The sequence below is a fragment of the Diuraphis noxia genome, unplaced genomic scaffold (genome assembly GCF_037042655.1).
Source record: "Diuraphis noxia isolate RWA-SAM2 unplaced genomic scaffold, SU_Dnox_SAM2 contig0002, whole genome shotgun sequence".
Lineage (NCBI taxonomy): Eukaryota > Metazoa > Arthropoda > Insecta > Hemiptera > Aphididae > Diuraphis > Diuraphis noxia.
Genome location: NW_028301712.1, coordinates 50,765,031 through 50,896,182, shown reverse-complemented (window position 1 = coordinate 50,896,182; position 131,152 = coordinate 50,765,031). Strand labels below are relative to the sequence as shown.

At 27.6% G+C, this 131,152-nt stretch overlaps 7 protein-coding genes across 14 annotated transcripts; 2 read left to right on the top strand and 5 right to left on the bottom strand.

Moving 5' to 3' along the window:
* Positions 1-11,602: 11,602 nt before the first annotated feature.
* On the bottom strand, positions 11,603-26,997 carry LOC107167578 (endothelin-converting enzyme homolog). 6 transcript variants are annotated; one of them, XM_015516698.2, is made up of 18 exons: positions 26,846-26,997; positions 21,427-21,502; positions 20,783-20,889; positions 20,124-20,183; positions 19,838-19,999; positions 19,283-19,366; positions 18,960-19,197; positions 18,633-18,891; positions 18,443-18,559; positions 16,325-16,469; positions 15,408-15,622; positions 15,174-15,350; positions 14,991-15,100; positions 14,871-14,929; positions 14,742-14,790; positions 14,478-14,676; positions 12,284-12,448; positions 11,603-12,190 (listed from the first exon to the last, which is right to left on the bottom strand). In XM_015516698.2, the coding sequence occupies exons 1-18, from the start codon at positions 26,847-26,849 to the stop codon at positions 12,014-12,016; spliced, it is 2,403 nt and encodes an 800-aa protein (XP_015372184.2). In that variant the 5' UTR covers positions 26,850-26,997; the 3' UTR covers positions 11,603-12,013. The 6 variants fall into 6 exon arrangements, with proteins under 6 accessions (XP_015372184.2, XP_015372185.2, XP_015372188.2 ...); XM_015516699.2 differs by having other exon boundaries at positions 20,783-20,818; XM_015516702.2 differs by lacking the exon at positions 26,846-26,997 and adding an exon at positions 26,543-26,670 and having other exon boundaries at positions 20,783-20,818.
* Positions 26,998-36,262: 9,265 nt separating this feature from the next.
* On the bottom strand, positions 36,263-48,417 carry LOC107167571 (endothelin-converting enzyme 1-like). Of its 2 annotated transcripts, XM_089220579.1 has the most exons (19): positions 48,278-48,417; positions 45,100-45,160; positions 43,834-43,931; positions 43,563-43,613; positions 42,572-42,733; positions 42,411-42,500; positions 42,090-42,327; positions 41,849-42,029; positions 41,488-41,586; positions 41,242-41,407; positions 41,092-41,164; positions 40,916-41,003; positions 40,669-40,839; positions 40,468-40,574; positions 40,297-40,355; positions 39,663-39,711; positions 38,545-38,743; positions 38,271-38,441; positions 36,263-36,761 (listed from the first exon to the last, which is right to left on the bottom strand). In XM_089220579.1, the coding sequence occupies exons 1-19, from the start codon at positions 48,279-48,281 to the stop codon at positions 36,588-36,590; spliced, it is 2,241 nt and encodes a 746-aa protein (XP_089076705.1). In that variant the 5' UTR covers positions 48,282-48,417; the 3' UTR covers positions 36,263-36,587. The 2 variants fall into 2 exon arrangements, with proteins under 2 accessions (XP_089076705.1, XP_089076706.1); XM_089220580.1 differs by lacking the exon at positions 43,834-43,931 and having other exon boundaries at positions 48,278-48,390.
* Positions 48,418-55,378: 6,961 nt separating this feature from the next.
* On the bottom strand, positions 55,379-63,640 carry LOC107167573 (uncharacterized). The gene is made up of 3 exons (XM_015516692.2): positions 63,390-63,640; positions 61,994-62,182; positions 55,379-56,576 (listed from the first exon to the last, which is right to left on the bottom strand). Exons 1-3 carry the CDS (start codon positions 63,408-63,410, stop codon positions 56,127-56,129), a joined length of 660 nt encoding a protein of 219 aa, XP_015372178.1. The 5' UTR covers positions 63,411-63,640; the 3' UTR covers positions 55,379-56,126.
* Positions 63,641-83,581: 19,941 nt separating this feature from the next.
* On the bottom strand, positions 83,582-94,499 carry LOC107170939 (uncharacterized). The gene is made up of 3 exons (XM_089220910.1): positions 94,352-94,499; positions 87,069-87,732; positions 83,582-84,528 (listed from the first exon to the last, which is right to left on the bottom strand). The coding sequence occupies exons 1-2, from the start codon at positions 94,361-94,363 to the stop codon at positions 87,109-87,111; spliced, it is 636 nt and encodes a 211-aa protein (XP_089077036.1). The 5' UTR covers positions 94,364-94,499; the 3' UTR covers positions 83,582-84,528; positions 87,069-87,108.
* A 10,178-nt stretch (positions 94,500-104,677) lies between these two features.
* LOC149058637 (uncharacterized) lies at positions 104,678-107,648 on the top strand. The gene is made up of 2 exons (XM_089220473.1): positions 104,678-104,764; positions 106,099-107,648. Exons 1-2 carry the CDS (start codon positions 104,750-104,752, stop codon positions 107,212-107,214), a joined length of 1,131 nt encoding a protein of 376 aa, XP_089076599.1. The 5' UTR covers positions 104,678-104,749; the 3' UTR covers positions 107,215-107,648.
* Positions 107,649-107,785: 137 nt separating this feature from the next.
* LOC107170940 (uncharacterized) lies at positions 107,786-112,262 on the top strand. Of its 2 annotated transcripts, XM_089220474.1 has the most exons (4): positions 107,786-110,682; positions 111,341-111,590; positions 111,656-111,808; positions 112,017-112,262. In XM_089220474.1, the coding sequence occupies exons 1-4, from the start codon at positions 110,496-110,498 to the stop codon at positions 112,105-112,107; spliced, it is 681 nt and encodes a 226-aa protein (XP_089076600.1). In that variant the 5' UTR covers positions 107,786-110,495; the 3' UTR covers positions 112,108-112,262. The 2 variants fall into 2 exon arrangements, with proteins under 2 accessions (XP_089076600.1, XP_089076601.1); XM_089220475.1 differs by lacking the exon at positions 111,656-111,808.
* Positions 112,263-115,039: 2,777 nt separating this feature from the next.
* On the bottom strand, positions 115,040-117,988 carry LOC149058636 (uncharacterized). The gene has a single exon (XM_089218428.1). The coding sequence runs from the start codon at positions 117,986-117,988 to the stop codon at positions 115,040-115,042; it is 2,949 nt and encodes a 982-aa protein (XP_089074554.1).
* Between the last annotated feature and the right edge of the window lie 13,164 nt (positions 117,989-131,152).

The window sequence follows — 131,152 nt, the reverse complement described above, 5'->3', positions numbered from 1 at the left end:
AATATAATTTATTTTTCGACATTATAATGATGTAGGCTAAGCACACCAAGTATGTCAATCAGCCATTTTAAGAATATGTATTTGTAGATTATAATAAGTTAAATTTCATAAATATATACCTTATAAATAATTCAATACTTACAGGTAAATGATAAACCAAAAACAGCTATCATGAGCACCGCTAGTATGAATATCAGTAATGTTAAGACTATGTAGAAGGTCCTTTGTCTTTCTATTTTGTTTTTGGACCTGTTTTGCAATCAGATAAATTTGGTATAAGATATCCTAATCAATATTTAATTAATATTTCAAACATCCCTTTTATTTTGTGAATTCATGGAAGACTTTTTACGTTACCTTAACTCAAATATAAAAATTAAGGTCATAGTTAAGCCTTAGTATGTATTAAATATTTTGTTTCATATTGTAAGTTAATATTTATCGATTTTGAAACTATAAATAACGATTTTGTCTTTTTAGAGTGAGTATAAAAACATTTTATGTTGGAAAGCATTGATTTTTTTCCGATTGATTGACTGAAATCTTTTTATTATAATTTAAGTTACAATTGTTTAAAGGTTGATAAACATATTCGATAGTTGAGTTTATTTGTTTTGTTTACTAATATCTAATAATTAATTAAATATACAATTTTAAAAATAATACTTGAAGTCTTATAAATCTTATACATATATGTATATATACTTGAACTGAACTTTAAATATTTTTTTTTGAACCCGAACCGAACCGAACCTTTATATTTTCTACCGAACCAAACCGAACCGAACCTAGAATCATTTTGAGTTTAACTCGAACTCGAACTCAACATTTTTTATCATGTACATTGTACCCACATATTAAATCAACCATCATTACTATTTTATTTTAAGTCTATATTATATGACTGTATTTACTATAAATTTAGATTAATTTCTTATTTTTTTTTTTTTAACCTAACCTGGTTCGACAAATATTTTCAAGTTCGATTTTCGGACAATAAAGGATACTTAATAGTTCGGTTCGAATTTTTTTCATACCTAGTTCAAATTTCGAACCGAACCGAACATCAAGGGTTCGGTTCGGTTCGGTTCGAGATTCGAACAGTTCGACCCATCACTAATATATACATATAAAATATATTGTTCACTTACATTTTTAAATATTCCAATTGGGGATCAATAAATCCATCATCTTTTAGTGTACCCATCGTTAAATCTCTGCCATCACCTGTCAAATTAAAAAAAAAAACAATAAAATTTACCCGGTTAAAACACAACCAAAACTTTTTTTAAAATTATTTTTATGTTTCACTATGAAATATTACAGTATGGTTATTTATTTAAAGCCCATAAATGTGTCTATATTTAACACAATTTGTTTAAGCAGTTTTGTAGTTACTAAATATATGGATAGTAATATATTAATATGATCAATTACAGTATAATTGATTTAATTTACTTATAAACTGTTTGTATTTTTGAGTTGATGACTTCTACCTAATGTTTATTGGTAAAATGATTTTGTTGGTGTTAAGTTGTTTCTACTCATAAAACACTAAACATTCTACAATATAATATCTATGTCAAATATACTAATACAAAATTACTGACAGGATTCAGATACAGATAGTTGGGAACTCCATCACTTTGCCACCTAACTCAGGTCAAATATGTGTATTATAATCGGTTCGAGTTCAGCCACACTTGTTGGGTGAGTTATAATCACTACTCTCTCCATTTCCACCACTGAAAATCACTGTACAGTATAATTTGCCAACAACACAACAGCTTAAACTTTTACATAATTGTATAGAAATCTTTTTTCAAACCTATCTAATAATGATTTTTAACCAAAGAAAAAAGATGTGGGTAAGTAGATACCGCTCTGTTGTACATAAGACTATTAGAGTAATCTTAAGTACTTCCTAACTTAACAAAAAAAATTAGCAAACAGTTATATTTTTATAGATATTTTAAATTCAAATTCAGTAGATATGTTGTTATATTTTATATACAGAAAGTTTTTAAATTTTAGATTCTAAGCGGATCGATGAATGTATGATTTTATAATGATGTATAACTGAGCAAAAATTCACAATACAAAAGACTTTTTTCAAAAACTACAGTTAGTACGCTTTGTCAAAGAAATAGAGTTCAACAAACAAAAATTGCCCAGACCACATAATGTCAAAAACGGGAAAAATAATTTTTTAATAGTTACATAATATTCGTTGATCATATTTCAGTTGTGCTAATTTAATAATAGCTAATATATACTTGCCAGCTAGTATACTTAGGGGATTCACAATCAACGAAAATCAGCCACAAGGTATTATGACCGAAGGGGTATATTATATATTAGTACACTGGCGGAAATGTGCTGACAAATGGTACGGTCTTGGTTGGAAAATAACATTTTTCATGAGTTGTAAAATTAAAGTTTTATCATTAAAAAGTCCACGGTAGAACATCGAAACTTGAAATTTAATTGTAGTGCCTAACTAAAATTGATTTAATAAAATTTGCCATTTATCTCGAGTTCTATACGTTATTAATTTTATCTTCATAATTTTTCAGCCTCTTATCACGGTAATAGATGTTTATTGGTAACATATTTTTGATAAAAATATAATCTTTTAGGAATTCACATTCATTTTTTTTATTACCATGCCTGGCAGCATAATAATTGACCGTACAATTCACTTCGTTTCTATTCTTCAAACCAACAACAATATTATATGTTCTAATATTATACTATATGTTCTGAGGATACTGAATACTCGAAAACCATACCTACCAGCCAGCCCAAGCTTATTACGTCTGACTCACTAACACATCGAGATTACCAGTAACCACCCGTTGAAGAGATTGTGACACGAAAAGCCACTGACCTATGACACTGAAAAGAGCCACTCGCCTATCGAACTACACTGCCCAGATATCTTGTTGCAATAAAGTGTGTCAAAGACGCCACCTGACGAAACGTAGTGTTTTTCCTATCCAGAATTTCTGCAATATCGTTGGATTCTCTCTCGGAGTGGTGTTTACTAGTTGCGCACAAAATCAAAAATTATGTACCATTGAGGTCTTCCCTAAAAAGGTTACATACAAATTGCGGTCACTCAACAAAAAGGTTAGGTTACATTTTACTAATCAAACTTTTCCTCCTATTTATAACAGACTTAAGACTGTCTACATTCTTCTTATTGTGTAGGTATGGTGAAAAATGTTGATACTTACTTGGTTTATGTTTAAATTAATTGGTGTCAAATAAAATTAGTGCCTAGTTATAAACAAGCTAAACTTGTGTCAGATAATATTTTATAATATAATGTTAATATAATATTTTTAAAAATGTTAAAAAATTGTTATACAGTTTAAAATTTTTAAAGTTTTTTGGTAAAAATTTGAAAGCAATCCACTTTAGATATTTAAATCCATTATTCACCTTCTACATAATAGCGTATTTGTTGCGCTAGAAAATCTTCTTTCGTCCTCGAAGTTTATTTGCAAGAGTTTTTGAATAGTTTATTTTCAAATAGTTATTAATTTGAATTTAATTTAAGGCTTCTAGAAATATATAAATATTAGAGTGAGAGTGGTAAACATGCTATTGTTCTTCGAATAAAAACTTTTGGATGCATTGGTGGTTCGTACAACGGAAGAAGAACATTAAGCCCATAACAACTGTGGTTATTAGAACACATTTTTACCGCATAAAAAAACGTAGACAGCCACTGGCAAACTGAAAGCAGTATTTGAAAAATCGAAATTACGATTGGAGTATACTATTTCAATTTTTTTCAATTTTTTTCAATTTTATTTATAATTTTATAACTTTTATAACTACAGATAAGCAGAGGTGTTCCCGTGCTTTGTATATTATAATATATCGACAAATATGTTTGTCACATAATATGAATTCTGCCTGGAAAACGGAAATTTTAATGCTGTGACCGCAACTAAAATATTATGTACAATAAGCGTGTCTGCAACTAGTATGCAGCCCTTCTTCGGTCACCTTTTGTACATAACGTGTCTCGTGTTGTTAATCTGACTTCTTATTTTTTTTAACTGACCATGATCGATGGATCATTGGTAGACCAAATAGTATGGGTTGTATAAACTATTTATAAATATAGGTAAACGCTTTTAACTGAGCATAAAATCTGAAAATTTTAATTAAACTAATAAAAAGTTCCTCATAAGCTGTTATAATAACAGTTTGAAAATATTATGGATATATATATATAAGTACAGACTTTTTTTTATAACAATTCAAAGTTCAAATCAAGCTTTATCAGAAGTATTTAATACTGTAACTAAACACCTAAAAAAAATAAACAAGCACCATTTTTTTAGACTTTTTAAGTTACGAGTGCAGTATTGTGATGAACAGTTATCATCTGTTTCTGCATTTTGAACAGGAAAAAAAGATTTTTTAAGTTAAAATTTGAACAAAATTAGATATTTTAACAAGGAATAGCAATTTAAGTTACCTATTTAAAAAAAAAAAACATGTATGGTTCGACCTATTAACGATAATATTTTTACTATGCACATTAATATGTTGTACATTATTATGCTTTACTTTTTTGCTGAAAAATTAATAAAATTAAAAAAAAATATATTCTATTAATTATTATTTGAAGTGTTTATTTGCCTGTTGTATTTTTGGGGATTATTATCTAGCTTAAATACTTATTACAACGCTTATTTTAATAGTTTTTGTTAATAACAGTGATAATTACATCTGTTAGGTTAGATTATATATTTTTGATCTATTAAATTAACTACCGTACACGAAGTCGTTCAGAGAGAATACTGCTGGGTAATATAAAAATATAGATATGATTGAACATATTTTATTTGTCAAAAACCCATCACTTACTGAATTATTTATTTATTTTTAGAAATATTTATTTTTTTTATTTCAATGAATAGATCGTGAACTAATTTACTAGTACACTTACTCATTTTGGTTGTTTAGTTATATTTATCTTCTTTCTGCGTGACCTTCCCTTTTCTGAAAATGAATATGATTGTTGTGTGGACTCGTCGAGTGTATACTACTGCAACTGGCGCGGTACAATTAGGCACTGGTCGTTGCTATCTTTGCTAATTTTTTGTTGGCTTTCGTCTAATTGAAACGTGACTTAACCATAAACTAAATTCTATCTAAAACATGTTAAGATAGAAATACTGTTTTCCGGGATGTTTTAATACATACATATTTAAAAATATTCTTTGCGCCCTTATTAGATTTTATAGTTTCCATATCTTACAAATTTACAATATTACAAACAGTTTAAACATTTTACAAGACGTAAGATTTAGTAAACACATTATACAGTTAACAGTTATACTACATCCAGCACTATATTCAGTAGTGTATTAGATACTCAATGCTTATTGATTTTATAATAATGGGCGTTTTTATATCTTTTTGTCTGTTATCAGTTTTTTTCGTTTTTGGGGTAATAAACATGTTTCAATCTATTTGATAGTTACAAAATTGTCCAAGAGAAAAATGTTTACCCTAAAAATACTTCTACGAGTATTTACTACTTCAGTATCTCTTCAGGTAGGAAAGTGAATCTAGTTGATTTAAACAACGTTATTATGGTTTAAACATAGATTATATAAAATAAAATAGGTACTTACATTAAACTATGCAGTATATTTCAAAATTTTCAGTAGGTTCATAGTAGATAGACATTTTTCGATTTTCGTAGGTTATTATATTGCAGAATAGTATATTTGTATTAAATAATAATTGTCTTGCTGTATATTGCCTATTGTTCTCAGGCCCTATTTTCATGTGCACCGCGACACACAATGTACAATAACGTGTGTGCACTACGGTCTATAAAACGAAAATTATATAATATGCTAGCTACTAGAAAATATGAATATTTCCTGAATTTTGTTTTTTTATTTGACTGCATTGGTATTTGTTAAATTATTATACTAATATTTATTTACATATTTATATTATATATTATGTGTTATATTGATTTTTCGAACATAGTGCATACAATTTCGAATTTTCGTTAAAAACAGTAAAATTAAGTATGCAGGCCAACATTTTACAAATAATAGGGCCTGATTGCTCTATTAGTTATATTAATATGTAGGTATATCGAGGAATATAAAATAAGGAAAACGAGAATTTGTATGCAAAATCAGCTTTCAACAAATTAAAATGTGGTTTTTTGCATAATTCTAAAAAAAATAACCATAGAAACTTTTACTTTCAATGTTTATATTAGTATTCTCTATGCACTATATAATTTCCAAAATGTTTTGACTGGGTTTGAATTATTTATAGCGATAAGCCATAAGATATTGATATAAATATAAATATTTCATAAACTGTAACCAGCTAAGCCTTAAAGCTCCTCCAATATCACCAATTTGTAAATTACTCATCAAAAAGTTAATTTAGCTTAACAATTATTGCTTATAAGTATATTAATATATATGTATTAAGGTATACATTTTGGTTTGGATATTTTGACCCTTTTTTTTCCTGTTTAACGTACGGTAGAGGAGACTGTTTAATAATACTTTTCTGCTGCCATGGTTTATTTATGTATACAATTAATAAGTACATGCAATATACAACACACAAATAAACATAATTCATTCGAATAAATAGATAAATAACATCTGTCGATTGCAGATTGTCCTGCGTCACTTTACAACATAACACAGGGTGTAACAGAAATACCTGAAAAAAAAAATTATGCTTATTAAATGTATGACAAATTTTTTTAATATTAGGCCAGTTTACGTGTAATAAAGTAGCAGTTATATTTAATTCCAATGAGTTATATCGTTTTCTCTATCGTATATTATATATTGCTGCAAGATTCATTATATTTTGATTAAGTAGTTTAGTAGATGCCTAACATATATAGGGGCCCGCAGAAATTTTTCTAGGGGGGGAGGCAATGTTAGGATTTGAAGATAAATATTATAATTTTACTAGGTGTTTTAAAATAATAACTTTTTTTATTATACTTGTATAGAATATATTATATTTTATTATATTACAACCATTATTTTATACTTTAAATTTGTTGTTTAGTATATAGTAATTTATCTTAAAATATTCAATTAAAAAAAATATTTTGAAAAAGCCAGGGGGCGCAAATGCCCCAGCTTGCCCTTCCTTGCGGGCGCCTATGCTAACGTATAATAAATTAGAACTTAGGACTTCTAGTACCCATAAACCTCAAAATATGTATGCACATATACAATTAAAACACAAATATTAAGCGCACCTCAATATTCTGTATAAAAAAATAGAATATATTGTATAAACTATGTTTCCGCTAAATTATAATATACATATGAAAAAAAAATATTAAAAATATGATTTTAATTAATTGATAAAAACTTGAAGAATTGCATTCTAATCAACTAACAGTAGGTATGCGATAAATTATGAAGGACAACTGAAGCTTACTTCCTGCAGTCCTACACGCGTCACGATATTATCGGCCAGATAATGAATCGATAATATTAATATTTTATGTTGGTTGGCCGTTGACATTAAGAAAATAATATTTTTTTTACAGATTTTTATATGTAAAATTATGTTTAATACCAAAATTTTCCAAATTTGTATCTATCTTTTGTACGGAATACATTTGAAGTCTAAACTATTGATATTACATAAAATCAATATCAAAATTCAAAACGAAATTCTAGATACAAAGTTGTCAATTACCTAACTGAATTCTTAAATTCGCTTGATTTACCAGACATTTACATCAGACTTCCAACATTGAAAATCTGTTCACAACGACTCTACAATGCACCAGGTTTTTGGTGAAAATATTTATGAACTACATCATCAAAAATACAATTTTATAAAATAAATTTAAAGGCGAAGATGTATTGTTATCACGCGTCCAAATGATTCCAATATAAATGCCATTCGAATTCAAACTTTTTAGTTAACGGTTCGACTTACTTTTGCAATGACCATCAATAAAGCACAAGGATATTCGATACAAGTGTTAGGACTGAATTTTGAAAATCCATACTTCTCATATGAACAGATATATCTGGTCTGCTCACGCATTGGAAAACTTTTGATTTATTTGTGTATACAACAGAAGAATTTTATAAAACTGTTATCACTTATACTTGTAATTCACAAATATACTGTGTCATTGTGAAATGTAGCATTGTCCGTTCCTATGTAGTATGTTTATATTCACACAGGTTAAAATGTTAAATGTCATTCAGAAAATTATGTAATACTTATACAGTTAAATCGATTGTAAAAGTTTTTGTATTGAACCATGTTAAAAAAAAAAAAATTATTTATTTATTTATTTTAATTTTAACTTATATACAAGCAAGAGTCTTTATAAAAGTGTAATGTACAGATATAGATATAATGTATTTAAGATCAGAAAGTTTTAAGATAATATATATATATATATATAATAAGAGAAGGTAACTATTAAGTTTTATAAAAAAAACATTAAAAATTATCCTCATTGACGCGGCCATTAATCGCCTATCATAACTTGTAACAATTCATTGTGTATTTAAAAATATTTATGTTGTTAGGTTTTTATAATTTTCTAAGCATAAAACTCATGTGAGATACATTTATACGCATCTATTATAATCGCACGGGATAAATAAATAATAAAAAAAAAAATTAAGATCATTGTGGTTCAATAGGAAAGATTTCCAGTTCACTATTGAACTCCCTCCTCCCTCCCCTATAGATATACAATGACCAAGTAATAATTAATAAAATTAATTTTTTTAGATACCTACTAGCAGTATAAATATAACAAGATCTGTTTTTGGTTATAACGAGGTCTTCAAATATTAGTATAGTAAGTACAATACATTATTTCAAAAATTAGTTTTAATTAAAATTTAATGTGAATGCATAAGCATATTATAATTTATTAATTATAATTTATCATGCCCTATGTTCTTCTACGGCTTGGTTGGCGAATTTCGACGTAAGATGAAGACAATTTTCATAATCTTCTCACATTGTAGAAATGCTCATTGTAGGTACAAGATTTTGTATAATATGAAAAATTCCAAACCATACTGTGATTATCACAATAACATATCAAACATTTTAAGATAAACCTGATATATCACGGATCATTAAAATGTATTAAATCTATATTACTGATTTTTTTTTATACTCTCCGCTAGGATTTCATTAGAATATTTCGATTTTTTTTATCCGATAAAATGATATACGCACGGCGTTCTGATTAGGCAATTTGGGTACATCAGCGCAGTGAGTTTATTTTTCTGTTATCGTTTTAGTACAGAATACAATTATGGTATTTTGATTGTTTAGAAGGCATATGGTTATTAAGGATTAAAAATTGTGTACACAAAAATCAACTAGGATTAAATTATTTTAAAAAATATGAGAAAGGAGGAAAATATATGTATAGTGAAACGTGAGTTTCAGATAATTAGTAATTTAGGCTGTTAAGTTAAAACATATAATATAATATACAAGAAGTTTTTAAGAAATTAAAAACGTCTACTTATATAATTGATATAAAGTTGTCTATTGAATAAACTTAACAATTTATTAAATAATTATTTTTCCGTATTGGTTTCTAGGAAAGTGGTGACTGGACATCAATTAAGTTGTACACCTAATTCAACACATTATATACCTTTATATATGTACGACACGGCCCGTAATAATGTGCACCAAAAACATAAATAATAATAATTACTAAACGCACTCGTTGGAAACGCAATAAAGTCTAGATGATAGTATGCTAAATTACGCGTGTGTATACTATAATTACACGTCGTAGACAAAGTATTATTATTATTTTTTTTACATAGGTACTAAAGGTACGTATTTATATACATAAAACAGACGAGCTTACACACTCAAACTCAGTCACTCAGACACACACTAATCACAGTCAAAGTCTAGACGCATTCCTATATAGATCACTAAGTCATCAAACGCGTATTACATCATGTAATGTGCATGCTTTATTATGCATTTGACTATTTGAGTTATACGGATCCATCACTTGTGAGGCAACGAATATATCACTAAACATAATTTCATCTTCCATTCTTCATTGCCGATCAGCATTATATAAAATTTGCTCTTTAGGCTATATGACTGACGACAGCGATTGTAGTAGCAGTGTGTTATACAAAAACTTACAACTCCTATACGTCAAACACAAGGCTTGAAATTCGGGTGTGGACAAGTTTGCAACAATTGAGTTCAGCCTTTTCTAAAATTTGTATTTTAATTAAATATTTTGTACATTTTTAAGGTATTTGAATAAAGAAAATGGGGAAGAAATCATTATTTAAATATAAGCCTCTTCAAGTTAAAAATTGAGACTGCACGTATGTATATTATATATGGGTACATTTTAACGGGAGTGTACTACCAAATGATCTTGATGGGGAAATACGATTTTTCATGGGTCAATAACGATCAGGAAAAAACTTAATGCTACATAAATATTTATTGTATTAAAAATGCGTAGCTTAACAAAATATAACACTCAGCAGTTTAGTTTAACATTTAGCTCGGTTTTTACAATAAATCAAATTTGCGAAGTTTTTGTAGATTTCTCTCGTTGCGATAATGTGTGTGTAAGATACCAAAGCATAATGGGTTGCCTAAGCAGCACTATCGTCGGATTCTTTCTACATGATTACATTCTGATAAAGAATTGATAAAGATTATAACTGATTAAAAAAAACACAACTATCCGCTATATAATCAATAAATAGATAAAAAAAATTTCACTGGGTCAAAAAGTTTGAGTTTTAATAAAAAATGAAATAATATTGTTATAATAGTAGTTTAAAAATATTTGAGATACATATGTTCAAATTTTTTTTATTAGTATATGTATAAAGTTAAAATTTGGATAATATTTAACGAAGTCACGAACATTTACAAATAATTTTGTTGTTAAAACTATAAAATAATTAATTTTTATAGCTCTAAATTTAAAGCAAGGTTTCTTTCAAATATTTCCAGTACTCAAAGAATCTAAAAAAATATTCAAGCACTGTTTTTTTTATCATAGATTTTTCAAGTTCAAATTTTAACAAAATTAGATATTTTAATGAAGAAAAGCAATTTTAATTACCTATTTTGTCAAAAAAAAAAAAAAAAAAAAAACATAGATAGGTAGGTTGACCTATTAACTTATTTTTATTGGATTTTAATTCAGTTTAACTACTTACAATAATGTTTCATTGTATTTGTTAAAAATAGAGAAATAATTAAAAAATATAATAGGCATAATATTGTTTTTAATACTAAAAGTACAATCTAGAGGGGTCAAAATAAATATTATGAAAATTGCTTTTAATAAAGCAATTGGTTAAAAAAGAAACATTGATGAAGAGATAGGATGTGTTTGCAATCAATTGAACCATGAAATATTTTAAAAACAAAATGTTGGTACATTATAATATGTACGAAATCTGTAGTGTAAATAATATATACACAAATATTTTCAATATGATTATATAAACTTATTTAGAATGGTTCTATAACAAAGAGCATATATAGGTACTAAACTTGTACTACAAAATTGTCCGTAGATAATAGGTTAACTTTATTACGTCATTTTTTGAACACTGTTATAAATATATTCTTACAAGATTATTAGATTATTTAATATAATAATAAATCATGGAAAAATATATTTTTTTTAAACCTCTATTAATTATCACTTATCAAAATATACATTCATATAGATTAGTAAGTAGATAACCATAAGTATCTTTTAAAGCTAAGCAATTAATAAAATAATGACTTAACATAATATTTAAATATTTTCATACGAATCACATTATTTGGTAACAAAAGTATCCTAATGGCATTAAAGCTTATAATTATATAAAAATAAAAATGATATATAGCAAGTAATTCATTCGTATTAAGAAACGTATAATGTTTATGGTGATATAATAAATAAAAACAATTATTATGCTTTTAACTATCACCATATCTTACATTTATCATTCTGTGGATTCATTCCTGAACCTTTTTCACATTTCCATACTTCGCTAAATTCATCTGAATTAGTTAATCCTGCAATAACTCGAATGCTATTTGGACTGTGCTCGTCTAATATGCTATTTGATAACGATTCCCGTGTTGTTGCTTCACACCAATTCTAATAAATAATGTTATGTAATTAAATTATCGTTAACAAGAACAATAAAACAAAATATTTTTTATGTTTCATAAATAGGAACTATCTACTCACATTTGCAAAAGCTAAATAATACATTTGCTCATTACTATACTGTTCGAATCCAGGTAGTTTAGGTTCTTCATCGTGATCATCAACAAATTTTCTATATGCCAACAGTGCTTCTCTCAATCCACCATTATCAGCAATATTTTCATCCAATGTCATTTTACCACTTATCTAAAATTGCATATAGGTAGTTGAATTTTGATTGAATTGAAAAAGACTCAAAATTTTAATATTACCTTTATTTATTGTTCTAATTCTAATTTATAATTCAGTATTGTTTATAATTTATTATTCTACAATCCTATTTCCACTAAAACTATTTATTATTTTATCGTATTTCTATTATAATTGTTCATAAATTAATCAAAAATATCACATAAAGTTCGGGTATTTAAATGTCACTATGATATAATACATAGAGTATAGACCATGATATAAAATAATATGTTATAAAAAAACATTTATTATTTAACCTTAAACTGAGAAACTAAAAATTATTAAATATTATTGGTACTAATTGTTGACATATAGATTTCGAGTTTAAATATAACACGAGTTGATTAAGATCATATAACTACCACATTATGTATCGAATATTAAAATGTAAGAAAGCCGAGTAAGGACAATCTACGATTGAACTCATGATCACGATAATAGAATACTATAAAACATATTATTATGTATATTGTATACAGTAATTTTAGGCGCCCACAGTTAAGGCAATGAGGACGAAGAGGCTATGCTCTCCTTTATTTTAGTTAATCCATAATCATTAATCGCTTATAAAAACCAAACAAAATATAGTATGTGCTATACTGTTAGGGACTTTTGACTTCGCCCCCCCCCCCACCAATTGGTTTATATTACCATGGACGTCTTTGATAGGACCGTATATCATTTGCATATCGTCTGTTTGCCTGTCCAAAAATATCGTACATCAAATGCACATCAATATTCTAAGAAATTGAAGGGTATAAAAATTTGTATTTCATGATGTATATTATTATGTAGATAATAAATAATTTAAGATTGTTAAACTTAAAAATAATTAATACACATAAACACTTCAAGTTCTAATCTTGAAAAAATTCGAAAATTTTATTCTACGAAATGACATTTTTATTTGGTGTATTGTATATCACATTATACTTATGCAATATTTGAAAATTTAATATTACGTGAGTAAATTTAGAGATGAGCATACCTAACCTAACCAAAGTTAGAAAACAACTTACGCTTGGTATGTACACCTTTATTTCATTTTTATTGTTGAATAATATTGATGGGCAAATTACGTATTACTCAAATATCGAATGATGCAGAACTGTCTTACAAAAAAGGTCAAAATTAACAATACCGATGAGCAAACGATAACTGGTGTTTGATAGTACTAGTAATAATTTTTAATAGTAAATATTTATTAATGTACAACATGTATTTAATAGTTAAACTATCAAAATTAAAATAATGTATTTAAAAAAAAAAAAAAAACTTTGATGTAAAGTTTATGTAATTAATTAGTTATAACTAGGGCTCGGAAGTTGTAGGAGCTAAAAAACGTAAAATATGCACGAAAAAATTGCAAAATATGCATTAAAAATGTTAAATATGCAAAAATATTATTCTGAATTCCAAAAATATACGCACTTCACCTACTAACAATACGACGTCTAAAACGAAACTGTCACTGTCAAACATCAATCGTTTACAATCAACAGTAATGATAAACGAAGAAACCATCATTATATTTACGATAACTATTATCGACGATAAGATAGTACTTCAAATAAGTATTTCGGCATATTAGCGTGTTAGACTAAATGCGTATCACATCAGTACATCACTGTTATTAACTCCGTAATTGACTACGGCGATGACAATAAATACCTTCGTTGATCATTTTGAGTTTTATATTCAGTATTAGTTGAAATAAACAGGTTAGGAAAGAAAAAATCAATTATTTTTAGAAAAAATATGAAATATGCATAATATGTGTATAAAATTAATGAAATATGCAATTTTTAGCAAAAATTGGCAAAATATGCATTTTCAATTTTCAATTTTTTAACTCTCAATTGTATATTTCAAATTTCTAGCTAGGTCTGCTATAAATTGAGATCATACAGAACAATATGCAATTCCTACAACTTCCGAGCCCTAGTTATAACTTTTCAGCACAATAATAAAATTCAAAAAATACCTTTTCTTCGATGTCAGGTACTAAATAAGATTCATAATGGTGGATGAAACAGTCGCTACGTTTTTCATACTCCGCGATAGTTTGATTAGTCCACCACATATTTTCATTTCCATCGTGATCAAATTTTCGGCCAGTATTGTCAAAACCATGTGTCAGTTCATGGCCCAGTATAGAACCAAGAAAACCATAGTTGAGCATCCTTAAATTAAAATAATTAATAAGTAGTACATTAATTTATCTTTTAAAAATTAAACTTCAACATACTGCAAATCGTGTCCAAAGAAAGGAAATTGTAATATACCAGCTGGAACAGCTAAAAATATATACATTTAAGTTTGGCTTAGGTAATTATTAAATTTAATATAGTGACATTTTAAAATTAGTATTAGTTACTTATTGCATTTGCTTGGATCCAGTTGTACGCATTTACTTCTAATGGATCTGATGCCCAACTAAAACCATATAGATTTTATTGGTATAGGTATATTATTAAAATTATTTGTTTTTACTCACGAGTTTGTTGTGTAATTATTGAATTGCCTAAGTCCCAACAAAGAATTGTTCAATTCTTGTTGAACATAAAGTATAACGTTGCCAAAATAATCGTTTTCCATTACTTCAAACTAAACAAGTAATTAAAATAACTGTTCATATAATATAAAAAATAAATATTAAATTAGTGAATGAAATTGGTACTTCAGAGTAGTAATCATCGAGTTGAAGGGGATCATTTATGAATTCAGGAAATCCAATAAATGTTTTCATTTGCTGTGCCTTATATAGTGTCCTCTGTTTGGTAGTATAATCCATCCAATTTAATTCTTTGACTATTTTTTCGAACGCCCAATGAATATTTTCGATCATCTCAGCCGCCTAAAAAGCACATTGATATTATTGGTATTCAAATTTCAGTATTTTCAAGTTGAATACCATTATTGTATTATTATATATTGTTTCCATGTCTAATAATAAACGTGAAACAGCCATTCCCATCATTGAGTTTACAGCATTTGCACAATAAAGTGATCTTGAAGGATTATTTTCTAATCCGGTTGTTTCATAGTAGAATCTATCTTGTACAAATCGCATCTCATTTGTAGTGTATGGCAAAAGAGTGACAACCACTTCCCACCAAATATTGACAACTGAAATTTTACGTACACATCATTAAAAACTAAAATATAAATTTACAACATTTATATTACCTAGAAATGTATTATTGAGAAAAAAACTCGCAATATTTGATCATAACAAATTTATGAGGTACTGTGGTATAATAACATAAAATTAAAACAAAAAAACTGATTTCTACTGTAGCTAATATTATGTGTAAGCTGTATCCAAAACCATTTATAAATAAAAAAATTATCGATTTCTATCATAAATTTCAAAACCCTTGATTGAGCAACTCTCCAGGCTGAACCTACCAAGTCGATTTGTAAATCTAAACCATTCATGGTCCATGAGCCTACTTAAACATCTACTCACAACATTTTATCAAAATTCGTCCAGCCGTTTAGGAGAAAATCAGTATGATGGCACACACACACACACACACATATATATTTATGTATAACTTTGATCATTGGCCATCACTTATTAGAATTTTGTGGAGATTACGATTGCTTTTACGAACATATGTTTATGTGGGAGTGAAGATTAGTCGCAAAGAACTCTAGGTGGTTTATCCAAGAGCCGAAGACACTGGACGATGATTGACTACTACAGACCACAGTGCACATTAATGACTACTGATAACCACCATGGAAAACCAAGACTTAATAATTTCATATTGTATAAGTTATATGCGTATCAAAACAAATTGTTATTACTACGTTCGTACTTACTAGCTTGGTTTTTATGTTTACTGATTAATTCGAATAGAGCTTCAAAATATTCGATGTTAGATATTTGAATTAAATCAGTTTCGAAATCCAATGTTACATTCTCCACATCCATAAACAGAATTGTAAAGTATTCCTTCCAATCAATCTAAATCGTTTTTATTTAAAATTTAACTTATTAGTATTTATTTTAATTAATAATTAGTTACTAGTAAGCTATTCACAGGTAGGTACTGGTTACCATAACTGCTTATAATGAGGAGTCAATGTGAAAATTCAAAACGTTTCGATTACAATTTTTGACAAAATTAAGTTATACATCAATTTATAATAAATATGTTGAAAACATGGAGGGGAATCGATGAGTGTCACAAAACAAATGAAAAATATGATTATTTTTGATGTAAATCATTATAACAAAAACATCAGTTAGACCAAACGTATTATTTCCAATGGACTAATCTTTGTAATTAAAAGAACTTAAAATTCTCTAAAGCGTATTTTGATCCGTGTTAAACCATTATTTAATTATTTAAATTAGAACCAAACTAATAACTGTCAATGATTTTTCCAAAAGGTAATAATATTTTCAAATCTCGGCAAAATGCATTATTTCCCAAGTTTATGTACTGCCAACGAATTATCATTAAACAAACACGTCCTATTTCAAAATTTATTTTATTTGTGTAAGAGTTCATATTTTTTTTTATTTTTTAATATAATATATTATACAATCTGTAAATTAGTTTTTTACAATAAGAATATGAGCTATAATAAGTAGGTATGACATGAGTTGCTTGATAAAAGGAGTAACCCAGCGGCTACGCTTTACATTGATTTAATTGCTATGTTAGATATTTTTTTTTTCTTGAGATTAGGAGTTTAGGTCACGGAACCATCTTCTCTTAAGCCTTATTTGGGGGTTCTCAGGTATTGTTTCTGCTGAAATTAACGGGTTGGGGTGATTCTTTAGTCTTAGACGATAACGTTCATGTATAATTGATGACATTTCTGATATAGTTTTAATGTGTAGGTCTATGTGGAGTGTATGGTTGGATATGTAAAAGGGGGCCTTAGTTATCATGCGTAAGGTGATTGATTGGAATCTTTGTATTTTGTTTAAATTTGACAATTTAGCTGCACCCCATAGCTGGATGCCATAAGCCTATATGGGCATGAGAAGTTGCTTATAAATGAGTAGTTAAGTAGTATAGTATTGAGGTTCAGTTTGGAATGATTACCTATCAAATAGTGTAGTGATTTCCTCCTGAGGTTTAGAGTATTTGCGTTTAATTTTTATATGTTCTGCCCAGGTGAGTCGCTTGTCTAGGGTTAGGCCTAGATAACGGATGTTGGAGACTGTTGGTATTGTTTGATTGTTTAGTTTAACAGACGGTGTTTCACCTTGTCTTAAAGAAAAAGTAATGTGTGATGATTTTTTTTTGTTAATTTTAACTTTCCATTTAGTATACCAGGAAGATAGGCTGTTTAGGTGGTTTTGTAAGTGTAATTTAGCAGTGTATAAAATCATTTTGAGAAGTGTATATAATTTTGTCATTAGCAAATTCGGCTACTGAAATGTACGGGGTGGTTGGTTGGTCAGCTGTGTATAATTTATATAGAAAAGGAGATGAAACAGCACCTCGAGGAATGAATTCATAATTAAAATATAAATTATGATATTAAATATCATATATAACAGTGGTGGCAAGCCCATGACACGCGTGCCAAAAGTGGCACTTTTATCAAATTTTAATGGCACGTGAAAAGTTATGGTATTCATAAAATTTTGCTTGTAAAAAATTCAAAGAAACAAATTATATACAATAGAAAGATAATAATATTTCTATGTAAAATTGATTATGTTTCTATATTATTACACTATATTTATCATGTTCAATTTAGTATTTACAGACTTTTTTTGAGGGAGGGGGAGGGTACGTGAACAATAAATTGTCAAATCTTTGATTGCAAACATTTGGCACTAGTTCAAAAAAGGTTCGCCACCACTGATATATAATATGATAAATGATATGCATGTCGCATAATACCGTATCACTATAATTTATGATGTTGTTGAAGTATGATACATTTATTATATGTAATATAATAATTACTTACAATTTGCTCATTTGATTCAGTATAATTCCGTGTAATATCATTTGTATAATTTTGTAATTCATCAACAGTCATAACTGATGGAAGTTCATCATCTTTGTCATAAATTTCATCTTTTATCTACATTTAATTATTCACTCATATTATTAAAATACAAAAATATATAATATAATACTGTAAATTGATAAATTACTTTTGAATGTTCATTGATAAAACTCAATAATTGTGATACTTTAATTCCAAAAGTTTGAAAATTAGGATTAAAATTATTCGATTGAAATTTATTTATCTCCGTCCAAACGCCTTTGAAATATTTTGCATACGATTTTAGATAATCAATTCCATCTGCATATTCTTCACTGTCATTTGTGTTGCCTACTTCTTCTTCAGATGCTAGTGTTTCACGCATTTTTCTTGAACTCATTTTCTTTATATGTTCTGTTATTTTGTGACTAAATAATTCAAAACATTATGTTAGCCATCACAGAGTGATATCACAAAAAAAAAATGTAATTCTTACACTGGAAATATATTTGTATCTCTTGGTTTACCCAGACTAATTCGATTAGTTGACCGATTTTTTGTATCTGCTTCTACATTTGTTACAAACAAATAGTCTAGGTTTATTTGCTTTTTTAATCTAGCTAAAATTGCCGAGAAACTTGACGTTTTTATCTTATAAGAAAGCCCCATGTGCGGTAAACCAATTTTGTCTAAAATCTGAACTAATTGTTTAATCCCATCTGTGTTCATTTTATCTAAACATGGAAATATTATTCGATAAGGCATGTAATATACTTGTTCATTTAATCTTTGTTGTTACCATATAATAAGCTAACACACCTGTTGCCATGCAAGAGCGATACAAACGTCTGGACATCGACACAGCATAACATTCAGTTTCACTATCGTCTCTTTCCAAAAAATCTAAAAACATCATTCTTATAATATTAAGAGGAGGTCTTGAAATGCACCCCAATGTGTATACCTTAGTGAACTATAAATTAGTCCCACTGCTCAATAGTCTGTGATAATTATTTCTATACGATGTTATTAATATTTATAACCATATGAGCTAGACCGGATTAATGTTACAGCAATATGTAGATTTGATGTTCTCGCTATTGTCCGTAATTTTTGTACTTCATAATATACAATTTATAAATCAGTCATTTGGTAATTCCTTACAACCAATGTCAAAATAACAGTCACAAATCCCAAAATCGTATAATATACGTTTTATGCTAATATGACATAATTTAAACAAATCACAAAAATACCTACTAACTTTTTTGTTTGTATTGTAATAGTCGAAGTATAGTTATTTATATGTTAAAAAAAAAAATTTTATTCCAATAATAAAAGAGTGAAAATTTAAATTATTGTACGAATTCATACCTCTAATAAGTAATAACATTGTAGCATGTACTTCGGAAAATCGATCATTTGAAATCGCTGTTTTTGGTATTTTATGCAATTTTGCGAAATTTCCACAAGCAAATTGATAAAAGTCTTCACATGGATCTACAGATTTATTCATTGACTCCATTAATGCTGAAGCTATATTATAACAAAATGTTTAGCATCAATTGTTAGATATTACAGATGTTTATATTTATCCATAAATATTATATCCATTACAATTTCATTAGAAAATAATTTAATGTTTTTAAAATAAACTAACCAGATCTTAAGCAGTCTTCTGTCGTACATATCCGTCTTTGGTCTTCCGTCTTCGTGAGGTCTGATGAAAAAAAAAAATAACAAAATGTATAAACACTATAAAATATTAAACAATCATATATTATAGTTTTTAAGCTATAGATCAAAATTTTATTTTGATGTGAGATAGATCAAAAATAGTTATTAGGTACTGATAGCATAACGCGGGAATTTTCTAAAATCAAAATATTTAATAAGTTGGCAAATTGTCAATTTCGTACATTGAATCAATTTATGTGTATTTAGCTAAACATATTTTTAATGTAAGTCACTTTGAATTTTACGGTAATTCGTTTTGGTAAATTAATTATATTTATGACCACGTAATGTTATTTCAAATATATTTAAGAAAAATTGTAAGCAATACAAAATGTAACGAAAAAAAATGTACTTATTAAAATCAACATAAAGAAACTATTCTTACTTAGTAGGTACCTAATTATTTAATAATATTAAAAACAAATAGTATTTTGTAGATTAAATCTCTTAATTTAATATTCACCGAATAAATTAAGCATACAATTTATACTTTATATTTTAATTTTTCATAATATTTAACAATGTAATGTATGATTGCATTTTATAGGTAGGAAAATTATTTATAAATAATTCAATACTTACATGCAAACGATAATCCGAAAACAGCTATTATGAGCACTGCAAATATGAATATTAGTAATGTTAAAACTATGTAGAAGGTTCTTCGGCTTTCCATTTTGTTTTTGAACCTGTTTTGCGATCAGATCAGTTTGAGATAAGATATCCTAGCCCTTATTTTATTATGTTGTTTCCATTTTTTCCTATATTTTTTAGGGTACAAGGATGATTTTTACGTTACCTTGACACAAATTTCAACGTAATGACATTTTCAAGGTCATTTCTATTGTTACGATTCATTGATGTTGAAACTATAACTAGTTTTGTTCTTTGAGAATAGACTATGGAAACATTTTGCAATGGAATATTTTGATCAATGTTTCGATTTATTTACTTAAATCTTTATGTTATATTTTAAAAATTAATAAAAAATTAAATCATTTTGAGTTTGCTAAACATAATATTAAGTACTTGAGTGTGTATTTATTTGTCTAAGTAAGAAAATAAAATATTAATGGCTTATTGAATATATAAAAAAAAAAACTCGAAATATTGGAAATATATTATTTTTGGAGATAAATAAATAAATTTTTATAAGTTATCTGTTGGATAGCATTCCATAATAGTATGTGTAATTAAGATAGACTAATTAAATATTGTCTACTTACATTTTCGAATAGCCCGATTCGGTATCATTAATTCCATCGCCTTTTAGTTTACTCGTCGGCAAATCTTCGTCATCACCTACCACATTTAAAACACACATTTTTGTTTATTGTTTACACGTAAACGCTTATGTTTAAAAATAATTTTATGACAACGTTTCATTAAAGTTTATTAAAGTATATTAAAATATAGATATTTATATAAGTCTTTCTAATTTTTAGAAAAATTGATACCTGTACCTAATTTTAACCAATTTGAACCTTCACGGTAGAACTGTAAATGACGATTGCATTACCTTATTATTTTATTGAAAATATTTTCATTTGCACAACCTTGAAATAGTCCATAATACTACCTATGATTGTACATGAGGAAGTTTATAAATATTTGCATTACATAATTTACCTATACCTGTTGTACATATAGAATTATAGAGTCACAAATCAAACAATGTGTATAAATCAAGTCATGAGATATCAGCGAATACCTACTAGGTATTAATTTTAGTATATAAACAACAAAATATGCTAGATGCAGATGACTCATTATTATTAAAAAATAAGAAGTTCAAAATAAATGACGCACACGAGTTAAAATTTGAATAACTTACAATACCTAATATCAACTATAATCTATTTAACACAAACTATACTGCTTATAACCAGTAGGTATGTGAAATGTGCAGTCGGGTAATAACCATTAGATCAGCAGTTATCAACCTTTTTATATCCACTTACCACCTACACAGTTTGGGAATTTTTATGTATCTGTTTACCAAATAACTTTATATTGTTTCTTATCAAAAATATATAGGTAATGTTACATGTAGGTATGGCATTTTATTTTATCAGGAACAAAAAATGTTTATATGAATATGTATGGTTGTTATTTTTATTATTATTAATATCAAATAAGCCAAATAATATTGAATATTTTTTTTTTTTTTTTGATAATGTTGAATATGAATAATAATCCATTCCATTTTTATTATATAAAGGATGATTTTCTTTTACGTAGGTCTACCATCTATTTGAGCTTTCCACGTATCACAGATTGAGAAACACTGCATTCTATAGTTATTTTTAAAATACATTACATAATAGAGCTATTCAATAAAATATAATGAAAATATTTGATATGCAAAAATGTAGGATTTTACTTTGATTTCTACCTTCATTTATTATTTTTTATGATTGTACTTAATTGGAATGTGTATATGATTTATATGATTTATATTATTGTTTCATAAGATTTTGAATTATTTAATAAAATAAGAAGTATAAAATACAACATAAGCAATAATGCAAATCATCAGGAGGAGTGGATGTATTCAGTATTAACACTATTAAGACTTTCCAAGGGTACTTACGATTTATTTTCGTCATAATTTAAATCTTTTACTATATATTTATTGTTAAAAATTGCTTTGAATTATTGATTTTGAATATTTATAATTTATAATAAATATTATATTAAACAAAAAAGATTTTAAAATAATTCATTTTAGATATGTAGCATTTATATCTGAAATAGAAAACAAATATTGCACAGACATCCTTTTTAACTGTATCTAATTAGTAAAGAGTAGGAATGTCGTTTATAGTACAAATATTCCAATCGTAAATTCTGTAAAATGTAATTGATTTTTTATTTAAATAATTTAAAAATCGGTATACTTTTTTTACTACTTTTACATAAGACTTCAAGAGATTGTACAATTTTGGAAATATTCTGTGAAAAAAACGACGGTTGATAAAAGTATAACTTCGCATATAAATCAAAATAATACTATACGCCTTATGCATAAATAATGCTATTAATATTATTAAGCATAAATATGATAAAATTATCAGTTATATTTACTTTCAACAAATAAAATTGTTTTTCTCTATACCTATAGTACACTATAATATCGTAAAGATGTAATGATATGTGGCTTAAATATATTTAATACATTTTAATTAAGATGTTTTAAGTTTAGTATAGGTACCAAGACAAAATTTGGTAGTATTAGAATAATAATAATAAAAATACATTTGTATAATTTACTATTTATAGTCTGTTTACGTTTTCGTATTTACAACCTCTGCGCAATGTTTATAACTGCGTTTTGTTTATTGGTGTTCCGTGTATTTACTTTCTACCCATAGGATATGGTACAATAATATAATATCTTACATATATAGGTAGTATAAAATGACAGACAGGAACCAGATACCGAGTTCGAGAATACGTCTCGCTTCACCCACCTAGGTGCAGGAAATACGCGCAATATAATCAGTTCGAATTCAGTTACGGGCGGTGGCTGAGAGATCATCATTGCCAGTACCACCCTCCTTACTCTGTATTTTCAATATTATAGGATATATTTATAAGAGGTTATTTTTATGCGTTAGTATTAGCTATACCAAAATCAAGTTTAATGAAATTTCGCTTAGCTGATCTCACCGCAATATAGTACCTACAGTGTAATAATCAGTGTTGTACTCAGATAACTCTAACATTAACTAAGACATTAGTCAAGTTTAAAGTTAGTGTATTCAAATTTTATCTTGATAAAGATAAATATTAGATACATTCAAAATATTGAACTAAATAAAAAAAATACTTAAAAAGTTACATATTTTGTGAAATAATAATTTTGCTATACAGTAGGTATCTATATACATAATATGATGACACATATACTTATGTATATATATAATTTAAGTTTAAATTTTAGATTCTGTATGGAACGATAATGTAAATACCTACATTAAAATAGGTACAGTGTACATTTATTTTCATAAGTTATATAGAAATACATATGAATTTCATAAATAGGAAGGTGATATTTTTAATTAATAAGTTGGGAGCTATGATTGGCATAATTAAGAGTAGTTTTTTTTCTTTATATATTATATGAATTATGAACGGTTGTGAACCTAAAGAAGTTTAGAATATGATTGGAGTTTAGGCATTTACACATTTGAAAATTTAATTTAGTAATTTAGAATTTAATATTTTTTTGAACAAAAAGTTTGATAATTTTATAATAGATTCATCATAAATTTTATATACCTATAACGAAAAAAAATAAAGCAATCCGAAATTTAAACGCTTTTATTGAGTGTTTTAAGTTCAAATTTCTACCATCATGGATTATCATTGTACGATTTTCTTATTTTTCTGTAATTCAAATTCAAATAACAATAGATAAGTACTTGTAATTTGAATTGAACATTTATTTTATCATTTTAAATACATAATAACATTTTCAAAATATTTTGAGCTATTTATACACACATTTACAATTTTAAATTATTTTTCTTCTACAAATGCGGTTAAACATTTTTTTTGCTTGGATTAACAATTTGAAAATTTGAGATCCCTCATAAGTTGTTTTAGTTAAGAATTATATTCACGATTTTTTTTTATAAATATTTAAAACTTAAATTTGACAAAATTTATCAGAATATCGAAAAATAAAAAAAAATTATTTTGTAGGGACAAATGTATTAAATGTTTAATTTTTATAGCTTAGGATTGGAATTTGAAAACAAAGTTTCTCATTACTACTCATTACTGTGACAAATAAATATAATATAAACATACTTTTTTTAGACATTTTAATTTTAAATTTGTAAATTAAATTAGATATATTGTAAGCTAAGAATAACAATATTAGTTATTTTGCACTAATTTTAAACTTCTATTCGTGGGTACTTGAAACTTTTAAAGTATACCTACTATTGTTCCATGTTTATCTCAGATAGTCATTTTATTTAAATAGATAGATTAAAATTAAAATTAACTTTAAATTATTTTTATATATAATACTAATAGTAAAAGATTTATTAATCATTTCCGAAATTGTTAAGACTAAGAAGTTTGTTTTCAAAACAACTGAAACAATTAATGCCGTTTAGTTCTTTCGGATTTTATATATAAAACTAAAATAATATTTTAAAAAATTCTATTGATTAGTTACATGTTCATAAATTCGATTTATATGGAATTCTAAATATTGTTTTGTTAGTATTTCAAGGACTAGAACATTTAGAAAGAAACTAATCATATTATGTTTACTTACTGCTCTAATACGTTTTTTGATATTGGTTCTCAGCGTTTGAACAGTATATTTTGTGAATTTAGTATTTCGTTGATTGTTTTGTTGTCCGATGTTTAAAATAATATATATATATAATAAGTATGAGGTCTTGTTTTGATAAATATTTTAGTTGGTCAATGATTTTAATTGCTCTATGCATATCAAATATTTTGCATTTTAAACGCATTAATTATATCATGTTTGATGTGTATATTACGTGTGTATATGTAGATTATAGATATTAGATATATGCACTACGCTTAATCTTAATATTACTTAATCTAATCATATTTTGTTTAGAGTGACAAAAATAATCGTTAGTCATTATAATATCTAAGATTTTAAGGTGTTTAAGTGAAGTGGAACTTTAAAATTACAGTGGTCATTTACATTTACATTATTGGTTTGAGATAATACATTTTCAATAATTAGCTAGGCACTATCAACACTACATTATTTGTTCGTATTTTACATCGATTAAAATCCCATAAAATCAATTACATTTAATTAAGAAAAGTTTAATTATATAAGAACTATGAAGCTTACAACTATAAATTATAATATAACTATATATATATATATATATATTATATATTAAAATGGACAGAATTTTTATAGTTGAATAAACAATTTTTATTTAATTCAAATATACCATATTATAAGTAATAAACAAATTCTTAATGCAGTTAGTATGGTACAAATTAGGTAAATGTATCCAAAAAAATTTTTTTAATTGTTAAAGCTTTGTTCATTGACTAGAACGATACAAACTACAATACAATAATAATAATAATAATAAAATACATCGATAGGTATAACAGATAATATTTTTATTGCAACGTACTATGAATATGTTATGTAATCAATTATTATTCTTTATTTTTTTGCTGGCAAAACAACTATTTACTATTTCTTCGTATTACCTATATCTACTGCTATTTTACTTTTCTGGGTTTTTTTTAACTATTTGTAAATTGTAAATCTGTTATACGACGTAGGATATTATTTAATTTAAAAAAAAGACTTACCTAATTTCTAGTTAAAGTAACTACAGTGCGTTGAATTTTTTATTTTGTTAATAACATTACGAATAAACTATATATGTTTTAAAAAAATAAAATGATTTCAGCCCATTCAAGTCACTACCGTACACAGAGTTGTCCAAAGCGTATACTGCAGTGTACAAATAGCGGTATCGTTGAACATAATTTGGTTTCAAAACCCGAACACTTGTTGAATTTTATAATAATATACCTACCTATATTTGGTTTTTATTAGCGGTATTTTTATTGTATTTTATACGATGAATATAGTATACACAATGCACTTACTCATTTTGGTTGTTTAATTATATTTGTCCTTCTGCGTGACCCTCCCCCTCGTGCACATGAACACGATTGTCGTGTGGAATCGTCCAGCGGTATACTGCTGCAGCGGGCGCGGTACAGCTAGCCGGCACGTCTGGTCGTTGCGATCGCGTGCTGACTATTTGTCGGCCTTCGTCTAACTGAAACGCCCAACCACCATACATGTTGTGGTCTTTTTTTACGCCGGCTTCATATGGATTTATAATGTTTCGCTTTCATGTTGACAGTTCTGCCAACAAACATGTGGCGCTGCCAGGCGCTATTCGCCGTGGTAGGATCAGAGGAGAACATAATAATATAACATAACACGACGAGGTTTCGTCTTTTATTCGTCCCATGGTCTGCTGATTCTGGCAGAAACGCATAATAATAATAATAATAATAATAATAATTAATATGATACTATAAACTATAAAGTATTGTTCGTACATGTAGGTGAGCTCGAAATTGATTTTTTACGCTACCATGTCGCGGTCTGGGTGTGCCATCAGACATGACGATACAATAGACGCTCCGTATTATACAATTTATAATATAATAAAAGTTCATCTACCGGTTATAATCAAACGGTGATTATATATTTACAGGTTCACTCTGTGTGATATTATATAATATACAATATACTATTATAATCCGTTTTATGAAGTAATATTACCTACTATATACATTATAAACGCTTATGGTGACCAAATATAAAATTCTAAAAAAGTATCATTATATTCAATTTTACTACCTTTTTCATATTTTATTTGATAAAATATTATGAATAGCTCTAAATAGTGAAAAATTGTTCAATATGTCTTACTAGTATGATACCTACGTTATTGTACTAATATGCAAAAATGCATTAGGTCAACCCATAAATTATGAATAAGTAGTTAAATTATGGAAATAAATAATAGGTATTTCAAAAAATAAATAAATAAATAACACTTACATGTACCTACTATTGTAATATTAGATTCTGAACTGAGTGATGAATGTATTGATTTTACAATGACGTGTGTTTTTTGTATTTGTTCACAGCATAACTAGTCGAAATAGTGCTTCAATTTCAAACTTTTGAGGTAGTTTCCGATGAAAAAGTGAATATCCTTAGTGCGTTATAGAGGTCAAAAGTAAAAATGTTCCAACAGTTTTCAAAAAAATCAAGAAAAACAAAAAAAAGTGACAGAAAAACAGGAATTTTTACGCAAAACCATTTTTCGACCAAATCGATTTATTTATATGGTTGTAATTCAAAAACTAATCACTGTAAATACTTGACATTTTCACAAAATGTTTTATGTTAGTGTTATCTATATACAGTTTAATTTTTGACTTTTTTGAGTTATTTATAGACCACTGAAATTTTCGATTTTTATTAGAATTTTTTTTGAAGTGTATGTAAAAAAATTTTGGATGACCAAAAAAACTTGAAAATTTAATACAAGGTTCCTTATGAGTTGTTCTTGTTGTAGCTAAAAAACATTAAAAATCGTAAATCACAATTTTTTTTAATAAGCGTTTATAGTTCAAAATTTTACGAAATCTGTCGAAAACGCGATAATTTTGAAGTTGAAAAATCATAAAATTGTTTGTGTTTATAACTAAGGATTAAAAATACAACACTAAGTTTTCCATAAGTTTTCCTTCATGTAGCTATAGAGAAAATTTGAAGCATCATTATAGGAAAAATTTTAAGTGCGTTTGAATTTTAAATTTTTACGAAATAGCGTAACGATAACGATTTATCCTGAAACGATTTTAAATATTTGTTATTATTCAAAAAGTATAAGTCGTCTATACATGAAAATTTTACCAGTTATTTAGATTGGCATTTTCTTTACATGATTTAATTTTCAAAATATTTTGAGCTTAGATGATACCTATCATTGTATTCAAATTTAACCTACCCTAGTTAGAGTTCTACCCCATCCCCTAATGTACAGCAGAGCGGTACCCACTAACCCGCTTTTTTTTATATGAGAATTCTAAGACAATGCAATCAAAAAAATATTTTTAGTTATTTTTATTTGTAATTTATTGTTGTATGTAGTTCAGTGTTTGGTAGTAGAAATGCCTTTAGAAGAAGAAGAAAAGTTTAGTGTTTGGAGCATAATATTAATATACATTACGGGGAAACTGAAGATATTGTATAGTGTCATGACATTTTATTTTTAGAAAAAAATCACAAACAAATATCTAAATGATTTTATATTTACTATACCTACATAAAGCAACACTAGTTGAATATATAATTTATTAAACGACCAACCTGGCCAGATATTTGGAGTTTTCTTAAGGATTCACAAATGGTAGCGTGCTATTCATACAAAAAACATAATTAGAAGAAACTAAAAACTTAAAAAATATTCTATTTTATTAAGTGAAAAATATTAGTCATTCTGTTTTAATTATACCTGCTAATTTAAGAGCAACATGCAGAATTTCATATATAGTTTACACCTTGACAATAAGCATGCAATTTACCCTAAAAAAATATAGTTTTCTAAGACTTATTTTTTTTTATAGTCTGCCATTTTCGATGACTATATAAATACGTGAGTGTTGTTTATTTTTTATAGAAATTGAATTATGTACAGCATCATCGAAGATGAATGATGATCAAAGGGAGAATAAATATAAGTCTTCTCAAAATAATATTTCAACATTTTTTTTTTTTAGTTATTATGTGCATATTTTTTTAAGACAAAATAAATATATTCTGTATCAATAATAACTATTAAATAATATTGTACATCCAACTTTAAATTCAGAACTAATATCTAATTAAGTAGTAAGTACTAATACAAATAATTATAGATAAATAGTGTATTATCGGGACAAATTACAAATTGAAGAGAAAATATTGAACATTTATTTTTAATATTTTTATTATTTAACAATCTCTTAAATAAATTTAAATACTACATTAAATTAGTCACCTAATTTATTATTATGTTAGAGTTTTACTTAATATTATTAATAGCACAATAAATATTATTAGTATTTAATAAAGATTTTTTTATATTTTTAATAAGCTATACTAAATAAATATGTAGTGTTCCTGATAAAAAATTTTGTATTGGTAAATTTGTTAGAAATGTGGGAGATTTTTTGGATTATGTTGTTGGGTAATTAAGCCCCCCTCCCCTTAATATTTTCAGGATCACCCCTTGTATTAGTCATAAGTTTATTGATAATGGTGACAATTGTGAACTATTCAATTAGGTATGTTTAAGTAGCATCACTATTTTGGATATAGTAACTACCTAATAGCATTAATTATACATAAGAAAAATATACTCTTGCTATAATTATTTTATAATAAAAATAAAAAAAATAAAAAATATGCTCATCGAATTATTATATACAACATTAGTTAGTTTTCTGATAATTCCATTAGATACATGATTTAAATAATTAAAATTGAAAAAGAAATAAATTATTATCATTACAGTTTATGACAATATTATGTTTATTTTACCTCAATTTTATTGAGTTACTGATACTACTGCCCCGCCAAGATAATTCTCTGGGTGTCTCGTGTTTATTATACAATAATTTTATAGTTAACATAAAAGTATAATATATTTTCTTATGCAATAATTCTAAAAATTAGATTAAATATAATTAATTAATAACCATTAACCTATTTATTCTATGATAACTTCATGCATCTTTATTTTTATTTCACTTTTTTCTGCACACCAATACGATTATTAGTTTCAGTGAATCGATTGATTATGTGATTTGTATTCAGTGTGTTGGCAAAGTGTTGCTGCCTTCCTGAAGATCTGAATGCTTTAAAGACCTCGGCTACATAATTTTATCACTCATATTTTTAATATAATTTGTAGACAATTATTTATAAAATAATGATAATATATTTTACATCGTCTTTATAAATAATTATAATTGTGAAGCTAATATCACGATTTAAGCAAAAACATTACTTTGTATTATAGTTTCCAAAGTTAGTACTAGTTTATCTATAGATTCGAATTTATACAAAGTAATTTTTTTTTTTTCTAAATATTTTATTTTATTTTTCATCTAATACCTATCACAACTTTTTAAATGTTGATCTATACAATTTATTTCAATAATGCTGTAGACACAACATAATAATATAATATTTTACGACGTGTCTTGTAAATAAATCAGCATCGAAAAAGCTATCGGCTGAATAATAATTTTATTTAACTAAGGTTCACAGATTAATGACTATAATAAATGCCTCAATTAAGTTTTTACTTTTATTCGATTATTTTTTTATCAATAAAATAATCAACCAGGGAACTCGCATTACTATTCAATAGGTTACGAATATAGTTTACCTGACTATTGAATAGATCACTGAAATGGGTATGGTTAATTCAAGTTCAATAATATATCATTCTATAAAAAAATAATAATACTGATCGCGTCGGATGACTCAGCAACAATTTCTAAGTATAGTTTATGTTATATTATATTTATATAGGTAATTATTATTTATTGATATTTTCTTAATTTAATAGGTTGAACTAATTAAAAATGATTACTAAACACATTGCATACATATATAAATCGTTAGTTAATTGGCCGAATTTCTAATCATTGAAATGTTAAAATGAACTAGATTTAAAAAAATTAATACAATCAGTGTAAATATTTTTATTATTACATGTCTAGAAAATACTCTATAATAACCCTTTGTCAATTACAAACTTGTATAACATATTCCTGTTAACAGTTATTATTATTTTTATTTGCTAGATTCTCTGAAACATTAAGAAAAATACTACAAATTGTCAACTGAATTAAAATGTATACCTACATGAAGTATAAACGACTATCAATGTTTACGAGTATTCGTTAGACACAAAAAAAAAACTAACAACGAATGTCATACAAATGAATATCAAACTGCGAAGGTTTGAAATTTACACCAAATGGAATTATGTACTAGAAATGCAATAATTTTACAAATATTTCAACTATTTTTGCGCTATTTATAGGTATTTTTTGTGTTGAACTTTTTTTGAGTCAGGTTGGGTGATTAATAATTATGTTACATTTTATGTATAATGACTCATTGTATTATAAATAATTATTGATCAGCCAAATTCCAATCAACCCACCCACATACCAAATGTTGCTGAAGCCACGTTATATGGACCATTGTATTGCCACTTCTGTGGCTCATTATAATAATAAATTTATTAGTACATCATAATATTTAAGTTTTTATTATTATTAACTATATTGACTATAGTGAGTTGTCGGTCTAAATATTATTAAAGAAAATATTCAGGGGAAAAAAAATATCCAAATTTAAAAAAATTAGAAAAACGTTTTTATATAGGTATGTTATCACTAAAGCACTAACATTATAAAATGTCGTTGTTGTTAAGTAATATAGGTATGAACCAAATGAAATTGTATATTAGTAAGTACTCGTAGATACGAACCCTTATCAATGTTAAGGTTAGGTTTCTGTTCCAAAATTGGTACAAAAAAAACCACCGTCATAGCAAAACCGTTACCTATATTCCTTATTCAGTCCTTTATGTAAAAATTAAAAACTCGCTCAATGTCTAAAGTTAGACATTTTTAGAGTATTTTTTAGTATAGTTCAAACATATCTTTTTGTTATTTAGTTGAAACAATTATTATGGTTTACTGATGATTTAAAATACTAATAATTTATAGGCTTGTGGATTTTAATTTATGCCATAGGTAGGACTATAAACTGTACCTAGTATATATTTAACTACCTACATATAACTGGTATATAACGTAAAAATTATTTACCTTCATAAAATAAATTATAGGCACAACATCTTTAAACTTTTTTTTACTATCATCTTTATTATTTAAACTTACTGTAATGTCATAATATAAACTTATTGAGAAGAAATACACATCAAGTATATTTGTTAAAACTTTAAAAGATATGACTTACAATTAATAAAATTATAACTACAATTGTAATGATTGCATAGTTATATTTAAAACTTTAAAAGTACTTAATAATTTGAAAAGGTCAAGTTAAACAATAGAAAATATAAGTAAACATTTTTTTCTTTGAACATATATTACTGATGTTAACGTGCATCTTGTACGAGTGCCAGCAGATTAGCTACAGTTGTGGTTGAATTAATGGGGGGGGGGGGTCAATATATTTGTTAATTACATTCAACATAATGGAAAGCGTATATCTTAAATTTAAATTTTAGTTAAAACTAAACATTTTGTGTAAATAATTAATGCCTACCCAGTGTTAAATGTATTTAAATTCTACAAATACTACTATTTTTTTTTTTTAATTTAAGTACCTATATTGACGAAGTTTATTTTGAGTTTTAAAAATAAAATATATTGATTTTGCCACCAATTTACTTACCAAATACATATTCTTAATTATCTCTATTGGCTCGTGGTTACTAGTTTTTTGTTTAGTGGTTTATAATATTTATGTATAATAAGTGAATGTTGCACTGACTTGTTAATATAAATATACAATGTAATGTTTATTATCAATTAATGTATTTCATAAATTTTTTATCGTGACTTAAACTAAAACCAAAATAACAGAGTTTCGCGAAATTTAAATAACTTTTTGTTGTTTGTATAATAATTCATAGCAACCAATTATCATTGATGTTGCCACGCCAAAATCAAATCTAAATTCAGTTTATTTCTATCACGTTAGTTTTTATACAATTTATATTTACATGGATAAGAATATTTAAATTAAAATAATAAATGTTATTTTTTATATTTGAAATATTTTTAACTGTTAAAAAAAAGCTATTTATGTAGGTATGTTGTTTTCAGTTTTATTTTTTGTAGGTTCGTAAAAACTAAATTTATTTGATTTTCTTTTATAGTTTAGTTTTTCGGTTTCACTTAAACACCAGTAGTAATCGGCCATCATTCCATTGATGTTTATATCGTTTTTCCACCTCCTTGATTTCCTGATGAAAACGTTCACCTTGTTCTTCACTTAATGATTCCAATTTTTTCGAAAAATACTTAAATACCTTTATTATTATAACGTATGATAAGTTATATAGTTTAATATCTTAGATAGACAGAAATAATAATATTGTTAATTAATATATCTTCATAACTCTTCAATGTATAATCGTATCTTAAATTTATTTTTTTAAATATTATAGTTATATTAAATAATATTAATAATTATTATTGTTATTATAAAAATTAAAAATCATATGGTGTTATACTTTTTTAATAGACAGTTATTAATTGTAGATATAAATTATTTTTAAGAGGACGTCATACCTGCATATATATTGTCTCGTTTTACTAACCCATAACTTACAAAAATATACGTACGGCAGTTCTTATTTTTGTTACTACTTTGATTAGTAGTAAAATAATGTGAATTGATCTATTAAAAACTTGAAGATACGAAACCTGTCTGTATTATTATTTTATCTGCGTTTTTACAATATTATAATTTTTAAGAAAGTTATACGTATTTAAACAATTTTTAAAAATTCACATAAATTCTTTAAAAACTAAAATATCGTATACCTTGCAAGAGGATACGATTTATTTTTATCATAATAAGTCACTCTTGTATTACAGCTAACAAATCAAAATTAGAATCGTCGAATGCAAACTTGTCATTTACTACTTATGTTGTCCATTTGTAAGATTGAGACAACATAATATGCTTTTAAAATTATGTACAAATTACGATTGTAGGTAACCAAACTATCTTGTAAAATACGATACAATGCATCTAAATTTAAGTTTTAAACATGTAGGTATGCGTATGTGTTCTATACGGATTGAAAATAATAAATATTTGATTTTAAAATACCTATAGTTGTACTATATAATAATATTTGATTTGTTAACACCTAATAATGTATTATTTTACACAAATGATCAAAATATCGTGCATATATACTACATAATGTTAATTGTTACCTAGTACAATATGTACTGGGTATATATATGCCCTATCTCAACTTCAAATTATTTATTTCTATTCAACGGCTTATATTCGAATTATATGAAAGATTACTTAAAAGTATGCAAAATGTTTTGTGTTATACTGTATGTTATTTTGGCTAAGATGCAAATAGTAGCTAAATTTAGTTATACCTCTATAATAAGGTCGTTGGAATATACTACTACCACTGTATTACAACTATTAAAAAAAAAACATTAGTATTATTGGTGGCAATTTTCCATTAATTCAAATGAAATTTGATAATTTTATTAGATCTATTCTGACAGAATTGCATTAATTGTTTTAGACATTTAGTTGTATTTAATTTTCAAAGGCATTTTAACAGATCTACTGTAAATATTATTCATAATTAGTAAAGAGAATACATAATACGTGATACACACCTAACATGTTATGAACAGCGAATACTATTTATTATTAACGTGTACCTAATGTATTTATCGTACACTTAAAAAAATCAAAATTACTTTTACAGTACAGTAGAAATCTATAAATGTATCATTAAAATATAATTTTACTAGGTATGTGGTACTCAGTACTAACCAATATTTAAAATATTTTTTAAACATAACAGTAAAATAAATGATGGGGTAAGGCGTAACGTTTTAATAATTAATAATCAAAAAAAATCCCGTACAATTTTTGATCTATTATTTTATTTTATTCTAAGTAAACGTGCTAGTGATTTTTGAGAATTTTAAAATTATTTTATATTTATTATTTTATTAACATTTTGTTTTGCTTGTCTTAAAAAATGTCGAAATTTTCTTCTTGGCACGATCGACAATAAGTACGTAATAACTAATACATATAAAACATATTATTAGTAAACATTCAGTGAGTGGCTCATACACTTAAAATCTACAAAAGTAGTAAAAAGGAGTAATAAGAATATGTGTCATTGGAGGGTTGACCCTAATGGCTGTGGTGGGGTTGGACTGATTTAAATCACTATGGTAACCATAACGCCTCCCCTACAAATGCCAACCTTAACGACGGGGATCTGACTATATAATGGATGTGATATTGTCTGAATAAAAATTGTTATCTAAATTTTGTCATTTGTTTATGTCCACCGTATCAGGTAATATAGAAATAAAAATTTAAAATATACAGTATATAGTTACTTTTTCTTTAGTTCAATCGTCAGCAAAAACTTCATTCTTCAAAAGTATCCTTTTTTTGTATCTGCATGTCGCTATGTAGGTGTTCTATATTCTATATATTTTTTTATCCATAGTAGTTTTCTTATATTTAGTTATCTTTTCTAAACCCATTTTATACTTTTATCGATGTATTGATTATTAATTTGTAACCAATTTTTAAATTATCATAACACTTAAAACAATACTTTTATTTTATTCTAGACGCGTAGGTACCTATATTATATATAAAAAATAATATAATATAAGATTGTAATTTAATGATTATTTTTTTTTTTGGCTTCAAATTCATAAATTACATCAAATAATAATAGTATTGTATAATATATTTAAAACTACTCATAATAATAAGCAATAGCTACGTGATTCTTGAATGAGTGTATTTACTTACATAATTTGTGTACAAAAAATAAGTTAGTAAACAATTTGGTTCATACAAAGGAACTTATGTCTTTAATATAACAATAACATATTATTTTAAGTATTAACTAATATTATAATTATAGGTATATGTAAATAATTAATATACAATCAATTTGAGAAAAATATTATGTAATTTTATGAATTACCAAATTTGACATTTATCTTTTTTTGGATTCATGGGAGAACCAATTGGACAAGACCACGCTTTTGCAAACTCCGTTGAAAGTGATAGGACTCCCCGTACACGAACCACGTTTGGACTGTGACTGTTGAAATTGTCAAATTGACTGTCACCATCATCATAATAGCAGTATTGCTATACATAAAAAAAATATTATTTAATGTGGATCTTTAAATGTAATTTTTTATATTATAATAAATTACGATAATAGTTTATTTATGTAAAAACAATTTATGTATTAATATGATCTATATTATATTTATTTGGGTTTTAGTACGTATACAATATACATAATGTTGTTGATTAAATGTATCCAATGTACATATTATCACCAATTTACTTGTATTTATACTAAATATAATATTAAATTACATAATGTTTTAACAATTATTCATGATTAATATAGTAATTTATATAAATAAAGTGATGAATAGAGTTTTGAATTCGATAATTTTAAGCAGAACATGATTATTTTTATGACTACAACTATTAACAAATTATATAAAATTTTAATAAATGGCTCTTTTAAATTTTAATATTGTAAGTATAACAATTAATTCGTCCTGCATTGACATACGGTATAGAAATCTGGGGCTCAACCAAAAACTCAAACCTAAATCTTCTCCAATCTTTTCAATCGATCAGTCTCCGTCTTATGACAAATGCACCTTGGTATGTTAGTAACCTTACAATCCATAAAGACCTGAATATTCCAACTCTTCTCACCCTCGCTTCAACACACTATAAAAAATTGCACTCCAAAACAAATAATCATCCAAACCCGCTAATTTCTAACCTCTCCTCCAAGACTCTCCCGGATAACCCTCCCCGTCGACTAAAACGTAATTGGCCTCGTGATTTACTTCGCTAAATAATAAAAAAAAAAAATAATAATAATAACCAGTTTGAAGTAGTGTCAATGGACGCTCCCTTTAGTCAAGCCTCCTAACCTTGTAAATAAAAAAAAATCTCACATTTACTTATTGTTTTATTACAGATTGTAAATTTATATTATATTAAATAAAAAAAAAAAATAAAAATATTGTAAGTAATTTTGTTTGTAAATAATTTAACTGTTGAATATTATTAAATTAATAATATTATAAATGATGATTAGCGTTTCGTGATTATTTTATTAATATTGATTTTTTTAAAGCTATTAACAATCAACTGATTTCCTCATTAATTATTTTAGCTGGAAATGGTAAAATTAGTAATATAGACAAGAATTTGGTGAAAATATAATGATGAAGGATGTCAATGTCATCATTCACTTAACCGTATATACTTACATGCGTCAGTTGTACCTACCGGTAAAACACCGTGGGAATATTAATATTAGCTAGTAGCTATTATGTACAAAATTAATTATCGTCTAATTAATAATTTCGCACTCACACAAAGAATAAACACGAATACTATAGAATTAATTATGCAATAACAAATAAAAGTATAGCATAATAGCTAGTTTTTTTTCATCTAATGAACTTAACCACGTAAGAATAACCTACTATAGCTGCACTAGGTAACCTATGGTTTTATTGGATACCTAAGTACCTACTTAAATATTACAAGTACACACGCATACTTGCAGTATTGTTTAACACAACTAACAGTAGCTGGTGTATAGAGGTAAATACTCACGTTTGCATATCCCAAGAAAAACAATTGCTCTTGACTATAACGTTCCATACCGGGTAATCTAGGTTCTTGTCCGTGTACGTCTACATAACGCCAATAAGCATAATACGCCTCTTTTAGTCCAGCAATATCGGCAATGTTTTCGTCTAGTGTTAGTACGCCGTTAATAACAAACTTTAATACAAAAAAAAAAAAAAAAAAACAATGACTGGATAATATTATTGTGATTGACTACATGCTTATGACCAATCCAAAAATGTATGGTAATAATACGTACAGACTTGTTGTGACTGACGACTTCGATGTCATTGTAGTGACTTATCAAGCAACTCGTTCTTTTCGTATACTCTTCATAGCTCCTGTTCGACCACCATTGCGCCACGTTTCCCAGCTCGTTGTACAGTCTGCCGGTGTTGTCGTAGTTGTGAGATAGTTCGTGTCCAATAGTACTGCCCGTGGCTCCATAATTTAGTGCCCTGTCGACAAGAAGCATGCGTTACTATGATGACGTAATACTTACAACATAAATATTATAACTTCATTTATCGCGTTCAGGTGGCGAATTGCAGGTGATAATGGTGAACATTTGACTCCCAATAATTTTGTTAAACATGCATCCCCTCGTTACTTACTGTATGTATATAAATTAGAGATTTGCTTCAAAGTCTGCGTGATTTCAGTGGAAAAAAACTATGAAAGTGAAGAAGTTCCTTTTTTCAGTTATTCCATAAGACAATAAAATTACAGTATACTGTATTACTTTAAAACAACTGTTTGAAATACCATACACTGGAGGTGCCTACCATCCTCAAACTCCTTCTTCCATACCAATCAGTGCATAATGTGGATAATAGGGTTATTTACTAAGCTATTACATTAGTTGGTTTGGTCATTTTATTGCGCATGAAGCATTTATAAATACGTATATAGTCTTAACAATATCTTGTATACCTATTTATTGTTTAGTTTTGAATAATTATTTATGTTGCAGCCTATGTCACTCATTTGTCATTTAGCTTCAATAAATACATAAATATTCAAATTTGTTTTTTTAAATGTATAATTCCATCCTTCACCAATTATAGGTATACTATCATTAGTTTTTACCTATACACTTAATATACTTTGTATTTTTGTGTTCGTGTACATTCTATTGGAAAAATCGGGGTATTTGCATATAAAAAATTCTTATTATCTGATTGGTAAATGTGGGCTCTGACAAATTTAAATTTATTCATATTTTATTTATGGGGGGGGGGGAGGTTGTCGAAATGTCTACCTAGGGAGTCAAATGTCCTGCTCTGAAGCATATAAAATCACAAGGAAGTCAAATATCTAGTGAAGTAGATTAATGAGAATCGTATTATGTATTTATTATTTAATGTGTTTACTCACTGTATGCCATTTTTGAATAACGGAGCTTGTAATATTGCCGCTGGCATGACTGGAATTCATTAATATGAGGATTATTTTAATCGACTGAAGTAATAGGCTTTCAACTTATTCTAAAGACAGTGTAAATAATCTGTAGTATTTGTTGTCTCGGATTTACGAGTAATACGGATTAATAATCCGTATCACTATTCATTATTATTTATTGCGATATAAAATTACAAAATATTTACACTTTGTCTAGATCATTGATATGATTGTGTAATGTTAGATATTAGAGCAAGTTATTGATATTTTTGATAGAATTCAAACATATGCACCTTATCTGTCATTTTCGATGTTTATTAAGTTTAAAAACGATTTTTATTACCACACAATGTGCAAAATATTATAATTAATAAACTTCTCTATTACACGTGTGAATAAAATCATAGAAAAAAAACTAATGAGAAGAAATACAAACAGTCAAATTATTGATTTTAAAGATTTTCATATTATTACATTAGTTATGACGAACATAAATTATAACAGTATTATAAAAAGTGCATATCAAATTCATAAAATGGAATTAGACAATAAATAATAAGATATCCGGAATATAATCTCAGATGATACTTAATATTGGTCTAAAACTTACAAAATGCATTCATTGAATTATAACAGTACGCATTAACTTCATCCGGAGTTACATCCCACCTAGAAAATATTATGTCTTTAGAATGTTAACAATCTACTATGCGTAATAATACATTTTATTATCCAGTTTTGAATTCCCACGTAAATGTTGAACACAAAATATAAATCTTACGTTTGATTTTCCCAGTTTCTATCTTCTGTTAAATGTTTCCAATTATTCGCCATACTAAACAACGAAATCGATAGTATATTCTCTATGTGGTTGTCTGTAACTGTCAACTGAAATAATAGTATATTAGATAGCTTATTACGTAACTACTGACATTTCAATTTTCCAAAATTCACAATTACTTATTTATTTAAACGTTCTTACGTTTTCAAGTAAATTATTTATTATTTTGTCATAATTGTCTGGATATCCGAAAAATGTTTTCGTATTGGCTAGTTTTTGTAAAGTAGCATTTTTCGTTTCATTGTCCATCCAACTCGCTTCGTTCACCATTTTACGTAAAGCCCATTTTATATTATCAGTCATTTCGGTTAACTAAAACAAATTTCGCAATAAATATTTATATATTTGATTTTAAGCCTAATTTATTTATTATTTTAAATATACTTGCTGCAGCTTTAGAAGAGTTGTCTAACGTGTCTATCATAGAATACCCGGTGACCATTCCAAAAATTTCACTCGTCAACGAAACACAATATCTAAAATAAATTAAAAATATATTTAGATTAATGGAAATTGGTAATTGATGGTGACAAACAATTTCCATAGACACAAAGTTTAACTTACTTGGAATTCAATTTTTCTCCAGATGGAAAATGACTATCCAAAATAGTTAATAATTTAGTTAGAATTGACATTTCTATACAAAATTAAAATTATATTATACACACATGCGCCATACACTAGTATCATGGCAAATTAATTATTATGTATTACTTATTATTATTGTAGGTGTTTGAGATAATAATTTAAATACGTCATTTAAATAATCCCTGTTGCTTACTAAGAGTTCATAGCTATTAGCATTTCCCGATAACAATATTTCATACACTTTTGGTTGTATATTACGAGTTAATTCTTTCAGATATAACGTCCAATTGAACTATATATTTTTTTCCACGAAAAATAGATTTATTTAAAAATATATATATTTTATATTTTATTGAAAATTTGCTCAATTACCTTAAATTTCTCTCCGACTGTATCTGTAAAATTTTGAAATTCTCCAAGTGTAACTACTTCGGGTATTTCATTTTTAAAGCTAAATGCATTTCGTTGAACCTTTATCAGTTAAAATAAAAATAATTTATTTAAAAAACAATGTTTAGTTGAATTATAAATAGAGTACATTTTTATAATCGTAATAAACATATTACCTCAATCAATTATAATATTTAACTATTTTAATATTTTTTTATATACATAATATAATATATACAATTTAAATTATAAAAATCACAAACCAATAGTAGTGCCTGATAAAATATTAATTCTATAATTTAGCGTTATTTAATGCAAATATACGATTTTGTTATTAAATTACTTGTGAAAATTTGTCTTCAAATTCTACTAATTCATTTGTTGTGTTCGTGAGATCTTCAACTTTAAGCTTCCTAAGATATGGTTGATCACGATTTAATAATTTGTCAACCAGAAAATTAAAGTATTCAGTAAATTTTGGTAAAGAGTCATCAATATCAACTTTATTTGTTTTCATTTTGTTTCTGAATAAAAGTTTAAATTATTATTATTTTTATTAAATATAAATTAAATCTCAATATTACCTTATTTTGTATTTATTTGATTCCCAAATTTGATCAATAATTAAAAGTGAATGTGATGATGAATTCCTAGGATCATCATCAACATTAATTTCGAAAAACATATCCAGATTAAAATATAATTTAAGTCTTGCTAAAATTGTTTCAATTTCTAATGGGACTGAATCATTTAGGTAGTCTGTATTGAGCCCAACTTTTCCCCAAACGTCTCTTAAAGGATCGTAATTTTTTGAAACTTGATCTGTATTAACAAATTATATGAATTATTGTACGGATTTATCTAATAAAAAAAAAATGTAAAGCTTGAAGCATTTTAGCTGATACCTTCAGTAGAATTTAAACAAGCTTGGTAAAATTTTCTAGTTTTGTGAACTGCATTAGGTTCGTTAATTTCATTTTCTTTATCGAGAAATTCTAGTGGAAAATATGTGTACGTTTAATTCTGATTAACACTTATAATTAAGACAAGTTTGTAGCTCACTTACTCTTCACCCTATGTTTTATTTTTAAGGACATTATTGTTATCCAGCTATTTTCATTTGTATCTGAATAGTAAGGATAGTTGGTTTCAAACATACCACATGCAAATTCGTAAAAATCTTCGCATGGATCGACAGTTTCATTCATACAGTTTATTAATGATACGGCTGAAAACAATATTAAAATATATTTTTAGAATAAAATATAATTGTTTGTTATTTTAATAGCTAATCAGTTAAATTAATTGATAACTATCAAGCGTACGCGTCACTACTTCGGTATATTGCCTATTATATATCAATGATTATTTAGTTTATTCATTAAATTATTAATAGCTACTTTTATACGTAAATAACATTAAAAAAAAAAGTTAAATATTATAATAATTAATTAACCATATGAAGTGTCATTAATGGGTGGCTCTTTTCATAGGTTAACATTTAACTTAATAATATCTATTAAAAATGTACATAGTATCAGAATAAAAATGTCGCATTACTTCATTTGAAAATGTACAATATTGTATTATACGATACTAACAAATATTATTTCTGGAGTTAATTGTGTGACCATGTAAAGAATACTAGTTTTTGAGAATACGTACTATATTAAATTCAAAATTTATAACACTTATGATTATATACTATAGTCTATGAATAAGTCATATAGTATCATGATAATTAATAATGTACTTAAATCTTAATCACTAAAAGGATAAATAAATAGACGTGATAAACCCACAAACCCTCTCCTTGTGTCATCATATCATCCATATAACCATATCTAATTTTCTATTACAAACCACTCTCTAAATTAAAAATTGAAGAATTTTTACTGCTCAAAAATGTGGTAACAGGTACACAATAAAAAAAAAAAAACACATAAAATTGTAATTTTTATAAAATTCTCGCTCCACTCAAAATTAAATAAATTTAAAGAAATGTTCTGATGGATGTAATTTATTGTAATAAATGATAAATGTATGATTTGACTTACAAGATTGCAAACATGACTTTGTGTTACAGACCGAAAACTGTTGCCCAAAATCTAAGACAAATAAAAAAATCAATTAGTTGACATATTAAACTACTATTTGGTATTACAAAATGTAAATATTTGGTAAGCACATAATAAAAAATTGTTTTTTCTTTTTATTATCATTCTTCTATTTTTAAAATATGTAAAATTCTCTATGATCCATTATATAAAAAAATACCAAGATCGTTAACAAACCAAATATTTAATACTATATTTTTGCATGACTTACAAGAATGATAAATGAAAATTGCTGCGAGGAGCAAAGCAATTACTGTAAATATGCTGATGGAAATATTTCTTTTGCTATAAGTCTTTTCAAAAACGGTACTAAACAAAAATCATTAGTTTAAAAATAAACTGATTAACGTCAATTAAATTTATATTGTTATTGTTGTCGTAATAATGGAAAATGTTGTTTTATATTTATAAAGAACTAGGTACCTATATAGTAATATTGTGTCATATTGTGTCATATTCTTTAATATTTTATAAATTAATTAAATTTAATTGAGAATTGTATAAATACATTAGAATTTTTTGTCAATTTGTGTGATAACAAAGTTCCTTAATAATAGGCAATAATCAACAAAAAAAAAGCGGGTAAGTCGTGGATGTCATTCAGATGTACAGTAGGTTACAAGTGGGTTACAAGTGGGATGGAATTAAATATGAATTCAATGATATTATATCATTGTATACGAAAAACGATTTTATCGTCTTATCTGTCTAGGATATACGAGTATTATAGGTAGAATATTAAAAAAATTATGAAAACTTAGATTTAAAAAGAAAATTTTTAATGAATTTCTAGCTTAAAATAAATTGCGAATTTTCATGATTTTTACGTATGTTGTCAAAATTTAAACTTTGAATGCTTGTAAAAAATAATTGTGACTATGAATTTTTTTATTTTTCAACTGCTAATCTAACAATACCTATGTTAAGAGCCTTGTATTAAATTTTCAAGCTTTTCTACCCAACAAATAAATTTTTATCGATATTAATTATAAAAAAAACTAATAATGATCGAAAATTGTATATGCCTATAAATAGTTCAACTTAAGTCGATTTTTTTTGGAAATTGGATGATGGATAGAAAATACTTATATAAACAGTCAGTGAAATTGTGCGTTAAATTTCCCCATTTTTCCCTTAATTTTTAGTTTGTTTATCCCAATTATTTATAATAGTGAGAATTTTTTACTTTTGAGTTTTCGACCCCCCAAAGTACCAACTAGATTCACTTTTTGATCGAACGAGGTAGTGAAGTCGAAAATCGAAGCACTTTTGCTGACCTGAAACGTGATGATAGACACACAAAAAAAAAACACATCATGGTAAAATCAATTCATTCCTCACTCCGCTCAGAATCCAATAATAATATGATTAATTAAAACCATATAGGTAAGTGGTTCTTCAACTAGGTATAAACTTAAAATAACAATATTTCGATAGTTATAAATAATATTAGTAATAATAACTAGATTTTACTTACTTTCCATTTTGAGAAATTGTGAAGGATGAAACTCTTTTTCCTTCTAGGTGTTCTTGAAAACCTTTACATATACATTTATATTTTATTTATTAGCTATAAATGCCCTTTTTTTAAAATTATAATCGGTAGATGATCATTTATTTTTTTTTTTTTGGAGTTCGAAAATCATTCATAATTTAAAAGAACCCATTTTAAAAACCAAATTTTTATTTTTACAATTTTATTATTATTTTCTAGAATCTAGAATCAAATATCTGTTTAATCAAACTTATAAAATATAAAACTAATGACTTTCTAATTATCAATAATTATAATTAAAATTTCCAGCTGTGCTCTTTAATTATTTTTATGTATGCAACTTTATTTTTGTTAGGTGAGTATTTATTTTCATACTGTATGGTCTATGCTCATATATTTTTTTAGAATTTTACTGATTTGTTTAATTAGAATTTCAGAAATCAACTACCATATCCAATAAAGATTATTTTTTTTCATCATAACGGATAAAAAAATATTGACTATTTTTCTATCGCTGATTAATTTTACTGAACATTCATTAAAATGGTACACGTGTCTTGTAACTTTTTTTAAATGGTCGCAATAATGAATAATGCGTGCCCATTAATTAAGTAAGCGCCTTTATAAATTGATGTATTAATATGACGATTTTAAGATTATATTAATCTTGCAAAGTTAAATAATATTTTTACTTGACAAATAAATTTCACTATTTTTCTGTTTGAATATACTGAGTCTATTTTAATATACAATGAGTATGTAAAAAATATCTATGGATTATTACAAACAACTTTTAGTTCAAATAATTATTCAAGTCTTTTCTTTGCACGAGTACCTGTATAGGTATAAATAACATTACATAAATATATCTTTTATGGTATTAATAATCTAAAATTGATAGACATTTTTATGAATTTTAATATCTTAGTTTATTTTTTAAATAAAACGAGTATTAGGTATTAGTATTAAAATAATTTGTATTTTAAATATTAGTGCTTATACCTACAAATATTTTACATATTGTTTACGTCACATTATCGTTCTTAAGTTGTAAAATAATTAGTATGTATATAATTTTTTTTTATTATTATTATTATATCATAAAGATCCATAGATATTTGCAGTGATATAATTGTAGTAAAAATGCATTAATATTATAATTTTTGAAAACAGTTTTATGATAGTAATATAAGGAATTCGTCTAATTTAGTGCAATGTAGAAATAGTACTGTGTAGGATAAATCTTATTACTATTATAATATGGTTTCAGAAATATTGATTAATCAATAAATTACATTAATATGTTTAGGTATACTATTAGGTCATTAGGTTAGATTAGAAATGCATATATTATTGAAAATCGATATCGATTATATTTTGAGTACAAATAAATATAAATATTGATAATTTATGTAAAATAATACATACGTGTATGTAAATACCATGCATAATTTTTTTTAAATATATATATATATATTATATCATTTTTGTAATATTATACCAATTTATTATTATTTCTAAACTTATTATATTTTAAAAACAATTAATTCAACTAAATAATAAATATTAACCTAATATATCCCTTGAGTTATTTTAATTAAAAAACAATGTTTGCACAATCTTTATCAAATTATTTGATGATAATTATTATCATTATTATAACTAATTATGCGTTGTAAACTTGTTACTTATGCTGCATATACGATACACAGAGATGATGCATATTCTTAGAAGCTTTACACTATTATAAACCCATAACATAACACGATGTATGTTCTTCGCGTTAATTAATGATCATTTGTTTTCTTTGATATATTATGTATGTGTGTCTCAAAAAATTACAAACGTATTTTTTTCTTTTGTTTCTATGAGATTTAGTGATCATAAATTTATGTGCTTGATACTTAGTAATATTGCCGTTAATCATTTGTCAACACTTTATCCTTCATTTTTCTTTCGAAAAAGATATTTTAACTCATTTAATACGTATTTTATCAAAGTAAACTATTAGTCAGTTTGAAAATTATACATAATTGTATCTTTAAATTATTTTATAATTACATAGGTGCATAATTTAGGTATAACGATAACCTCTATCTTTATAACATGTATCTTATACAATTCATTTTATATTATGATTAGATATATTTATATCGTTTTTAAATTGCTACCGATTATGATAATAGTCATAATAAATGGTATTATTATTTACATAATTAAAGATGTACATTAATAAAATGGCCATACAATGATTATAAAACGCAACAAATATTTAATGACGTATTTTATTATTAAATAATAATTGTACAGCTAGTTCAAAATTCAAAAATATTAAAATTTGGACTACCTTTCATACTATATAATATTGTACCATTACCGCGAATGGGTATTCATTTTTTAATATTTTTAAAAATTATCAATATTTCGAATGAGCAGTCAAATTAAAAAAAAAAAAAAAACATAACCTTGTGATTGCTGATCAAATAAATAGGTTATTTTATGGTACAAGAAGGTCTTATGTATTTGCTGAATTATATTAAAATCTACCGGTTAAACGTGAAATTCAACCTAGTCACCATGTGGTTAATTCCTACTAAAATTAATTCAAAGTCTATTTTAAACAAATCATTATACACATTTGGGCTTATTTAAGTATCTAGGTACTTATGTGTTGTACTTAGATACTAAATTCATTTTAAATATAAGTTAACAATAATGATAATACTACAATAATATTGAAACATAATAAATTGAACGTAATTAAAATGAAGGTACTGGCATTTATTATTAAACTTGTTTACTTCACAACAAAACATTTTTGAATCTTTATACTAGGTACAATACTATTAAATACCTACCTATATTGCATATTCATTTACATATATGATATGAATACAAGTAGATTTACTTGTAATGCACATAAGTTTGAACATAGTCATTGATTCAAAAACATTTATTTGTCAATTAATTGAGATTTATTGAATAATTTTTGGTTTCTACTTACAAAAAAAATATTATATTTACATAAGTACTAAAATGCTTAAAAAATTAACACGCCAATTAAAAATTATAATTAAATTGTTACCTACATAATTAATATATTATTATACGTCTGTTAAGACTGTATTTCAAGATAGTTATGTAATTTTTGAGTACTTACCCATAGTGTTGAAGTAAAAAAAAATATACACACAACAATAATTTTTTAAGCGGTTTTAAAGTTATAATTATTATTATGCGTTTGGATTGAATGAGTGCGAACGACTGAACGCTATTCAACGCAACGGAGTGCATTGTGTTGGGTAGCCCTTGAATATAACCAAGGTTGATGAGAAATTTTAATGTTACTATACATTAATGTAATTATATAAAAGAAAACACTTTTGACACGTAATTATATATAAGTAAAAGCATAGGTATTTATCATGCTAAAAAAATATTATATGTAATTTTAAATAAAATTAGTTAGGTAATTAGTTATTTTCTGATGGTCCTTCTGAAGTCGCGTTATCACAGTAGGTATTTAACTTTAATTTCAATTTCAATTATCAAACTCATAGTAATTTATACTGTATTAATTTAATAAAATTATTATTGTTTTTTATAAAAGTGAATAAAAATGAAAACATGAAAATACTGTTCTTATATAAAAAATTGTATTCTGTTTTTTTTTGCACAGTTATCTTAAGATTGGAATATTTTTTCACAACCAATAATAACATTTTTTCCGTAACCAGTTAATGGTATTTGTTTGATAGCCAATAGATAAAATACTGTATCTGTCTAACTATAGTATAATAATTAATGTTTAATCAATTGAATTGTAACTATAGAAAATATATATTCACATTAATAATTACAGATACATAACTATTGTATGGTTTTTTTGAAATTATGTTATTGTTCTATACTTTTATAAAATTATAATATTATACTATATCATAATTTTTGAATATTGGAATGTTATATTATAATATTATGTTTTAATACCACATAAAATAAAAGTTATGATACCTTGTTTTCATATTGATATACCTACAAAGAATAATAATTGATTATTTTTATTTTACCTTGTGGACTTTTATACGCTCTTAAATACTTATACACAGTAGTATTATATGTGTTGGTTTTAAATGTCTATCATTTTTTATTATATTTTATTTGTTTAGGCACAAAGGCTCCGGCTGCAGGCCCAGAACTCCCGTTATCTTCTTGTAATATACTTATAGTTATAATAAATTTATGATGTGGCATTTCTTTTATTTGTAAAAAAATATTAAAACAAATATATAATATGTATAATGTCATAAATAAGTTGGGATTTTTACCTATAATTATACGAATTACAAGCAAAGTATACGAATCCACAAATTTAATCACTCTTACGATTTTAACTTTAATGCTTTTCTTAGTATGTTATTTACTTAAAAAATAATTATTATAGGGCAATCATGATTAACTACTTTGCCTTTCTCCAACTTATTTTTCTGTGAGCACCATTATTGAGAAGAGCATTCAAAAAAATCAAATGTTGATTTTATTTAGTTTTTTCAAATTAAAAATTTTATCGATGCCTTTCGGAGCAGTCCAAAACTCTTTTCTAATCCTTCTTTTCTGCGAGGAACGTTAAACCGGTGAAACCGGAAAGCGCAAATCGACCCTTTTTTCCATAACTCTAAAGCGCAAAACAAATTTGCGCTTTTGTACCTTGGTAGTGGGATAAAAACTTAGAAATAAATTGTAAATATATAGTCATCTCCAATGCATAAATTTAGATCATGTATAAAGAAAATTTCCAAATTGGAATATTTGATGACAGTAAGTTGGCTTCAAATTTTAAATTTAATTTTAAGGCACATACTCATTATATTATATTAGTTTAATATATTTATTCATTTATTTATGATACTTGTTTAACTAATTTAAAATAATACTCAAAACTATTATTTTTATTTTTTACTGATTTTTTAAACTAATTTCAATATCACCATTAATGCTTAATTAAATATCAATAATAACGATGATTTTAATAAAATACATATTTTTATGAAATTAATTTGCGCTTATAGTTTATTAAAAAGGTAATTATTTTTGCACTTATGAGTTATTTATTTTTGCGCTTTTGAGCCACGTTTGGGTCATATTTTGCGATTGCCCATTTTTAACTAAAGGTTAGGTTTGTCAAAAGTAAAAAATTTCGAATGGATTTCTTAGTATTTGGAGCAAACGGGAATTTTACTTTCTAATTTTTATCACGAGTAATAATAAATAATATTATGTATAAACATGTATATTATTGTAGAAGATTATGATACAACAGATAATTTAATGACTAAACGGATAAAAATGAGGACATTGTGAAAAAAATCAAATAATTTGCTTAGTGCTTAAAAATGCGTATAATATATAATTGTAAGGCGTGGCTTTTGCGTGAAACCTTGGGATCCCTAAATGGCTAATCTCAAAATCATGTGGTTTATTTCGAACAACAGTATAAATCGAATAAATTTTTTACGGCCGATGAGTTTCTTTTGTTCAAATTTACGTGTTAAAAAGTTGAACTACAATAAATTTATTGTTAAAACATTCTTTTTTAAATAAAATGCTTTAAATTTATTTAAAATAATAATAATAATAACTTTATTTTATCAACAATAACAATAATTATAAAATTTTTATCATTAATTATATATGATTGGCCTCCTCACCGATATCTATGGTTGAAATGTGATTAATAAAAACTAAATACAATTTTAAGATTAGAGTAACAAGATACCTTATACCAAAAATAACAAACTTAAGTTACAATTGAATGCTTTTTTAGCAACGATGACTTGCAACGTGATACAGTAAGACTCTTAATATGTCGAACGTACAAAAAATGTAATAATTTTGAAGTCTGAATATCAATAGAAATTAAATTAATTTATATCAAATAAGAGTAATATTAAAAATATGAGTTCATAAATTAGTAATATTAAGACATAATTTTAGTATAATGTCATCTAGATTAATCAACGTTAAGTCCTTCACAAAACAAGATTCTACATTTAGCTGATTTATAAAATTATGGTGCTTAAGTATACTTGATACAATTACCTATATACCTATACAATACTAAAGTCAATATTGTATCAGTTGCAAAAAACAGTATTGGCTATACACCATAACTTAACTTATTAAAAATATAATATAGTATTGCAGTCAAATATTATTAATTAGTTTTAGTTCATACTTCACGAAAGCTTTATCTATTTAGGCACTGTCCATAACTACAAAATAAATAGTTGAAAAATTTTGAGAAATTATAATTCATAATAATAAATTATATTTAAAAACAATGAGTGGAAACATTATTATAGTTTGCGTTTTAAATAACTTGTCTAGGTAACTATAGGTAACTGAACTACCTATAATATGATTGGAAAAAATGTTAAGAATTTAAATACCAGACTTATCTACTTATTGTAATTATTATTATTTACTAGACAATCGAGTGCCTAATATTTTATCATATTTACCTAATTGTTATTAAATACCTCTATCACTTTCTTAGCAATCCATTAACATTTTAACGTTATAATATATCATTGGTTTTAATTATGTATATCTTAATTTAATGAATATTAATATAAAACTTTTTAAATAAATTGTTTGCATTTTATGTGCATAGTAGTTATACTAACTACCGATGCATAACAATGCACATTGTAGCAATTTTACATATTATTATATTATGTTGACTATGCCTATTGCAACAAAATTAAAATATATAAATGGTTTTCATAAAAGGCGACGCTAGTGCCCCACTTCCCCGTCCAATCTTAATATTCTAAGCTATACAGCCGGTCATAATACTCATAGTAATATTAATTAATTATTATAATAATGACGATAGTGTTCAGTATCAAATTATCAATATGGTTCACAGTGGTCACGCACTAATTTGTTTTTGTCCATCAAAATCGAACAACATCAGGATGTATGTTTGGAAAATGTTTAATACTTTGTCTATATAACACGTATAAAATGTACCTGCCTGTATGATATAGGTTATAATCATATTATCATCGTTTATAGTTAATGTTTTTATAAAACTGCCATAGTGATATACATATTAGATATTGTGAGAAAATAATAATAATAATATATTGCCAAATCGTTGTACATAAATCCGCCAGAAAAAGTTCAGGTCTGCGAGAAAAATAACTAAAAAGTAAAAACACACGTCTTGTATTAATTATATTTTATATATTCTTTAGGCTAGCTAATTTACAATAATTAGTAGTCAGAGAACCCTAAAACAGGTTTCTCAATTCAATTAGTTCAATTACAAGGTTAAAATATTATATTGTACTACAAAAAAACGCGTCAGACGATGAGTGGTTATACTGTTTGATTTCACTAGGTACAATAATAAGGTATAATTCCATTGCGTATCTACTGTGTATAGTGTATTGAAGTTACCGTGCTTGTGACTACAAACTGCAATAATTGTTGGATCAGTAACAATAAATATAGGTATTATTGAAAACCACTGGTTTTTCCCGTGTACATCCAATATAACAGGGTTTTGTTTCGATTTGAATTAAAAAATAAACCATACAGATATGCTGAATTAAAATAAGGTTAAAATGTGTGTCAATTAGTTACGACCAGAAAAAAATTTCATTAAATCATTTGTGCGATGAAGGTTTTGGCCAGCACAAGGTATCATATGTTTTTTTAGAGTTATTTTTTCCTAAATATTATACGAATGTCACAAATCGTCAAAATAATACCTAAGGTTTAGTTAGCAAGAAACAAAAATAACGAGGGTCATTGTTAAAAACCACACGTTTATATGTAAAAATTTAAAAACCGCATGTTTCATTGTTTGGTTAATGAACACACAATAGTCAATTATTTTATACTTTTATCAATGTGGTAGAAAATACGATTTAATATTCCTACATCTTATAATGGTTTATAAATTATAAGTAATAATACACCTTAATTTCTAACAGTTTTTTGTCTATTCAACATATTGTATACTTATCAAATGGTTATGATTGAATAATTATTATTCGTAATTAATTAAAAGCATGAGAATATAATGAAAACAAACTTGATTAATTTTACACTGACATAAATGTAATTTTATTGTAATTATAAGTTTTTTTTTATAAAACGGATGTAAGACAAAAGATTTTGACTGCTGAAGTTATCAAAAAACCCATTTTCATACAACGTGTGTATAGTAATTATATAGCCTTTGTTATATTTTTATTATTAATAAATAATACTATAATAGACAGACTATAAATCACAAGAGTACATTATTTCTTAATATTTTAGTTATTTAATTGTACGCGTTCATCAAATATAAGCATTTTATCTGTAATATTTCAGTTGATAAAATCTAGCCCACGTAAGATTAAATATTATATACCTCGAAAGTATTTAATAAATCAATCACGATGATTTTTACTATAGCTGACTGTTAAAAATAAAACAAGTGGGTAAGTAGACTTAATAAATATATATATATATAGGTATAGATGTAATTTAGTAATAGTCATATGCCTAAAATTAATATTTAAAAATATCCACGCAAGCACTTTCGGCATATATAGTCGTCGATCTTGTATATTTTTTTAATCGTCTCAATAATGAAAAAGTTGGTTCACCACTATATGAGGTATCTGGTATAATAGTGAATAATGAAATAATTCATTAGTTTTAGAGAAAAATAATCGCAACGTTTCAAGAACTATATTTGGCTTAATAGTTTGTACCATTTATTTTTATAGATAATAATTAAGATTTTACATTCATTTTTTTAATCATACTAATTTATATTATAATATAACACGACCGATTTATATACACTGATTTAATCATATATATATATTTATTATTTATACATATATACAAAAATGTGTAGGTATGAAACCTTTTAAAGGCATAACTTCACCGAGATTTTCGTTAAAATATATTGTTTTATAATCGGGCGGTGATAAACTCTCCCGATGGTAAAATTTCCCGGGTTAATATTATGTTTACCTGAAGTAAATGTGTAAACTCTCCCGGGTTAACTTTATAGTTACCTGTAGGAAGTTTGTTAACTCTCCCATGTTGTTTTAAATGTTAAAATATTTTTTTAGGAAAAAAAAATGGATTCCCTAACTTTTTTAAAATCTGTATGTTCTTATTATCAAAAACAATAATTTTAATATTTTTACGTATATTTTGTATTTGTAACTTATATCATTATTATTACTATTATTATTGAATATTTTTAAAAGAAACTTAAATGTATATAAGATTTTTTTAAATTTTATTTTTTATTGTATTTTAAATTTTGACTATAATATTATAGCTCATAGCATCTAAAGACATTAATTTATATTGTTATTATTATTATTGTTATTATATATGATCGACTATTATTAAATGCTACTTAAATGTATATTAAATTTATTTTATGATTTTTACTAGACCTGGGAGAGTTTACATGTTTCCATCAGGTAGTACAGGAATAGACCTGGGAGAGTTTACATATTTCCGTTTGGTAGTACAGAAATAAACCCGAGAGAGTTTACACGCTTCCGTCAGATAATACTGGAGTAGACTTGGGAGAGTTTACCATCAGGAGAGTTTATCATCGGGAGAGTTTACAATCGCCCTTATAATCAGATTCTAAATATTCGATAAAAGATTTTTTTTTAATAATTATTATCTATTAGATTGTTAGTTTCAAAATTTAATCATCCGGTTTGATGACCAAATAAATGAAGCATTTTTATATTTTCTTCATCAGCTAGTATTTTAAAAATATTTTTCAATCTCAGCTAAAGAATTATCTGCCACATTTTCAATAACATAAATAACATTTTGAACATGTGAATAAGCTTAGACAGCTGCTATAACTTTAAACGTTGTTATATTAATCTTAACATTTTGGTAAAAGAAAGAGATAAACCTTAATTTAGTATATTTAAAAATTGCACTATTATAAATTTAAGTTCTCCAAGGAGGAATTCAACCTTCAACCCCCTTAGCCCCCCCCCCTTGTATCTGGCTCTGTATACAAGGTACTACTTGCATAATTAATTGACGCAACCATAGGTAGTTTCAAAATATAAATAAAGGAAAATTTTAAAGTTTAACAGATATAGGTATTTACTGCATGGTATATTAATATTTCTTAGTATCTACTCAATGGAGTAACGCTATCGTTTTTTTGTGAAATTATTGATCACATATTATAGACATAACATTTTTATAAACATAAATACTGCGTATATTATATCATAAACATTTGTAAATATACAATATATATAATATATATTAAAATACAAAATATACTATAATTAAAGTACAAAAATCGTAATCGTATTTGTTTTTATATTATATAAGGAGAAATTAAACCCCCACATTTTATGCTGAGAGACACGTAAAATATGGCAAACACAGCCGTAAGTAAAACTAAAAAGACAATAATATATATATAATCATTGGCGTAATTTAATAGACGACACAGAGAAAAAGATGGTGAGATAGAGATAGTCCCTGCACGTTAAACGTAACAAATATTATTAAACGTGAAACGTAAGATTATGTATTTTTAACTTTTTTTAAAAATTTTCACTCAAAAATTCGAACATTTATTATATACATATTTTGTAAGTGTAAGAGTGTAGATCGAAGTGGTGGGCTAAAATAGTGAGCAATGTGGTTATATCGTAGGCGAGTTTGGACAACAGCGTAACGAAGGAGGTATTTAAGAGGTGACTAAAGAGTTTTTTTAGGGAGTGTCATATTATCTTATATTTTTTTAATGCTGCAGATCTTCGAAAACATGATACTTAAAAGTTAAAGCTAATATGTTTAGCGATTTAAAGTGGTTAAATTAGTCATAAAAACGGTCACCTCTGACAATTTTTAAGTTCACTACGCCGATTTTAGGCATTGAGGCCTTATGTTATAATCGCCGTCGTTATTACCTATACCTACTATAAATTTAATTATTGCTTGTCATCGGTGTAGTCATAAGAGATAGCAACTTGTTGCTGCCGCTGCTGCTGCTGCTGCTGGTGCTGACCGTATTCCGGTTCCGCGGACACTTGTTGCACGTATTTGTACGACGGCACGGCTATGTACTTGTATTGAACAGCTGGTTGTTCGTACTCTTGCTGCTGGAATTGCTGCTGCAACTGTTGCTGCTGTTCTTGTTCCTGTTTGAACGAGTTCTGTTCGTATTTGAGTGCGTATTTCAACGAGTTGGTTGGCTCTTCCGCGGCTTCTGGTTCGGTAGTCACCGCTGGTGGTTGTACGTACTTATACGTCGGTGACGCGGCCAGGTACTTGTAGCCCGACGTGGATGGCTCTTCGAATTTACCGGACTGTTGCAGGGCAACGGCCGACGGCAATGATATATACTTGTACGCCATCTGCGGTTGCGTCAGATACTCATGCTGCGGAAATACAAACATCCAAAAATTAATAGTATAAGTACAGAAGTATTACATAACGTCATCCATATTTAGGAAGTAAAATGACTTAATCATGCACAAGGTATCATAATATTGTTATAGTCATGTTCTACATGTGCGTACACCGTTTTTATATACTACACTATGATGAAAAGGCAAAATATTCCTAAAAACATAACCTAAAACCTAAATATCCTACGTAAATATTAATTCAAATCTTCAACCTCTATTATATAAAAGTTGTGATTAGGAACAAAATATTGATGACAGTTACACGTATCTGGACCAGACTGTTTTCAATATATTTAATTTACTTTCCAAAGTCAAACAATCAATAAGCTACTGATATTTAAAGGAAATTCATTTAGTATTTACCAAAAAATTGATATATTTTTTATTTAAATAATTATTAATTGATCATAATTACTCATGATAATATATTCATATAGATTTTAAGTAGTTTAAATTATTATTTTTCAGTTTATGCATAATAACATATGTTTGTGAGTAAGAAATCTTGACTATTTACCTGATTCAAGGTCCTTCATAATTATTTAAATTCATGATTTTAGATAAAAGAAGAACACATATCTTTTTTAATTACTCCTAATTTAATGCACTGGTGATAATAATTATTATTAGCCGTTAGGAACAAATTGAGCTATGATTTAAGTGTCAACGAGTTTCAAAAATAACGTTTAAAATACAAATGTTCATCAAGCTCCACTGGTATACATAGCCTGGGGCTCTTAATCGAAAGTTAATATCTAGTCAACGATATTTTGTATTTATTACTGTATTATAATTTATAATGTTTAACTATAGATCAAGCAACAGTTTGGTATATTGGTATATTTTGTACGTAATCATTCGCGTAACTGGTTTATTTGACAAACCTATTAAAATCAAAATGATTAAGTTCAGATAGGTGTGTAATGGGAAGTTGTTATCTAAAAAAATAATTGCTTGCTGTGAAATTGAATTGAATACACACTCTAACAATAAACACATATTAAGTACATTACAGATATACGCTCATCACTGTCACAATGCTATGATAGCATGCTATATATAGTTTCCCCACTGTGTTTGACCCTCTTAAAAGTTTTTTTTTTTTAATTTCTTTTTTACAAATTATTATTGTCAAGTTTTACATTTATGTTAGGTCCAAAAACATATTAAATTTTATTATGTTTAGCACGTCATGCAGAAACGCACACTGCACATCTAATGAAGATGTTCAATTTATAAATTTAAATATTTTTAGAATAAAAAAGCGGGTAAGTCGTGTTTGTCGCTCTGCTGTACAGTAGGTTACAAGTGGGTTACTGTAATGGATGGGATTAAATTTGAATCCAATGATATTATATCATTGCATACGAAAAACGATTCTGAGCGAAGACGATTTATCTGTCTAGGATATATTATAGATTATTAAAAATTTTCAAATCTTAGATTTAAAAAGAAATTTTTTTTATGAATTTCCAGTTTGAAATTATTTGCGAATTTTCGTGATTTTTACATATGTTGTCAAAATTCAAACTTTGAATGCTTGTAAAAAAAAAATTGTGAACTACGCATATCATCTTTTATTTTTCAATTTATATTGTAAAAATATATTATGAGCCTTGTATTAAATTTTCAAATCTTAGATATAAAAGGAAAATTTTTTATGAGTTTCTAGCTTAAAATAATTTCTGAATTTTCGTGATTTATACATAATATGTTGTCAAAACTCAAACTTTGAATGCTTAAAAAAAAAATTGTGACTATGTATTCCTTTTATTTTGCAACTGCTATTGTAAAAATATGTTAGGAGCCTTGTATTCAATTTTCAAATCTTAGAATTAAAAAGGAAAACTTTTATGAATTTCTATCCAAGATAATTTGAACATTGCCGTAAATTTTACGTATTTAGTCAAAATTTGACCTTTAAATGCTTATAAAAATAAATCGTGCCTACGAATTTTTAATATTTTTTAACTGCAATTGTTAAAATGTGTTAGAAGCCTTGTATTAAATTTTCAAGCTTTTCTATCGAACAAATAAATTTTTATCGATATTTATAGAAAAAAAAACTAAAAAAGTTGAAAAATTAAAATGTCAGTAAACAACTCAAAACAAATCTAAATATTTTGAAAATTTTATCAAATATAGAAAATGCCTATATAAACATTCAGTAAAAATTTCAAGTATCTGCGTTAATTTGTTTTAGAGTTACACCAAAATAAGGAAATCGCTAAAAGTGAAAATCCAATGTTGTAAAAATTTCAATTTCAAATGCTCATAAAAATTTAATTTGAATTTCCGGTGGGATTTTTATTTGTGATAAAGATTGAAAAACTTGTAAGGAATCTTGTATTAAATTTTAAATCTTAGATTTAAAAATAACATTTTTTATGAATTTCTACCTTAAAATAATTTTTGAATTTTCGTGATTTTTACGTATTTTGTCAAAATTCAAACTTTGAATGCTTATAAAAAAAAATTGTGACTATGAATTTATTTTATTTTTCAACTGCTATTGTAAAAATATGTTAAGAGCCTTGTATTATATTTTCAAGCTTTTCTGCCAAACAAATAAATTTTTATCGATATAAATTTAAAAAAAACTAATAATGATCGAAAATTTCAAATGCCTATGAATAGTTCAACTTAAGTCGAAATTTTTTGAAAATTGCATGGTATATAGAATATACTTATTTAAACATTCGGTACAAATTTCATGTATCTATGGTCATTTGTTTTAATGTTACATCAAAAACCAAAATTGATTTTGTCGAAAAATTAGTGTGCGTAAAATTTCCCGTTTTTCCCTTAAATTTTAGTTTGTTTTTCTCGATTATTTAGAAAAGTATTAAGAATTTTTTACTGCCCCATAACGTGATGACAGACACAAAAAAAAAAAACACACATCATGGTAAAATCAATACATTCATCGCTCCGCTCAGAATCTAAAATCATTCTATACCTCTAATGTTAAAATACCATGAGAAATAATTTTATTTGTATGTTAAAATATCCGAATAATATTTAAAAAAATGACGTGTACAATTAACATGAATAAACTATGTTCATCAAATAAATAATTTTTTTAAATTTGACGTCATAAGAACTTATTGAAAGAGACATAAACAGCGAGAGACATGTTGACTGTATAGTGTAGGTATACTTAATATTTGTATATTATGATATACATCGTACAACAAAATATACGAGACTGTATATTATGCGTATAAGGTGTATAGAGTGCACACGAACTGCATAACAAATCAAGTAACGTGCCTTTTTGAATGAATTCCGTCCTACAGTCAATATATTCACAAATTGATCCTTAAGTTATTTCTATTGACGAATAAAATTAAGAATTGATAAATAAATTATAATTTAATGTATTTTTAAAATTAAACATATACGATAATAATACTACATAATATACGATTTAATTCGAGAGGATACAAGTCGCATGCAATTCTTGTAGGTATACCGGTATTTATATATCGTATCTACATAGGTTCCACTATATAAGGATTTTAACGTCCACGAAAATACTTATTTCTTTTGTACTAAATTGCTTCGTTAATGTTGTACCTACTCGCCACTGAATACCTATTACCTATACAAATCTTATACGTTAGTAATATATAATATTATCACCACGAACAATATTTCTACCTATTTGTACGGTTTTGTTGTTTTTATGCATAGAGGATTATTCAAAATAACAATCATCCGGTGATTTGCACCTCGTTTGCTAGGAGACATGATCTTACTATATACATATTTTAATGATACTATGTACCAGCAAGGTTGTTATAAACCATAGAGGAGCTAAAAAAATTTGCGAAATTAGCTGTATTAGATATGCATTGAGTTTGTGTTCCGACTAGATGCGTAGTATAATGTAACCAAGGAAAGCCACGTAGAACGTTATTATGTATTATAGGTAACCAGGAAGGTACACTTATCTGCTACCATTAAATCAATTTGAAATATTATCATTTTAATTATTGTATCATATATGTATAATATTACTTTAGACCTAAAAACTTTAAACGTATTAAATTGGACGAAACATCGTTTTAAATAACTATATAATACGTAATAACATATTATGATATTATGGTCCCGCGTCAGTGTGGCGTGTAAGTAATATAATAACTATAACATTGTTATTATAACTACGATCAAGTTGGTTTACCGAACCTCTGGGGCTATAATATATATATATATATACACGGAGGAACCTCACTGGTCGCCCGCTTTGTCGAACTTGGAAAGTGAACGAGTTGGAACAAAAACAATCGTAACGTGGTGGCGGGTTTAACGACTTCGCGTCTCGTCGCGCCGCAGAACTTACGTAATTCCCAGGAGAAAGGCGTCCATTCCGTGCTCTAGAATATATACACGACGCGACGTATATTGTATACATTATATGTATGTATGTGTGTGCGTGCGTGTGTATTTGTTTGTAGATATGGATGTAATATATATACATATAGGTATCGCCATACGACGGATATACATAAGTCGTCTATAGCTATAGACTTCCTACTTCGTAAACATACACACCTACGGGGTTCCACGGACACTGTATATAGAGAGGACTTAATAATGATAATTATATATATATATATATATATATTTTATAAGTATTACAAAATCGCATCGCGTTTATGATATTATATATACAACATATTCATATTTTATAATATCAACATGTTACCTATATGTTATATTATGCGGGAAATTGTAATATTTTTACGCTACCGTCTATTGTCTAATATAAAATATAAACTATTCGTACTCGTGCGGCTCAACATATTGTAGGTATGCAAAGACCTGTAATAGGTATTATATGTAATACAAATATTTTAATCGAATAACGATTTAATATTAATTTAATTGACGAACGGGTTAGGTACTTAAGTTATATAATAGCTTATACACCTGACCATCTTGTCTAAAATGTCATATTTTAAATATTTTTTTATCTTAGACTACCTAAATAAATATAAACTATGCATATTTGTAACAATAACACGGTAATTTAGGTAGTTTATATGGATCTAAAATTATATCCAATTAAAATACCTAATCGTTTTATAATTTGTAACCAACTGGAACTCCATACAAACAATTAAACAATCAAATACATTTATTAAACATTTGAAAATTTCTAACATTGGCAACAAAGTTCCAAATTTTAAAATTTAGCCACGAGTTGTAAGTACATCTTATTTGTACTTATGAACCAAATTTAAAAACTATGAGTGCTATAAACTTGATTATGGATCATTTACACGCACACCACGTTCAAAAATTTCCTTTACTCGTAATATCGGTAATATAGATTATAGAAAATTTGTAAAGACGTATAGTATCCATAAGGTACTCACTTTGTACGGTGTCACGTACTTCGTGGATACCGCCGGGGGGTGTTGCACTTTGACGTGTGTTGTCGATATAGTAGCGTACGAAGTGGCTGGTGGTGGACCATGGTGGTGTCCATCATAGTGGTCGTCCTCTTGGTAGACTGGAGAGGCAGTTGATAGTTGTGCGTACACGGCGTATACGGCCAAAAACACCTGTGGACCACAAAACGTATACTATTATAGCCAGCATGTATTGACGTCTAAGGTAAAAAACATTGTCCAGTCAACTTTTAGTCGGGTTGGTTGAATAACGACTAGTTGGTAAATTATTACTGCAACGAAATTACTTTTCTGATATCGAAACAGCGATATAATTATATAGGTTGGACAAGTTACTTACTTACTCTGTTTAAACCAAACATTAGAGTAACATAATTGAGTCTGCTCGAAATCGATCTACTAAAAACTGGTAAAACACTATGAGTTGTGACAAATCTCGAAGTATTGCATCTAAGCATGTATTAAATAATGTTTGGCCTTGGAGTTTCGAAACGTTATTGTTGATGTATGTATCCATCAGATATTTTAATCTCAATCAATTAGCTAACCCAACTCAACCCTTTCCAATATGCTTGTCGGGTAGCTATACATTTTTCAATTATGTTATTTTACCGTTATATTGCATCAGTCACAGTATGTAACGTTTGATGATACTATCGAAATGCTTTGAATCTCAGTTGATGTGAATTTAACTTGCTTTATGGTGGTGGAGACTACTGGGATTATTTTATTTAACAATATGTGGATGAGTGTTATACATACATATTCATATTATAGGTATACAATTAAGCGACAGATTACACTTATGTATTATTACTACAATTTTTTTAATTTCTTAAAAATATTTCCGCCTTATATATTAACGCATATAATAGTTGTCGAAATCCTTATGAGTAAGTAAACATGATACATGATTTCGTGATGATATTTAAAAATTTAATGAGCAGCTCAACAGTAAATATAATACAAGCTAAGTATTTATAACTCAAAAACCTCGTTAAGCCGATTTTTTTTCGTACTCTTTGAAGTGTTTTTAAGTTATGTTAGTGGTTTCTAACTCGAAAAATACATAATTTAAATTTATATTATATTTTTTATTATTCTTTTAGAGATTCAAGTTATCGAGACACGACTGTATAATATACCTAATATAATATAAAACATCATCAATCGTAATACCCATCGCATATGAACAGCAACGGTTTTGAATCGGTTTGAAATCAATATTTATACCTAGGCTTATAGCTGTTATGGGTGATTACTCGAAACCCGCCACCCTTGCGTTAATAATAGTTACCTAATACCAGTGAATCTATACCACACGCATACTATATCGTCCAACCAAATCAAACGTACTCACCAAGTGCCTTGTGCCGACCATGGTTATGGTTACGGAGTTGTCTGTCTGTCTATATATTATATATATGTCACCACTGTAGTCAGCGATCGCCGTGACGGTTTTCTCGATGCAGCTGAAGTCGTGGGTGTATCGCGATGTCAGTGGAGTATTCGATGATAAAGTCCACGCGATCAGTGCGGGTTCGGTGTGCGTGCGCGAAGCGATCGGGTATAAGTGCGCCGGTGAGAGGTGAAGTTTTGACGCCGGAACAGCGTTGGCCCGTGGTTTTTATACGCGGGGATTGTACGTCGATCGGTCGGTCGGCGCTTCCCCCGGTTCGCCGCCGCCGCTGACACCACGACCGCGGTTGCGTCACGGCGATGAGATAACTTCGGGATGCACGACCGCCAACGGTATAGCTGGTACACGATGCCGCCACTGTCCGCCGAACCCGGCAGTGATACGATGTTATGTTTCCTTCCACTCGAAAGGGACATAGTCGTGAACTTGAGCAGCGGACGTCACCTCCGTCATCCAGTAATCGTTTCACCAGAACGGGTGCCGACCTAGAACTGCTGTGTTACGCAATACATTATACCGTCGTTCGTCGAGTCTTGGAGAACCGATCGGTTTTCGTCACCATCTTTATGATCATTATCATATTTTATTCAGTCTTTACTGCACACGCCACACACGATAGAAGTCACGAGATTATTATTTAGATGGTAATACCGTCGTTACAGTAGCGCAACCAAGGGGGGTGTTTTGGGTGTCTGGACACCCCCCTTGAACCGTATAATAGGAAATTTATATTTAATTATATTCAATAACCATTGAAAAAAAATGTTCAATCTTTTTTAAATCTAAATCTAGTGTTAAAATGTATAACTGATAAATGTTATTAAGTCTTTTGTCCATAGTTTATCGACAATTACTAAAATTATATGTAACTTTAATCTAAACATACGTGTCACGTACCTTCTCACGTAATATAAATTGTTTAGTTAATAAAACGTTGGACGTCAGTAGTGTATTCAGAAATAATTATGGTGGTGCTTTGATTCAAATAGTTTGAATAATATAATATAATAGGTAAATATTTAATAGTAGTGGTGACGACTGTCACATGTACATAATATACTAACAAATTTGCAAATGAATTGGGAAAATACTGTATACGCTACTTGCGGACACCCCCCTTGAAAAAATCCTAGTTGCCGTCGTATAATATGTTATGATACTATTTTTTCGACAGTTATTATGTTATTATTTTGATATTTTGGCGTTAGTTCTCCAACGATATTACAATATATAATATCAATCATATTTTTCTCGTGCAGATCTCGAGTACTTCATATAGATGTTGAAAATATTAAAAGTGGAAGTTAAACAGTGCTTAATTTACTTGGAATGTTAATCTTTTTGGATATATTTCAGAGACCTGTTTTGACCAAACAATACTACGTGGTATCGTTAAAATTGAACTCGCAACCACAATTATTATAATACTTTGAATCATCAATGGATACCAATCTTATTACTGCTTGGATGTATCCAACATTTTATATTTATGATTTTCAACATTTGTAGTTGCGATGGCCAATAAGTTATGGAATTATTCAAGGCGCATGTCTGTAAGATAAACACCCTTGCGTTAAAATCATAACCAAACGTAGTTTGATATTCTTCATAATAGTTACCGTTCAAATCAATTGTGCTCCAGTAACACCGATTACGTTAGCTATAGCCTAAGTATAAAAAGACGCATATCACTTACATTTGTTATTGTGTAAAAATGTACGTGAAAAAGCGAGTAAGTGGATGCCGCTCTGCTTTACAATAGGTTACAAGAGAGTTACTGTAAATGGATGGTATTAAATTTAAATTCAATGATATAATTATTGGTATTATTTTGAGCGGAGATTTAGGATATTTTTTACTATATTAATTATATTGTTATTATTTCAAAAATAAAAATAATAAAAGTACCTACCTATAAAATAAATTTCAAATGATCAAATCAGATTCATTATGTACCCGACCCACTCAGAATCAGTCATTCATATAGTAAATACAACAAAACAATAATGTATTAATATACCTATATAAGTCATTAACGACATAAACTATTACGATAAGAATATAATTTATACGATAACTCTAGAAATTTCAAGTACCCACGAATAATATTTTTAAATTACAAAAATATAATTAAAATTGTTATTTTTGGGCTCTTGGTCATTTAATATAATAATAATATGTAATTACGTTCAAATAGAACTTAAAGTGCCTAACTATAAAAAAAACTGTGTTTGTATAGTTTTTAAATATTTTTTGTTACAGTTTTAACTACCTAATTGAAACCTTATCATAAATATTCAATACTTCGCTAAAAAAGCTAAATAATTTCTAAATTTTCAATTTAATACATTTTGTCAACATTTGAACATCAAACAGTGTTATATATTATATAAAAAAAAACGTACCAATGTATTTTTAATATTTTTCAACTTTTATTATATAAACGCATGAAGAGTTAGTGTGAAACTTAGTGTTTGATTTTCAAGCTTTTTGAATCAAAGATTAAAATTTTATAGACATTTATAATATTATAGGATAAAAAAAACGAAAAAATCTGAAAATGTCTATGAATAAATTATAAATAGTTGAAATATTTTGAAAATTCTATCAAATATAGGAAATTTCAATATAAATATTCAGTGAAAATTGCATGTATATACAGTAATTTGTTTTATGAGTTACTCCAATATCCAATATTGATTTTGTCAAAAAACTGATTTTGCGTAAAAATTCCCTTTTTCCTTAATTTTTTTGATTTTGTTTTTCTCGTCGCTTTTGATTTTTACCTCCCCGATACATCAACTATACTTACTTTACTACCGGAAATACTACTGAACTTGAAAATCGAAGCTTTATTTCAACAACTTATCATCTACATAGACAAACAAAAAATATATATATATTATATTATAAACACACATCATTGTAAAATCAATACATTAATCCCTTTGCTGATCCGCTCCACATAATCTAAAATTTCTACGAAAATAATAGCTAGAAAAAAATTGCTGCTTTGTATAAATAGGCTAATGGGTAGAAATGTCTATGTAAACGAATTTATAATTGGACAAATTTACCCGTTGCCCTTTATTTCCATGGGCATTTTTAATTCACAAAAGTCTACTTAGATCTGTGTCACTAGCTATAAATGAATCATCAATGATGATACTTAATATGTATTATATTATGAATTTATATTATAGTTGACAGTTGTAAATAAAACATAGTCTCATTTTGCGATATTATTTAACAGATGTCTTTCAAGGATTTTTCGAACATATTCAATATAATACTTAAATCATAAAGATATAAGTAATAGGTAAATAAATATGAGCACATTCTTATTTCAAAAATGCTTTTAAATTTCTTTTTGACTTGATCATTGGTTACATAGGTAGTGATAAAGACCATTAATTTCACAACCACTAACACTTCACTTATATTATAACACATGTATTATGGATAGAATACGCATAAACGGTTGTCTATCTTAAGATCTAGGATTCTAGGCTAGGTTAGGTCACAGATAAGTACTTGATTACTGTGGTGTACCCATTATACAAGCAATATGGCTAGCGATATCCTGGATCCCGTTGTTACCGTGTGGGTTAAGTTTGAGAATGATGTTAGATTTCATAAAATGAATATTTATATTTAGCACTCACTTTCGTAGATCACTAATGTGAAAATTTCACGATGAGGTTTTATCAGTTATCCTCCGTATAACTAAATTTATCTGAATCGAAGTTTTAACGTCATAAGAAACTTGTATTTTTTTTTGTATTAGGTACATATTTTTGGAATGAAAATCAAAACTATTTTTTTTTAAATGATTGGAAATAACAATATTGAAAATGCAATTTTATCAAAAATTAAAAGCATCGAAATCAACAAAGTCTAATCATATAGAGGTTGAAAAAGTATATTATTTTCGTTGTTTACCTGTCCTACATAATCTATGAATTACATAAACTTACCGATAATGTTTGAAGAATTTCGATGCAATAACAGCAAATTTAGTAAATATCCTTAGATGTACAGATACTTATCCGTACAAATAACAATGAGACAATATTTTGTAATATATTTTTAGTACCGAGTAACACATAATATAATGACACATGTGCCCCTGTAGTATATTGATGAGTATTCAGTTGATTTATTTCAAGTGGAAAGTTGAGTTCGCTTTACAAAGATCTGTAGACACTGATTCATAATAATATGTAAAACCACATTAAAATCAAATGAATAGTTCCTGTTATATTTTTCAATCTACTTTCCAATTCTATTCCATATTGTATAATACACAATAAACTAATGTAGGTAACATCGGTTCCATAATATAAATAAACTATTATATATCTACCTAAAATATGTTCATATAAGCACGACATCGTTAATAAAATAATCTTGTTTTGTATGATATTTTTATCCAGCTGACGTATAAGAAAAAGGACTAACAATATTGTCCTTCAATTTATTTTAAACGATTTATAATCCTCTCGGAACTCGTATACTAATAATATTTTTATTTTTTTGTTATAAAAACGCATAAAAGTAAATTATGTAACTATTTAAAAACAAAAATTATTACTCAACATTTATTTGGAATTCTGTGTATATAAACATCACAGCATATAAACTCTATAACCAGAAAGTTATTTTATACAAATTACAATACGTAGTATTGTATCAGCTATAATGGTTGCTTCAATAATATTAGGTACAAATGGTACAATATTATTGTCCGATGATGGCGATCATTGTTAAAACAACATGTATATTAGTAGTATATTGATAAATTAGTTAGCATGCAAAATTATAAAAGATTACCTACCTGTAGTAAAATAGAATTAAAACATTTCATTACATAATTAATATCTTATTCATATCTAGGATTTATGATTTAAATTTACTTGGAAAATATTTTGGATTTTGGCCAAAGCTAAGAATATGTAAGTGGTTTTAAAATAATGCTCCAAAATTTCCATTTGACCTAGATTTTATTTACCTACTGTGAGTACATTTACTCTAGGTTGTTATACTTCAAGTGGCAGGATTCAAACAAAATAAGAAGAGCTTAAAAACAATGATATACACCAAATTTATAAAGGAACATGAAATTATCTTTTTTATAAAATTCTTAGCATTGCAGTTTATTATAATTTGTATAATTTATTACTATAATAATATACATATTTTTGCTGAATTGTTTAGTTTGCTTTCATGATTTCTTATAGAGATTATAGAGAGGTATTTATAGTTTCCGACGCTTTTATTTTATTCAGTATCTCGCTGTAGTTATTGTAACAAATAATGATTATCCGTGTTATAACTATTATACTTAAGCTAATTTACTATCATTATCAATCACTATTAAATAGGATTTAGGATAATACATTTTCCATTCGTGTTGACAATGTTTTGACACATTACAACTATATACAGTATATACATAGCACAAGTATAATGCGTCCATTGGCTCTTTGCCGTAGTAAATAGTAGTGACATTAATTATTATTTGATCTGTGCAATTGAAATCGATTCTTCAGTAAACTTGAAAATGCACAATAATATTTACAATATTATAATGATTGCCTACAAACCACATAATATATAATTTATTTATTTCTTTTGATTACATAATTGTTAATTTTTTAATGATGTAAGTATCATAATAGTAAAAATAAATAATATATGAGACTGATCAAGATTTATATATCAATTGAAGTTTGAGAACTTGTTTTTAAACTTGATATTAAACATTTGAACAATGTAGGTTGTGTATATATAATTTTAAATAAATAACAAGAAATTCATTGAATATGAATTAAGAAGATGCTATCTCGCGTACAAATGTAAAACAAATAGCTTTTTTCATATTTGTGATATCATAAAAATAATAAAGTTGCACAGAAAATGTTCTCATATTTATAGTGTGAAACTATTGTTCCTTAGTTATATCTGTAACTTTCTCGGTTATTTCTCGCGCTATGTTTTACATTTGTAAGATCTACATCTTAAAACGTTTTAGAGCTCAGTAAAAAAAGGTAATAAAACAAATATAAATGCCAATAAAAAATATTATTTTTATAATTTGTTTGAAATCTTTATTGAGTGTTTTACAGATGTTTTAATATATTAGGCCAATAAGCACGCGAATAACTTACTGTTATACATAGCTTATATATTCAATGCCTTAAACAGATGTTGTCTATGATGAATGTTTAGAAACTTCAAGAAGAAATGTATACATTTTTTTACGGTAACAGATAACACATTTAATATGAACTATATTTTTATTTGTATACTATTTATTTATTAATTATAATATCTCTGATAGTTTAGTCTATTCATTGACGTTATTTTTTAAGTTTGTGCTAACAAATAAAAACATTCTAGATTAATGATATGAGACCATAACTACCAAAATTGGATTTGTTGTAAGACTACAAAACTAATATATATTAACTATTCAATACTTAGCCAAAATATTTAAAAGAATTCTGGGAACAGCGTACAATCCTTACACGACAACTACATGTATTATTATACTATATATCATAATTTCGTAATTATGCATAACCTAAGATACATCATATATGTAGTTGAATGACAATGTCTAAACCGGTGGTCGTAATATCAATGGATCCCGCTTCACTCGGACACTAGGTCTTTTCCATTCACGCACACACGAGAACAAACACACTCACATAATTATCATATTTAATAATATATTATTATAAAACTGTAATATATCATAACTATTAATAATATTATTGAATTATTATTCCAACATATATTTTAAACAGTCCAGTGAAGCAATGGCAGAATGAAAACTATAAACAACTGTTCGTTTCGTTATTGTTGGTCCTATTAGCTCAGAATTAATTGGTCTATGGTTAGTCCTGTGTTGGCAATCGCCAAAAATATTATCACGCCACAGTTGTATTGTTTTGTGGACAAAACACAAATCTAAATTTTTGGGTTTATAATAATAATATTATTATCATGACGAACAGTCTTCTGACCCACAGACAGCCGGGTTTGAAGAAAGCAATAATGTATTTGTCGTGCGCACCAATGTTTAGTCACAATAACGGCAAATGTCACGTTTTGAACTCGTCCAGTTACCACACTGTTAGGTCAACACAAATAGTGAAACAAGATCACGCGAAATTCGCCCTCAACCGTTAAGCGATCACGAACGTGTATTTCCGATGCTGGAGTTTTAGTTGCGTGGTAGGTGTATTTAGTTTAGGGAGAGCTTAATAAGCTGTTGCCCTTCTTAAGAAAAAGAAAAAACCATAAAAAAATAAAGAAATATTGAAAAATGCATTTCTATTTTATTCAAACTCTGCATTGTTTGATTGATAATGAGTTCTAACTAAGCTAAACCAACCATATAACTATCTATAATGATGCGCGACAACGATATGTAACAAAAAAACACAATTTTTTCATCATTAACTGGTATCACTAAAAACTTCAATAGATCCTTCTAATAACTCTACAGGTTTTTAATATAATAAATAAAACAATTCTTCACAAGTTTTATTTTAACTGAACAAAGTGATCAATAGTACCGATGTACTAACAAGGGCCTACAAGGAAAAATCATAATGATAATAACAATTTTTCCACAACTATTATAAAAGGTACAAATTTTTTGTATGAAATTAAACTATTTTAACTAGGTTACTAAAATGTATTTATACTATAAATATTAAATAAAATTATTTATCATTTGGTAATCAAAATGTGTATGATTGGTACCTATAATATCTTGTTTTAGTTTTAGATTTAGATTTTTTTCTGTGTAGTGTCATGACTTATGGTCAATACCAAGGGTACAAAGGGTAAAAAAACCAATATTTACTTATTAACAATAAAATACGACAAAATTATAAAAATTATAAAATATATTTATAAACATAATATTGGCTCTTTATATCGTTGTTTTTATCAATGTGGCTCGGTGACGTATTCATGTTGGCCACCCTTGCAGGTCTATATAATATAGAACTTGGAAGTTGGAACCATTAAAACATCTCGGTTCCAGTTTCAATTTATTTAATTATGAATAATATCTACAACCTCCTCTTATATAAGTAGTAAGCTTCAGCTGTAAAAGTTTAACCTTAAAACTATCGACATTTATGGTAGAAATTGTGCAATATATTAAGATATTTTTCTAAAAAATCATATTTTATGTTATTAAGTATAGGTACTTAATTGAATAACTTCTCTGATGTTTTTATAGTATAAATTTAAATGAAAAAAATCAACACCACTAGGAACTAGATGTTATAGACGTCCAAATCTATAAATACATTATAGGGAAATAATCGTGACAATGGGCCAACAGACTATCAAATAACAATTTATTACGGTTTTACAGTTTTAATAACTTCTAATATTTCATCAATTATGGTACTTTTATAGATCTTAGAAATAAACAATTATAAATCTAATATCCACGTATACACATTTACAATCCAATTCAATTAATTAACTATTTTATTACCTAATTAATATATGAAGTTGCTAAATATCTAATATTGGAATCGAAACAGACAACAAATTACCTAAAAACGAATATCAGTACCAATTCTAGTTTAGATTCCTAAGAAAATCAAAAAAGGGTTCCAGTAATGAGGTTTTGGTTATAATATTTTTTTAAATTCAAGCCTAATATATACCGAAACTTTTAATTTTGGTTCCAATCCATATAGTTATATTATTATATATGTATATTATAGGTAAAGTTATGTACAGTTAAGTAGATTATTGGATGTTCTCTTCTTTATTTATTGCACGATATTCAATAGTCTATTTTATAATATAATCCTTAAAATGCATTTTGTTTTTAAATACATTAAATGTATAGCATTTAGTGTTACGAACTATCTACACACACTGTATGATAATAACATTATGTATTTAAATTTTAAAAATAGACATTTTTTAGGATTGGGCGGGAGTAATGAAAAAACCGTGTTGTTGACACTTTCTAAAACATACTGTACGTCAAATACTACGTGTAAATAAGAATGTTTTCTACTTAATAAATTTCTATATGTTGAGTTATTTTTATTTACAATTTTATAACTATTACCATTTTTGGAATTGGTGTCGTTGCTATTCAAAATATATTCTTTTCTAAAGGCCTCAAAATTGTCCAATAATTATTATTGATAAAATGATAAAATATTTTTTGATGATTTATAAATATTTATAATATAAACAATATATATATATATATATGGCGCCGAACCCTATATACAGGTGGGGCGGTCGCCCCACCTTTAAAAGTGGGTGGGTGGGTCGTAGGTTCCAGGTGGTTAGGGTGGTCGTGGGTGTGGATAAGAGATGTTGTGATACATAAAACGCTTTCACTACCTATAGTAAGTTATAAGTATAAAGTTAGAAAAAGTTTATGACCTTTTACGTTGCGAAAGAGTAAGTAGTGGGGCCATCTGGGTGCAGGGGTGGGTCGTGGGTATTAATTTTTGTACTTTGCCCCACCTATAAAAATTGAGTTCGGCGCCACTGTAAAATAAATATATATATATATATATACAGGGTGTCCCGCGAGGATTCACGCATTGCGATATCTCCCGAAATAATGGAGATATTAAAATTCTGATTTTGTAATAAGATTATCACAGGAATAAGAACTACAATTATTTCATTTTTAAATTTATTTTAATGTTTTGTTAAAACATTTAAAAAATATATTTTTTATTTAATTATTTCCAAAAAAAATCAATATAGCCATTTCGTATAGTTTATTTTTCTGAAAATATTGACGTTTCAAAATGATATTTTCAATAAATTCCTGATTTTTAATATTTTTTTTAGTTTTGAAGAAATAATATATGATTATAATTATTAGGCCCACTGAAAGCGTACGGTCGATCGTACGAGCACGCACGCGGCGTGGCGTTTCACATGTTTGATAACACTACAATGTTAAATAATTATTCGCAACTTTTCTCGAAACTAAAAACAAATTTAAAATCGGGAAATTAACGAAAATAAAATTTTAATTTTAAATCATCAATATTTTCAGAAAAGTAAACTCTAAAAAATGAATTTTTTAGAAATAACTAAATAAAAAAATATATTTTCTAACTATTTTACCAAAATATTAAAATATAAAATAATTGTAGTTCTTATCTATGTGAGTCTTATAATAAAAAAAAGAATTTTAATATCTCCATTATTTCGTCAGATATCGTAATGGGTAAATCCTCGCAGGACACCCAGTAAATATATTTCCAAAAGTTTTTGTTAAGCATAACCGAAAATTCTGACAATGGGTTTTTAGGACTCTAGACTGTAGGTACTATTATTGATAGGTACCTAATAATATATTTTTATATAATCAATCAGTATGACATATTAACGTACCTGATTTTTTTATGTTTCTGTAATATTTTTAATATGAGTATAATATTATACAACCGATATTTATTTATTAACGAATACATATTTTGATTTATTACTATACTACTTATACTTTAGAAATTATAATACTTATTTTTTTAATGAATCGATAATACATTTTTATAATATAATTGCTTATCTATTTTTTGATCAGAATTATGAACAAGCGAATGTATTCATACATAAACATTTAGAATAAGATGTAAAATAATAGTAGTATGAGTAATAGTACAAGACTTAAGTGGTATTGTTAAAATGTTAAAGTACATTTAAAACCAAGGTCTTATAGTGCCAATAGCCGTAAAGCATTTTTACGGATAAGCTTTTATATGATTTTTTTTTCAAATTACTTAAATACCAGTTCAAAGAATTTGGCAGCTGTTTAAAATGCAGTATTATAATACTATCTATTAATATAATGTATATTGTGTTTGTAATCTAAATGATTGAATCATAAAACATCAATTATTTTGTTAGGTGAACAATATAATAAATCTGTTTAAAATTATTCACCAAGTATATTTCTTAACATTGTACGAGTATATAAAATAAAAATACAGAATACAAAATTTGCTAATAATAAATATTAATGTAATAGTACGTATACAATATATATATATTGTTTTATCTATATCTTTTCGTACTTATTACGAACTATTAAGACAGTAACGATTGTTTATTTTTTTTTTTCATAATTGGCACAATACATATTCTTACACAATCCATATTTCCATTCTATGAATATAATAATATGTGATTGGTACTTAAATATTGATGACCTAAATATTTTACTCGTGTGAGTACTGAAAGAGGTTATTCAAATTATGTAATTTCTCGGTTTTTAATAGTAATTTGATATAATAATAGATTTAACTTATTTGAAAGTTAAAATTATCATCACAATAGACCAATATAGGCTATAATATTATATACATCACTATACTGTCATCGTAAAAATCTATGATACTATTATACTATATTATTACTATTACACATTATAATATGCAACAGTATTTACAACGCAATGTTCTAACTCAATAGGTATTAGTTGTCTTATATTTTTTATTTTTTAGCATTCCTTAATATTATTCTACGATTATAGTTATTCTTTATTCTGTATAAAATATCCCTATATTTTTCTGTATCTCTAAACGTATTTTATCGAACACTGAACAGTTACATTATTATAAATACACTTTTAACAATTATTTAACTAAATAGTAAACAGCATAATTAAATATTTGTAGTTATATAGTTGATTGGAGAAGTGTAAAAAAAATCTAGAGGTATTTATTTATTTATTATATTTGTTAACCCGGGTCAGCATAGGCCATTGGAGGAAACGTATTTATTGGCAGATCAGTATTATTAACAATCATGAAGTTGAAAATAATAGTTTAGCGATCAAAAAACATTAAAATTCAAATATAGTCAAAAACTCAAAACTCAAAAAATTATTTTTAAATAAAAAATATAACGAATACCAACTTATAATGTATAAAGTAAACAAAAGTGAGTCATCATACTCAAAGTCATGCCATTCTAAGTTCAATCCAGCGAGCGAGTATAAGTAAAATTCGATACACGGTTTTTTGAAAAGGATCTAAAAACTAAATTAAAAATATTCGATAGATTATAAATAAAAAATAAGCGTCATCAATATTCTCTTTATATAAATATTATGATAATCGATGCATACCTATAAAACTATCTTAATTACTAAAAATATTTTTATATATTTATAACTTATACATAATACATTATCCATATCCAAATCTAACCTAAAATTGTGTGTAATAAAAATTATTTTTGATTCTCACCAATGTTGTGGATTATTGATTTTATACAGCGATAAAGCGTTATAAATCCAAAGAAATACATTAATAATTAATATTGAGTAGTTTCTGTTAAAAAATTAGATCTAATTAGTTCAATTTCTAGGATTTAAAAAAAAATCTTATCGTAAAAAATACAAAATTACAGCAAAATTGGAAGAATTACCCATAACCAGTTTTTGACAATGATTAGTTTTAAGCGTAACTAAAAAATTAATAACCGTAGAAACTTGAAATTTAATTAATAATATTATCATATAGGCATCCGATATGCAAATGTTTTTGGTAAAAATTAGTTCAAAATTTCGTGTTACTATAGATAATAGAAAATTCCTTATTATAATATTAATTCAGTAATCGTAAAATGTGCTTAAAAGTTAAGTACACACAGTTTTCGTTCAGAATAGTTTTGATGTAATATGGGTGTATCATTAAATTTAAATTTAATATATCCATAACAAAAATCTACTCTCGATGATGTAGTACAATCGAAATCATAAGTCGAAATCCTCTACCTCATCTATAACAGAGTAATTTTTAATTTGTATTCATATTATGATTAATATATTTATACGATATAAATATTTAATTTTTATATTGTGTTTTTTTTTTTATTTTTTTATTTTTTTTTTTTTTTATTAAAGAAACTTTGTAAACAATTAGCTTCGACAATTATGATTTTTTTTTTTTTTTTTTATTATTATATATTTATACGAAAAATATACTAACCTACAATTTAAAACGATAGTGTAAATGTATGTAGTTTGTGTACCAATAAAAACCGCAAGTGATTAAAGCGAAATAAAAATTGATGAAAACAAATTAAATAAATGTTCTTGAATGGTCATAATAACGGAAGATTAATGTGCTTAAGATATAAATGAGTAGATTTATTGAATTATTTTAATTAATGATTACAGATTTTTAAATATGGTTAAATATTGATAACATTGTGTTGGTAGTTGGTTATATAATGCAATTCGATATTTTGTTTCTGGATTATATACCTACGTAGCAGATTTATTTAAGACCAACAATTATTTTGATCGCGTAGATATAGGTATCATAATCCACAGATTAGGATTTAGGAGTAGAAATTAATTATAATTTATAATATATGTATCATATAGATATAGAAAAATTATAACGACACGTTCTACGAGCACATAATTATCTCGTATTAGGTATAAAATACATATTAAAAATAAACATTTTTTGTCTGTAAATAATCAGCCAAAAACAAAACAGGAAAATGACTGTACGTTATAAGGTTATATATATATAGGAGGTCTACTTATTTGTGTAATAATGTATTGAAATGCTTTTAATAAATTTTAATATTAAATCAAACGTGTTTGTTTAGTGGTCTGGATTTTTAATTTTCAGGCGTTTCATGTTGTTTATAATTTCATCATAACAATATAATATAATAGTACGTTGATATTATATTAAATATTTTGAATCGAAATTATCCGGTTTAAAAATTACAAAAATATTCCAAGCCATCAATACAGTTTTATGGAAGATCGATATACATAATAATATGCTTTTGGGTTATAACGCAATAAGTTATGTTTAGCTGTTTTTCTCATAGCTTAATATATGATTACATATATTTACAACAGTTATAAGTGTGTATGTTCAATTATTTTATAACATTCGATGATTAAAACATATAGACACAAGCGAACAGCGAGAGACTACGTATGTTTATTATCATTAAAAGTTTCGTTAGTTAGCTATCGCATTAAAAACCAGTTTATGACTTACGTAGAAATTTAATTATCCCGATTTTTATATTTCTATTATCATCAATAGCAAAATATGTAACAATTTTTTTTTCACAATTTGATCGACATCGTTCATAGTAAGCAGTCTTGTATTTCAACGATTACGTAATATGCTATTCTGGTTGAGTAATATCAATTTAAGTTTTAAGCGTGTACATGACTCACACAGAAATACATATACAATTAATAATTATATACTCTTTACACGTATCCGACAATCAAATTGTTTGTTAATTTATTTGTTTGTAAGTATATTCATAATTTCCAGCTATTCCATATAATGTATAGCTTATATACGATGACATCCACTCAGTAAATTTTTAGTATTTAGTAAATAAAATATAATTTGAGTGAAAGTTCAAACGTCTATGCGCAGTGTACTGTAAAACACGTGGTACCTATATGTTATAAATATTATTAGTAAAATGTTTTACTTGTGATTGTGCTAGCGAGATTAACTGTAAATAATTAATTTCAACCTACTTTTAAAATCAACATCATAATATGTTAGTGTTTTAAAATTGTTAGTGAAATAAAACACAGCATTAAAAAATAGTGAACTCGCTCTGATATAGAATAGGTTTCGACTTGTGTACACATGCCACTTGGTCATTGCCTGTGGTATAGACCACTGTTTTTAATAATTAAACGTAGTGATAAACACATTATAACATCAATTACGAGTATATTCAAATTGAAAACAAATTTAAAAATGTATTACGAATTAATTGCAAATGTTAAACCACAAAATAATCTGTACATATTCGTGTGAATTTCAAGTCTATATAATACTCTTTATGAATAAAAACTGTAACTAAGTATCGTAAATGTTTTTAACGGTTGTATGGATAAATTTTGATCGAGAAACTTAAAATGTTGTCAACCTAAATTTAAAACAAAGTGAAAACTGAAAAGTTTCAAATGTTTATTATAAACATTTAAAAAATATCCACAATGTTTTGAAAATTTTATCATATTTAAATTATGCTAATTTAAGATTTTTATAAGAATATCAATGGTCTCCACCTTCCATGGTTATTCCGTTTTGAGTTAGAACCAAATTCATAATATATTTAGTCTACTAATGGTATATTCAGTGGTGTAGTGGGACTTATAGAATAACACATAATACGCGGCCACTGGGTATATGCGAATGTATTGGGAAATACTTATAAATTTAACAGTTGTAGCTTTTATAAAGATTTCAAAGAAAATTAAACATATTTTATTTTATATTTTTAATATTTTTCTATAATTCAGTTTCTTGTTTTTATTAATAATTAAAATAATATATGTATGTATAATTGACACTTAAAAATCCTATTTGATTAAAACATTATATAGGAAATTACTTAATTATTTATATTTATGAGTCATAGGTAACATAGATAAAATAGGTAATCATAAAAAAATTAAATGTTTATTAATATGTTTCAAAGAGTATGATTGTAGACTGTAGATACTTAATTGCGACAGGGTATAGTAATATAGAGTATGCAATTATAAAATATATAAACACAACAATAACATAGTATATAAGGGGTTTGGGGGGCAATGCCCCCATGTTTATATATCGAGCACATTTAAGCGTATATTAATGTGTATATTCACTAAAAATATTATAACTACATCACTGGGTGTACCTATTAATATTCCTGTTTTTCATATTTTTTTAATAGTTTTACGAATATAAAAGTATTATGAATTTAAACCTAACCTAACCTCAATGCACCAACTAGATGAAATAATTGTTTACCATAAATTACAATCGATGTTGAATTTACATATAAACAGATTATCTGCTCCTAAACGTGACGTCAAACACATGCAAAAACACTCGCGTCATTAGCATTCACTTCACTCAGAATCTAAAATAGGTATATAATAAACAAATAGAATTATAATCAATTTAAAACTATAAATTTGATTTAAGACATTATGTTTCGAAGCATCAGTATTCTGGGAGCAAAAAATGTTAACCATTTTTCACAGATATTAACAGTGCTTGACTGGGGTTATAACTATTTTTGGCTTAGTTTCAGGAACGGTAAAATGTAATATGAAAATACCGTGTGAACGAAATTATAGTGAAAATGTTGATGGAAATATTTGTAGTAATTTACGATAGTATCGTACATATAATAGGCTTGATAGGTTTTTCAAAAATTATAAATATATATTTAATCAGATTAAAGCCCATAATTGTTTTGCCACTTGTTTTCAAAATTAAAATACAGTATTAATAGTTTCATTCAAGACAAAACGATAAATTAAAAAATCTAAATGAATAACACAATATTTTAAGTTAGTAAAATACAAGTTGTGACTTGATGAGTTGCGGTCGTACGCTCAATCTGCGGAAATGTGTGCATGAACCAGCCGCAGTTGCTAGCTTCTGGATGGTGATCACCAGGGATTTTTACCAATATATACTCGCCACACATCCACAAACACGTGTTACAACCCTACCAACTCAAAATCCTACAAACAAAAGTATTCAAAAATAACCCCCGCCATACCATCCCACACCCGATGACCCATGTTGCGCCGGGTCACCACTAAAAAAAAAAATTATTTAAATATATGTAAAATGTAATATAAAAAAATCTTCAACAATAATTAAGGATAGTCTTACGGTTAATAATTACAGTATAAATATAAAAACGTGCAGTCTAACTAATTATTTATAAATAAAGAAAAACAAAATTTTTCACATTCACATTATAGTATTATACTAATAAGTAATAGCTAGTGATCTAATTGGTAGTTGATTTTTATTTAATGCACCTCGTACTACGGTTACATAATTATTTATTATTTAATTCTAAAGGCACTCAATTTTTAATCCAATTATTTCAAATGGTGACAAAATATTTGTATGATTAAAAATCTGTTTCCGGGACAGTATAATATACCTAATTAACTATATTAATTCCATTTTTAGATTCTCGTTAAAAATATTCCATTGGCCTGTTGTAAAGTAAATATATAGTCGAAATGTTGAAATGTTTTTAAAAAATCATATGGATGGAAAATAAAAAATTTCCAAACATGTTAATACTTTTTGAGGCAATCATGTGAAATTTTAAAAGAATCACCACCGAATACACAGCGTTTATATTATTATAAAATAAATCATCGCAGCTTAAAACCAATAGCTACGAGACACCGCTATTGTGCAGCTTTTATAATTAAATTGTTATATATACATATCTGCTATTATGCATAGTCTATAATATAAAGTTATTACAAATTTATAAAGTAGGTAGCTATAATCTATACGTATTACATAATATAAAGTTATAGAAAACATCACATTCAAAGTCATGTTATTGATCTTGTAGCTTGATCGGATTGTTTGTTTTACTGATATTAGTGATATTACATATATTTAGGTAATATATAATTATTAATAATCTTATCATTTAACGTGCTATCTATATTTTTTGCCTTTTGAAGTTGACCTTGCCCTTGTACGTTGTCATATTTGACAACATATTTTCAACTCCTTTTACTTTTATTTATTTTTTTGAAATAATATATTATTCATTTGTTGTACAAAACTATGATTTCGTACTATAGCGAACTATTTAAACCAATATTGCATAACAATAATCATGATTTATTATTGTTTACACATACAACCACTCTGCGAAGAATTTTCTCATTCATATTTCCATTGTAAAATATACAATTATACATTTTTCGTCACCGTAGATTATCGACCACAATTTTACTATGGTTTAATTTTACTTATGAAGTTCCAGCACGATGTACGTAAATATAATAATAATAATAATATGTACTATGGATTCAATAGAACGATTTAAAAATAGCCAACCGAGCATTCAAAATAATAGTTACAGCTTATTACCATCTGGTTTAATCGAGGTTATTGTGAATCCTATGATCACCTAATTAACCTAACCTAACCTTTAGAAGTCAACATTTCTTTAGTTGACCAATTGAATCACGATTTTCTTGCTGTTAAATCATAAGCAACATTAATAATACATTGTTATTGTATGAACATTGAACACACAAGGTTGATTTCAAAAATGAAAATGCGTCTATATTTCATATAGTCTGGTTAAAAGTCATTATTTAATATTACTAAAAATTATTCACATTAAAATTAATTTTTTTTTTAAACAAGGTTGTTGTACAATAAGTTACTAGTGTTACCACCTATCATTCAAACGTTATTAAAAAAAACCTTTTAAAATCAATCTAACAACATAATCATAAAACTACATGACCAACAAAATACTTCTTAATATAATCTTTAAAAAAAAAAAATAAATTTCTGTTTACTAATTATTGCTACATTTAAAAAGTAGATGATAGGATATTACTGTGCTGTATAGTACGTTACAAGTAAGTAACTGTAGTGGATGGTATTAAATTTTAATTCAATGATTTAATAGCATTGTATTTCTGAACGGAGACGGTTTGATAGTCTAGGATATTTTAACTAAATAATTTGTAAATTTTTAATTTGATAAATGTTGTCGACATTTGAACGTTCAACAATTATAAAAAAAAAAAATATGTGCCTATAAATTGTTAATATTTTTAAATTGTTATTATATCAACTAATTGAGAACCTTCAAACTTTGTATTACATTTTCAAGTTTTTTACCCAACAAATACAATTTTATTGAAATTTATAGAACAAAAACCTGAAAAGTTGAAAATATTAATAAATAACTCAATAACAGTGAAATATTTTTAAAATGTTATCAAGTGTTGGGAATTTATAAAATAAACATATGGTGCATATTTCAAGTTTTTAAAGATATTCGTTTTTGAGTAACAATAAAATAAAAATATCAGTACAAGAGAAATCGAATGAGTATCCAATGTTGTAAAAATTTGAATTCAAATGCCTATAAAAGTTTAATTTGACTTTCCGGTTGACTTTTAGTTGATAGATAAGAATAGATAAATGTATGAAGAATCTTGATTGAATTTTAAAATCTTAGATTATAATAGATAAAATTTTATGAATTAATAACTTAAAATAATTTTCACGTTTACGTGATTATTACATATTTTATATAAATTCGATATTTAAATGCTTATAAAAAAAAAATTGTGACTATGTATTTTTAATATTTTTTAACTACTATTGTAACAATATATCAAGAGCCTTATATTAAATTTTTAAACATTTTTACTTTAACATTTTTATACTACTATAATAGGAATTTTTAATTTTAAGCTTCCCAATGCACCAACTAGATTCACTTTCCAATCAGAAAAAGCTACTGAACTTGAAAATCGAAGCATTATTTCAACTACTTACTATGTACACAGACACTAAAAAAAAAATTAAAAAAAAAACATTCATCATAGTAAAACCAATAAATTCATCGCCCCATTCAGATTTTAGAATCTAAAATAAGTCATTAAATAATTTAGTTACAAAGTTAATTGGTTCGGTTAATTAGTTTCGTTAGTGACCTATATAAACATATAATCATGGTTTTATTGAAATAACAATAGATAAGTAGGTAACAGAAAAATATGTTAGAATTTAATAGATCTAGCGGTGCAACTAATTTAAATTGAGTGTCATCGCATATTATATTATATAATAAATAAATATCAATAATAATATACTGCTCTCTCAATTCTACGTTAAACTACAACTAAAATTTATATTTTATTTTAGTGTTTATTATTATTGATTTGTATATCTTTAATCAGACTTTACCACATATTTTATAATATTTGATACATTTTTAAACTGAATATTCAATAAATTCTAGACATTTTGGTTTTGATCATTTACAATTTTTATATAATTTTCAATATCTTACTCGAATGATGTAACTGTATATATTACATAAAATAAAACTCATCGTTTTTAAACCACATCAATACCTTCCTAATGTGTTCCGAGAATTTTATGTCTATTATACAAATAAATTGTCAATTTTACATTTGCCACGATCACAACTTTAATACTTTAATGGTATTTTCATCCTTCAAAATATTATCATATATTTATTTTGGCTATTTTACTCGTTTCAAGAAAAACAATAACAAATCACATATTAAAATAAATGATAATTTTATTCGTTGTTGTACATTGAGGCTAGAGAGGAAATTCGTAGAAAAACGTAGTTGTGTAATGTGCGATAACCGATGAAATTATGTAAACTTTAATATTATATAGTGCTGTAATAAAAAAATATTTAGTCAAAAGCATAAACGAGTTATTTTTGTTCTGGATAGTTCGTTAAAGAATGTGCAAGTGTTTAAGTTATAAGCTGCAATTCGAGAACCAAGTAATAATTCATTTTAACTAGCATCGTTGCAATGGACGTGTGTTTTATTTAAATAAAATACGTACTCAGTTCACATGAATAATAAATTAACATAACAAATAAAAGAAATGTATTACAGATGTGAAAAAATCCTTCAAACATTAATAACATAATATAATAGTAAAAAACGATAATAATAATATTATTATAATAATCGGTATGGTTTTACATTTTGAAATAATGCTCGTCACAAAATAAATGATTTCGATTTTTTGTTCACATATAGTGTATCAGTGTTTTATACTGTATAACATAACTAATTACTAATAACTTACTAATAACATAATATATTACCATAGATTTGCGTACAATGCATAATATAAAAATTTGGATGATAAAACGATATTTTTGTATTGCTTATACATATAATAATATTATGGGTACACTACACGTTTACCTTAAGACGCATATTATGTATTGTTGATAGAAAAAAAACACAGAAATCCTGGAAGAAAATGTGTGGAGTGCATTGAAAGTCAGCCGTAGTCGGACGTCTGATGTAAAAGTAGACTATCGGTGTATGAGAAAAGTGTACAGGACGTATTTCAATATGAATAGTAGTTGTACGTGGTTCTCGATATGAACCTACATGCGTATTTAAGTCCAATGGCAAATTATGTACATGGCAAATACGCCAATCCCGTAGACGTTGTGTATAGACGCGTATCTGAAAAGTATAAGACATAATATAAACATCGTGCACTAAATAAAATAACATAAATCATCATAGACACGAAATACAGAAAACATAAATTGATTGTTATACGATAGCCGGGCATCTGGTTAATATTTTCAAACGGGATATGCGATGACGTATAACATATACGACTATATAAGAATATATACACTGGACATAAACGATAAACGAGTAGGTAGTGTTTTAAACATATTTTATATTTAGTAAAACTTATGAAGAGGGCTCATCATAAACTTGTATAGCTATATTTACGAGGACTGCAGTCCAAATCGAAAAATAAAATAATAAACAGATCACAATTAAATCAAAATTAGATCGACATAATATATTTTAATTAAATTATTCAAATATAACTAAATTTATTCAAAATAAAACTAATATGAAAATTGACACTCGCTATTTCAATTTCAAGTCCTAGTGAGTGGCGACTGTGGCGAGGGACAAAGTTATGAAAATTTTTTGCGAAATTGTAATGTATATTGGCAATACATTTACATTTTCGTACTGCACTGCAGCACGATTACGTCTTACTTTATGTCGCGCACTAAGAAGGGAACGGTACTGGGAATTTTTTACACTACAGCGGACGTTGAATCATAATATATTATTTACATCATCACCAAGTGTTATTACGGACGTGATAGTAATAGTATCTACCTATTAAAATAACAAATTCCGTACTTATTATTTCACAACTAATTAATTTTTATATTATTATATTATTCGGGACTCGAACTCGCCAATGTATTTGGAATAATGCCATATCAAAATTCGTGTCGAATATATCGTTAGTCGTGTACTCGTGTTGTAGTTTAAAATGGCGTAGGCTGCAAAATATTTTAGTTTGTTTTTATTATTCATACGTTTTTTACCACTTACTCGTATGTAGCAATAGTATACTAGGCAATCCATTTAAAATAAGTCACTCATTATTTTCCATAATATTTTAAATTTTAAGTCATTACAAATAACATTTTTAGAAAAAAAAATGTATTTTTGGTGATACGAAACATATACGTAGTATGTTGAGATTATACATGATTTGGAATAATTAATAAACATGCATATTACCATTAAAAAAAAGTAAAAATTAAAAAAGGTAAAACAATGATAAAAAACATAATTTTTTTAGAGAGCAAACTTGATTGTTTTAAATTTAGTAAATACGTTAATAGTTTTATTGAGCGTCTTATTGTTAAACTAATTCTCTCGGTATACACAAATAAGTCAAATTGTGCAGCATGAATTGGTTGAGTCGTTGTGATATCGTATCACTGTCATTGAAATCACTCGGCACGTTTATTCATTCGCACGAAACTATAACAAACTTAACTAATCGGTACCTACACAAATATATTCCTTATAAAAATTTGATCCCAAATAATTCATTCGTAATTGTATTTTATACGATAGCGTAACCGTTTATAATGTGCTTAAACACATAGACATTACGAGCATAACATGCAGGCACAATGGTTATTATAGTTTTCATTGATTATGACCGCAGACTATCACTCGCGGCCGACGTCACGATGGTCGAGATAATGACACAATCAATCGTCTTAATAGCAATCCCAATTTAATTTTACAAAAACGTATAGCTCATCAATGTCGTGTAACTACATTTTAAAAATATACAGAACAGACGTTCTGTATATCCATGATCACATCAATGATCATACCAATGATCACTTTGGTGACCGACTTGCATTGAATGAATCATCTATATTATACTATGGGTTATTATAATAATGTGATTTTGTGACTTGATAATATACGACTTATAGTTATAAGGTATGGTATCGTTACCTCCAACTCGGTGACAATGATAATAACATAAAATATAACGATTACCGCATAAATCATGTGAAAAGTGTATACGAGAATGAATCCACACCTACTTACATTTTTTAAATGTATTTAATTACCTATTTGTACTATTATAATAATATTTAATCATAAAGATTAATCATAGATTGAATATTCCTATAAAAAAAGTGAATGAAAAAAAATAGTTAATAATATATGTCTATCAATTGATCTATGATACTCAAAAATTATCAACGTTTTGAATAATACTTATATTTATAATACTATTTTTATCGTCATTATTTTTTTTGACTTTCTTAACTCTTTTTATAAAGATACATTTTTCAATTATTTGAAGGCAAACATCTTTTCAGAGTACTCTGATACAAAAAAATAGAATTTTGTATGAGTTAAAATTATTTAAAGTATAGATAAACGGAGTGTAGTGGTACAGTGTTACTACGAAAAATGTTGGTCAACTACTTCGGTCGTCAAAAATTTAAATATTTATATACTTATATAATATTGTATTCAATAAGCTTCTTGTCTAAAATTTTATTTTGATACATCGAAATATTCCAAATAATATTCTGCTATGAGATATGAAATTAAGAATATTTTATATTGTTATTCAAAACGGTAAACAATTTTAAAAACGATAAATATGAAATAATGTAGTATGAATATAATTTTATACTGACATATACAACGAACGATGCTCAAGTCGCTGGGCTGCTCTGTTCACCACAAGTCATGGTCTGAGTACAGGGGCTTGTGATAGGGAAGTGGCAACGCGGGATACGGCCGGCGGACCTCAACTGGGTACGGGTGCGGCACCGGGACGCCCACGTGCTTGACCACTGGCACGGCGACTGGATGGGGCACCGGTACCGGGTACGGCCTGTCCACGTGCACGGGGTACGGCCTATCTACGGACACTGGGTACGGCTTGGGCACGGCCACCGGGTACGGTCTGGGAACCTCAACCGGGTACGGAGCGGCCACCGGGTAAGGAACATGCTTCTCGACGGTCACCGGGTATGGTTGCGGTACCGGAACGCTCTTGGTAATTGTCGTGGCCGTGTGCACGTGAGTAGGGTAGTGGCGCGGTGCATAACCAAAACCCCCGTAACTGTAACCTCCGTAACCACTCCCGATGGCGCTGCCCAACCCGTAACCACCGAGAGTGCCATAGCTCAATCCTTCGTCGTAGAATCCATTACCACCGCCATATCCTAGGCCCCACGTGCCGCGTTTCTGCTTGCCATCTGCCTTGTGGTCGTTTTCACTGGTCCGAGACTTGTCGATCGATGACACGGTGGTGCACGTGGCCAACGTCACCGAGGCGGCTAACATCACAGCCATCTGAAGACGATTCAAAAGTGAATATTTCATAAATATAATGATGTATTATTAAATAAAATATTATAATATAGTTAAGAGGACGCCACACCCGCATGTGTTGTCTTCGTCGTACAAGTGCGTAGCATAGCAAATTTTACGCTCAGCAGATCACGTTTATCTCCGTTATTTTAAAATTTAGAGTGAATTGACCTATTATAAAAATTAAAGGCAAGATTATTATCGAGTGCATCTCATAGGATTTTTATTATATTTTAATTTTAAAGCGAGTAATGAGTATTTTAAAATTGTAAATAATTTTTATATCTAAAAATACTCATAACTCGGCTTAAAATTAAAATATAATAAAAAGCCTATGAGATGCACTCGGTAATAATCTTGCCTTTAATTTTTATAATAGGTCAATTCACTCTAAATTTTAAAATAACGGAGATAAACGTGATCTGCTGAGCGTAAAATTTGCTATGCTACGCACTTGTACGACGGAGACAACACATGCGGGTTTGGCGTCCTCTTAAATCCTTAAAATAAACGCGAGTACAACAAAACTGTACTTGAATTGCCTATACGATACGCCGTCTATAGAACAAACTAATATACCTATACGAAAATGAAAAAAAACGAGATTAAGCCCAAAATAATACATATTATGTATAAGAAAATTAAGCATTTGATTATATAATTTTATATTTATACATTTTTTAAAGCTTGAAAAAACACATAAAATTATTTTGTAGCAAAAAATTTAGCATAAATACTCAATTTTAAATTACTTATGTTTAAATACTTATAATTAGGGATGAAAAGTTATAGGATTTGCATATTTTTTTCTATATCTCCTATAGCTAGGTGAGCTAAAAATCTGTTCTATAACCTAATGAATTGAAATTTGGTATTTCAATTTTGCATAGTTTTGCATATATTGGTAGTTTTCTTAAAAGTTGCATGTTGATGTTTTTTTGTGCATAAAAATGCATATTTATTAAAATTATTTATTATTTTATTGAATTTTATAAGTTTGTAGTCAATAACCAATAACATTTAATAGTATATAAAAGTAAATTTAGGATTAGTATCATTTATTATATTATGGAATTTCATAAGTTTGTAGTCAATAATCAATAACATTCTACATATAACAAAAATATTCTTTCGGATAATCGTCGGAGATTGGATGTCGAAAATATTAAAAAACTTTGGTGGTTCAATGCAACAAATTTACAGGTTAGGTTAGGTTAGGTTAAAAATTGTATTTTTATTTTTTTAGATTAATCACCTGACTATCAATATATAATCAATACACCTACCAATCATTTATTATCTCATATTTATACCTAGTATTAATATTTTATCACTCAGTTAAAAATTATTTTTATTTTAATAGAATCAAATTTAACAAAATATTATTTATATTAATTTATTGTAAACATGTTTTTTTATTTATAAAAATTGCATACCTATTATAATATATTTTCAAATTTTGATGCATACATCATAATTTTTCCTTGCATATTTGCATGCATATTTTGTCTATTTTAGCTCCTATAAGTTCTCATCCCTACTTATAATTGTATAACCTAAGGTTCCACATAAGTTACTATTATTAAATTCAAATTCATCAAATCTACTTAATAGCCAAAACCTACGACAGGCTGATTCAACCTTTTGTTACTAACTACTTTATACATTTATAAATACATAAATACAAGGAAGAACCGTCAAAAAGAAAAAAAGTTATAAGTATTTTATTCGAAAACAAAAATATTAGAAAAATATAAAATACACAAGTTATCACATTACAGAATACTAATTATAGATTAATATTGTCACCACGCCATCTCTAATAGCCTTAGATTTTTTTTTTTAATTTCATCACAATTATAACACTTAAATTATTATGAAGTTCTACAATATATAGCAAAGCGACTTCTCTGGATTTTAAGGAGTAACGTTTTAACAAATCGTTATGACAAAAATATGTATTTGGTTTTGACAATAAATAGCACTTTAACAAGTAAATTAAATATATATTGTCTTCTGTTGTAACTTGTAACCTTAGGACCCTTAAAGGTCCCAGTGCTGTTTTTTAAAAACTTTTCACAGTTCTTAAAAATTTGGATATTATATTTAATATTTTATTTGCCACCTTAATGTTAATACTTTTTTACTAATCTAATGTCAAATATATTTTTAGATGGTGGGATTGATATGGAATTAGATCAAGAAAAATTACTTCACAAAAAAAATTCTAAGGTCTTGTAGAATTATCGGGTTTTGATAAATATATTTTATTTGAAAGAATAAAATATCCTACAGGTGGCATTGGACTCCTATTTTTTATTTTATTTCATATAGTAGTATAATATAATTTATGACGAAAATTTTCTTAAAAATAATAATCAAATTTTATTCCTGCAGATATTATTTTTGTGGACCAAATTATATTGACACCGGATGCCTAAATCGTTTGTCTTCAATTGAGCTTTATATAATATGGTATTTTTTTATTTTAATGTTTCAAAATATTTTAAATATTATTTAAACTTCTTTATAATACATCTTTATATGCTTACCCTATGTATATCATACATAGTCAAATGTCAAAATATGTAGACTTTTATTAAAAGAAAATACAATTTATGATGCAGTTATTTTAAGCCGATTTTTTCGGCTTGCCGTTTTGTGTAAGATTCCAATATTGATTAATAGTTAAGTATATAATTTAAACGAACTATAATTTTATAATAATATAATGTTATGTATTTTTATATAGTTACTTTAAAATATCTCAGGAAGGCGGATAAAATATCAGTATATTTAATCAGATTTAGTCAATTACATAATACATCATTTTTATTTTAAAATTCAACTATTATTACATTTTATTATATTAGTATTCGTGCAAAAATCGATATTGTTTGATAAATGGCATTGACCTAGGTAAACATTTCAGTCCCAAACAGGCATAGAACGTGTTATATAACATTTGTTTATGCAAAATACTATTATAGACACCGTCACACCGTCACGCCATATTAAAATATATACATAATGTTGTATATGTATATATCTTGTATGTGGTCTAGAGTTTGATAATATAACAAAATTATGTGTTGGAAATTTCTATAATATTATGTACAATCGTGTGTCTGAAAAAAAATATTGACTCATATACCTTTAATATATGTGCAAGACCGATATAATATTATTATTAGGTATAATATAATTTAGAGAAATGAAACCGTATGGAATTTTCGTAGTAAAAGTCAGTGCTATTCTGGCGATGAATACTAATCTAAATTGACGTTGTATAACCGATTTCATGATGACCGAATCGTAATATGCAAACGCTTCTCGCCTTCTTGGACACAGACCAAGTTTCACACCCGAATTATGTACCTATACATTAAAATCGCGACAAAGAATCACGTAGTATTGAGTTTGGACATTAAATGTAGGCGCACGCAACAGATTCCTCATTTATGCGTACACGCTTAATATTAATAATGATAATGATGATGAAGATAATAATAATAATATAATATGATATATGGTGTAACGTTTTCCACGGACCAAAATAGTATACTTGGTGAAAAATATTTGTATGCGTATTGTATAATGTGTATAACTATACATTTAAACAATTAAATGAATATGTTTATTACAACAAAATAATTGTACATCTTCTACGGTAAGTTTAAAACATAATATTATATAAGTATAAACAAGAATAATTTGTCTGGTAAATAATACACGTATTATGGGTAATTTTATAACACAAGATGTGTTTAACGTAACAATATAAAAATATACGTAAAATAAAGCCGATAGAAATGATTATTTTTAGCTACTATAAAGTAATATTTTATTCAAGTAAGTATTCTTGCTTAAAAAAGTCATATTTAAAATAACATCCCTAATCTATTATTTTTTTATGCAGACATTTCTTCATACTCTGCGTTCTGTCGTTTATACTCAATGTGATGATGCACTATTAGGTATTAGCCATTATCGTCAATCCACCCCAGAAAAACATAGCTCTTGATTATTCTTATCACATAATATATTTAATAATAACAATAAGTAATAACTAATAAGTTTAGTAACTCATTTTAACCTTTTTTTTATTTCAAAATAAATATAACAAACAGTAATAAAAAACCACTTATTTTAAAATCATCATATAGTATATATATTTATATGCACCGCAGAAGCAATGCAAAAGCAGTTCCCGCGGCGTCGTCGGTTAAAAATGAAAAAAAGTATATATGTATATAATATGTGCATAAATATGTATTTATTCTATTTAATCGAATTATAATTTTAAAAAAGGAACTTTGAAACTTTTAGAAAAAGTGTTGTAAAACGCCAATAACTTCGGTAGTTGAGGCGTATTTATTAAATTAAAAAAAAAATGGTTGTATACCTAGGTATGTGATATGATACGAAATATGTACAGAAGTAATTTACTATACGTTTTACTATAAATATTCCACTATAAATTAATTAAATTATTATAAACCCTTTTTATTTACAAAATAATAGCTGATTTTTAATTGGTTAACACCATATAAATTAACACAGTTTTTAAGATATTATGCAAAAATTCAAAATAAAATATAGTGAAATGACGTTATTATGGTGGGTCATCATGCATTGCATGCACAATAAATTAATCATAAAATTGTAATTAAAAATAGTATTTTGATTGACGTGTTTTAATTTAACAATAAAGTAGTAATAGTACATCTTTAATAAATTAATAACGACCTAGCTACTGTTGACATGAAAACTGGTTTTTTTTTCTCTCAGATCCATAGATAATATTATTTACATTGTTCTACAAGACAATGATCGTGTAAACTGAGAGCGTAAAAGTAATTATGCATTATAAAAATATGTAATTTTTATTTTACTTCATTATTTCTGTTAGTTATATGTATTATAATATTATATTATGCAATATATTTTACCCTGAGTCTCCATATAAATTGTTATCATAAAGGATTTCTTTGAAAGATAATATTAAATTTATAATTAAAATAATACCCAAGTTTTTAAAATTGTATTATTTAATAATACATTTATATTAACTAAATCAGTAATGAAATAAATAGATTAATATAAGATACATAAAACAATGCATTATTTATGGAGAACATTCTTATAGTTTATAGGTTTTATTTAATACCTTAAAAATAATTTAGTGAAATTGATTCAGTTGATTTTAATAATTCTTGTTGAAATAATATTTTGTTGTTGTAATTTTTTTTTTTTTTTTTTATTATTAAAACGAAATATACCCTCTGCGACATAGGCCCATTGGGTTACAATGTTGTAATTTTAAATTTGTGTAATATGTCAGAAGCAGTTATTTTGGACTTCTATGATATCTAACATTAATGTTTATTGAAACGATAAATATCAACATTTTGTAACTTAAAAAGTCATATGACTAACGAAGTTCTCTTATTATGTTTATTATATTGATGGATTTCAGCAAAATGCTTTGTCGGTTTTGTAAAATAACTATTTCCTTATTTTATTTTTAACACCGAGATAATAATTCAAGTAAAATGTACTACTAAAAAAGTCAATCATATTTCCATAGTAATATATACTTTTAGTAAGTGAATTTTAAAATTTTTATACTCTTATAACTTATTTAATATATAGACATAGTAAATGCAGTACTGTGAGAATTTTTGAATAAAGTTAAGTTTACCAAAATAGGTTACCATTCTTTAAATAACTACTTTTTTTTGGCTTTAATAGAATATTATATATTTTGCGTAATAAATATAACCAACAATGTTCCAATTTATCACTATAATGTTCAAAATATGTATGCAAGGTGTGATAAATAGAACTGATTTTTGGAATAACTTTTGTTCAAATTAATATTTATTTTTGTCTGTTTTTCATTAAAAGACCCTAGCGCTACATGTATAATTTTTTTTTTTTATGTTTATTTTGTAGTACTGAGAATAAAAAAATTAAAGTTCGATTAAAATTTTGTAGTCAAATTCAAAATAGCCAATTTGAGAATCTGATAAGAATAATTTTGATGGTAAAAAGATTTGTCTAAGTCATACAGTTTATTTTTTAGAATTTTTTTGGTTAAATTAATTTGGAACGTAATAACTTTTTGAATAATATGATTTTTGAGAGTTTCTGACATTGTATATTTCTTAAATTAGTTACTTTGACGAGTAAGTATTATATGATTATAATAATAACAATTTTTGTCATACGTTTAACTAGCTTAATTTTTTTTTCGGGTCTTCTGTTACATTTTGTATATACAGATAATTAAGCCGGTACTACTATTATTTTGTTTGTTTAATATTTCCACACTATTATTGATTGTTATGATACCATTATAAGTGTGTAACTGTTGTCTCTTGTCTGTTAATAAAATAAATATATATAACGAATTCTCGTAGCTATAATAACTCATCGTGTCAATTATAGTAAATAAACCATTTTTTCTCATCTACCGACGTATGTTCCGACCCAACAGAAGGTAAATATAATGACTATTAATAAATTATAACAACAACAATAATAATGATATGTATAATAACAGAATAATATACGTCTAATAAATTGGTTCACTTACCACGTGATTCATCGCGACGTTTTTTGAATAAGAACGGAAACACTGCAAAGATTTAAAAACGATTAATACACACGTGTGCGACCCTTTGGCATAAACAGCGTATAACCGACGGACGGCTCAAGAAGTTTATTTATACGCAAAAACAGAAGCCGCGACCCCACCACGTGCGAAACGGCGATCGCGCCTTGGCAGAAATGCAGAAGCGATACACATAATAATAATATTTACACCTGTGATACGTCGTAGTTATACTATATTATTTCCCACCAATAGGTTGGATTGTAAATATTTATGATTATACGTATTCCATTCCTGTTCCAGCGTACAATAATAAATATGATATTATGTTTAGACGACGTTATTTTGTCATATAGCGTTCAATATCCGTGGTTTACCGGTTTGCATAACACACGCACGAATAAAATAAATTAATAAAAAAAATATCACGGTACAAGCTTAATAAATTTAAATAAATTATACGGACTTTAGGAGTTGTTATAAATTCATAGGCGCCATGTAGACACATACTGCAATGGTAAAAAATAATAACATGCAATTTCAACAATTATCAATTTCTTACAATATTAATAAGGGTCACATAACATTTTGAGTGGTAAAAAATTGATAAAATTCTACTTTGTTTAATGCACTCGTACAGTATTTTATTATACTCGTATATATGATGTATAATATATTATAAACTAAATACCATTCGCTTATTCATCGCTCGAAAATCACGAAAGGTACAAACTTGAAATTTAGAATATTGATTTCTCTAATGAGCAATAAGAAAAGATTTTTTGATATTTGCATTTTAAAGAGTGGTCAAATTGAGATCTTGTGATTGACTACGGAAGGAGTTAAACAAATTTTATTTATAAATGGCTTTCATTGGATTCTTGGGCAGATCAGGTAGGTATACAAAATATACATACAATTGTTACGTTTATGACTTCGAATAAAGAAAATACATCTCTCATAGATGTCCGGAAGATTTAGAGAGTAAGTGTTTTAACTTTTTTAACCACGTTAAAAATATACTAGTGCTAAATATACTAACAAATATTACTAAAAGTAAAATACAATTTTATAATAATCAATAATAAAATATGCTTAGTAGGTAATATAAGCTGATTATTAGACTAAGGGTATAATATGAGTGTCATACATAGATTATATATTATCTATGGTATAATATGATGATAATTTATCATCTAAATCAATTTTAATACATCCATTACAGTAACTTTAGGTACTTAATGTCGAGGTGTACGCTCGATACCTATTTAATGGTAGAACAGTTAATTACCTTTACTTGCTAAGCTATTGATTAATTTATTTTTTTGGTAACATGTTAAGAAAGGATTTATCATGACATTGTAAAAAATGGCTAATTTTCCTGTTTATCTGTTACATATTTAGCTTTAGGTAGGTATACCTACTAAACTACCTATGGCGAAATAAAATTAAAATGATTACAAAATATTCATAGGTATTTCTAGATATAATACTATAATTTTCAAAAACATTTTAAAACAGTTAAACACTTAAAATATGTCAGTTAGGTACGTGTAATGCATTATAGATATTATATAATATTATAATAAGTCTTAAATTCTCTTATCATTAATAAATAGTCATTATTTTCAGTATTCATTGGACTATATATTACATTTTCTTTTTACACATAATTATACATGTCTTATAATTTATATTATACACTATTAATGACATTAATGAGTACTTTAATGATGTTTTTCAATAGATAATTATTTTTAAATGTATATACATGTATATATTTATATACATATATGTGTATATATTTATGAAAAGTTAAGATAATAAGATTAAGCAATTACATGTTATATACTTATATAAAACAAGGATATACTTGCTATTATAGTTAAAAGTCGAAAAAATATAGATTTAGTGTAAGCACTATAATATTATATGTTAATTAGATTTTTCAATAAGTAGTTAATATTACTTATTTAGGTACACATACGCAACAATATAATATTTAAGTATGTTGTAATAAGTACAATATTTATATTTTATATACCTATATAATATATTCTTACTAACACAATGTATATTGTACAGTATAAATTGGAAGTTTGTGACTACGCCAACATATTTGTAATAATATTTTTTAAATACCTATTATTTATTTACTGTGGTTTCTAAAATCTTCAGATATATTATATATTTTTAACGTTTCCAAATTAATAACATAACTCACTAGTTCATCGTTTGAATAAATAATAGATAATAAGTTAGGTTTTATCTTAGATCTGACCTGCCTCCCTCCTCATACAGAAATTATGTACATGCTACTGTCTGAGCTACGTGTTTAGTATAATAATATAATATTGTAATCGTATATACTATACATTATAATTACTAATTAGTATATAATATATTCTACTGACAAAGTTCCTATTATAATTGTCATATTGCATTGCAACTAGTCAATTTATCAATTATTATGTATATAACTAATTACTTATTAAATGCCCCTATTAATAAAATTATGAGATTAGCTAATGATACTCAGGTCAATTTATTAAATTTTAACTATATCGAGTATTTTTCTAATTATATTAATAATTATTAAATGTGAATTTTTTATCTTTAATTACTGTTTATTATTCATCTTTATTAATTATTCACTATTTTTGTGTATTTAATATCTATTGATCTGAATCAGTGCACTTTTTCTTTCTATTTGTTAAATTCTGTTAAAATGTTACTGGGCTTTTGACAGTTTAAATGAATAAATAAATATACTATAATTTGATAATTTAATACTTCATCCACCATATCGAGTGTTGCTTTGAAAAAAAGTGATATAATCAGATTTTCTCGCTATAATAGACGCATTAAGATTACAGTATGTAATACAGAGTAAGATTCATGAAGCATACCTGTTCATGAATTCAGATATCTTTAATCAATCTATATTTTTATGCAATTTGAATTAAATAAAAAAGTTCACGTTGAATATTTAAAACTAAGTTGAAAAACAGAAATCCGCGATTGTAAAAAAAAAAATCTAAATCGAATATTGTGTTTGTATTATTATTCTAAAAATATTAGTCGAATAAATAAACCTAAGTTTAAATAAAAAATATAATTTGATTAAAAAATAATAGTTTATATAAATAATATTAACTAAATAAAAAAAAAAGATAGGTTGAAAGAAAATACTTTCATATAAAATAAAATTTCGGGTTTAAAATAAAAATTAACCTTTTTTTGAGTAGTAGTCTAGAATTAAAATGTTTAACTCTATGTTATATGTTATACCTAAGTTATATACAATAATAATAACAAAAAAACATTTTAATAATAATATTAAGCGGAACGAAGGGTGCTTCTGCTCGCAAGAACCCCACCCCCTAAATCCACCACAATGTCTACCTTACTATAAAATGTAACTAAAAACCTTAGGTAAAAAACCTAACCATACACTTCTATGTGAGTTTTAACCTGTAATTTTAGATGTGTAATTTAAATGCACGTTCATTTAAAAAATAAATTTATTTTCATTATAAATTTCAGTTAGCGTTAACCTATTTAGTATTTTCAAAATTATATTTGTGATTGAGTTCGTATAATTTGAATACACGGAATATTAAAAATAAAACTAAAATTTACAAAAGGGTATTATCATTTTTAATAGGAGCACGAATTGAATCGTTTGCGAACTGTGGTACTATAAACTTCATAATAATATAATAATAATTGGAATCATTTCCATATGTTAGAAACAGTACTTATAACATATAGTTATTAAACATAATGTCGATAAGCTGATTTATTGGTTTAGTATTATATAGGTACCCTGGACAAAATTAAACATTTAAACAAAAACTAAATAGACTATTTAAAACAAAACTTAACTTTAATATTAAACAAAGTATCATACATTTCAATTGCATTACAATGAAAGTTAGTTTAAATTAAACGTAAATATAATGTATTCTATGTCTTCTGTTGGAATTCAGCAGTTTAAATTATGCTACCTATTGAACTTATAGTAAGAGATATTCTTAAGCTTTGAATATTCAAAACACAAACAGTCAGATAGGTCCAACAATGTCCATCAAATCATGCTTGACATTTTTTATAGGGGTGAAACTTTGAAAAAGCTCTACCTGCCAAAATAATGTCCAACAAATTGTCATATTGATCCAACAATGTTCAACAAATCACGCTTGACATTTTTTATAGGGGTGAAACTTTGCTGACATAAAGTTGTGCTGTTGGCAGGACAACATTGAAAAAAGCTCTCCCTTCGAAAATAATGTCCAATAAATTGTCAGATTGGTCCAACAATGTCCAACAAATCATGCTTGACATTTTTTATAGGGGTGAAACTTTGCTGACATAGAGTTGTGCTGCTGTAGTATATTTAGCAGCACAAAAGTGTCGAAAGCTCTACCTGCGAAAATAATGTCCAACAAATTCTGAGATTGATCCAACAATGTCCAACAAGTTGCCAACAAATTTGTTGGATGTGTTTCATGAGTGTCTGTCATAGTTGTGCTGCTAACTTTATGAGGGTATTATTGTGACTTATATTATATATCCTTAACACTAAATAGGAAGTAATACCTCACCTATACTCAATTGAATTTCGATTTCGATACATCAATATCATAAAAAATATTATAGATTAAAAACAAGTTTTTGATTAAGAGTGATTTTGATTGGAAAAAAATAAGTTTTTATCTCCGTCACTAAACCTTCATCCAAAATGTATAAGTATTTGAAAATATAATTTTCAAGTATAGGCAAATTAGGATAAAAAAAAAATTAAAATAATACATAATAATGTAGTTAATGGACATATTATGCGTGATGAATCGCATGTAAGTATCACCTGCATAATATTGTGTTCTATATTATTATGTATACTTGGGTACCTATACGATGCTAATTATTTCAAAACTACACAAGGGCGATAAAATTGTTTTACAATGACATCACAATATCATTGCCGAACGCGTTTCACACTCTTCTGCAGCATCTCTCCGCGTTGATTGGAATACTGCAGCAGTGGAGCACCGTTAATATTTTACTGGTTGCCTAAGATTTAGCGTTTATAAATGTTAATAGTCGGTCATGGCCCCGCTGACGATAGGATTTTTTACAACACTGACGGCCCGCCGTTGCAACAAGTCGTCGTTATTATTCAGATTATTCTTATTAGTGTTCCTATGTGCCATATTTTTGGCTGCAATACGCATGATTAGAAAACCGTTTGTAATCTGAAATTTTAAATTTAAAAAAAAAAAACCGAAATGAAAACGCGACTCCCCAAAGCGATATGATTTCGGATTTAGTACCGCTATATATACGACATACGCGCGTAATTATTATACGATAACAATATACGCATTGTGTACGTGTATATTATAATCGACGTCCTTGCATATATTGAAAGGACATTCGCGTGTATAATGTATATATATATATATATATATATATAATAATTATTATGCTAAATGGGAACAATTCTTTGTTGTGCGCGCAGTCGAACGATATACATTGCAATATATACGCAGACGCGTCTTATACTCTTATGTCCAGTTGTACATAATTGTTGTGCCTATAAGATATTTAATGCATTAATAATAATTCATATTATCCATTGTACGACTTTTCAACGCAATTATATAATTGTATGTACACACCCTTCGTACATTCGTACAACAAGATAATGGCAAGTACCTATTTACGCGGCTATGCGAGTCTTTGCTAAGTAGACGTGCAGGAGACCGCAATGATTAATTATAACAATAATGATAACGACGATGAAAGTGATGATGAAAAAAGAATCATAATAACGACGACACAGTCCGCACGTATCAAAAAATGGAGCAGGGCCGGACGTTCGATTGATATAGGTACTTAAAATGTTTTCCCATGTCCTCCAATAACAAGATTATAATACACTTCTGTTCAATCGCAATTCATATTAAATTATTTCATAATAAGCATAATATTTTGTATTTTAATAACATAATAATATACACTGTTATAATTGGATTGGTGAATGGTACTTTATCTTACTCTATTCTGAACGGAGATGATTTGTGAGTCTAGGATATATTATATTTAAATATTGTCATATATTCTATTTTGAAACAAATATTTTATTTTTCAATTAAGGCGGATTTTGCATATGGCATGGTTAATCAATTAGTGTAGTTATCATGAAGTTATCAAAATTCATAATACCTTATATATACGAATACCTAGTTTGAAGATGAATCGTTATCATTACGCAATTTCATAAAAATTTAAAACTCAAACGCTCAAAACATTTTTCCTATAATGACGCTTCAAATTTTCTCTATAGCTATTTGACGCAAAACTTGTGGAAAACTTGGTGTAAATTTTATAACCTTAGATATAAATACAAACAATATTATGAATTTTGAACTACAAAATAATTTGCAAATATTCATGGTTTTGATAAATTTTTGTCAATATTTGAAATTCAAATGCTAATAAAAATTTAATTTGAATTTCCGGTGGACATTTTTTTTTTGTGATTAAGATTGACAAATTTGTAAGGAATCTTGTATTAAATTTTCAAATCTTAGATTTAAAAAGAAAATTTTTTATGAATTTCTAGCTTATAATAATTTGCGAATTTTCGTGATTTTTAAGTTTGTTGTCAAAATTAAAATTAAAATGCTTGTAAAAAAAAATGTGACTATACATTTCTTGTATTTTTCAACTGCTATTGTAAAAATATTTTAGGAGCCTTGTATTAAATTTTTAAATCTTAGGTATAAAAGGAAAAATTTTTATGAATTTCTAGGATAAAATAATTTACGAATTTTTGTGATTTTTACGTATGTTGTCAAAATTAAAATTTGAATACATGTAAAAAAAAAATTGTGGCTATACATTTATTTTATTTTTCAACTGCTATTGTAAAAATATATTATGAGCCTTGTATTAAATTCTCAAATCTTAGGATTAAAAAGAAAAACTTTTATGAATTTCGATTTAAGATAATTTGAAAATTGCCGTAATTTTTACGTATTAAGTCAATATTTGAACTTCAAATGCTAATAAAAAAAAATCGTGCCTATATATTCTTATAATTTTTTAATCACTATAAGAATAACTTATGAGGAACTTTGTTTTAAATTTTCAAGTATTTTGATAGGGCCAAAAAAAATTTATCGACACATCAAAAAAAAATTTTCAGACAAATTTAAAATTTCAGTCGTCTATAAATATCTCAAAAAAAGTCAAAATATTTTGAAAATTAAATCATGTAAAGAAAATGCCAATCTAAATAACTGATAAAATTTTCAAGTATTTGCGACTTATACTTTTTGAATAATAACAAATATTTAAAATCGTTTGAGGATAAATCGTTATCGTTACGCTATTTCGTAAAAATTTAAAATTCAAACACACTTAAAATTTTTCCTATAATGATGCTTCGAGTTTTATCTGTAGCCACTTGAAGGAAAACTTATGGAAAACTAAGTGTTGTATTTTTAATCCTTAGTTATAAACGCAAAAAATTTTATGATTTTTCAACTTCAAAATTACTTGCAAATTTTCGCGTTTTCGACAGATTTCGTAAAATTTTGAACTGTAAACGCTTATTAAAAAAAATTGTGACTTACGATTTTTAATTTTTTTTAGTTACGATAAGAAAAACTCAAAAGGAACCTTGTATTAAATTTTCAAGTTTTTTTGATCGTCAAACATTTTTTTACCGGCACTTCAAAAAAAAATTCTCAAAAAAATTGAAAATTTTAGTTGTCTATATATAACTCAAAAAAAGTCAAAAATTTTTGAAAATTAAACTGTATATAGATAACGCTAACATAAACATTTAGTGAAAATTTCAAGTATTTACAGTGATAAGTTTTTGAATTCCAACCATTTAAAAAAATCGATTTGGTCGAAAACTGGTTTTGCGTAAAAATTTCCGTTTTTCTGTCATTTTTTTTTTTGTTTTTCTCGATTTTTTTGAAAACTGTTGGAAAATGTTTACTTTTGACCTCTATAATGCACCAAGGATCTTCAATTTTACATCGGAAACTACCCCCAAAGTTTGAAATCGAAGCATTATTTCGACTAGTTATGCTGTACACAGACACAAAAAAAAAAAACAAAATACATCATTGTAAAATCAATACATTCATCACTTCGTTCAGAATCTAAAACTACATGTCTACGTATGATGATACTACGATATTTGAAATTAATCCGAAACAATTTTACATTAAAAATGAATTTTTCGCAATCGAATAGGCCTATTGCCCGTTATTATAGTGGTGTGAATGTGAAATGTAAGGAATTAAAATTTACAGAGTAAACATTGTCCATGATTGGGTAAAGCATTGAATCATAATGCAAATTATTCACGTGAGATGTATTATAACTTTTTTTTACTGTTAGGTACTTAAAATTCTATACACGAACAAATAATAAAAAAAAATATTACTATTCATCCAATTTGTCCAATCTGATGATTTTTGAATCAATTTTTATTAATACCAATAAAGATAAAATAGTATATAACTAAAAAAAAAATGAAAACAACAATGTCTTGTTAGAAAGTTGTAAATTATTACTAAACAGAATATCTATACCAACTACCCGTATCTGATTTAGTAGGTGTAATATATTTTATTATAATTATATACCAAATATTCACCCGAAAACCTACAATTCAACTATACATTCAACTAACTATTCAATCTTACACTTTCATTACCTATTGATTTATTCCAAATTAAATTATTATAATGTCTGTCATAGGCGGATCCAGAGTTTTATATTTGAATGTGCCGGGCTCTTATTTGTATTTATTTTATTATATTACAGAGGGAATGAAGCTATAAACAAATTACATCACATTAAATAATGAAAAAATAAATGAAATACAAATTATCAAAAGTATTATTATTATCATTAGTATTTTTTTATCGTTATCAGCGCGACGTTGATTTCCAAGAAAAGGTAATATTTTTTCACTAAAAATAGTTACCACCGCCATTAGACTGACCGTGACGTTCTCGTATTGACGACAATAACATTGAATAATAATATAATTTAACAATAACGTTAAACAAATACGTGTAGAACTGTAGACAATAGACAGTGTAGTGATTTAAATTCTTCATTAATAATGTAAAATAACAAAATTATTGATTAAAAAATGCATGTAATTATTACTTTTATTAAATTTTCATTATTTCAGACTGATTCAGAACACTTTCAGTTATACTTGCAAAACACTAAACTAAAAACTATAATATCTTGTGGATGAAATTTACACGAATTACCTCACATGAACATATTGGATATGACCAGATAACCTATATGAGTACTAGATAGATGTTGAAAAAACAGCACATTGTTGGGCTACACCTGTTTTTTTTAAAATAAATATAGATGATAGGTACAACTAAAATTTTAATACAGTCCATACTATGCTTTTAGTTTATTGAATCTCATTTTCTTTTGTGATGTAAAAAAATAAATATATATATAGATTGCGACTGAGTCTCTCATGATCCATATTTTAGCTCCATTGGAGTTTTTATTCTAACATTAAACCCAATTGCAGGTAAAGACATATATGTAATACGTATCCACTATACATTGCAATATACTGCATATTTACCGATTTGATGCTTGGGAAACTATATACTATAAGTTCCGTCCCAGAGCATCCCCTTTCAACACCTTTAATCAGAATAAGATTATAATTAGTCATTTTTTAGAATAAAAAACAGCAAAACATTTTTAATTATTGATGTACATTCAAAGGGGAAATTTTCTGTTATCTTACAGTTTCTTAAATAGGACTGACAGTGGTCATACATCATTTTAAATTTGTATCCACGTTAACTGTTAAGATTATATATAATATTACGAAGACAAAAATATGTGGTGTGTATGTTTTCACTTTCACGCAATCCGTTCGGATTATACGTGAATTATTATATATAATATGAAATACGGTAGTCGTAAAGTAACACATATTTTGGCACTTACGATGAATTATTTATTAATATTATATTAGATTATATCGTGATCGTCATAACAATCTTATATCCGATTCTTGATATTGTTGATTCATATGACGGTGCGTCCTCGTGACATAACAATAACGCACATTTCTGTTCCGATTCGTTTCGTTCTTCTTCCTGCACCGAGCTTCATTTCCTATTCACTACCCGTACCCGCCGAACTTTCCAGTCCAAAAATCTAATCCAGTGAAAGCCAATCGATATGCCCACACCTGAGTGTACCTATAAAACTGAAACTACGGCTCTTCTGTCATTCATTCGATTCGTTTATCTTCAAGCCAGTGCACCAAGAAAAATCAAACGAGAAGAAACCATGAAGTCATTTTCAGTAAGTTTATTATGATATTATTCTATACGTATTTATATAGGTTTACACTGCTTGTTTTCGAAGCCGGTACACCGAGTGCTAGGCATCGCGTAATCGACATGATACAATAATATAATATACCTATCTGGCTACCTATTATTATATTTACTTCAATACGGTAAACGGACTAATAGTTGCTTGGTAATAATTCGAACGAAAACTGTAGCTCCCGATACTGTTTGCCGAATTTATTCACGTTTTTTCGTGTTATTTATATCACAATATGATCAAAATACGAGTTAATAAGTATAATATAAGTTATATTGTTATATTATTGGTTCATTTATTTGTGTACGTTCATCGGCGTATACGACACTACATAATATCACAACTATTGTTTTTGATTTATTTTAATTGCACGGCACTTATATTAAGGTTTAGTAGTCTTTTTAATGGCAATAATATCGATAATATTATATTATATACGAAGTATCTACCAACCACTTTACTTATTTACTTTTAATTTTACCGTTTGAGTTCGCATTAATTATACAAACAAATTTAACACTACATTTTTGTCTTGCTTACCCCTGTAATCTTTTTACAAGTTTAATAACTAAGAGACATAGTATACATGACACATATTTTTAATATAACCTGAAATTGTTTACCACTGATTTTATATAGGTATAATATACTTGATATATATACAGAGATCTTCTATCGACGTATTCCAACTACTTAACTATATAATACGATGCAATAATCAATTATCCACTGTGACATACGTGACATTATTCAGAATAACAATATTAATTGTAAATGAATTTAGATATTTAGATATTAAAATATTTATTGCGCTTTTCGGCGTGACACACACCCAGCCGTATAAGCCGTACACTACACATATAATACACAAATTAACGATATTCATATCAAAAATCACAATCATAGGGTGGTGATATTTAAAAATAGAAAACTGTCGGGGACCATCAAAATTCAATGTATTATATTTTAAACGAAGAAAACAATATTTTACATCAAACAATTAAATGAAAGCCTAAATTAATCTTAAAAATTAAATTAAAAAACAAAATTTCCATCTGCGGCCCAGATGAAATTTGTTCTATAGCAGCCATTTGGTAAAAAATTTTGAATTCTGCAGGGACCGCTTTCAAAAAATAAAAAAATGTTCGCTGGCTATATTATATCGGACAAAATTTAAAATCTTTTAGTCTTGATTAAAAATAAATACGACCGGCTGTATGGAAAACGCATTGGTTGTTGACTCATGGTATAATATTATTTTTCGAGCATAATAGATGAGTTGAAAACAGATATTAGTCTTCTTTCAGGTGTTCTGTTACACGGTGTGTGCAGTGACCGTCATCGGTTCGACAAGATGCGAACTGGCAGAGGAAAGCGCTTCGACCGACAAAGCACAACCTGCCAACAAGAGGAGCTTCGAAGAATACCATGTACTGTATGCCCCTGCGTACCACACTCACTACGGGGCGGCCGCGGCCACCTACCACGGCCACTACGTCCACGCGACGGCCCACTACCACGCTCACGGCTACGCACCGGCACACTATCACAGCCACGAGACCACTGTGCACGGGTTCAAACACCAGCCTGTCGTCTACCAGTCAGTGGTGCACACGTATCCAACGGCCACCACGGTCGTCCACAAACCAGTACCAGTGCCGGTCGCCCACCCTGTCCCGGTGCCCGTTGACCGACCTGTGGCCGTCGAAGTCCCTCGGCCGTATCCAGTAGCCGTCAACCGACCATACCCAGTGCCCGTCATTAAGCCCGTCGCCGTGCCCGTGGCCCAGCCGTACCCGGTGACCGTGTATAAACCGTACCCTGTGCCCGTATACCGCCCACTACCGGTGGCTCCTGTGGCCAGACCAGCCGCCACCGCCGTACATTACGTCACTAGACTTCCCACAGTTCGCGTACCGCTCGTCAGGTATCCAGCACCATCGTATCACTCGCACGCTTACGCACCACACTATCATGGAGCGGTGGCTTACCCGAGACCATCTGCTTACCAGGGACAGTCGTCATACCAGGCACAGTCATCGTTACTACAGGTAACGACTGCTTACCAGGGACCGTTGTCGTACCAGGCACCGTACTCGGCCGAGGCACCATCGTCTTATCTACAGCAACTGGCGGCTCTTAGAGTGGCCGGTGGCAACTACGAAGTGAGCGAAGCGGCGGCACAGCAGCAGAAACTCCAAGACGAATATTCGTACCTACAAGAGCAACGGGACGTCGGTGCCACCGATATTCATCACCATCACCTGCACGATGGTGAAACCCATCACCTGCACGAGAACGGTGTGATCGACCATGACGACGATTTCGGTTCCAGCGCGGGTTACCCATCATTGACGGCCGATGAGACGTTTAAGACCAGCCTAGGAGTGCCGAGCACTGACTACACAGGCAAAAAGAAATAAAACAGTCGCGGTGACCACGAGGGACGTACAAGAAGACTGTATAGCAGATCTGTAAAGTCAACTCAAAACGCTAAGATTTATCGAAAAAAAAATGTTTTCGAATTTCCATTGAACACCGCCTAGTCCCGGGAGACGACTATACATACTTTGTTTATTGTTATATTATTATTATTGTCAGGGCCGGAAGCATATAATGTTAATATGCGCACTCCGGACACCTTTGTTGCTCACCACTAACACCTAGGTCTTCAATATGCGAGGACTAGCTGGATGTGTAGTGGTGTAATAGCTCGAACAGCAGTGGTCGGGATTGCCGGGAAAGTACTGTCGAGCTACGTAATGCGTGTTGTGGATTATGTGTATTTTTTGTGTGTTATGTGTGTATATATGTGGGTGTGTACAATAAAACAAATAATAAAAAAATGGTATAACAAGGCTTTTGGTAAAAGTTGCTGTTGCTGTATAATACACAATAATAATAATACAAATATATAATAAAATCACAGCAACACAAATGTATAAAAATATAATAGGTATGTATAATAAATTAAAGCCCTTATGGCTATAACAGTATATAATATATGATGGCCCTTCTGGCCAAGCAAATGACAATATAATATGACGGCAGCTATTAGAGCTGTAGCCCGTATAATCCAGTATATTATCAAGTATAAATGATACTAAATAATATATATATAATAAAATTCACAGCAAAATTAATAGTAAAAATAAAGGTATAACTCACGGTAGCTATTAGAGGGGTGTCACCGGTTTCCGCCACCATCTCGCCGCCACCGTTTCGCCGACGGAAATTTAAAATTTCAAAATATGTTTTCCCAAAGATTTTCATAAATGATTAATCAAACATTTAAAACCAATGTATAACATAGTAGTGTAGTTTTTCACTGATCATCTTAGCTTATATGTATAGGACTTATAGGTAGGTAGGTATCTACAATGAAAAATAAATTGAATAATTCGAATTTGTAGAAAAACTGTGCTCCTTAATTTTTTGTTAATAATTTTGGACTTAGTGGCAAACATTTTTCCCGATCATAAAGTTTAAAAGTTCAAATTTTGACACAGTTCGTCAAAAAAACACAATTATATTGTAGTTAACAATTCATACAATTATTTTCAATTTTAATAGCTACGGCTTGAAATTGAAATAGGTTTCTTTTATATTATTCTTATTACAGAAATTTAAAATTATAATCATATCGAATATCTACACAATATATAAATAGACAATTTTTATAGGAATTTTATATCCAAATTCCTATTAAATTGGTTATAACCATTTTCCAATCTCTCAAACTGTTCTGATTAAAGGTCCTTCTCAACATTAATAAGGATTAAAAATCGCTATCGCGATTAACAGGATTGTTTTAACACTTTTGGCATTTTTTACTCAACACCGAAAAAGAAAATTACAGAAAAATTGATCATAAAGATACTATACTATAAATATTTATAACCAATGATATAATTAATAAATTTGCTTGTACAAAATTCCGCATTTCCGCCATAAAAAAAGTACTAATATTTGATTTATTGTTAGATTTTTGTACATTTAAATTTTGTCATATTTTTATGACCAGTTATAAATATTTCGGATATTTTAAATTTTAATTGTGATTTTTTTTTTTATAAAGAGTATTATTAATGATATACCTACGTTACTGTATTCTTTTATAAATTTTACTTATACAAATACTATTCTTATAATTAATGGTGCAATAGGTTGATATTGCAGGGATGGAAGCGGGAAAAATTAGTAGCTTGAGCCTCAAAAATTTTAAATACATTATTACTGTCTATAGCAGTGGCGTACATTGTTATCACCCCTATCCCCTATTATTGTGAATTTTCAATTTCAATGTTAAATAAGTAATTATGCTTACTATTTAAAAAAAATTGTATAGGATATACATATTGTATATTCATTCTCATGTTGAGTAAAAAATGCCAAAAGTGTTAAAACAATCCTGTTAATCGCGATAGCGATTTTTAATCCTTATTAATGTTGAGAAGGACCTTTAATCAGAACAGTTTGAGAGATTGGAAAATGGTTATAACCAATTTAATAGGAATTTGGATATAAAATTCCTATAAAAATTGTCTATTTATATATTGTGTAGATATTCGATATGATTATAATTTTAAATTTCTGTAATAAGAATAATATAAAAGAAACCTATTTCAATTTCAAGCCGTAGCTATTAAAATTGAAAATAATTGTATGAATTGTTAACTACAATATAATTGTGTTTTTTTGACGAACTGTGTCAAAATTTGAACTTTTAAACTTTATGATCGGGAAAAATGTTTGCCACTAAGTCCAAAATTATTAACAAAAAATTAAGGAGCACAGTTTTTCTACAAATTCGAATTATTCAATTTATTTTTCATTGTAGATACCTACCTATAAGTCCTATACATATAAGCTAAGATGATCAGTGAAAAACTACACTACTATGTTATACATTGGTTTTAAATGTTTGATTAATCATTTATGAAAATCTTTGGGAAAACATATTTTGAAATTTTAAATTTCCGTCGGCGAAACGGTGGCGGTGAGATGGTGGCGGCGAGATGTCCGTCGGCGAAACGGTGGCGGCGAGATGTCCGTCGGCGAAACGGGTGGTGGCGAGTCGGGTGGCGGCGAGAATGCTCGGTGGCGAAAAGGTGGCGGCGAAACGGTGGCGGCGAGAAGAGCAAGTTCGAGTATATTAGTATGCCATCGGGTTAGTGGACTCGAATGTTAGTAGTCTGTAGATATATCTAATGTGTCATTTTGTTGAAATAAATTGCGATGTCATGATTGTTAAAATTGCCATTATAGATAGGTACATAAATAATATCTATTTTTAACAACTACAACCTGCCTATTCGTAAAAACTATATAAACGGTTTTATAAGAACAGGAATAATGGTCATAGACTCATACCCATTGATTCTTTATAATAATGTACCTATACATAAATATATAAATATATAATACATATGTAACGTATATAATATTATGTGTACATGACGTCATGAACAATGAAACCGTTTCTATGGACTAATACAATACATATTATTATATATCAATTTCGATTTGTTGTCTCCAAACAATAATATTGTCGTATCATAATATTTACGTAGTACTTATCTAAATATTTACCGAATATATATTATAGTTTATACGATTACTGTAAAAATTATTTACAGATGATTAGATTTTTTTATTTGAATGAAAAATCGTTCGAAACATAATCCCATATTCCCATCATAATATGTACAGACTAAAATGTGTCACCCTCGTACTTATCACCCTGTTCGTGTCGAATATCATCTCCACGCAAGACGTAAACCTGTCCATGTTCATGTATTTGGTAAACCATTTAACTCCGCAAGAATGTGTAAAACTCACCGCTCATTTGTATGCAGAGGGCCTAGAACCGACAGCAGCCAAAGAACTTGGTAAACAATCATACTCTTTGGATAAATTAATAATTCTATAGTTTTTTGAATACTAATGCAAATGTCAATTAATATTAAAAAGTAGATACCTATAATAAAAACATACTATATATAATATAGGTTTCATTAAAAATAATAGTTTTATAGTCGAGTAAAATGTCATGCTTATTCTGTTAATTCATTGGATATGCTTGTGTATATTATATATTGTGTTAATCAATTACAGATTATATATTAATAAATCGCAGTAATATGTCTATCTTAATCTAATAGTAAAGAAACTTAAAAAAAAAACAATTAAAATTTATTATTAACACTGCATTTCATCTAAACTACAAATAGATTTAGTATAGATATACAGATCATACAGTCCTAAGTCGATAAAATGGGAAGGAAAACGTTAGTATGGTGTAGTACTTTCCGAAAAATGTTAGGGACCGAACTTGGGTGCAGCCGAAAATAAGCATTTATATAATATATTAATTTTTCATCATTGGTAATTAATGAAAAAATATATAAATAGTGGTAGGTATTATACTAGGTATTTTTTCTGTATAAATATTTAATAAGTACTTACTATAGTGACAACTGACAACGCTATATAGTTCTACACAATATTTTAAATTTATCATTAAATAATAAATGTATTTCTCTATAGAACAAGACTTGCCCATAGACGAGACTTGTTTATCGTTACTAATGACATGGAATAACAGTGCTGGAAAAGAAAAAAGTTTTCTCAGTATAGCTAACTGTTTAAGAAAAATAGACCATGAAAAATTAGCCGAATGGTTGTCGGACACAGTTTTTACTCAATTGAGTATGGAATTAAGTAATAGTTTTCTTCAAAACACTACGTTACAAAGAAATACAGCTACAGTTTCGTCCCGATCACAGAAAGTTCTACAGTAAGATCAAATCAAAATGTAATAGATTAAATTTTTTTTAGTGATGTTTTGCATTTATTCGATAGAATTGAAAGTTGTCCATATGATAGAAATGTTTTGTTTTTATTATTCGATACGTTTTGCATGTATTTCATATTGATGGCCATTGTAACATTTGTATTCTATTCATTGGGTTTGTTGGTTCGAACTATAAAAGAAAGCCAATACATTCTTAGCAAGTATATTATTTTTAGAAATTAAAAAGTAACATTTTGTTATGTAATATAAATATAATCATAATCATAATCAATCATCAACCATTATTCTCAAACTGTTAAATATAATTATATTCATTGAATACATGAACAAAATGATATCACAAAAAATTTGAATTCTTAATTTTTCCTGATCTTATAAAAAAAATATTATACTATTTTTTTTTTGCAGCATCACAAAAAAACGTTACAAAATTCTTGAAGTTGGACACATACCACAAGATTTAAAATCCGAAGACGTCATCTTGGAGCATTTCTTTTAAACAATACCTAATACCTATAATCTATATACTATATAAAATATAAATAGTAAAAATATTATGTATTAAATAAATATGTTATACCTACTTTATGTATAGGTATCTACGACCTACTGTCTACTGATACCTATTAATACAATAAAATTCTCTCAACAGAATATGCATTTTTGTTGTTGCACATAATATCTTTGTGGTTTATCACTACAAGTTATATAATATTTTTTGGGTGAATAGTACATAATATTGTAAATTCGTAGAACAAAAAGTACTTGAATAGCTAAATCTCATTTGTATCAACATCATATGCAATGTATATAAAATGTAATATTATAATATACGTATAATGTAACCATCCCAAAACCTCTCAAAGACTGAATTATTGTAAAATACCCAATAATTAATAGTAATTTATTTTATAGTCAGGCACCTCTTTCCCATTGGGCACTTTGGGCACATGCCTGAGGCAATGAGGCCCCGCAACTAATGGGGCCGCTAGCTCCTGCCAAATCACCAACCAATAATCTATATTTATTACGGATAAATAAACTTACTTCGAGTAAAATCAAAAGATAAACGCAAATATAGCCAAAATAATAATACAATTGAAGCAGATCGGTCGTCCATTGTAGGCCTCGTAGTATCCCCATTATAATTTCACTTCCCAGGGCCTCAAAAAGGTTAAATACGGCCCTATTTATAGTAAAATTATACGCGCGACGGCGATGTCCAAGATAATACGCAGACAATTTAATTGGTTATCTACACATCAATTCCAATAAATATTTTTAGGTAAGTTATAGAAAATAGAAAAAAATTTCTAGGGCACATGAAAAAAATCTGTCCGGAGTCCCACAAAACCTCCTACCGGATGATATTTTCATATCATCACGTCGTGGCAGCGTAAGTTTCACGTAGTGTTCGACGTATCAGCCTTGCAAGATTCCAACTACGGCACCTTGCTAAACTCCACATTATTTTTCGAGACCAAACTACAAACGGACATAAAATGCAAAATGTATCGGCAGATCACCGTCTAAACATCGCGCTTATCAATATATTTTAAGGCGCTTGTCCCCGCTAAGGAGTTAAAGGAGCTCTACTTGAATACGAGTTGAATACCGCCGTGACTTGTTTATGGAATGAAAAATTGAAAATGAATTGTGCGGCCAGTTCCTCGCACTACGCGTTTTACAAGAGGTCGCAGACGTCGACCGTCGTAATTTCTCGCATGCGCACGACGCGCTGCGTTATGCAAAATACGTAGATAATATTATTATCTGCTACGGTGCCGAATCACTGCCGATAGTCCGATACCGTCAGTATGCAGTCGTGGCACCGTGCACGAGGCATTCCGTATTCACAGTATTCAGTCGGAGTTGACATCCGTCCACGTGGAGGAGGACTTTTGAGTTGCGGAAGTGGTCCAGCTATACCACAGAACAATGCAGACGCCGACATTGTTTGTTATTGCTCCGCCGTATAGCTGTATTAGTGTGTTGTTATTGTTCCTTCAATTTTTTAACCTAATCTATCGAATTTTAGTGAACTGCTTGCACTAACGGACGAAGTAGACAAAGAGGCCCTTTTTTTAAATTTCTTTAGTAAACATTATTTAAGTAACGATAGTTATTTAATAAATATTAAGATTTAGAATTTTTTAGAACAATAAACACTAATTATCATCTAATCATCTAATTATTGCATAGATACAATAATTTTTGTGTAGATACTTCTTCCATATTTCTCTATGGTTAATTATAAAGCCCTTTAGAACGTGAGGCCATTTGAGGTGCGAGGCCGTGGGCAATGGCCCACACCGCCCACGCCTAGCGCCATCGCTGTGTACTACTTACAGTTGTTTTCAATAACGATATTGGAATTACATTTTTACAAAATAATAATGTAATTAAACTTAGTCAAATGTAAGAAAATCGGCCATACAATGTTTGTTAAAGGATCGCGATAGCGGTATCAGAATAGAAGTTGCCGAAAGGAAAAGGGTGTAAGCAATTAATAATTATTGACTGACTGGTTCTAAACCGCCAAAACACATTGTTGGGTATCCAGTTTTGAATTTGGCGGTCGTATGCGATATCGTTTATGTCGCAACGTTGTCGCCCTGCTGCTCCGCTGCCGAAAACGGTGCGAGCGTACTTTGTACCCCCGAGGAGGGGACTCTACCGTCGCGGTCTAGCCGACGGTCGCCGGCATGGCGGCATCCGTTGATATCGTGTTTGTCGTACGTTGTTAGCCGTCTAGGCATATTTTGCGTGTGTAAAGCTGGTTACACACGGGGCGGTTTTTCTTCCCGTCATACTTAATAATAAATAGTCAAATTTCACAAAAGTAAAGTGAATATTGGAGCGAGTCGGAGTAATTAATAATCAGTTATGCTAAAGACCTTTGAATTTTGTTTTTCACGTTTTACATGTATTACTTACCCATATATTATGGACTTTTTGAACGACGTCGAAGCCATAGCGGTAGCATATGCTTTAAATAAACGCAATAATGCAGAAAAAAAGAAAAGATCCATAAGGCGCTATTGGGTACATCCGATGAACACTAAAAGAATTAAAGAAGGTCAGTTTCAAGTGAACTTCATGACACTGAGGGCTCACCCTGAAGAATTTTTAAAGTATTTCAGGATGTATATAGAATCGTTTGATGAGTTGGTAAGTAAATAAATAATGAATAAATATTTAAAATCAGAAAGCACATACGAATTACAAACGTCAACATTTTTACGTTTGGATAACCATATTACGTCAAATAATTTCTATTTTTTTAGATTTCACTGGTAAGACCAAGTTTATCAAAACAAGTAAATCTTAGATCTGTAAATAAATGCTGTCAGATGTCATTATTACTCGAAGGAAAAATCGTATTATAACAAATGTAAAATGGTACAGTATTACATAATTTTTTTTTTTTGTTATAAATCCGTAGATTTGTTTGTTGCAGCTCTCCATGCTTCTCTATCGTAGCACAATTCCTTCAGGTCTTTGTAACTTCCCTTATTCGTATCCTGCATTATCTGTGTCATGTATTTTGTTCTTGGTTTTCCTCTTGCAATGTGTCCTTCAACATCTCCTTCAATTATTTTCTTTAGTAAACTCTCATGCCTTAAAATGTGTCCTATCATCTTGCCTCTTCTTGATTGAATACTTTTCCATATTTGTCGTTGTTCCTTTATTTTGTCTAGTACTTCTTTATTCGTTACCTTCTCAGTCCATGGTATTTTGAGCATTTTCCTGTAGCACCACATCTCAAAGGCTTCTAGCCTATTTTTTTCCGTTGAGTTTATTGTCCAGGTTTCGGATCCAAAGAGTGCTACGCTCCAAATATAACTTTTTAGGAATTTCTTCCTCATTTCCAGGCTAACACTATTGGTAGTTAATATGTGGCTTTTGTCTTGAAATGCTCTTTTCGCCTGTGCTATCCTACAGATTATATTTGTTTTGCTGCGACCATCCTCTGTTATATTGCTTCCTAGATATGTAAATTGTTGCACTTGCTTTATTTGTTCATTTCCGATATTTATGTTGAGTCGAACCGGATTAGTTTTACTGCAAACCATAACTTTTGTTTTCTTTTTGATCAGCTTCATTCCATACTTATTTTTTAGTATTCTATCTATTGTTACTAGGGTATTTTGCAGGTCGTCTTCTCTTTCCGCACAGAAAGCTATGTCATCCGCAAATCTTAAGGCAGTCACCATTGTTCCTCCTATTCGCACTCCTTTCTGTATTTCTTCTCTCAGTTCTTTCATTGCCTCTTCAATGTACAAGTTGAATAGCATTGGTGACAAAATACAACCCTGTTTTACACCTTTTTTTATTTTTGCTTCTTGCTCTTTCCCATCTATCTGTATTATGACTGTTTGGCTTTTGTACATATTATAGATAAATCTTCTATCGTTATATTTAATTCCTATTCTTTTCAATATTTTAAATAATTCCTTCCATTGTACATTATCAGAAGCCTTCTCCAGGTCTACAAAAGCAATGAAGGTTTCTTTGTTTCGTCTAATCTGTTTTTCTATCATTATCCTTAGCGCTAAGGTCGCCTCTCTGGTTCCTATATTTCGCCTAAAACCAAATTGATCTTCTCCTAGGTTTGCATCTATTGCTTTTTCTATTCTATTCTTTATTACCCTTGTTATTATTTTTGAAGCATGCGTGTTGAGGTTTAAAGTCCTATATTCCTCACAATTCATTGTCCCCTTTTTCTTGGGAATTGTTACTATAATGCCTTTCCTGAAATCATCAATTATTTCCCCGTTTAAGTACATTTCATTACATATATTTCCAAGTTCTTTATTTATTTCTTCACCGGCACACTTTATTAGTTCTGCTGGGATTTTATCTATACCGCATGCTTTGTTGTTTTTAAGATTTTCTATAGCAAAATCAATTTCTGATTGGAGGATATAGTCTCCTTTATCTTCATCTTCTACACAGTTCTCTTCTTCTAGGACATTTCCACTAAATTGGTTTGCATACAATTCTTCTAGGTATTCTTTCCATCTGTTTACCTTTTGTTCGGCTGTTATAAGTATCTCACCCGTTTTACTTTTCAGGGCATTTCTATTCATCCTTCTTGTGCAGAAAAGTTTTTTCACTATTTCGAAAGCTAGATCACTTCTTCCCCTTTTTAGGTACTCTTCCACTTCAGTACATTGGTTATCTAACCATTTTTCTTTGGCTTCCTTTGCTTTTCTTTGTATTATATTTCTGATGTGTTTGTAGTTCTGTTGACTGTCTATGTTGTTTTGGTTTTTGTACTTTCTTCTTTCGTTTATTAGTTCTATAATTTCTTCCGTAATCCAGGGTTTCCTTGTTTCTTTTTCCCGTGATCCCAAAACTTCCTCAGCCTTATTTTTTAGTATTTGTTTAATATTCTTCCATTTTTCTTCTACTGTGTTATTATCTGGTGTGACTGCCATTAGAGTGTCACTACATTTCTTACTATATGCCACTTTTATTTCATCGTTTTTTAATTTCTGTAGGTTCCATCTCTTAATATTATTTTTCTTTTTAATGTTTTTGTATTTTAGTTCTGATTCCATGATTAAGAGATTATGGTCACTATTTATATCTGCTCCAGGATATGCTTTACATTGATTGATTTGGTTTCTAAATCTTTGTTTTGTCATAATGTAATCAATTTGGTACCTCGCTATATCTCCAGGAGCTTTCCATGTGTACCTTCTTCGTTTATGATTCTTGAACAGGGTGTTTGCTAGCACAAGCTCGTGTTGCGTACAAAATTGTACGAGTCTCTCGCCTCTATCATTTCTTTTCCCTAGTCCATAATTTCCTACTATATATCCGTCATTCTGTTCTCCTACTGATGCATTCCAATCTCCTAGGATAATGACGTTTTCTCCAGCTTTTGTCATCTTTAGAACTTCATCTATTTTGTCATACACTTCTTCGACTTCATCGTCATCATGCGTTGTTGTTGGCATATATACTTGGATAATCGTTGTTATTGTTGGATAGGAGTTAATTTTTACCATGATGATTCTGTCAGTACATTGATAATAGCTCATAAGGTTTTTACCACATTGTTTATTCATCAGGAAGCCTACTCCTGTGTATCTATCGCTTGAACCTGTGTGAACAAATCTATATTCATCGCTCCAAAAATCACCACATTCGGGCCATCTTATTTCACTTACTCCAAGTATGTCAATATTCAATCTTTTCATTTCCAGCTTAAGATTTTCAAATTTTCCACATCTTCCAAGGGATCTTACATTCCAGGTACCAATTCTTTTGTACCTCCACTTTGCATCTCTCAAAGTAGTCTCCACCCGGACATCCGAATGGGAGACTGATTTACGTCCGGAATTTTTTACGTTGAGTTGGCAATTCATTCTGCAAATACTAGGGATAATAATGTGGTGGTTTCCCGTTTCCTTCCACATCGCAGTACTGTAGTCGTGGAGATGTCTTCTATCATCGCCTACAGCTATTTGGTATGCGCTGTACTAGCCCATTTGGCCTCCACCTGCATCCAATACTGGATAAGCTGTTGCCCTCATCCAGTCCCTTTTAACCGCCTCTTACGGTTAGCAGGGAATACTCTGGGTCTATTCTTTCCCGGAACCCAGACGGGTTAACCCACGACCCCGAGATTAAGAGTCTCGTGCTCTTTGTTATTATTACATAATAACAATAATAATTATGTATAATCATCGATAATTTATTTAGAAGTAATGTCATCATAATAACCGCTTTTTTTAATGACCACATGGACGTGATTTGTAAGAAAGGTAAACATAAACGTCATGATTTCTAATGCGAAAGATTTACTGTTGAGAATTTTCTGATCCAGTACGATATATCAATCGAGTACCCCTTTAGGTACTAATTTTTAGTCCGTTCTGTATTAAAGTACAATAGTAATATATTTTATTTATTTCATATAGCTTTTAACACAAATCAAATTAACTATCAAAATCTATAACTAATACAATACATATAGCAATATAATTATTCAAAAATCACAAATTTAAAAGTGAGTCGTTCTTGCGATGTGAGTTAATAGACAGATGTTGAGGTTCATAATCCAGGTGATTGCTGCAGGTGTCACTGTGTGCAGACCTTCGAAACCTTGATTGAATTTTCTACAAAAGTAATTAATATATTAAAATACTATTAAATATCAATATTATCACTATTCACTGTCAAGTGACATAATCTGAGACCCCTCGAAAGAGCATGGAATGAAAAAATTTTAAAGTATTCAAAAATAATTTTTAAGATTTATGGCAACTGCAACTACACGCTGTAATTCAACCATTACATTCGCATCTTGGTGCCTTTAATAATATATTATACAGTTAAACAACCGTTTTTAATTAATTATTTATAATTTATTCATGAATTATTTACATTCCTAATGTGGATATGGACCAAAAAGACTTCCTAAAATAAACTATTCAATTTTCGTTTCCACTTACTCGTTTATCGTTATCACCATTTACTTTCCACGGGAATGCTATAATACAGATGTTACATACTGCCTTAATGTACCGAATAATCGAACATGTTATCTAATTAAATCTTAAAAAAATTTGATTTATTTCAGCTTAATAGAATTATTAGTATCTTCATTATACACAGAAGTATAGTACGTCTTGTAATTCACAAATATTTTATCTGTTTATTTTATAGTTTATCCTCATTCAAAATTGTGTTTAATTTGATTCATTTACTTGGTGCGTATATTTGTATGTGTTTCCCTGTGTATATTGTATTACGGTTAAGGCTGTTTAAAAATAATTTATAATACATTTATCACAATATATTTCCAGTTTATCATTTATTATTGTTGAGTAATTCAGTATGTCCAATTAGTCGATAAGTTAATAAATGATTAGGGTTCAAAGTACAATGGCAATCTTTAATTAATTGTTATTTATGTTGTTACCTTGGGTTCATTAGTCATTTTATGGGTCAATTTATGACTAGCTCCTGATCTTCTTATTGAAAACATTTTGAAAACCACCGATAGTTTGAGAAGAAGTACCTATCTCGCAAACCAATCAACGAAAAATAAAAATTTTAACGCGTAAATTCACAAGAAAGTTGGGATTATTAATACATGATATTTTTACTATATGTTACCATTTAAAAATCAAAAGTTGATAGTGATTTCACCAATAAATAAAATGGTAAAAAAAAATATATATTATACGGTTTTATAAAAACATAAACATAGAAGTTAAAAAAATATATATATATGTAAAAAAAGTTAATACTTTTCGAGATAATTAGTGTACCCACTTAAAAGAATCACCCTTTATATATATATATATATATATATACATGTATAGGTATATAATATATATTTATATAAATAAAATCCCCCAACTGTCACAACGTCGAGGGTTATCTTAAATAACAATAAAAATTGTTTACATTAATAACATTATGGACGCCGGAGATTTTTGACGGTCATAATATTATTATAATAACCACAACGCTTTACAACTTTATACAATAATATTATAGTTGTTGTCCGGTCCAGAGCTGTCTCGATCGTAGTAAAAACTGTTCTTAACGTCGTGACTGAGACATGTCTATCATACACCAATACATACATTGTTTTATCGGGTGGATCAGCGACATACACAGTCGTCCGCAGTTATTCCTTAATGGTTGTGATCAGTTGTACGGATGTTCTATGTTTGCGTTTTGCGCGTCATATTGTTAATTATCCCGCGGAACATCACGCGTCTTAATCTGAACAAATCTGTCGTTTGTCGCTACCGATAAGAGGCGAATGCGAGGTCAGAGATTTCATTTCGCATGTAGTCCCTTAACAAGTTGAGCGGATTATTGATCTGAGCGTCATTCACGCCGTTATACCGTGCAATTGTGCGCATAATCATGACAATCGGTCACCCGCACAATTTCGGATACTATTCGAACGGCAAATCACTGAATTCACGGTCATCGTCGTCACGGTATTTATAGGATCATAATGTTTCATTTGTCCCAATTATAAAAAAAAGTGCCCAGCGGATTCAATTTCAAAGTGCATCTCATAAAAATTGCCGACGCTTGAAACACGAAAAGCGTAAGCACATGCATGTTCACAAATAGTTGTTACACAGTCCGAATCCGTACGTACTGTTGTCGGTGAAGAGCGTAGGCCCGCGACAACAGTCGTGCGCCGTGGTCAAGATGACTTTGTTGACGTGCACTTTGTTGAGTGTTGGTGTATTTTGTTGATGCTCGAACCGTTGTTATTAACACTGTGATCTGATAATTTTCGTATTTAAATGTCTATGATAATACGTCACCTTTTTAATAGATTTTCGGCTACAATAAATATTTAATTTGAGTATAAAAAGTAAATTTAATTTCTGAAATCATATTGTGATAACAACAAATGTAACTGACTCGTGAACATCGATTCTTATGGTGAAACCTTGCTGTGCCATGTATAAAGTGCTGTCGTGCACTATTTCATCGTCGATGAAACAATTATCTCCATCAGTCTTCAAATAGTTCAAATAGTTGGGAGAAAAGCGAAAGCAAAGAAAAAGATGACTTATGTTGTATATTCAAAATCTATATACTACAGTAATAATTATTGATCGAATATTAAAATTAATTGAACTATACCTATAGATCCGCCGGGTGCCAATAATAAGTCATAAAAATCATTAAATAAAAAAATTAAAGTGAATAAAAATCTAATTTTATTAAAAATTAATAGTTAACCAAAAACTCGGATTCGATTTAAAAAAAAATTATTGAATAAACAATTAATATTGGATAAAAAAATCTAATTAATTCAAAAAAAAAAAAAAAAAAAAATACAGAATAAAGAATAATTATGAATAAAAAAATCTAATACAGCGGCCAATGACCTATGTTTGATAAGCGTTAAGACGCCGTCCGTACTATCTACCGTAATATGTACGTGTGTGTAGCGCAGTGGTTCTTATCCGGTGTTCCGTGGACTTCGTATAAGTGTTCCGCCAAAATTTTAAAATCGGTGAAAAAAAAATTCTTTCAAAATAGAATCATTTTAGGTTTTGTTGGTTTATTTTTGTACACAAAAACGTTATCGTTAACTTTCGAATAATATAATGTGTCAGTATACTACTATGCTATATAATATATTCATATACATTATTATTATTAACTTAAGAATGAATTGTTAATGTTTTTTCAAAACGAAGGTATAACACTGTTTTTATATCTTTTCTTACAGACGATATTTGGTGTGTTAAAATGGCATATTTAGCTGATATTTTTAATTATTTAAATAGCGTAAATGCTGGTATGCAAGGTAAAAACGAAAATATTCTTACATCCAAGGATAAACTATTAACATTTAAAAAAAAAATATCTTTTTGGAGAACGCGTATAATTAAAAAAAATACGGTAGACATGTTTTCTTCAATTAAAAATAATAATGAAATAATTCCTATTATAACAGAACATTTAGCATTATTAGAAGAAAAAATCACGAAATACTTTCCTGAATTGAATATTGAAAAGTATGATTGGATATGAAAGTTCGGTCACATTATACCGTGTGTATTAAGTATAGGGATGTCCTATCCATGTATATACTATCTATGTGATGGCTGCCCAAATCCCGACGTACTTTGGTAGGTAAAAATCGAATCGTGCCCACGCACAATCACCACTGACCCGCTCACTGTTCTTTACATGCACCCGTGTGCATTTTAAAGACCAAACAACGAATATATAAACAAAACCGGAATATATGAATAAATCTAATAAATTAGCTTTGGGCAAATTAGAAACCTAAAAATTATCAAAAGTTAATTTTTCGATATTCTTAGCACGAAATTTCAAAAATGTGGGAAATTCGATTTGTAGAACATTTTGCGACGAATCCAAATCTGTTTTCAGATTTCTTGTCGCATCAATAGATCAATCGGTACGTTGGAAGTACGATTTTGTGCCGATTTCAAACAGTAGCCGTTTAGATGCATAGATAATATATACATGGATGGGACATACCGTGTATTCTACTGTGATCGAAGAGCATACTAGTTACCAAAGTGGTTATACATAATTTAGGTGTGGTATCAACCAGAAATGATAACGAAAACAATAGTATAAATAGTTTAGTATATTAGTTATATAAATATAAAATAATGTTTTGGTATAATAATATTATGTAATAAGTAATAACTAGGTATTAACTAAAAATAATTCATTATAATAAAAATGTTTACAGAATACAGATTTTTCTAATACAAAATAGTCAAAAGTCAAAATAGGTACGTGATTTCTTATTGGTGAATTCGTGAAACATTCTAATGTCCAAGTATTTATATATTATTAAATTTGTTAATTGGTCTCTATGAGTATTTATAACTGAATAATTTTCCTCGCAACTATCAGCATCAAATAGTATTCTATATTTAAATATACTATTTTTAATTTTATTCCATAGAAATGTAGAATGTTGTTTATAATTAGTGCTGACTGGATGACTTCTAAATGCTCTTTCAGCTTCTAAACATATTTTTCGTACAATTTCGTAATAATTTTGAATCAAATTAGTCACTATTAAAGCTAGGATTATAATGACCCAAAAACTTAAAAAATGACCTCAAAATAATCTAAAATTGACCTTAAAAATACCCAAAAGATAAAAAATGATCTTTAAATATTATAAAAATGCATTAAAAATTATTTAAAGTATAATATTATGAAAAAATAGTAAAAAAAATGTTAATTTAGGACTTTCTTGAAATATTGAATACGATATTATTTCTGTTACAAATTCAAAACTTTTATCAAGAAAATAGGTACTATCCAATACTATCCTAGCGCTAGTCACTATATTTAGTTTATTTTTAGTTATTTTAATTATTACATAATTACATTTCAAAAAATATACTTTTCGGTACTTATCACTCCGTTCAGGATTTAATAGTTTTATTACCTATGTTATGAATTTTTTATTATATATTACCATTTGAATATCAAAAGTTGATAGTAGCTTAACAAACATATATAAGGGTAAAATAAATTAAAATATTATACACTTTTAAAAAATAACGTTTTATGTTACTTTTTTTTTTGTGATCTAGAATCAACAGGAAGAAGAAATAGGAGCAACTGCGGAACCAACACTAGGTAATACCGATACTATATCATCTGATATTGTATCTCCCAATACCAGTGGTAAACAACAGGGTACAAAACAACGACGCTCGGTCAAAAAAAAAAAGGTTGATGAAGATGAAGATTCTCAGCTTATCAAAGAGTCTTTTGAAATTTTAAAATCGTCTGTTGACGTAATGAGTGACCCATATAACAGTTATGGACAGTAAATTGGTAATGAGCTACGAAAATACGATGGCCATACATTAGCATTGGTTAAAAGGGCATTTTCAAATATTTTGTTCAATGCCGATGTGGGGATGTTGTCATACACCAATACGGAGCCACAGTAATTTATGCCCGAGGCACCCCCTCAACGATATGGAAGCTCAAGCTCGGCAGAATATAGTATATCACATGGGTCACCCTGGACCACAAGTACACAGCACTCCGTGTATGACTCAAACCTTGGGTCCTCCCAAACTCCGACTCCATCCTCGCAACCAACTGTTTCCCAGTTGCTTCCATCAACAACTTATGAAACACCGCAAGACCAGAACAACCCAGAAACGAGCAATTTATTATTTAAGATGTAATTATTAAAATTTGAAAACATAATTTTACATTTTTTTTTTTTTTATTAACTATTTAGTTATTTGAAGTTAGTTTTTTTTTTTTGAACACTACCCAGAAAGAGGCAATTTATTATTTAAGATGTAATTATTAAAATTTGAAAACATAATTTTACATTTTTTTTTTATTAACTATTAAGTTACATAAAGTTAATTTATTTTTTTGAACACTTTAATTTTAAAATAAAGAAATAATTAAATATGTAAACATACATACCTTAATATATTCTTGAAGTGACTCATTTATTGCATCACATACTTCTGGAATTATTCCAGATATTGTGCTCTTTGAAATCCTGAATAGATATTGCTGACTTGTAAATGAATCACCTGTGGCAAGGAATCTCATTGTGAGAGCCAACCTTTCTCTTGCAGTTATTGCTTCTCAAATGTTAGTATCCATTCTTGTGATTTTTGGACAGACCAGTGAAGCAAGATATTTGAAATCCTCCAATGTCATACGAGTAAAATTTTTAATTATGTCATCAACAAGTTCGACTTGCATATCTTTCATAAGTCGATTACCATACTGCAACCGTTGATGAAACAAATTTCTGCACCACCAACGTCGTTTACTTTGCATTTTTTCTTTTTTTTTAAAACTTGCATTGCAATAATAGCAAACGACGCAGCTGCAACTGGAGGTACTGGCGCCATAGTTGCCTCACATAAACTGATGGCTCGCCCTGAATCACCTAGCTTCGCGCATCTGATACGATAACCGAGTGACAAATCCAGCGATATAGTAACTAATGTTTTCTATAAAATTACCAACGTCAACTATATCAAAGTAATCATGATCTATTAAATTATCATTACTTTGTAAAGTAACCGTTTGTTTATTAGATGCAGTTGCAGTTAAATATTTTGTGCCATCCAAGATAGTGCAGTTACCATAAATTGAACCAACTACTTGATTGTGCACTAATATACGCTTGTAAGCAGCTGTAAATTGTCTGCAAGTCGGGTTGTTATTATGACCACCTCTGCTACGGATTGCACTAAATGTTGTTTCTATGTGGTCTTGAGATAGCTTATAGGTCAATAAGTAAGTCATATAATTTTTAGCCACAATAAACTCATATAAATTAATTGCATTTTTCAAACCTAATATTAAACCAAGAAAACCTGTTTTCCTACTTGATTTCAGTACTTTGATCACAATAGGTTGATCATTTTTATATTCAATAAATTCAAGACCTTCTACATATTGAATAAATTTGTTTGTGAAGTATTTGTATATAGTCACGGTGTCACATGATATAGGCTTATTATATGGTTTGATAGAAAATTTAGATCTACTATTTAGTATATCAAAAGCATTGTTCATGTATGTTATAAACTCTACCGTAGCGTCAACATCTTCAAAATAAGACTCTTCTGTTTTCAAAAACTCCAAAGCATCAGCTACACTCTTACTTAGAGTTTGAGCAGCTAGTCTAACATTCATTTTTTCGTTGGAGTAATGTAAGTGTCTTTTTGTTAATTTAGTGCCAGCTCTTAATCCCTTTTCATTTTCTAAATAATATAATTTTTCTATATACGCCCATTTAATTAATTGTTTATTTGAATTTCGCAATTCTTTTAATATGCGTACTGATTGATTTTTTTCGTTGTCTTATATGTAGAATCACCCCAAGCATTACGGACAAGTTTTATCATGTGTGCAGCGTCTAGAAAAATGTAGATTGGTTCATTTGTGTAGGAGTTCATAATGTATGTTTTGTTATTTAAATCTGCTCCTAAAGTAGAAACCATTGTCATATTGACTGAAGCTCCATCAAAAGTTAGAGAATTTAATTTTACTCCTGTTTGGCTTATTAATTCTATCGCTTTTTCTAATATATTGGCTCTTTTATTACCAGATAAGCCATCAATTAAGAAGTAGCCTATTGGTAACTTCCAATAGCCATTTACTCCAACTAGTAAAAAGACTAATGAATTTTTTGCTTCTGGTACAGTTTCATCCGGATCTGATGCATCATTGAAAGTACCCAAATTAACAAAACCATAGATATTACGATTACTATCCATCTCTACTTGTTTCCTTATACTCATTTCATCAATCACTAAATTGCACTGTACTTCTTTTGCTTCATTATTTTTATTTGCCATATCAATGAGGGTGTCAAATGATTCTTTTGTGAATCCCGGTTGTCCATCAATGGCCATATACCAACGACTTAATGTCCTCGGATGAGGTAATGCATTATTAAATTGCTCTCGAACATATGTATAAGCCGTAGGTGAGTAATACTGTAATGTGACTGCAAATTTTTTTATTTCTTCACTATAACATTTTTGTTTTTTTCCAGCTAAGAACTCAAGAATATGTGATCCTAATGCCTAAAAATGTCCATGAAAACAATCAACTATAAGAAACTTTTATGATCAATGAATCATTAATAAAACACAAAACAAACATTATTTAAATCAAATACACTCTAACATCATTGTAAGCTTTCATGTAATATTTTGCCCACCAAAAACCTGATAGTTTTTGCATGTATAGCACAACCATAAACCAAATATTTAGTTAATAATAAATAAATCACAAACACATTTTACTTCATATAAAATATTTAATGGTTAATTAAGTACATAATAATATAATTCTATTTTTATTAGAAAATACAAATTGTTAGTTTTGTGTTATACATGTTTAAGAATAATGTTATAGTTTTGCTTCATTGATCCTCCTTGTATTTCAATACTGTGTATTTTCATAAACCAAAACCAAAACAATAATACCATACAATACACCCTGTAAACAAAAAAAAAATAAATTGAAATAGGTATACATATACTTTTGAATTATTTGGTTTAGTTTGTAATAATTTATCATTCTGATCCTTAATAATTTTTTCCAACAAATGTATTTTTTGCTCAAGACGATGATTTTGTTGCACTAGACGTCTATTTTTTCCTCGAAGATCTAAAACAGTTCTTTTAATGGAATAAAAACTTCTTTTGGCTCTTCTAGGAGTATCAAAATCGTGTTCCTCTAAATCACCAAATCTAGAAGAAGAGCACAATATTTTCTTTGGAAATTCAGAGTTGGAAAATTATTTTCTATTTAAAAATAAAAAAACAATAATTAATTTTTAAACAACTTTTTATTATTCTAATATATTATTTATTTTAGTTACCTTTTAGAGTTATATTGTGGTGTTACATATTGTGTATTATCACAACTTAAATCAATTGTATTTTCTCTGAAAAAATATATATTAAATATATGATACTGCTTATAAGTTGTAATAAAATATATATAATGTAGATTATTACCTAGTATGTTCAACTGAAGTACTCATAAAAACTAAATCTTCCATTTTTTCATCTAATGGAGTTGGTGGTGCATTCTTATCACTACAAATATATAAACAACTTATAATAATAATAATAATAATATATTAACAACTTAATTGCTTTAAAATTAATAATAAAAATAAAACATACTTAAGGTATGATAATTAGACACTTACTTATTAAATTAGTTGGCATGGGTACTGCATCGCTCAATAGTGTGTTTTTTGAACCACCCACCATAAAATGTTGAGGATTAAAATGTCTGGAACAAATTTTATCCCACTTCCCTGCGTTACTTAAACCTAAGGAATCTAGCCATAAATATCGTCTTCGATCTTTTGGAAATCTTGTATTTAAAAAAAAATAGAATAACTAAGAATTTATATTAAATGTTAATTCAATCAAATCCATACTTCCGAATGAAAAGACAAGGCATCGTCATTATTTTTAGAAGTGGAACCACAATATAAGCACTTATAAACCATTTTTTTTTTTTAGAACCAATTTGAATAACAATTTGAATATTAAAATATCAAAATTAAATATTCAAAAATTGGCACTAATTAGATTGATAACGATAAACATTTTGTTTATCATAAACCAGTATCTGTAACCGCATATAACCATTATGGTAACTAGTAGACTCTTCGCTCACAGTATACCGTGTACAATAGGTATAGGGATGTCCTATCCATGTATATATTATCTATGTTTAGGTGACATGTGCGTGGGCGTGCGAGTGTTACATCCGCGCGGAGACCGGCACACGCAATTATAACATAATTATGTTGATAAACATAAAACAATAATATAGAACCCGACTATCGCATACATATTTTTTATCTATATATAATATCTAATTATCGCTCGTGCAAATACGTGCATGTGTAACCGCCTTTATAGACGGTATTGAAACTGATTTCGCGACATAGTATAGGTACGCCCGTTATTTCGTCCATTCGTCAACGTAAACTGATGACGCAACATGGTGGAACGTCTACACACAACTTTGAACTTACTGACGCTATTTGTAATTTTTATGAACTTCAGAATTTGTAAGAATAATGTTTATTATTAATAAGTAATCCATGTCTACACAACTAAAGATAATATATGTCAATTACCTGAATTACCTAACCTAAATACGAAAATAGTTCGTATCTTGCAGGTACTTGTTCGTAGTAACCGGATGATCGTTAGTCAAGTTAGCTTTATTTTACTCGTTATAGCCGATAACTCGTAATAACCATATACTCGTGGTAAACGTATATTATACAATCATATGCGCTCGTGCCGGGACCTAAGCAGTATCTCTAATCTTTTGGTTATTTGATTTTTACATCGACTGTTGTACAATTTTTTTGCTTTATTATGCATAATTTTATTCAATACCAAAATAATTTTTAATCATAAAATAATCGGCATGGAAAACTACAAAAAAAAAAAAATTCGCGTCTAAATTAAAAAGCATAAAGGCAACACCGCAGCACTACTAAAATGGCGATTGAATTCTAAATTCATCTAAAATTCTGGTTTGAATCTAAGATTTTAAAATTTAACATGACATCCTCCATAAGTTTTTCTGCCTTTCTAACAAAAAACATTTTTACCGAAAAGTCAAACTACATTTTTATGAGCGTTTGAAATTAGACATTGGATGTTCCCCCGTTTTTTCCGTGCACGAATTCCTTATTTTGATGTAATTCAAAAATAAATAATCGCAGACATTTGAAAATTTCACCAATTGTTAAGATAACCATCTTATATACATTTGAAAAATTTAAAAATAATTTGACAAGTTTTGGGATAATTGTAGGCCTAAGAAATTGTCGTTTTTTTCCAATTTTTTTTTTAAATTTCGAATAAAAAAAATTCCGTAGGGTCAAATTTCTTGAAAATTAACAACATTATAAAACCAGTAGCTTCTTTGCTCCACTCAAAATCTAAAGTAGGTATATGTTATTTCCATAGGAAAAATTACCATCGGCATCAATATCCAGCAGTCAGCAAAAAAATATAATTCATCATGATGAAGATATGGAAGAGTAAAACATACTCAATTAATAATTGTTATTAGTTGTGTTTACAATACTTATTTTTATTGTATTTAATTTAGAACATATGTAATTGAAGGAAGACGAATCGTTGATATAAAATTTATGTTTCATAAAATCTCGAAAATCAAATACGAGGGTTTTGACTGTACGTTCCTTAATTTAAGTTTACAAAAAGAAAAAAGATATGGTTTTTACAGTGAATTTATTTTTATTTGCAACATGTGTAATAAAAAAGAGATTATCTCTACTGAACCATCATTAGATAACGGACTTTTAACAATAAATATGGCAGTTGTATCATCAGCTGTAAATACCGGTCAAGGATATTCACAATTACAGCAATTTCCAGCTATTTTAAATATGCCATGTATGAGTAACCCATTATATCAAAAATGTCATGAAAAAGTTAGTTCATATAGGTACTGAGAGCGTTTCCTTGGAAGGAACTGAAGAAGCGGCTAAAGAAGAAGCTAGATTGAGTAAGAAATAAATATTGTTCAGTATGTCATAAAGCAGATGTTATCCAAAAGGTACCTGGAGAGGTACCATATTTGTTATAAAAATTGGAGTGGAACGTCTACGGCCATGGAAGCTGACATAATTGTTCAAGGGTTTAAACAGAGTTACAATCAAATAATTTAATATATTGTCATTTAATAGGGGATGGGGATAGTAGTGTTATGAAAAAAATTAATTTAGCAAAACGTAATGACGTGATTGTAAAAAAAATTGAGTGTACCAATCACTTATTACGCAATTACTCGAATCGTTTAAAAGATATATGTCTACAAAAAGAAAGAGTTCTTCGGGTACTGTTGTTCCAGGATTCATAAGAACAAAATTAAAAGAAAACTTGAGAATTGTGTATTTTATATTAATTTATTACTACAATTAATTTACATTGGATAAAAAGTGACATTTAATAACTATTTGAAATAAAAATAGATACTCTGTAACCAAGGCTATAGAGTTCAGAAAAAATATGATAACTTCTAATGACGCAAAAGCAAAATGTTTAAAAAATTATATTACTAATGGACCTTATCATATATTTGGGTTTCATGATGAATGTGATGAGTAAGAATAACATACTAATCATGTATTTGTCATAAGTAACATTTTTATAATAATAAATGATTTATTGATTGATTAGGTATTTTTGTAAAAGGAAAAAGGAATCTGAGTTTAACCTAATTCCAGAAATGCAAAAATGCGGAATTTGGAATGATATTATGGCAGCCGTAAATCTAGTAGCGTATCATTCAGATAGTTTAATATACCATGTCAATAATAATGTAGTAGAGTCTTACAATAGTATTGTTGCAAAATATGTAGGTGGTAAAAGGATAAACTTTTCATTCAAAGGTATAAGTGGTTAGGTTAGGACTAATTTTTATTTATTTAATTTTTATAAATGTATGTTTAAGTTCTT

Coding starts and splice junctions, on each gene's coding strand:
- LOC107167578 (XM_015516698.2), bottom strand. Junction 20,000..20,123: donor AGAAGACTGCTTAAGATCTG/GTTAGTTTATTT, acceptor GTTATAATATAG/CTTCAGCATTAATGGAGTCA. Junction 19,367..19,837: donor AATGTTATTACTTATTAGAG/GTATGAATTCGT, acceptor TGATGTTTTTAG/ATTTTTTGGAAAGAGACGAT.
- LOC107167571 (XM_089220579.1), bottom strand. Junction 43,932..45,099: donor ACAATTTCTCAAAATGGAAA/GTAAGTAAAATC, acceptor ATTTTTGTTTAG/TACCGTTTTTGAAAAGACTT. Junction 38,442..38,544: donor TCGTCAGTCACAACAAGTCT/GTACGTATTATT, acceptor TTTGTATTAAAG/TTTGTTATTAACGGCGTACT.
- LOC107167573 (XM_015516692.2), bottom strand. CDS start 63,410: ATGGTCGGCACAAGGCACTTG. Junction 62,183..63,389: donor TGGTCGGCACAAGGCACTTG/GTGAGTACGTTT, acceptor TGTGGTCCACAG/GTGTTTTTGGCCGTATACGC. Junction 56,577..61,993: donor AGTACGTGACACCGTACAAA/GTGAGTACCTTA, acceptor GTATTTCCGCAG/CATGAGTATCTGACGCAACC.
- LOC107170940 (XM_089220474.1), top strand. CDS start 110,496: ATGTACAGACTAAAATGTGTCACCCTCGTACTTATCACCCTGTTCGTG. Junction 110,683..111,340: donor GACAGCAGCCAAAGAACTTG/GTAAACAATCAT, acceptor ATTTCTCTATAG/AACAAGACTTGCCCATAGAC. Junction 111,591..111,655: donor CGATCACAGAAAGTTCTACA/GTAAGATCAAAT, acceptor TTTATTCGATAG/AATTGAAAGTTGTCCATATG.
- LOC149058636 (XM_089218428.1), bottom strand. CDS start 117,988: ATGAATTGCCAACTCAACGTAAAAAATTCCGGACGTAAATCAGTCTCC.